The sequence below is a fragment of the Cherax quadricarinatus genome, chromosome 4 (genome assembly GCF_038502225.1).
Source record: "Cherax quadricarinatus isolate ZL_2023a chromosome 4, ASM3850222v1, whole genome shotgun sequence".
NCBI classification, from domain to species: domain Eukaryota; kingdom Metazoa; phylum Arthropoda; class Malacostraca; order Decapoda; family Parastacidae; genus Cherax; species Cherax quadricarinatus.
In genome coordinates, this window is record NC_091295.1 from 35,447,800 (window position 1) to 35,585,089 (window position 137,290).

The 137,290-nt window shown below is 42.5% G+C and overlaps 1 protein-coding gene across 1 annotated transcript; it reads left to right on the forward strand.

Moving 5' to 3' along the window:
- The first annotated feature begins 7,545 nt into the window (after positions 1–7,545).
- Positions 7,546–100,110, forward strand: LOC128684579 (protein-L-histidine N-pros-methyltransferase). The gene is made up of 4 exons (XM_053770877.2): positions 7,546–7,617; positions 19,436–19,813; positions 84,315–84,502; positions 99,681–100,110. Exons 1-4 carry the CDS (start codon positions 7,559–7,561, stop codon positions 99,986–99,988), a joined length of 933 nt encoding a protein of 310 aa, XP_053626852.1. The 5' UTR covers positions 7,546–7,558; the 3' UTR covers positions 99,989–100,110.
- The last annotated feature ends 37,180 nt before the right edge of the window (positions 100,111–137,290 follow it).

Below are 137,290 nucleotides of genomic sequence, written 5' to 3' on the forward strand. Positions count from 1 at the left end.
TTATGCCATTCTTGGAAAGTTAGGTACTCTTAAGGAAGCTCTGGAATCTGAGGGCTCTTGTATGGGCATTCCTGGAATCTGGTGGGTCGTAGAGGCATTCCTGGAACTCAGGGCCAATCTCTGGAGTCTATGGGAACGAGGTCACCTTAAGTAGTGTATGGATGAAGGATTCGTTGGTCGGTGGCAGTAATATGAGGAGGACAGTTGGTAACTATATGGAATTGTAGTTATAATGAACAAGATATTGTGGATTGTTTTCAGGAAGGCCTTGGAAGAAGGTAAATAAAGGAAAAATGGAAGAGGTACGGCGTGGAGAGGAGATATGAATCAATTAAACAAAGAATAAAGAGTAACAAGATTAGAAATGAGAAAAAAATTAGGAAGGAAAATTGTATAAAAACTAAGTGAAGCTGAAATGACTGATAAAATTGAAAAGTCTGGTGGATTAAGAGTCAGGATAGAGCAGGTTGTGGAGACTAGAGAGATTTACACAGAAACTAAGGGGAAAGGGATGAAAATTGATAGAAAATAGGTGAAGGATTAAGGACTGAAGAAGATAGGAGGTGTCGGGGGAAAGTGGAACTTGGATGGTTTGGGCATGTGAAGGGTGGGTAGGTGACGTGGGGGGGGGGGAGGACATGAAGAATTAGGTGCTGAGGGTAGGTGGGGATAGGGACGGAGTGATGGTGTGGACATGACGGGGGATGTGCAGGAGGTGAGGGAAATGGGGAGGTGAGAGGAGGTGGGAGGCGAGGGAAGTGGGGATGGAGGGGTCTGTTATTAGCTTGGTGCGGGAGGGGGCGAGTGTGAGTGTGTTTTTAGTGGGTAGTTTTCTCCGCGTATTGTCGGGGGAGGATAAATTAGGCGTAAGAGGAGCCAGTAAATACCCAGGGGGGATGAGGGGAGAGAGAAAGGAGGAGGTACGTAATGAGAGAAAGATGAGAGGAAGACAAAGGGTAGAAAAGGGGAATGGAGGTAGAGATATAAAGGGAGTTCTGGAAGCATAATAATAATGTGCTAGGTAAAGAAGGAAAAGAAAAAGAAAACTCAAGATTGGAGACGACGATGACTGGAAACCGAAAAGGCAAGAAAGAAAGTGTATTTTACTAGGGTTAGTGGGGGGGGGGAGGAGAAAGAAAGTAAATAAAATAAACAGTTGGAGACTGCTAAAAAAAAGCATGGAGGATTATTAAAAAATTAGTCCTTTTTAAGGCAGGTGAAATTGTAGATCTTAAGAATGTTTAATAGCTTCACAGTCCATATATATTATGTCAAGCACTTAAATTATTGGGAACATCTGAATGTCCTTTAACTGTATTAACTGCAACGTAGACAAGAAAGATCCTACAAAATTTTACACTTCGAAAATTTTGTAGGGATTAGTTCCAAATTAGCACACCGAAATTACTGCCTATAGTCCTGTCCGTCGTAATGAAGTCCCGCAGAAAATTCTGCTCTTGATTTATGTAACCACTTAAAGAAGCAAATAAGCGGAAAGACTTTGGTAGACATCACCATAGGTGATATTTTAGATGCCATATTTAAAAATGGCTGGATTTATTTAAGCTTTTGTCCGCCTACAGATATAATTCTGGTGTATAAATATATGTTTTGGGGTCCAGGAATTCGAAGTTAAGGTTTTCAAATATATATAAATGTCAGATATCTTGTTAACGGTTTTTTTTTAATTTATCAAGTGAAAATAAGTGAAAATTAAGCTTAATATTTTAGTAATACAATAAAATACTTAAATATAAAATGATTATAATAAACAGAAGGCATTTATAAACAGCTAAACAATCATTATAACTTTTATCTCACAAATTGTAATCTTTTATATTGCTCTCTACATTTACGGTATTCTTTGCGAACAACATACTTTAAATGACTTTTGCATATAATATTAACATAAGTTGTGCATGTGTATTTAACATGTAGTGTAGAAAATATTGTGTTAAGACATAGTTTGGGCTTCAGAATAATACCACTTGATGTTTTGTACCACCTAAAATCTCCTGGTTGTAGAGAATCAAAGGTACTAATGCAGAAAGATGAAAGTTGAAGTTGTGGTGTGTTGGTGAGTATGTAGGCAGCAGTGTTGGGGACCATTACATGTCTTATTTTTGGTTGATTGATATAGAACTTTAACAGGGTTTCCTTCTGCTTTATCGAGTGTTTCCTGAGGAAGAGTTGTTTCATGTGCAAACTGAAGTAAAAGCCTTTCTGGTGTAGCTTTTAAGGCAGAAAGCTTTGTTACTAACTTGCTTGTGACATCACAGCTTATAATAACATGTGCCTGAATTAGATTACTGCAAACTGTAGTGCCACGATGCTTTGCAAGCTTGAGAAATAGTACGTAGAATACTCTGTTTTCCACGCTTACTTTAATCCACATTTCATCCAATCCTTTGGTGCAAAGTTTATAGATATATCGAGTTAGTACTAAATCAGTGTTCTTTGATAGTACTGTGAAACATTTAGTTCTGCACCGAACAGCATGAACAAGTGGATGATAATTTACCATCTGTTTCTTCAGTGGATGATAATTTACCATCTGTTTCTTCAGTGGATGATAATTTACCATCTGTTTCTTCAGTGGCTGATCATTTTACCATCTGTTTCTTCATGGCTGATCATTTTACCATCTGTTTCTTCAGCATAATTCATCTCTTTTCAGTAGAGATATGAATTATAACTGCTCTAATTCCTTGAATCGAATCTGAATGCTTTCCATTTCCCCAGGCGATATATGACCCCTAAAGGGTTTAACGCTTCCCCGTGAATGTAATAATAGTAAAGAAATGTAGTTCAGGGCCACTTTTAATCTCATTATTGCTAACGATGCTAGTATCCCTGGTGTCAGTGTCTCTTGTTATGGTTCCATTTACGATCGTTGTCATGGGCGTCCCCTTTGCTTCGTTGATAAAACAGTTACTGGTATATCTTTGTGTTGGAAGACCAGAACTTGTCCATCAGAATGGGAATAGGAGTATCACATTTTGTCTTCATCAGTCGAGTTGGATCATCAGTATTTCGTCGTTCTCTTTATCCCGCTTTAGGGGACTGTTCAATGGAACTATCAAGAATGAAGTTTACTCTGTTTACTATTTGGTACTGTGTCGCATTTACTCAAACATTGTCAAAAACATTTTCACATCTTTTGTTTTAAGTTGGCGAACCTGTGGCATAAAACCTACAATAACTACAATTTCCATTACATTACGTTGTTGGAGAGAGTAATGAAATGGCCTCGGTTTCTTCCGAGGCTCAGCCAACAGAGGATAATTTACAGGTTTAGTGGGAAAGCCATTGTCGTGAAAAACCATATTTGATGGCAACAGATACTACTATAAAGTATTTTTCCCTTTCCCCCATTCTTTAGCTATATGTACGCTTGTTTCAGCCATAGCAGTACCTTGCTTTTGGTAACTTATCGAAGACTTTGAATGTTGAATAGGTACTGCTGTATTTCTCTGAGTTGTTGGATGTTTATCTTTCGTAATCACCTATGAAAGCTTTTTACTTTTCTTCAGAAACTGTTCCTCTCTAAATGTTAAGTAACCGGCTTCTCCACGTTCCTTGACTTTCATGATACTTTCAACAATCTCAGCAGGAATACAGTTTTGGGCGATGAAGTTGCTTCTGACTTGAAATTTCTCATGGGTCACCTCTTCTGGTCATGAATTCACACAGCGCATTCATTGACAGTTTAACATTGGAAGATAAATTTCCAAAAAGTTCATGAAGTGTAGCTTCTCTGTAGCCAGTGCTGTTATAAAAAGAAAGCTGTCAAATTCGTAGAATATTTTTATGGATTTCAGAAATTTAAATTTGAATTCCTTGATCCCAGAAACATATATCTAGACTCGAGAATGACGTCTGTTGGAAACAGGAGCTGAAATAAGCAAAATTAAAGTTTGATGGCATCTATTTTAAAGGTGGCACCTAAAAAGAAACTTCTTCCAGCCTATGGACTTTATTACCAGGTACAGGAGTACTACGAAAGCAAGAAGAGGCTTGGTAGACAGTGCAAAATAAACTCAATGAAAAAAAAGGTGTGCGTGTAAAGGGACCAAAATTTTTTACGCCTTTCCTTAATAAATGCCTGGGGACAACGCCCTTGCGACCCGGTCCCAGGCCACTCCTCCTGGTGCATCAAGCCTGATAAACCAGGCTGTTACTGCTGGCCGCACGAAGCCCAACTTAAGAACCGTAGCCCGGCTGGTCACGATCTGATTTGAGGAACTTGTGAAGTTCCCCCTTTAAGACATCCAGAGGCTTGTTGGTAGTTTCCCTTGTGTACGAAGGGAGGGCGTTGAAGAGTCGGGGACCTCTGACACCCTTCAGGTTCTCTCTTAGTGTACTCGTCGCGCCAATGTTTTTCATTATAGGTACTCTGCACCGTCTGCCATGTCTCTTGTTTTTGTAGGAGTGATTTTTGTGTGCAGGTTTGGGATCAGTCCCTTTAAGATTTTCCAGGTATAAATTATAATGTACAAATTTCGCCAACATTCCGAGGCATACAGTTGGGGAGACTTCAAGCGTTTCCAGTAGTTGTGATGTTTGGTTGAGTGTATACATGCAGTCAAAGTTTGAATTACCAATAGACCCCTAGATGTCTTCACAAGGGAATCTGATAGGTCGGGCTGTGATGCCTGTGCTGGACTGCATATTGCTAGCACCAACAGACTGATTAATCTGGCCATCAGCCTGGAGGCCCGATCTGAGACCAGGCAAGAGGAGCGGTGAAATAGATTACACGTTGACCTATACGCTTAAAAATTAAAATAATTTAAATACAGCAATGACAACGATTTTAACTGAAATTTAAAATAATTTACCTTTTATATTTTTCATGAATAATAGAGAAAATGTTTCTCTGGCTCAGACTGCCTTTTAATAAGTCTTATTGGTTTCGTGAACACAAATTCCCATTTCCGCAGTGAACTCAGGTAATGGTTGGGTATTTTAATATATATTGTCTATTGGTTTTCTTAATATGTTGACCTTGAAGAATGACGATCGCTGAGTTGATGAATTGGAAAGTGGCCAGTCTCCAGACTACTACGTGACTGTATTTATTGTGGCAGTATTTGCATTCATAGCTGTCACTGTTGGGAATATTGCAGTGTTAGTCACTGTGGTGGTTACTGTCTTCATAACAGTCACTCTCGGGGGCACTATCGTGGTAGAGAGCATGGCCCCGTCTGCCTAGGTAATCTCAGGATCCCATATTCGATACCAGGACCCGTCAGCGAATATTGTGATAACTTGTAGTGTAGGTGATCCCTGAAGTAGGGGGTGGGGGAGCCTACTTCTTTGGCAGTAAGACAGTTCGATCCTCCTCTCGGATCCTCCTCGTAAATTAGGGATTTTCTCCAAGGCTGGGAGCCTCCTGGAGTGTGCGTTCAATAGTGACGGTGACTTGGTCGAGGTGGCGACCTCCTCAACGGTGGTCGTGTAGGTCATATGACAACAAGAACGACACGCAGTATTAATGTGGGGGATTGAAGACTCCTAAGTAGGATTCTGATTGTAATGCAATTTGTTAAATGTACCTGTCTTTGTAAGGCATAAGGTATACCTGTCGTTGCAAGGCATAAGGTATACCTGTCATTGTAAGGCATGATGTGTACCTGTCATTGTAAGGCATGATGTGTGCCTGTCATTGTAAGGCATGATGTGTACCTGTCATTGTAAGGCATGATGTGTACCTGTCATTGTAAGGCATGATGTGTACCTGTCATTGCAAGGCATGATGTCTACCTGTCATTGTAAGGCATAGGGTGTACCTGTCACTGTAAGGCATAGGGTGTATTTGTCATTGTAAGGCATTATTATTATAATCAAAGGGGAAGAGCTAAACCCGGAGGATTATACAGCGCCTGGGGGGGGGGATGTGGAAGGCATTCAGGCTTAATTCGGGGAACTGGAGCACAGATCCAATTTCCTAAATCAAGAGCCCCTCACCAACATCAAGGAACCTTCCTTGAGGGGTCATTGTAAGGCATAGGGTGTACTTGTCATTGTAAGGCATAGGGTGTACTTGTCATTGTAAGGCATAGGGTTCACTTGTCATTGTAAGGCATAGGGTGTACTTGTCATTGTAATGTATAGGGTGTACTTGTCACTGTAAGGCATAGGGTGTACTTGTTATTGTAAGGCATAGGGTGTACTTGTTATTGTAAGGCATAGGGTGTACTTGTTATTGAAAGGCATAGGGTGTACTTGTTATTGTAAGGCATAGGGTGTACTTGTTATTGTAAGGCATAGGGTGTACTTGTCATTGTGATGCATCGAACGTCCCTGTCATTGTAAGGCATAAGATATACTTGTCATTTGTAATTCATCAGGTGTACCTGTCATTTGTAATTCATAAGGTGTACCTGTCATTGTAATGCATCAAGTATACCTGTCATTTTAATGCATCAGGTGTGCCTGTCATTGTAAGGCATGAGGTGTACCTGTCATTGTAAGACTTATTGTACCTATCATTATAACTTCAGCAGTAACGTTAACATTTACTTTGACCTAAGATATCTAAGCAACTTATCACTTTAGTATACTAATGAGAACTACAGCGAATTCTGAGGTCCTGGAAAGTTTCAGATGCGCTTAACATTTAGGCTGTGATAGACAGAGGCGGGTATCCCAGGTAGGGTTGCTACCACTCCAGCGAGCGTGTTCATCCTAGTGTGTGTATTTCTCTAGTAACGTGGATTAACATAACTGTACTCACATATTATAATTGTTGAAGAAAAATCGTAGATGCAGAGCAAGCTTTTATTGCAACATTGTTTGGTTGGATAAAGCTCTACATAGAGGGGAAACACTGTGCTCTGCTGTATCATGTTATAATTATTGTTTAGTGGTGAAGTGTGCCTGCTGGCTGGCTAGAGTCTGGGGTCTCCCGTGTGACCAGGACACAACAGAAAAGCCTTGGGTTTTAGATGTGACCACCAGAAAGAGGTTTGGAGTCTTAGAAGTGACCAATAGAAAGAGGTTTGGGGTCTCAGGTGTGACCTGGACACCAGAGAGACTCGGTAGCTTTAAAGATGATTGCGACTCCGTGCTGAGGTCAAAGGAGATGTTTTTTTTTTTTCCCTCACCCTATACTCCTGTTTTGTGTTTACTTATCCACACAGATGAGAATGCTATTTCATTTATAATTGATTATGTATGTTAAAATGTGGATTGGCAGAATTTGGGGCTGTTGCTGTGTGTTGTTGATGAGGGTTGTGTGTAAAACATTTTATAGCGATGTTATTCCTGGCGGCAGCAGCAGCTGCAGAAAAAACAAATGACCAGAGGAATCGTGTCGTAACTTCCATTTGACTTTAAATCGATGTTACTGACATTTTTTTTTTGTTGTAACTGGAAACATCCGGAGTATTTCCGCTGTATAAATGGATTAAAACACGGTTTGCACCGTTCTCATTCATGAATCCGCAGAAGAAAATCTAGCATTTTCCTTGTAGCTGTTCTGATCCCCCGTGAACCATCCATGCATGAAACCATCTCTTTATTATTTTCCTGTTCCAGATGCGCAGATGACAACATGCTGGCGGCGGGACACAGCGTTGCCAGCAGCACAAGATCTGCACTCGTCTTCCTCCAGTTAACATTACACTTGTTTCTGTGTTTCCTTTAAAATTACTGGCACTCTCTTAAACTCCGCTTGAAATACTTGATTAAAAAATGTGTTTTAGGTTAACTAGCTCAGAAATGGAACTTGAAACTTCTGTGTTTTTCGAAGTCGTACCTCTGGTCGTTTTTCGTCAATCGAGTGCGAATATCTCCGTATCAGAGGCTCTTTGTATTTTCATCACGACATTACACATTCATTATTTTTCTTGTTGGAGTAAGGCGCGACGAAGTAAGGGAGACACCTCTCTCTCTCTCTCTCTCTCTCTCTCTCTCTCTCTCTCTCTCTCTCTCTCTCTCTCTCTCTCTCTCTCTCTCTCTCTGTCTTCATTATGACCTACCACTCCACTCCTACCGCACATCTACCACTCCACCTCTTCCACACACCTACCACTCCACTCCTCCCACACATCTACCACTCTATTCCTACCACACATCTACCACGCCACCACTACCACATCTTCCACTCCACATCTACCACACATCTCCCACTCTACTCTTACCACACATCTACCACAACTACTACCACACATATACCACGCCACCCCTACCACATCTACCACTCCACCTCTACCAGACATCTACCACTCCACTCCTACCACACATCTACCACTATTACTACCACACATATACCACGCCACCCCTACCACATCTACCACTCCACCTCTACCAGACATCTACCACTCCACTCCTACCACACATCTACCACTCCACTCCTACCACACATCTACCACTCCACCTCTACCACACATCTACCACTCTACTCCTACCACACATCTACCACTCTACTCCTACCACACATCTACCACTCTACTCCTACCACACATCTACCACTCCTACCACACATCTACCACTCTACTCCTACCACACATCTACCACTCTACTCCTACCACACATCTACCACTCTACTCCTACCACACATCTACCACTCCACCTCTACCACACATCTACCACTCCTACCACATATCTACCACTCCACCTCTACCACACATCTACCACTCCTACCACATATCTACCACTCCACCTCTACCACACATCTACCACTCCTACCACATATCTACCACTCCACCTCTACCACACATCTACCACTCCTACCACATATCTACCACTCCACCTCTACCACACATCTACCACTCTACTCCTACCACACATCTACCACTCCACCTGTACCGTACATCTACAACTCCACTCCTACCACACATCTACCACTCTACCACACATCTACCACTCTACCACACATCTACCACTCCACCCTTACCACACATCTACCACTCTATTCCTACCACACATCTACCACTCCACCCCTACCACACATCTACCACTCCACCCCTGCCACACATCTACCTCTCCACCCCTACCACACATCCACCACTCTACTACCACACATCTACCACTCCACCCCTGCCACACATCTACCCCTCCACCCCTACCACACATCTACCCCTCCACCCCTACCACACATCTACCACTCCACCCCTACCACACATCTACCACTCCACCCCTACCACACATCTACCCCTCCACCCCTACCACACATCTACCCCTCCACCCCTACCACATCTACCACTCCACCCCTACCACACATCTACCACTCCACCCCTACCACACATCTACCCCTCCACCCCTACCACACATCTACCACTCCACCCCTACCACATCTACCACTCCTACTACACCACCCCTACCACACATCTACCCCTCCACCCCTGCCACACATCTACCCCTCCACCCCTACCACACATCTACCACTCCACCCCTACCACACATCTACCCCTCCACCCCTACCACACATCTACCCCTCCACCCCTACCACACATCTACCACTCCACCCCTACCACACATCTACCCCTCCACCCCTACCACACATCTACCCCTCCACCCCTACCACACATCTACCACTCCACCCCTACCACATCTACCACTCCACCCATACCACACATCTACCACTCCTACTACACCACCCCTACCACACATCTACCACACCACTCCTACAACACCCACACGATAATTCCGTCTTCATCATCCCCTCCATTTTCAACACCCTCTTCTCTCCCTTTCTCTTCTCCCATCGCCTCCCCTTTCTCTTTGTTTCTCTCTTCTCCTGGTCACGCCGTAAAAATTAATAATAATGAAGATAAATGTTGTGGACAGGTGAGCCTAGCCTCGTCGCCATCTTGACTCTTGCCATAATGGGCCTATAACAATTGTCATAATGGGCCTATAACTTCTTATAATGGACCTATAACTGTATTATAATGGACCTATAACTATTATAATGGACTTATAGCTGTCATAATGGGCCTATAACTGTTGTCATAATGGGCCTATAACTAATGTTATAATGGGCCTATAACTGATGTTATAATGGGCCTATAACTGATGTTATAATGGGCCTATAACTGATGTTATAATGGGTCTATAACTGATGTTATAATGGGCCTATAACTGACGTTATAATGGGCCTATAACTGATGTTATAATGGGTCTATAACTGATGTTATAATGGGTCTATAACTGATGTTATAATGGGCCTATAACTGTTGTTATAATGGGTCTATAACTGATGTTATAATGGGTCTATAACTGTTATAATGGGTCTATAACTAATGTTATAATGGGCCTATAACTGACGTTATAATGGGCCTATAACTGATGTTATAATGGGTCTATAACTGATGTTATAATGGGTCTATAACTGATGTTATAATGGGCCTATAACTGTTGTTATAATGGGTCTATAACTGATGTTATAATGGGTCTATAACTTCTTATAATGGACCTATAACTGTATTATAATGGACCTATAACTATTATAATGGACTTATAGCTGTCATAATGGGCCTATAACTGTTGTCATAATGGGCCTATAACTAATGTTATAATGGGCCTATAACTGATGTTATAATGGGCCTATAACTGATGTTATAATGGGTCTATAACTGATGTTATAATGGGCCTATAACTGTTGTTATAATGGGTCTATAACTGATGTTATAATGGGTCTATAACTGTTATAATGGGTCTATAACTAATGTTATAATGGGCCTATAACTGACGTTATAATGGGCCTATAACTGATGTTATAATGGGTCTATAACTGATGTTATAATGGGCCTATAATGCTGTTATAATGGGTCTATAACTGATGTTTTAATGGGCCTATAACTGTTGTTATAATGGGTCTATAACTTATATAATGGACCTATAACTGTTATAATGGATCTATAACTGATGTTATAATGGGCCTATAACTGATGTTATAATGGGTCTATAACATGTTATGATGGGTCTATAACTGATGTTATAATGGGTCTATAACTGATGTTATAATGGGTCTATAACTGATGTTATAATGAACCTATAACTGTTGTTATAATGGGTCTATAACTGATGTTATAATGGGTCTATAACTGATGTTATAATGGGTCTATAACTGTTGTTATAATGGGTCTATAACTGTTGTTATAATGGGTCTATAACTGTTGTTATAATGGGTCTATAACTGTTGTTATAAAGGGCTTGCAACTGTTGTCTTGATGGGCTTGCTAGTATTGCTATAACGGTTCTATCATAGTTTTCACAAAACTGCAACATTGCCACAACATGTGTGTAACTTGGCTGTGACTGTCACCTTAATGCTGCAATAAATCTAGGCCTTACAGATGGGTAACTGACACCACAGAGGGCATTTTAGTCTTTATGAACCTGCAACTGTAGCTCTCATGGTTTGTTACACAGTGTTGACCTTGTTGCTATCTTTGTGTGTTGCAGTCTCTCGCAACATTTCTAAGACGCTTGTCCTGATGAGACTTATTCTGGATACTTGACTTGTCTTCCCCTCACACTAATTGCTTAACTGTACGAAAGAGTTGTTGCGCGCTGACAGTTTAATGCGCACGCGCAGAGTCTAATACGCACGCGCACTGACAGTCTAATACGCACGCGCGCGTACACACAGATAAGATGTTCAGGAGATGGAACACAGCAACAGGGGGTCACAATTGGAAGTTGTATATTCAGATGAGTCACAGAGATGTTAGGAAGTACTTCAGTTATAGAGTTGTTAGGCAGTGGAATAGTCTGGAAAGTGTGGTGGTGGAGGCAGGATCCATACATAGCTTTAGAATAGGTATGATAAAGCTCACAGCGCAGGGAGTGACCCAGTAGCGACCAGTGAAGAGGCGGGGCCAGGATCTATGACTCGACCCCTTCAAGCACAGTTAGATGAGTACACACTACACAGTTTCACTAGGTATGAAAAGGTACAGAAAGTCATGTGTACAAGCTATGTCCCCCCTCCCCCCCTCCTTAGTCTCTCCAAAGTGTCACATTCTTGCCTTCTGTTTCCTTCCTTGTTCTCGTTAGCCAGTCCTCCTACTCTCTGTCTTTGCTTCTTCCACTGCTTCCTTATTCCTTTTCGTTGATATCAGCTGATTCTGTCCACTCTCCTTACTCCTGCTCTCTTCTCTCTACTTATTCTCCGCGCTCTTACGCTCTTCTATCCTTTATTTCCTTCACTCTTATTCCTGCCCCCTTTTATCCAGTTATTCCCTCCAGGCTCCTTACTCCTGTGCTCTTCACTTAATCCCGCTTTTCGTCATCCCTCTTCCCTCACTCCTTTCTCTCAGTGCTGCATCTTCTTCACTGTCGCCTCTCATTCCTGCCTGCTGGCTGGCCTTGCCGCATGAATCCTTCCCTCTTGTGTAATTGACAGCAGGGCTCGTCACGCCACCCTCCCAGAGTGCACACCACAACCATGTAGATTTATTTTTATTTTATGTGGAACCCTGAACTCTAGTTGGTCATTCAGCACACGAACTGGTTGAGACTCGAGCTTCCGTCCACTAATCACGAGATATACACCATATGACCTACCTACCTTCCTCTAGCTTATTTCACATTACTGTTAAGTGCAGTATTTTAGCATTGATAGTTGTGTGCGCGCCTCTCGTACCAAGGATTCCATGCTTGAATTGTTGCTTGATTCGTTGAATGATTTGTTTATCTCTCCTTGGTGTCTGTATTTGATTGTCTTTACCTTCACTTGTTCAAGTGATTAAACAGATCTATTTCTTTGGTCTCTGCTTAACTTCCATATAATTTGTGCAGTATTTCGCAAGCTACTTTGTTGTCATACCTCTTTCAAACTATGAATAGAGTAAGTCTTCACTAACTCAGCTGTATACTCACCTAGTTATACTTATTGGGATGAATTTGTGGCCGCTTTGCATTTCTTAGTAAAGTAATTCATGCTGTTTTGGGTACTTTTCCATTTTTTTTCATTGTCCCATTGTATTTATAAGCAGATTAACTTATTTTCCTTAGTTAACTAGTCTCTTGCTTTCGTTCTCTATTCCAGTTTTCTGCTTTTACTTTAAATAAGTACTCAGACGCAGTGATACCATTGTTGTTTGTTCTTAATGGGATCTCATATTCTAGTTTTTCAATGTCAGATTAACTTTTGACTGAATATTATGTCTAGCCTACTTAGTCTTCTTGTCTTTGTTGAAATTTCAGCGTGATGGATAAGCACGTTCTTTGACGGCACAGTCATTAGGTTGCTCTGTGTCCTTTGTCCGTGGAGTTCTGTTGTTTCCAGTGCTGTATGACTGTTGCGAGTAAGGGATTTAGAGGAATTTTTTATTCCTTGTAAGTTTATAAATAACTTCAGAATTTGGCCTGGATACATGTCTCCTTTTCCATGAATTTTCCCTCTCACGTTCTTACCTATTATCTTACTTTCTTACTCTTGCTCTCACAATAAATGGATTACACTGTAACTTATTTTTCTTAAGTCTTTCTTCTACCTACGTGACGTCACTACATTCATTACAGTTATTTTTACTGCCCATGTCAGTCATGGACCATCTGACTTTATTGCAAAATTCTTCGTCTTCCTTTAACTTTTTTGTTGTTTCTTCCATTTGTTGTGCCTCTCTGAACCTGCTTTCTTCCCTGTTTTCTTAATGTCCTACCGTTCTCGTCAAGACCACCATTGCAAACCACCATTTATTGAAAGAACGTTGAGCTCTGCGTTTAGCTTTAAGTCACAGTTCCTCTTTTTATTTCTTGTTCTCTCTTTAGTTTAATATTCATTACTTTTTCCACTTGTATTGAGTACCATATAACTGGAGACTACATAGACACAGATGCACTCAACGGGTCGTCGATTACATGAAAAGTTGGCATAGATTTTATAAGCAAAAATAAGTGGACACAAACAGTAAAAAAAAAAAAAAAAAAAAAAAATAAATGAAATTTTAGTACGGACCTCAGAGAGCAAGTGATTCAGGTCACAGTAACCAAGTCTTATATACCAAAGTTTAAACTAATACATTGCTCAACACTACAGCATCTACCAGTACCCCAGTACATTACTCAACACTACAGCATCTACCAGTACCCCAGTACATTACTCAACACTACAGCATCTACCAGTACCCCAGTACATTACTCAACACTACAGCATCTACCAGTACCCCAGTACATTACTCAACACTACAGCATCTACCAGTACCCCAGTACATTACTCAACACTACAGCATCTACCAGTACCCCAGTACATTACTCACGCTACAGCGCTTCCCAGTACCCCAGTACATTACTATAGCATCTCTCAGTACCCCAATGCATAAAACTACAGTAATACCCAGCATGAATACACCATAGATTCCAGGAGAGACAGAAACTAAAAAAAATTGCAAGTTAGATTGAGAGAAAAAAGTATTTCCCGTATTTAAAATATATGGCACAAACCTCTAGTGTGAGACCTTTGATTAAAGAAGATGGCAGTAGAACCCCACGAGTGACTATATACGAGGCAGTAGAACCCCACGAGTGACTCTTTATGGGAAGCTACTTGCCATACTGCTTGTGTGACTTATGATGCCACATGTGCTACGTGCGACGCAAGTCGCGATGCTACTTGGGACGTTGTGACACGCCTTGTGACGTGACTTGCGATGCTGCTTGCCATGGGACTTGGGCCGCGACTACCGACGCTACTGGGAAAGTATTGTAACAGAAACAACATAAATGTTGCAAAAGTGTAACAGTAACACCAGAAGTATTGCAACAGTAACACAACAGAAGGAAAAGTATTGTAAAAGAAACACGACAAATGAAATATTGTAACATTAAAACAACAGAAGGAGAGGTAAAGTATACTAACAGTAATAACACAAGGGGAAGCATTGTAACAGTAACATAACAGTAACATAATATGGTAATTTTTATAACAGTAACAATACAGAGGGAAATATTGTAAGAGTAGCACAAGACAAAGGGAAATATTGTAACAGTAATACAGCATAAGTAGTATTGTAACATGAACACAATACAAGAAGTATTGTAACAGTAACACAAGAATTTTGTAATATTAACAACACAAGAAGTATTGTAACAGTAACACATCACAAAAGTATTGTAACAATAACGCAACACAAAAGTACTGTAACAACACAACACAAAAGTATTGTAATAGTAACAACACAAGAAGTATTGTAACATCAACAAGAGTAACACAGTCTGAAGTTAGGATGAAGCCTCATTTCAGTAATATTAGAGACGGCCTGAAATATTACCTGGTATCAACATTAGTAAATAATAACTTTTCTTGCGAAATAATGACGTATATAATGGAAAAGTAATTCGAGTGAGTAGTAGAAATAAGGTAAAAGAATGGGTAATAAAAGACTCATAACAAGGAAAATTATGGTAATCCTCCAGCAGAAAACAAGAACATGAACCTAATAAATAATAATTGGTCACGTTCCCGTCATACTTAAAATATTGTTAGGCAAAATAATATATATTAGGTAAATTCTTTGATATGCTAGATGAAATTTTCGATATGTTAGGTAACAAAATTACACACACACACACACACACACACACACACACACACACACACACACACACACACACACACACACACACACACACACACACACACACACACACACACTCACACACACACTCACACACACACTCACACACACACTCAACAGGCGAAATATCTGTCGACAAGTGCCTTTGGCAACCGTCAAGTAACACACACACACACTGATCTTTCAGAACATTGTTCCTGGGTCAGGTGATCAAGAAACAGAAACGCTACTTTTTCATCCAAATTAAAATTTTATAAGCAGATTAGAAGGATTTTGCATTGACCTTAAGGAAGATAGCTTTAAACCACCCTGTGTTAGCCCCTCATATGAGATTCCTTGACGCTGGCGAGGGGCTTCTGATTCAAGGAACTGAAAGTGACCTCCCCTTTATTGAATCGAACCTGATTGCCTCCTATTACTCCTCCTTTCGGCACTGTATGACTTTTGTGAGTTTAGCGCTCTCCCTTGCATATAATACACAGTATAAAGTGCATATAATAACGACCAGGAAGTACCATTAGTGACATGCTGCACACACCCGAGGTGGGTGGTGGTGGCGGTCGTCGTGGTCGTGGTCGTCTTCACATTGATACCAGTCTCGATGGTGGCAGAAGTGTTGTTGACAACAACGGTGGTGCAGCTGTAGTAGCGGTGGCAGTGGCAGTAGCGGCGGCCACGGCCAAGGAAATATATTGAGGGGAGGAGGTTGATGCCGGCGGCTGAGCCACCTCTGCCTCTCCAGCTCTTTGTGCCCTCCACCCTCCACCCCTCCCGGTCTGCATTTTGATGCTGGCAGAATTTTTAAGAGCGCCCCCCTCACAAATTCCTTTCTTGCCTCGGACATAATAGATGCTAAGAGGAGTTTCTCATACTGTCCCCGTGGCTGGGATGGCCAGCCCTCCCCAGGGATCCAATACGCATTTTTTGATGAACACGGGAGAATCCCGAATGAAAGATTTCTTTAGCGAGTTCTACCACCAAAATAAAAGGAAAAAAAAAAGAAAACAAGAGAAGGGAAGTTGGCGCGGCGTCCGCTAGGTGGCAGCACTCCTCAGCAATATGGCGGGGTTGTCGATGTACCAGTGATTGATTTTCATATATATCGTTATCTCTTTCTCTGATGCTTGGCTCCGAGTATCTGGTCCCCACTGCCTGTGTCCACTGGCTACCCCATGACCCCCCTTCCCCCCTTCACTACCTGTCCAGCCTTTTGTTTATCACCACTCATTTTTTCTTGTCTCTCCTCTTCCATTGCTCTGTTGGGTTATTTAGTGTGTTTAGAGAGAGAGCGGGGTACCGATGTAGGTGGTGGCGGTGGGGACAGTGGGGGGAGAAAGTGGTGGAAGAGGTGATAATAGTGGTTGTGGCAGTGTTGGTGGTGGTGGTGGTATCAGCGGTTGGAGTGGTGGCAGCGGTGCTGATTGTGGTTGTAGCGGTTGCAGCATTGATGGTGGTGGTTGTGGTAGCAGCAGTGTAAGCGGTGGTGGTGGTGGCAGCGATTAATGGTGATAAGTGTTAGTGGCCTAGGAATTTGTGGCTTCAACCGCAGTGTTGATAATGGTAGCAGTGGTGGTGATGGCATCAGCAGTGGTGATGGCATCAGCAGTGGCGATAACAGTGGTGGTGATGACATCAGCAGTGGCGATAATAGTGGTGGTGGTGGCATCAGCATTGGCGATAGCAGTGGTGATGGTGGTGGCAGCAGCAGTGTTGGTGGCAGCTGTCGCGGTTGCAGCAGTTGTGGTGGTGGTAAACTTGGTAGTGGTGGCAGTGTTGGTGGCAGCAGTTGTGTTAGTGGTGGTAGTGTTGGTTGCGGCAGTGGTAGTGGCGATGACACCGCCTCTGGTGGCTTCATTCGTCTTCATATTGTGCTCAACATTTATCTTCCCACTCGCAGTCTCTCACATTCTTCATCGTCATCTTCAACTTTGTCATCTTAATCTTCATTTAATACTTTCTTATTTGCATCTTCCTTATATTTATTGCCGGAGCCTAAATAAAATCCTCATATAAGCTCGTATAATTGAATTTCCCTGGGCAATATAGTGCTCAACGTTTTCGTATATAGTGTCGTCTGTATATAGACTTTGTAGAGAAGAATCGCCGGTGCAGGCCAGGACATATGCCATATTCTTTGTTGCCGTCTCTGGGGAAAAACGTTGGAGGAATATTGTGTGAAGGAGTTTGGAAGAGGAGACAGGAAAGGAATTCTTCATTGCACTCAGAATATTAATAAGATGGTTGTTTAACCTTATTAAGCCACTCTCCTGTTTTAGATGGTTAATTAACATGAGATTCTAGCATTATGTTGCCTACATTTGTCCTGTTTCCTGACGAACCTTCCCTAACCTAACCTATGTTGCCTACAAATAAGAGAAATTGAATGTAACCCTAAATAGTTTTTCTTCTGTGTAAAATCCAAGGCAGAAACTATCACTGATATTGGAGTCTTAACGGAGATGGAATTTTCATTCATGGCAACAAAAGAATTAATAAAATATTGAGAGGCGAAAAGACTGTGGTCAGTGAGCATTTTAACATGATTTTCTCGAGAATGTGACACTAATCTCTGTCAACATTTTTTTATATTACTTCAATTCCGCTTCACACTGAAGACCTCGATATCATGGTTACTCGCTTGCCCCGGACCCCAGACTCTTGAAGGTCAGGGCGTCCTCTTAATTATAGACAGCATTTAACTGTTGCAAAGACAGTCAGAAGGGGGACTAGTGAAGGCTTCTTAACAGTCCAAATCACAGTTTTTCTACCGCGCTCAGTTGTTGCCCGTTTTCTGTTCGCGTTGCACATGTTTTCGCCTTTATCTTTTATTGATAACTCTTCAGTTGTGGTACATTGTAATTTGTTATTTTTTTATGGATATGGGACAACCAAATTTAATATAACATAACCGAGAAATTTGTTGTAAATGGCTGTGAGAAAAGCCACAGATTTTTAGGGGAATTAAGAGGATGAATTACAGAATTTCATATTAAAAGTCATAAATAAATAAACATTGTGAGAGGTTCTGACTGTTGTATGGAGGCAGTTTAGACAGGCGCCATTCCAAAAGATATAAAAATATTTATATACCACAACTCTACTAAGATTATGGCAATACAGTCGCGAAAACTATTTACCGATAGCACCGATATTATACTTGATCAAAATATTTGAAAACTAACAAAGAGTTAAGATTGTTGGCTACATGAGAATAAAAAAAATCACAACCCAGGATAACGTGGGTTTTCAACGTTATTTCTTGCATTTAACAAATTCAGACGTGATATGCACATACTTTATTTCACAAAATATATGTAAAATGAATTGAATAGACAGTTTTAACATATTTTCTTTTATCATAATAATTACCTTGGTAAGAAAGTAGATTATAGGTAACCTCTCATCGAGTTATACCAGTTACTTGCGTCTCTTAACTCTGAGCTTTAACATTATTGAACCTTCAAGGAAAGAGTTTGTACATTTCAAGTTTTCAATACGACTCTTGAAAGCTAAATAGATTAAAGTCACAGGGAAAGATGAAAGATTCAGGAACATGTAAGTACACTGAGGCTCACGCTCAAGTTGATGTGAGTATAGGAGTCCCAGGTTCAAGAAACTGTTTGCAGCATGCACCTATTTGTCAAAAATAAGTCCTTCATAAAATACACCAAAGTTTTGAGGTTTTGTCCATAACATGTCATTACACTCTTGCGTCGAGGCTCAACACATAACATGGTATTGTCCAAACTGATTACAAAGTTCTTCCTATGAAGAAAATTACTGAATCTAAACCATAAACGCTCCTAAATTACGTTGAATTGCACAGATTAAAGAAGGGTCACTGAAATCATGTGACGCTTATGGTGATTACAGAACTCAAGAGTCAATTTTTTGTATTGCAGGCTGCTGAGTCGCGGCCGGATGTTCGTTTGGTCAGAAGCCCAGGCCAGGCGGCTTCTGGGACGCGCACGAGCTGACACCGAGGTCGACGGGGAACGGAAATGGTTGGAAGACCAACTTGGGTGTCCATCTAGTGACCAAGAGCATACCCTCCCTGGGGAGGGGCTAGGGGCAAGGCAGCAGAATGAAGGCCCTGAGGACCTTCAGTGCCGGCTACATGCCGGAGGCAATGACGGGGACTGGTGGGTTGGTGAGAGGCTCCTGGACTTGGGTGCTGGTGACGGTTATGTAACCAGGATTCTGGCTGCAGGTGCCCGCCAGATAGACGTGACGGAGGCCTCAGTCATCATGCGCCACCGCCTCAGGGAGCGTGGATACCGGTAAGTTCCTCTCCTACCGTTGTTAGGTTCACCCATGTATAGTCAGCAAAACGAAAGATTATATATATATATATATATATATATATATATATATATATATATATATATATATATATATATATATATATATATATATATATATATATATATATATATGCAATAAGATCACAGTAAACAGGTGATTTCAGAATATGCAAAACAACCACTGTGAAAGAATAGAGAAATTCTAAGCGCTTCCGTGACTACTCACATTATCAAGGAATAATGTTCCTTGATAATGTGAGTAGTCACGAAATCGCTTTGAATTTCTCTATTCTTTCACAGTGGTTGTTTTGCATATATATATATATATATATATATATTTATTTATTTATTTATTTATTTATTTATTTATTTATTTTGCACACACCAAACACACACACACACACACACACACACTGACACAGGGAGAATTAGATGACTAACTCGACGCCCCTCTCTAGTCGTTCAGTTCCCTCACCCGTGGTAGATTTGCACACACACTCACTCTCTCTCTCTCTCTCTCTCTCTCTCTCTCACACACACACACACACACACTCTACAGGGAGGTTCCACCTCAGGAACTGTGCTGGGGACCCTCATCCTCAGAGAAAAGAATAAACTTACTTCAGGGAAAACTCAAGGTTGTCACTGGAGCCGTTTGAAAACTTTCTTCTCCTACCACCCCCTATATTCTACGTAGACTTTATTTAAAGACAAAATACAGTGACAAAAATACAATAGGGAGTAAAACAACATAGATAACATCTCACAGCCTACATCTGAAATATTTCGTCCAGCTCCCCGGCGCGGATATATATATATATATATATATATATATATATATATATATATATATATATATATATATATATATATATATATATATATATATAAGGATGAAAAGCAGATTGCCTGGGACTACACATGTGCCGCCACATTGGCAGACACCTACTTGCCATACTCTGTAGTGGAAGGGGGTGGAGCTGCCAGCCACAGGGAGATCCAGAAGATCCGCAAATATGAAGACCTTCCCCCTTGCTATAACTTCATCCCAATAGGGTCGGAGACCCTTGGTGCATGGGGCAAGTGTGCTCTAAAGTTCCTAATAGAGCTGGGTGAAAAGCTCATCATAGAAACCAAGGACCGCAGGGCGACCAGCTTCCTCTTTCAGAGACTCAGTGTTGCGATCCAGAGAGGAAATGCCTGCAGCATTCTGGGCACGCGGCCCACTGCCGGGGAGCTGGAAGAAGTATTCGAGATGTAGCTCTGAGTTACCTATGTTGTTTTACTTTCTATCGTATTTTTGTGAATGTTATGTCAACGTATTTTGTATATATATATATATATATATATATATATATATATATATATATATATATATATATATATATATATATTATAATTTTGATAACCGTTATGTTACCGATGTTAATTTTGCTAGTTAACCCTAGTACCTTTGCTTGTGGGCTGACCATCATCTATTCCTGTAATACTCCTGTAATACAGTGCCTGAGGCACTGTATGTTTCCTGCCTCTCCAACCCTCAGTCTTAGCAAGCTTCCCTCTGAACGAATCTATTGATATTTCTTACTCATTTTTGCAACTCTGCAAGCTCCTGATGTGTTGATTGCAACGCGATAGGCCTAGAGCTATTATTCAACTCCCTCCTGTGGTTGTTTTGTATATATATATATATATATATATACATATATATATATATATATATATATATATATATATATATATATATATATATATATATATATATATATATATATATGCAAGGAATTTGCAAGAGCAGGCGAAATATACACAAACACTGATCTCTGGCTGAAGGAGACTCGAACCTACGAACCTTGGAACAAGGTACGCAGTGCTTTACTAATCTACCCACACTGGACAATACCTTGGAGTCCAGCTTGCACTAGACTTTGATCCAAGGCAGCCAGCTTTCAGGGAGAAGGCTTACAGCTTTTCATCTCATCCCCTGCATGCATCAGCCTTACGAGATATATTAACAATGCAGGGAATTCGCAAGAGCAGGCGAAATATACACAAATTTCCAAACTCCAAATTTTCTGCACAATATTCATACCATACATTGCCTTCAAACACGACCTCTCAACTGCCTCCAGCCTCCTCCTTTTTGCAACATTCAAAATCCATGCTTCACACCCATACAAGGGTGTTGGTTCCTCTAGACTTTGGTACAGTCTCCTTTCTGCCTCCATGGATAAAGTTTTTCTCCACTTAGTGCACCACCCACTTTTTTTTTTCCTTTGTCAGTTCTGTATTTCACTTCACTTCCGCCAACAAGTCAACTCCCAAATATCTGAACACATTAATTTCCTCCTTCCTCCCTTCCTCTATTCTAATATACACTCGCTACATATGTTTTTGATAAATACATGAATGAGAGAGGTTGGATTTGAGTGGGGCTTGTGCGTGAGTTAGTATGATAATCAAAGCTTATTCTATACGTAACATTGAGAATTAGTTCGGAAAATATTTTTGTATGGCAGTCTGTTTTGAGAATCACCTGCTTAGTATGGGCCGGTAGGCCTGCTTCAGTGAAGCTTTAGTAAATAACACAAAATAAAATTTGTCCTGTATTAAAAAGATAGGACCCCAATGGAAATAAGTCACTCTGTCTGACTTTTTTTGGGTTATCCCAGGTTCTCTACACATATGCTGCTATGTATGATAATTCTATGTAACTGTATTTGTGTATACCTGAATAAACTTACTTACTTACTTACTTAGGAAAGACACACACTAAAGATGCAGAATTCATGGCTTAGTAAATGGCTCATAACTCATTGGTAGCTCTTCAGCTCACAGATAAAGGATCTGAGTTCGATCCTGGGACGGGTAAACACGTTAAGAAACGAAACTTATGTAAGCGTGTTGTCCACTGTTAACTTAGCAGTAAGTAGATACCTGGGTATTTGCTGAATGTATTGGGTACCAAAGGACCCAGTTGAAAAAGTCGGATTGACTGAACGAGACTGTCCGGATTAACAGTCCGGACAGTCTTGTTCACATCAAGATGGAGAATCAATCAAATTTTAGCTATATATTTTTCATTATGCACCCAGTACCCATCCTCTGGGTGGTAGTCAAAAGATTAGAGATACATAATGGGTCCGTCGACACAAAGAAAATGTAGTTCGAGGTACCCACAACTCGCCAACAGAAAATGGCTTCACGAGGGGGATACTCCTCTTTATTAAGGGAGAGTTCATCAATCTCCCTGATAAAACGAGGTGACCCCCCAGGCCCTCGCCTCTTTAAGGGAACCGTAAAGGGTTCTTTGGGTAACGAGGGAGGCACTGAAGACTTGCCCATAAGGGAAAGTGAAGCCAAATTAATGACCCATAAGAGCCAATGGGAGCTCATTTACCGGATTAACAGCTAATTTGTATAAGCACTTTGAAGCACGCGGGGTTATAAAGACCCAAGTCTAGTGCTCTCTTGTCTGCTCCTGTTTGTGTGTGTTTGTTGTTTGAACACTGTATCATGGTAATGGATGGTTTGTGATGAAATGTAGCATATTCAGCAACACACTGGCACGATGACAGACATTGCAGTTTCATAACAATATCCAGAGTGTCAGACTGAGGCCACAGTGTATCATAACCATGGCGAGAGGCTCTTGATCAAAGGAACTTGGGTTACCCTCAAGTTCTTTGGATCAACCCTGGTTACTTCTGATTCCCCAGACGTCGTATGACCACGGTTTTAGTGCCTGTCTATAAATATATTAATAATTTGCCTTTTCCCAATTTTTATAACCTTTCATTTACTTGTGAGTACTTACCTATGTACACATACCTATATGTAAATCCAAGGGCCAGATCTTATCTCCTGGCCCCGCCCCTCAACTTGCTGCTGGCTAGATTCACTCACTCATAGGCTCCTTGGACTGTGACGTATCTACTCAGAATTTCTCCACTTCGCCCAGACTATTCCGTTTCCTGATCACCTTGAGGCTGAAGAAGTACTCCCTGATATCTTCATGACGCATCTGTGTCAAGTGTAGTACCTGTTTCTCGCTTCTCAAAGTGTCTATCCCTATCTACCCTGTCAATTCCCTTGGCTATTTTGTATTTTATTATCATGGCTCCCCTTGTTCTTTCCTTAGTTGTCGCCAAGGTTAGTTCCTTTAGCCTCTCCTTATAGCTCACACCCCTTAACTCTGTGACTAGTGCCGCTGCATACTTCTGCACCTTTTCCAGTTTTTATATTTGGTGTGGGCTCCATGTTAGTGCTTCGTACTCCAAGATGGGCCTAACATATGACTTGAATGTCTTTGCCGAGATTCTTGAAGGCTACTTTTAGGGTTGGCAGACGAACATTGGTTGCAGAGGGTATTCGGTTTTTTGTATGACGATATATTTGGCACTATGGTTTTACCCTGTGTCTTTCTGAGTGAGATCTGCAGTCGGTCTCTCCGAGTTTGTACCCCGTGTATGGTCTTCTTGACCCATCCCCAGTCTCCATAACCTCTGCTGGGGCTGAATTCAAATAACCACTTATCTGACAAATCTTGCAACTTGTCCGGATCCATTTGTAGCCTTTCCCTGTCATCTTCGGTGTGTGTGTGTGTGTATGTGTGTGTGTGTGTGTGTGTGTGTGTGTGTGTGTGTGTGTGTGTGTGTGTGTGTGTGTGTGTGTGTGTGGAAAGGAGGCTGGCAGTAACTCTCCACCTGTCGCTCTTTTATGGTGGGGCAAGACGGGCTCTCCGCGGCCCACTCTGGCCAGTCTAACTTCTTTTACTACCCGTTTATAAACCGCAGCCACGCCGTAAACTGACCGTAGCCTCTGTGTTATCTTAAACTCAGGTGTGCGTATAATATGTTATCTTAAGCTCTCTTGAGTCTGTAATATGATGTTATTTTACGCTCTTCTGTGGGTGAGCTCTCATGTGGGTATAACATAATCTTACACTCACGTGCGAGGGTGTAATAACATACTTGTGACATACCTGTAATCTATTTTGAGGGCTCTTCTACCCCCGACAGCCAGGCCTCGTGCTAGGATTCCTTGTTAATCGCCTGGTCATCTAGGCTGTTTGTGCTAGCGACCGGCAGATCCACTAAGCCCTCACAGCTTGGTTGATTTGGCACATATAGCGGGAAACTGAATAAACGTATGTCTCCGTACCAGCGGTATTTCGGACATCTGCTGGTAATATATTGAAGTCGTGGGTCACGGATGTTGACATAGTGTTCTCTAATTGTACCCATGACATCAGTGTTCTCTAATTGTACCCATGACATCCTGCTCCCACATCTTTCACTCCAGTACGTTATTATAGCAGTGTGTAGGTTAGGAACCAAGCTCTCAGGTATCTTCCATGCCCATATTAACAGGCATTTCTCTATCTTCTCCATTCCTAAAAATCAGACTCCAAGTGCTTTTAGGGGTTCTAAATATTTTTTATGTTCCATAGAGTCTATTTGGGCAGTATATGATCACTGTACATTTTCCAGCTCGACTATCTCATTGAAAGGCAATTTGAGCACAGATCAATATTCAGATCGTAATCCTGTCATTTTCCTAGCTTTTCTGTATTTTCCTTATTGTCTTTTAAAAATGACAGCACCAGACGTAATTTTTCCTGAGTTCTTTACTTGTTTCGTACTATGATGTGGTCTATCTTCATTCTGTATACGTGCTCGTTTTTGAGATTTTCATTCTTCCCATACTTAATTAAGCAGTTGAAATTTGTCATTGTTGAATATCTTGATATTTTCATTTCCCCGTTGGAATACTTTACTAAAGGTTGTAGTTTTTCAGTGTCTTCTACTGAGACTACTTTCATAAGGTATTTTGATACTGTCTGCAAAAGATGGTACGAAAATGTGGCGAGCTTATTTCCAGTCTTAGCAGCTCAGTTGTGTGAAACTGTTCATGAGAACATATTTCTAACATTCTTGACTTCGCGCTTCCTTTTGATTATAATAATAATAATTCTAACATTCTGTCTGCTATTACAGTTTGTGCTACCTGTTTACATTTTAGATATCTTGTATGAAAGCCAAGCAACAGGATAATTGGGGCTTGGAATAAGAGATTTTCAAAACAGTATTAGATTTTCAATAGGTTGTCTTTGAGCTGCTGTGAGGTTTTCTCTTGGTATTTACAGTTACAATGACTAGATTCTAGTTTTCAGTTTTTACTGACAAAAGTTCGTCTACATTTGTGGTGTTAAGTTAATCGGTGCTAATGAATGCCATTTAACATGGAGACCAGTCCTCCTTGTTTTGTTTTCTCGATGGCATCCAAGTGGATTGTACCCACTTTGGATGAGGTCAAAGTAATAATCTTTTAAGTGGGTCTCTTTAAAAGCTGGTCAGGAGTCTACTAATAATTTTATTGTTTCTTAGGGAATTTTCGTTGGCTTTAATATCTTGTCTCTGATTAGTCAGCCACTTATTCTCTTTCCTCTCCAACGTGACTACGAGGTGGTGACTCAGTCTTATAATTTCTTGTCATTCGTTTCCGCTTGCTTGTACTAAAACATCTCGGTTATCTGTATAATTGGGATAATCATGTTCAGTGTGATGTTCACTTGATGTTTACTTCATGTGGAATGCAGGAGAGTTTCAATCATATCAAGAAATATAGCACATTATTGAGGTGAAATTATTTGCAGGTCTTCGATCAGCATGTGCCAGTATTTAGAGCCATATTTGTATATGTCCGACCATAGTACCCACACATTCGTATTTAATACTGGTTATTATTATATAGAGGATTTGAATTGGCGATTGCTTATTTTCATTAAGTACTACTTTCGGTAGTTTTAACTGAACTGCCAATTATGGTTCCTGATGCTGATTGTGATTTAAACTGGAAACAGTAGATGAGATGATCAGTCCCTCGGTCTAGATGAAGGCGTTCTCCACCATAGTCTTTATGAATCTGAATCAGATGAAGTACAGCAGATGAAGACATTGTCACTGTGGGCGGGGCCCACTAGTAGAGGTAGGTCATGCCCAGAACTTGGAAAACAGGTTGAAGAAGATAGCCACTGCACCAAGATTCCATGGTGGTTCTGTGACGGGACAAGTATGGTTAATAGTGTTGGTATACCATTATTGATACCATTAGTGGGGGTCAACACCTGCCTCATGGTCGTGTCAAGGCATCAGTGGGGTCAACACCTGCCTCATAGTCGTGTCAGAACATCAGAGGTTTGAAAATCCTGAACCTACACTGGTTTGAAATACATAGACATAGTATCTGGGTAGTGGAGGTCTTGGTAACACCTGAGGTGACTAAACTTTTCGGGTATCAGTCTGTAGAGTTCATGTAAGCATATTAAAGTGTAATAACTTTTCCAGAGGGGCAGTTTTGTGTTTTGACAAGATAGATTATACTTTGTAAAGTTGCGTGCTTTACCGCTAGTGGTTCCTGGTGGCATAATCTGTGGTTTCTCGTGCCTCTATTGGAAAATGGTCATGGCGCTGATCTGAATGGCTACATGGACAGTGATATTGTATTTCTTTGGTTTTTTTACTTTCAGATTTTGGAAGATTTTTTTTTATGGTTTTTCCAGTAAAGTTATGGTAATTTTTATGGTTAGTTGAACCATGCGTCTGTTCCATTAAGGTAAGGCTTCGTAATTAAGATTAGTTGAGTGTAAGATAAGCGTAGTGTTCCAGTGTTATGAGAATTTATATTTATTTTTTTCTGAAGCAACAGAGCCACATAAAGCATCTTATGGACGTAGTGTCAGTACAGCTTGAATGAACACAGCGGTGCTTACAGTGCATTAGTTAGGTGAATTTTAGTAACGAATAGCTATTCATATCCTTTTGATAATTTCTTTAAAATGATTCTGTATTTATAGGTTTGGATCACTGCCCTCATATTAATGATGAACCGCGTCTCTAAGGCGTAGAGTCCAGGAGGACACTCATGGATTGTCTTGATTCGTTGTTCATCTCGGGATTAAATCTCAAATGTGGTATCAGCAAAACGCCTGGTTTCCTGAAAAACCCTCCTGAGAGCTGCTGAAATGAGACACCAATCTACAATCTGTTTCATGACATTGTCAAAGAAAGTCTCCCAGATAAATCCGCATCAGAAGTTTCACGAATGTAATGGAGGCAAGGCCCATATCAGTCCTTAGTTTATGAAGCAAAATACATCCTCTGGGTAATATAAAATAAGTACTTGTGAGGTCAGAACACTGAGAGGCTCTTGTACAATACACCGAGCTAAGACCGGATGAAGACAGCAGGAAAGCTGTGGTCAGGAAAACAGACAAGAAATATTTGCCAGTGTCTTCAGGGAACTGGTAGCTGCTGAAGGTCACCACCATAGATCTTGCTACCCTCTATACACGAAGGATGCAGATGCTGCCACAGACAGCAGCGTAACTGATAAAGAGGGAATATGCCACTGAGGCAACGCATAAATAAGTCTATGGAGAAACAGTGATACTATGAACTATTTACATTTGTCAGAGGAGAATTGTTAGTCTGCTTGTGGTGCGTCTGACTGACCTCACATCCAGGCTAGTACTAGGTATGAAAGCTTATGGTGTCACTCAGGTGAAAGCCTCGACAAAGAAGTAAATCCACCGCAAGCTGGAGGCTGAGTTTCAAGGAGCACTTTACATTTTTCCCGATGGCAAGAGAAAACTCTTATATCTTATATCCACATGACTTTTCTGTTACTACCATACCGCCATCGTCCACCACCACCACCACTGTCAACACCCAACATCCACCACACCGCCGTCAACCACTACTCACCTACCACTACGGCCTCCATCACAATAACTACCCAATCCATCCAGTTTCGTATAACATCTTACTAAGTATAAGTGGTGTGGGGGCATGGTAAGGGAGTTTAAACCCTAGCAGTCAACCAAAGATGGGGGGTTAAAATCCTTGTGATGGGGTTTAGCAGCGCGGTTAACGGCGGCTGAGGTGGGGTTATGACCAGGTAAACCCGCCCCGCAGGTGGTCTTATGACACGGTTATGAAAGATCTGAAGCACTTTTATGATTCGCTTAGAGGGATTCACGAGGCTCCACAAGACCCATGGATCGTCCAGGTGGAGAGTGGGAATGTCTAAGGAAGGTGGGAATGTCTCTAGGAAGGTGAGAATTTCTTTCCTAGAGATATTACCACCTTCCTTGAGACATTCCCACGTTCCTAAAGTGGGAACGTCTTAATGAAGGTGGGAATGTCTCTTGGAAGGTGGGAATGTTTCCAGGAGGTTGGGAATGTCTCCAGGATTGAGAGTGAAAGAAAGTTTGCTGAGAAGATGTTTGATTGAACTTTCTTTTGGAAGGACTCTGGTAGTTGTGTTGAATGGTTCAGTTTTTGAATAAAAATTATTGAAGTTAATAGATGGCACTGTAATATTCTCATCATGTCTTAGCACACTGCTTACGCATGTTAGTTCGCCACACACTCTCATAACAGGATGTGGGAATGATATTATCGTGTTTTTACAAACCTCTTGCACATATTAATTAACTTCACTATCTCACTATCATGTCTAACACACTTTTAACAACGTTGACTTTCTTCACTCTCCTATATTGTTTCTATAATTTCTTGGAAGTGGCTTAATATTCAGACTGTTACTTCTCGTCTTTTACATGTGCTTTATCTGCACACGCCCTTTCCCTCGCCTAAATACACTGTATTTAGGCCGTAATATATCATTTCTCACTCCTCCCTATTCTATTTTCACAACTTCTTGCAGCGTTATGGTTAAAGCCTGTCTGTGACATCTAGTCTCTCTCCCTCACATCTCTGACATGTTGAGTCTCCCATTACCATTTGTACTGGGTAAGTTAGCTTCATAATTAACAGCCGAAGATATCAGTAATTCTTCAACCATACGATAGTTTGGTTGCTTTAGACACCTACCACTCGACTTGTATGTATTGTATCTTAATGATGTTTTACAGACTACTGAGGAAAACATATATTGCTGAACATGCTTTTATTGGACAACGTTTCTCTTTATTAAATATTTATCTAATAATGATTTTATAAAGAATTACACGGAGCAAAACGTTGTCCTGACAAAAGTATATTCTGCATCGTGTCTTCTTCAGTTGCTTGTCTTGTTTTTCTTATACTTTCCTTTCAGTTGCCTTTGTGAAACATCTCTCAAATGGACCAGCGGTGCAAGCCTCAGGTATTGTCTTCATTATGATCATTACTGGTTTTAACACTTACTCTGAGCAACGTCTTACCTAATAATCTCCTTTAGGCATTTATGATGTTTACCTGCTGATAGTTGCGCGCCTCTGGCAAGACATTGATAGTGTGAATGTGTTTCCTTTTCGGGTCATCCTACCTCGGTGGGAGACGGCCAATGTCCAGCAATAGTCCTTTCACCATGTTCATCACTAACTGCCCCACAGTTCGCTGGAAAAAAAAGTCTAAATGAGAGTCTAAAAAGTGGATTTTAAGTGACATGTTACATACCATATTCTTGTTAGCATTGATGAGGTTTTCCACCAATTCTTCAAAGTTGCCTTCTCTTCTGTTTCCGAGAAATCCCTTCGCCACTAACTTGAATGCTTCCCAAGCAGTTTTCTCCTCCCCATGAAGGTCTGATTCATAGTCGCCATCTTTAAGAAGCTCTCGAATCTGAGGACCATTAAGGCTCCCTATCTTAGCGTCGCTCAGTGAGGAGAATTTTAATGTTAAATACTTAAATCACTGACCGGATTTGTCCATAGCTTTTACAAAGTTTTTCATGAGCCCCAGTTTTATGTGTAGTGGTGGTAGCAAAATTTTGTTTAGTTCAATGAGAGGTGGATGTTGAACATTTTTTCATCCCAGGCTCCCCTAGTTGACGAGGTGGCCAGTCTCTCCTGATGTAGTGGTAACCTCTTGCACGGCTGTCCCATTCACATAGAAAGCAGCAGTACTTGGTGTATCCGCCCTGTTTGGCTAAGAAAATCACCTACCTTTCACCTCATAATATAAACTTGCACATCACAACCACCTTCTATGACTGCTGAAACAATAATGAAGGTCAGTGAGAGTGAGTGTGGTAAGAAACACACTGCCACAAGCCTGTTGGAACCTGTTGTGACACGTAGGTGTATATTGAAAAGTAGAGCTTACAAAACAGTTTTAACCATGATATTCATTATCAGCGACCTAAAATTAGTTGGAAATTGTTATTCTGGTCTCGGAAGCATTTTGGTTGCTGACCCGTGTAATTATGATTACGGGTAATTATCGATTATACACTACATGGAATGTAAGTGTAGGAACACACGTGTATACAAGGATACATGATAAGCATACACAACATACCAGAGCTTTGCTTTAACCATTTATTAGCCACTTAATGTCAGAACACTGCATTGTTCAAACGTATGTTGTATTTAGAATTTTTGTAGCCAGAGTGATCTTGGCACCACGTTAGTCATTCTTTGTACTAGTTCTCTAGTTTTTTTTTATCCATCATTACCTCTCTTTTCGAAATTGCTTCAACAATTATATCGTTTATTTTTCACAATTGCTCTTCTCACCTCTTTGCGTTTTGTGTTAATTCAGAATATATGTCTTTTTCTGTATTTTGTTATTTCCACGTTTCTTGCGCCTTGTGCTCACCTTTCCTTGCACTTCCTCTCCTCGCTATGCCTCTCCCTTGTCCTAGTATATTAAAATTCACCTCTGCTCATTATAATAAATACAGCAGCGGGAGGCGAGGAACCTCGGAAACCACTCCTGTCATATGCAGTTAATTACGCCAATTATCCTCGTATATTCTCGTATTCTAAGAGTGCTTCTAAAAAAATGCATTAGAAAGAAATGAATAAATTATGAAAGAGCAGAATACGGCCGAGGTGCGAGGAAAATATAATATTGTGGCTGGACTAGGCGAGATATTTGGACCAATGAGAGGAGGAGTGCTCGCGCCTGCCCGCCTCTCATTAGTGGCAATGTGACGCCTCCTCTCTAATTGGCCCTTAATGAAGGCATTTCCTCCCGCGGGTCGCTGAGGAATGATAATCTCACATTTTTCTTGGGTTATTTCCGGGAAAGTATGATTATTGGAATTTTATGTAACCATCAGATTAAGATTAGAAAGGCATTATTCCAACACTGAAAGTTGAGAATATTAATTTGGGATCATTTTTCCACTGGGCTGGCGCTGTCTGGTATCTCTCATTCTCGCTGGGATGACCAATGGCGAAGCAGACGAGGAGCAGGAGACAATATTGCTGCCGTGGCGCGAGAAAATAAATTATGTTCCTTCTTCATATCTGCCACACGAGAAGATGCTGGAGAAATGACCTCCGCCTGGGAATTTAACGTGAGGGGGGAGGGATGCTCAGTGCTCAAGTGGTGGCGGTAGTTTTATGCTGCCAACTTTGTTTACTCAGTATCTTTGTTTACACAGCCAGACCCCAACATTATCTTTATGAAACGTAACCAAATCTTCCATCTGATATTTCCTTCTCCATTATTGGTCCATAGTTTGTTTTTAAATATATGTTTGTGTTTTTATGATGAAACTGATTCGTGATTTAGTTTATCTACTAAATAGATAATGTGAAATTTTTAAAAATATTTATAAATGTATTTTGAGAATTATTATAGGCACCGTAAGATTTAGTGGTCAGGGTTACAAAACCTCTTTATAAATTACAAAAAAAAAAAAAAATTACGAACAGATAATATAACTAATTTAGTGCTTCAGAAAATGGTAAAAATTGTCATATATTTCAACTCTCAATAATTCATCACAAAGATTTTACACGGAGTGGAGGTCAGTTTATGGAGGGAAGGAGGTTATCCAGGAGAGTGGTGCATACTCGTGTGTGAGAAATGTGACTCGCAAGCAGGTTTGAAATCTAAGCCGTAAGCAGGTTTGAAGCTCTCGAGTAATACCTGTACCCAAATATTTCTGCGTTTCTTGTTCCAGGTAAACAGGATGGACAGTATAAATTGGGTTGGCATGTGTAGCTTTACAGAAGCGCACAGAAACACCTCTACCTTCCTGCCAGTTTGCATCACTAAGGTGTAGCTAGCAACATGCTTATCTCTCACGTGGTAACCATGAAGTGTAGCCAGCAACATGCCCACCTCTCACGTGGTAACCATGAAGTGTAGCTAGCAACATGCTTATCTCTTACCTGGTAACCATGAAGTGTAGCTAGCACTCTCGGCAACATTTTTTCATTGGTGTAGTCAAGGAATGCTGTTAATATGACAAACATACCAAGAAAGTTGCTTCCAATACGACAACCATACCAAGAAGGTTGCTTCCAAAAAGACAACCATACCAGGAAGAAGAGTATTAATGACATTGTATGGACTGAGAGAAGGCAGTCTTAGAGAGTCCTCCTCGTGTTTCGTCTCTGCTTTATAAGTAACGGCAGTGCGTGTGGAAGCTGGTAAACGGAAGGTGGGTGGGTGACACCTGGATGTTAACTTTAGATCTGAAAGCCCCCTAATCGGTTTTTAAATTGGTTCTAAACAGCTGGTCCTGATTGTTTCATCTCTTTGTCTTACGACATGTGCCCTGTTGATGTTCAGGTCAGTGATTACACTGAATGTCTTGCATGCCGTTGTCGACACTGATTATCACTGCTAGATACAGCTGGAGCACTGCCTTTGTGTCTGGAAGGCGGCATTCAGATCACTAGTATTTTATTTGCTGGTGAATCAGCTGTTGTCATGGTTGGGAGTGATGCTGATCTAGGTTATTAGATTAATGCTGACCCTGATAATTATACTGCAGGTAAGCTCGTGCCTGGTTCTGAGGAAACTGAGTGTTGTGTGAATGGCGACGCCTTCCTCTCCTTTTGCCAGACAAACTTAGACCTCTTAGATGGTCTGATGGGCATTATGCATAATGATAATTAACACACGTGTGCAACAGTTAGGTATCTTTATTCTTGACTTCTCATCGCAGTTTCCCGTGATGAGCTGTCAGCGCAACAATTGTGTTTATAAAGCCTGAGATGGTCTGCTAGGTTCCGGGATGGTTCAAGCTGACTCACGAGATGAGCTGTGCGTCCTGAAATTGTAGTACTACCACACTTGTGAAATGAGCTGTAATCCTGGAATGGTGATAGCACACTCCTGAGACGAACTGTGATATTGTTCCTGGTATATGTGAATGACATTCCAGATGGGATTGAGTCAGATGTATCCCTATTTGTTGATGTAAAACCAACGATGAGCATAAAAACAGATGAGTGAGAGGCTGCAAATGGATCCGGACAAACTGCAGAATTGGTCAGAGAAGTGGTTCCTTGAATTCAACCCCCACTAAATGCAAGGTTATGAAGATTGTGGAAGGAGCAAGAAAATCGAACATCATATTGACTCTGTCCCCAGAGTCTGCAGACTTCACTCAAAGAGAACGACCTAGGGGTGAGCATAGGTCCTGGTATAGTACCAGAGACTCACACCAACCGAATAACCTCTGCAGCTAATGCTCGTTTCACAGATCTTAAAGTAGCCTTCAGATATCTCAACAAAGTCATTCTCTGCCCTTTATACAGCACATGACTGGCTCATCTTGAAATATGGAACACTGGCATGGAGCCCATACCTGAAAAAGAATGTTAAGAAATTGGAAAAAACACAAAGGTATGGAACGAGACTTGTTCAGAGCTAAGGGGCATGAGCTACGAGGAGAGGCTAATGGAACTGAATGTAACGATATTGAAGGACAGGAGAACTAAGGGAGACATGATAACATACAGATACTGAAAGGAACTGATAGGATAGACAAGCACAGGCTGTTTTAGAGGTGGGAAGCAGGTACTTGGGGGCACACTTGGCAGTCAAAGACACAGGTGAGCCACAGGAATGTCAGGAAGCATTCCTTCAGTTTCAGGGTGATCAGGAAGTGGAATGACCTCAGAAGGGGTGCAGGCAGGCTTCATATATAGTTTAAAGAGTAGGTACGATATCGTCCACGAGGGAGTGAATATGGCAAACGGCATGTCGAGAAGCGGGGCCAGGAGCTAAGACTCAACCCCTACAAACACATAGGTGAGTACACCTTCGCCATCATCCTATATGTATGGGCCAACGTAACTTAAACTCGTGTACACAGACACACAATACCGACGTTAAACAAATTCACAGCAATGCGCCAACCTCCCTCACGCACAATTGTACGCATTTTTACGCATTCACGATCACAATACACATTTCTTCGCCTGCGCCCCCTTACGCGTGTATGGATATTTCGTAATTCGACGTATTATGGCTATAATAGTCACTTATTTAACGTTATAACAGTCATTATTGGAAAAATAGTAAAATAATGACAAAGTGATCATATGACCATGGCAATAATAATAATAATAATAATTGTTTCATGGTGATTGCATATAGTAATTTAGTATTAAGGAAGTGAGGCGGACATTTATTGTTTCAGGAATGTGAAGAAAATGATGTGAAGCTCGTAATGTTTTTCTGCAGTAATGGAAGACTTTAATCTTAACAATGGTCGTCACCTTCCTCAGCTACGAGAAAAACTTCTTAAATCATTTTAGGTGGAGCCAGAACTTCCATTACCCTTATCTGCGTGTGATCCTCAGCTCCGCTTGTCATAAACCAATCAAAAGTGTGAAAAACACACGCCAACGATAACAATAAATGGTCCAAAATCGAAATCCCCGTTGTTCGATTTCTTGCTCACGTTTGGGACTTGGGTTTCCTCTGGACACAGCAAGAAAGCCACAGATGGCGATTTGTCTCCGGTGTCGCGGTAAGTCATAGATGTCTTGAAGGTTTTGATGTGTGTTTGTGTAAAATTAAAATGCTGCTGCCGTTGGGTGTGAAGAACGGGTTTCCCGTCCTCTGTGCTAACTGATGATCGGATAAGTTCTTTTTTTTTCACTTGGCTTTGAGGGGTGGTCAGTTCATTAGAAGAAATAGTGTCGCTCGGATTTCGGGACCACTTGGCAGGTTTACTAAAGATTTTATCCGATGCCAGGAGTGGGTGAATGTACTGTGCTCAACCTCTCGCTAGAAAACTCTTGTGTCACATACGCCTTTGCTAAGAAGTGAAGGTGTCACCTTTATTCAGTGTCCTCTCTAACACTCATCTTCCACTGCCTCTCATGTTCAACAAGTCAATTTATTTTCCGATATAATATAAAAAAGAAATGTACCAGGTCAAAAAAGAAACTGAAGAAGTGATTACAATACAATGTATATAATGTACTCTTGTTGTTTTATATACTGTGATGAGGTAAGCATAGTATTGTAAAAACTTATTATCAGCGTTTATGATCATGGTTATATTCTGAAATCATTGAGATACATTTTTTGAGAAATATAGGAAACTTAACTTGAATATTATCTACGGTACTTGTGAAGGCTTACTCAGCCCTGTAACAACTTCAGACAGTATTACCAAGGCTGGCTCTTCCTCAGGAAAATTAACGAATAGAAAAAAATAATTCACAAAGATAAACACTATTATTTAGTAATGCAAAGATAAAACATTGAAAAAAAAATGTGTATCCTATTTGACAGAAAAAATGAAAAAATGACATTTGAATTAAACGCTAATATGTACAGTTAAACTGGGGTGTCTGGTTGAGGTTGACACCGTCTTTTAGAAATTGTAGCAGTTGCTGATGATGGGGGGGGGGGTCACAGGTGTTGGTGACAACCCAACGACTAGTTCTTCACAGAGTCTATCGCCTTGAATAGTCAGTCCAGATGACAGGAACTCAGGTTCTTCACCACTGCACCCCTCAAGGAAGGTTCCTTGATGTTGGTGAGGGGCTCTTGATTTAGGGAATTGGATCTGTGCTCCAGTTCCCCGAATTAAGCCTGAATGCCTTCCACATCCCCCCCCCCAGGCGCTGTATAATCCTCCGGGTTTAGCGCTTCCCCCTTGATTATAATAATAATTCACCACTGCAAAGATGAGGGGTAGTGTCCTGTACAATTAATCAGGTAGGTAGATTATGAATGACGTCTCATGGGCTGTTTCAGTCCGTCTCCTTCAACACTTATCGTTGGTTGGCAGGTGACCCGATCTGTCATTCCAATCTGGAAAGAGAGACAGGTTACCCACTGCTTAAGAAATCACTCTCCATGATAAGTGCAAGATAATTAAAAAAGGTGGTGATTATCGAAAAGTCTTATGTGGAGCTTAAAACTGAAAGGACTAAGTTTATTATTGGTCAAAAGTGAAGCTTTCAACCAATATCCACTAGAACAGAAGCAGAGGCTTTTACTTACAGTTGTGCTGGGAGCTTTGAGTCGAGTGATTACCGTTTGTCCGGAGCCCCACACGTCACCTTTCGGGGTGGGGAGAAAGGGGGGGGGGAGAAAGGGGGGGAGGGGATAGCGGGAGCGAGACTGACCCTACCTTAACAAGCAGCCGGCAATCAAACTATCGTTACCATATACTCGCTCACTACTCCTATCTGTTGAACTTTTCCCTCACACTCCCTCATATCAAGACTTATAGTCAAGGAGTATAAGAATAGGCGAGGAAAAAGTTCTAATACGAAGTCGCGTAAGGCAACAAATCTACTGTCACGACTTAACCAGTCAGAGAAATAATTGGATGAACCATTGATATATACAATATGAAACTTAAAAGCTTGGAGTGCCAGTGTCCACCTTAAGAGGCGACTGTTGGTTCTCTTAAAAGTTTCTAGGTATATCAAAGGTTTGTGATCCGTCTAAAATAAATTCTTTTCCCAGTAAATAAAATTTATGTTTGGAGATACCCCACACAAGGGCCAAACATTCCTTTTCTATGGTGGAGTATCTCGTTTCTGCAGGAGGGAAGTTTTAGATTTAATAAATATACAGGAACTAGGAGTGTGTGTATTTTGTGCAGCAAGCACCTGACACCTATTGCAAGAACTATACTTCTTTGTAACCTGAGAGTACATGCTTGGCCAAAAATAAGTGTGCTTGAGCTTATGCCATGTCTTACGATGGGCCAAGTGCTTGGTCACTGGCAAATCATGAGCCATTTGAAGAACAGTCTCTCGACATGGTTCAGGAACAACAAGGAGGGAATAATCTATCGCTGAAGAATGAGATTTAAATACAGATTTATATAAGATACCATTAATATATTCAAACTTATGAGATATGTATCTCCCGTGGATAACTTTGTTGTTAAAAGCTTGATTATGACAATCCCGAATTGAAGGGCAATTGCGCTGTATATTGACAGTCATCCTTGGACATAAAATCTGGGAAAATAAAAGGACTTACGGTGGGAGAAGAGGAGGTAGGAGAAGCCAGGGTTATGGTCTGATCCCTAGTCAAGACATTGAGAGTGCCGGAGGCAATACCCTTACTTTCACCTGACGAGTGGACAGGTGATCCTGCTACCTCTCTATCGTGAGCAGTATCGTCTGTTTCCACCCCCAAAACAGACAATGCAGCTTCTGGTGCAGAATTGTTAAGGGGCTTATTTAACTTGCAAGGAAGAGGAGCTGGAAAACTTAGATCCATGGGTGGTGATGAAAGAACGGCACCTTTAATGTTACCCATTATTATAGAACAAGTAATTGGGGCTAGTACCACATTAGTCCAACCGGTGAACCATTTAGTTTTCAAGTAACAACGTATTGCAGGGAAAGTATTTTCACGACCCAAGTAATCTGAAAGAATAGAGGACACACGAGAGGTTTTAAAGTAAGGGAACAGTTTGTCCGAAATTAAGATGCACGTACATCCAGTGTCACGTAATATGTCTGAGACTTTTATACCATTAACTGTTCCTGAACAGAAGGGTGCTTGGTCATTACCGTCAACAAAACATCTACCAACTTTCTCTATTTTCTTTGAAGGACAATCTGGACGTTTATGTCCGATACCACCACACCGATGACATGTTGGTATAATAGCTGGTGACTGTTTCTACTGTAGGCTTCTTAATATTTGGTTCAGGTTAACCATTGCCCTTAGGGTTCGATCCCTTTAGGTCTTTATAGGAATTGTGAGCCTCAACATACAAGTCAGCGGCCTCAGCAACTTCTTCAGCTTTATTCAGGTTACGTTCTCTAATGAATGTTCGTATCTGGTGGGGAAGAGCTGTCAGGAACTGGTCAGCAACCATGTCTCTAAGAGATTCATAACTGATCAATTCCTGAACTGTCCAAAAATCGAACAAACGAGTGTTACCTGTAACTGCTGAAAGTTTTGGCCATGCTGTAAGGTGGCATACCTGAAATCTTTCTTACAAGAATTTGTGGTTTTTTGATATGCTTTAAGGATTGCCTTCTTCAGTAGGTTATAATTACATATATCCTGCGACAAAGTTGCATAGATATTCAAAGCTGTACCAGAAAATAACATACCTAACCTGGTAGCCCAGGTGTCAGCAGGCCATTCACAGAGGGTAGTGGTATTTTCAAACCTGATAATGTATGAAGCAATGTCTTCACCCTCTGTGAAGGGAGGTAAATTAGGTGTTTGGATATGTGCACTAGCTGCATGATGTTCAATTACTCCTTCCTCTAATTGTTGTTGTGTAAAAGTTAACTTTTTATTCTCTAATTCAGGGTGAGATTTCTCTACCTCGCGATCTTTTTCTCTTTCTCTTAACTCATGTTCTCTATTGCTCTTTCCTCAAGTTCTCTTAACCTAACTTGTTCCTCACGTATTTTAGCTTGTTCCTCGCGTACTCTAGCTCTCTCCTCACGATCAAGTCTATCACGCTCCTTTTTCTCCTCTTTCTTGATTTTTCTCTTTCAATTCGATCTCTCTCCTTTTTATCCCCTCTTTCTCTTTCTAACTGCCTTTCTTGGTTCTCTTTGAATTCGATCTCTCTCCTTTTTCTCCTCTTTCGATTCTCTCTCCTTTTTCTCTTCTCTTTCTCTAACTTTCTTCTCTCTCAATTCTTTCCTGGATCTTAGCACTAATGAGAGCTTCTAATTTTTTCCCCGTTATTCCTAACTTCCAGCGTTCATCCAGAACTGGTATTCCTCCATACTTGCAAGAATGACTTAAACTACCAGGGGAAAATGAAACGGATATATCAAAGAAAACGGAGGGTTCAATTCCTGCTCTGCTCAAACTGTAAATAAATCGGAGGGTTCGTTCCCTGCTTCGATTAAACAGTATGTGTGAATGAAAACGGAGGGTTCTATGCCGGCTCCGAGCAAACAGTAAGTAGAATGGGGTCCCTTGACCATCCAATCTTCTCACCAACAAATCAAGAGTGCCCTACAACAGTTCCCTTGATATAATAAAGAGCTCAATGAAACTACTTGTCACTGGAAAATCTCGGGTCCCTAGAGTCTATTCCTCCAAATCGTTTCAAGCTCAAAAATGAAGGTGACAGAATTAACTAGTATATCCTGCCTTGACTTGACTTACAATAAATTGAAACTATAACAATCACCAAATCTTTTAAATACCTGTACTGTAGTCCTACCATAGAGAATGATTACTCATGGCTGGTGGTAACCGTCTGTGGTATGTGGCATTAAAGTTCCAATGGTAGATTCGAGATGGAGTTGAATCTTGATTCAGTAGAGTTGATCCTGGCAAGGTCGCCACTTGTGAAGGCTTACTCAGCCCTGTAACAACTTCAGACAGTATTATCAAGGCTGGCTCCTCCTCAGAAAAAATAATGAATAGAAAAAGAAATAATTCAAAAAGATAAACATTTAATTATTTAGTAATGCAAAGATAAAACATTGAAAAAATGAATGTGTATCCTATTTGACAGAAATGAAAAATGAAGTGGAAAAATGACATTTGAATTCAACGCTAATATGTACAGTTATAATGGTGTGTCTGGTTGAGGTTGACACCGTCTTGTAGAAATTGTAGCCATTGCTGATGATGTGGGGGGGGGGTCACAGGTGTTGGTGACAACCCAACGACTAGTTCTTCACAGAGTCTATCGCCTTGAATAGTCAGTCCAGATGACAGGAAATCAGGTTCTTCACCACTGCAAAGATGAGGGGTAGTATCCTGTACAATTAATCAGGTAGGTAGATTATGAATGACGTCTCATGGGCTGTTTCAGTCCGTCTCCTTCAACACTTATCGTTGGTTGGCAGGTGACCCGATCTGTCATTCCAATCTGGAAAGAGAGACAGGTTACCCACTGCTTAAGAAATCACTCTCCATGATAAGTGCAAGATAATTAAAAAAGGTGGTGATTATCGAAAAGTCTTATGTGGAGCTTAAAACTGAAAGGACTAAGTTCATTATTGGTCAAAAGTGAAGCTTTCAACCAATATCCACTAGAATAGAAGCAGAGGCTTTTACTTACAGTTGTGCTGGGAGCTGTGAGTCGAGTGATAACTGTTTGGCCGGAGCCCCACACGTCCTTTCGGGGGGGGGAGAAGGGGGGGGAGATAGCGGGAGCGAGACTGACCCTACCTTAACAAGCAGCCGGCAATCAAACTATCGTTACCATATACTCGCTCACTACTCCCATCTGTTGAACTTTTCCCTCACAGTACTATTAAGAAAATATTGTACTTGAATATTCTACAACTACCTTGATATTAAACATGATTTACAAAATTAGAATTAGGGATAACTTCAGTTCCAGTAAAGCTTTGTCTAGGTGTAAAAAAAATTAACTAACACACGTGTAATTTTACCTTATTCCTAGTAATGACCCTCGTGTAGTAGATAGTCTTTTTAGTATGATAATAAGATGTTATCTTCATTATAGAATAATAATAAGATATAACCTTTATATTATAATAATAAGGTAAAAGGACCCCAATGGAAATAAGTCACTCTGTCTGACTTTTTTGGGTTATCCCAGGTTCTCTACACATATGCTGCTATGTATGATAATCTATGTAACTGTATTTGTATATACCTGAATAAACTTAACTAGCTTCTGGTTTGTCAGTATTTCAGTACTAGTTGAGATGGATTTTTTAACATTATTGACATGAAAATAACTCCTGATAGTGAAGATAATATCACTCACCTGTAGTGAAGATCACACCACTCACCTGTAGTGGTCATACCACTCACCTGTAGTGAAGATCACACCACTCACCTGTAGTGATCATACCACTCACCTGTAGTGAAGATCACACCACTCACCTGTAGTGATCATACCACTCACCTGTAGTGAAGATCACACCACTCACCTGTAATGTTTATACCACTCACCTGTAGTGATCATACCACTCACCTGTAGTGATCATACCACTCACCTGTAGTGAAGATCACACCACTCACCTGTAGTGGTCATACCACTCACCTGTAGTGAAGATCACACCACTCACCTGTAGTGATCATACCACTCACCTGTAGTGAAGATCACACCACTCACCTGTAATGCTTATACCACTCACCTGTAGTGATCATACCACTCACATGACCAAAAGGTCATGTTATTCTTCTCTCCCTGACACACACATTAACTCTCCTCACGTCTTTACTCTCCTCCCTCTCTATCCACCAGCAGTGTTAAGTGTATAACATTTTTCAGTGTAGCTTGGATCTACTTTCGTACAGTTTTTCCTGCCGTCAGTATAGTCACAAGGAATGGAGAAAGAACCTTCTGTTGTTCTATTTATATTCTAAACAAAAACAGAGGAAGCCGGAATGTAGTGATAGTGAGTCAGTGTAAACAGTAAGATATTTTGTCAATTGTCTCTTCTTTGTACTCTTCCTGTTCTCAGCCTCCGACCCTGGATGAGAACAAACCCTACATGATCCTCATGGGTTTTGCGCTTTCACCATGAATAATATTGCTTACATTAGGGTGGTCTATTCTTAAAAAGAGTAAAATAGAGTTTTCGTCATTGGCACCTCTGTGACACTATGTAAAAAGATTACACATATGAAAATTCAACCACTTTGAAGCATATTTAGAGGTTGCGAGAAAAAGCAACTGAACGAACTTTCAATGTCTCACAGAACAATTCGCCGATCGCAGTTGAAGACCAGGTAGGAGGTTGCAGATACTGACAAGGAAATTTTTTCTAAGGTTCTGCATTATTACCTCACTTGGATGGTAGTTTGCTACTTTTTTTCTGGTGGGATTTTATAATACTTGTTAAACGCGAACTATGTCATTTGCTTGTCATTTACGTTCTCGCAGCCCTTAAATATATTTCAAATCAGCAGAGATTTGTTATAAATTTTATTTTCGTAATGTTATAAAACCAAAAAAATCCCTCTCATTTTTTTTAACGGCCTTAATATACATGAAGGTGAGATTCTCCCAATTAAAATGAATCGGTATGATATCATATATACCTATACAAGTTATGGGTTCGACATGGCGTGGGAGTGCCTCTTTCAACTGTAGTCGCCACTTCAAGACACCGGTCTGTAATGTGAGACTGGAACATGCACACTTCACTTGTAGACACCTGCTTGCTGGTGATCCTGCCCCTGTCTGTGACTTGTAGCATGCTGCTGCTGGTGGTGCTGCTGGTGGTGGTGCTGCTGGTGCTGCTGCTGCTGGTGCTGCTGCTGGTGTTGCTGCTGCTGGTGTTGCTGCTGCTGCTGGTGTTTCTGGTGCTGCTGCTGCTGCTGCTTTTCTTCTTCTTCTTCTTTTTCTTTTGCTGCTGCTGCTTCTTCTGCTACTGTTTCTTCTGCTTCTTCTTTTGCTGCTGCTTCTGCTGCTTCTTCTGCTTGTTCTGCTGCTGCTGCTGCTTCTGCTTCTTCTACTGCTTCTTCTGCTGCTGCTTCTTCTTCTGCTGCTTCTGCTTCTTCTGCTTCTGCTTCTTCTGTTCCTTTTTCTGCTGCTGCTTCTTCTGCTTCTGCTTCTTCTGCTGCTGCTTCTTCTGCTGCTGCTTCTGCTGCTTCTTCTGCTGCTGCTTCTTCTGCTTCTGCTTCTTTTGCTGCTGCTTCTTCTGCTTCTGCTTCTTCTGCTGCTGCTGCTTCTGCTTCTGCTTCTTCTGCTGCTGCTTCTGCTGCTGCTTCTTCTTCTTCTGCTGCTGCTTCTGCTTCTTGTAGAACATATAACTTTTTGCTCACGCCTTTGGCTTTGTCACCTCTTGATTTTTTTTTTAAATTATTGAGGAGCTTGTTGAGTCCTCGAGGAAATTTTGAGGGAGTCCTTTGATGTTAATAATTAATGGATGGTTATTTTTATTTTGGTGAAATGGTATTTATTACTGTTTTTGACTTGTTGGCGTCGAGGGTTAGTATTTTCCAGAGGAAAGTTTTTGAGTGTTAATGTTTATAGTTGTATTGAATATATATATATATATATATATATATATATATATATATATATATATATATATATAATTTAGATAAAGAAAAATTGGATATCTCATAAGAAGGAAGGAGTATGGAAGTGAATGTTTTCAGATATTTAAGAGTTGACTTGTCAGCGGATGGGTTAATGAAGGATGAGGTTAACCATAGAATTGAAGGAAAAAACGTGAGTGGTGCGTTCAGGTATCTGTGGAGACAACGTTATCCAAGGTGGGAAAGAAGGGAATGTACGAGAGTATATTGGTACCAACACTTATTTGGGTGTGAAGCATGTGTTGTAAATGCTGTAGCGAGGAGGCGGCTGAAGGCAGTGGAGATGTCCTATCTAAGGGCAGAGAATCCGTGATGTGGAAATTAGGAGGAGGTGTAGAGTTACTAAAAGCATTAGTCAGAGGTCTGTAGAGGGGCGTATAAATCTACTGGGGAAGGAAGGCGGGGTAGAGGGAGGGGGTAAAGGAGGTTTTGTGGGCGAGGGGCTTGGACTTCCAACAAGCATGCGCGAGCGTGTTAGGAGTGAATGGAGACGAATGGTTTTTGGGACCTGAGGGTCTGTTGGAGTGTGAGCAGGGTAATATTTAGTGAAGGGATTCAGGAAAACCGGTTAGCCAGACTTGAGTCCTGGAAATGGAAAGTACAATACCTGCAATTTAAAGGAGGGGTTTGGGATATTGGCAGTTTGGAGGGACGTCTAAGCTGTCGTATCTGAGCGCCTCTGCAAAGAGTGATTATGTATGAGTGATGTTGAAAGTGTTGAATGATGAAAGTTTTTTCTTTTTGGGGTTTTCTCTTTTTTTGGTCACCCTGCCTCGGTGGGAGACGGCCGATGTGTTAATATATACATATATATGTCGTGCCGAATAGGTAAAACTTGCGATTTTGGCTTAAATAGCAACGCTCATCTTGCCGAATAAGGCAAGCGAAAATTTGTGTATGCAATAATTTTGCAAAAAAATCATTCTGAACCTAACGAAAAAAAATATATTTTAGTGTGTTTGTTTATTAAATTATTGTAAACTTATCTAAAATATATTTAGTTGGATTAGACTAAATTAAATTACTCTTGTTATAATAAGGTTAGGTAAATTTTCTAAGGTTCTTTTGGCACAAAATTATTAATTTTTACATTAACATAAATGAAAAAATATATCTTTAACGTATAAAAGAAAATTTTAGAAATTACTTAATTTTAAACGAGTTCTTACTAATTGACCAGTTTTACCTATTCGTCTCGACATTATATATATATATATATATATATATATATATATATATATATATATATATATATATATATATATATATATATATTATGGTAGAGGAGGGAAGGGGTGTGGTGTGGTAAAGTCCAACTCTATGATCAGATTACCTCCACCGACCTGCCACACTCCCCCCCCCCTCCTATCTTCCTCCTCGTGTTGTTCTTTCTGCTATTTATCCTGCCCTGTATATTGCTCTTCTTCTTTCCTTTTATATTTATCTGTATTTTTTCTTCTGTAGATACCTGGTAGCACAGTGATACCTCGTTGGACTTGCACAGGAAAGTATAAGGTTCGAGCTCTTATTGAGGGAAGGACTTGTGGGCTCGTCTCTTAACATCTGCTACCCACGTTACGTTAATAGTTGCCTAGAAGTTGGTAGGTCGTATCCTAAGGAAGGACAAAGAAGACACCAGCGAAAATAAGCCACACCATTTGACTTTCTTGGGTTATCCTGGCTTTGTTTTTATCTTATGGGGCTACTAAGCTTAACTTTCTTGGGTTGTCCTGCCTTGTTTACCTACTTGGGCTGCTAAGCTTGACTTTCTTGGGCTATATTGGCTTGGTTACCACTGTGGCTACTAAGCTTGGCTTTCTTGAGTTGTCCTGGTTTGTTTACTCTTCGTGGCTGTTAATTGATTAACCTTTTTCTTTCCTTAATCCCCCCCCCCTTAATTTCTCTCTTGTCGTCCTTCTTCCCTCCCTCCCTCTTTCCATATTACCCTATTCAGCCTTCATTCTTGCTACCGCCTCCTCCCATGCCTTTCCCACGAACAGATTTTAACATATGAAGACACACAAAGTGAAGAACGGGCTTTTATTAACTCATCAGATAAAGCTCTACAAAGAGATGTGTCTTTGTCGTCACACTTGTCGGCAGTACGCCAATTTATCTAGATTTGAAGGCTCTGGGATACGCTGTGATAACTGGAGTAGGATTAACACAAGAGGCAGCAGTCACCCTTAACGTGTCTCTCACTAGTCCTTGGCCCGTCCATCTGCTCCTAAAGCTACAAAAACAAAATTTTAATTCCGTGAAACTAAATTTGCTCTGATGCCATAACATCAAAAAAGAGCGACCGCGTAAATTTAATTTTAAGAGTGGACACCGCAACATACATTTACAATGAATAATAAAGCTACTTGGGTGGGTAGGGGGGGAAGGGAGGAAGGAGGAGGCAGGGAAGGGGAAGAGGGGAAGGAAGAGGGGGACGAAGAGGAGGAGGGAAGAAGGTCCTCAGCGGAGTTTAATCTAACAAATGTGTTTCCCTTAAACCCGCTGGGCGTCGACCTCAATTCCTTAATTCGGTTCCAAATAAAACTAATTTTCTGATAGTGGCCATTTGTGTGATAGTTGTGTAACTCGGGGAGGTGGAGGAGGGAGGGGACGGGATGGGAGGGGAGGTGTGTTACTCGGGGGAGGGGGAGGGGGAGGGGGTGGGAGGGCTTTATATAAAATATGTGACGCAAGAGGGAAGGCATGTTGTAGGTGGGAGAGGGAGGGAGGTGCTTAAATTATTACACGAGGTAGGGGAAGGTGGTACACGTGTGTAGGTATGTCTTTAGTAGTATTACCACTTCAATAGGAGGCGACCCACAACGCTCAACTAACACTCGGGGTACCAATTTACTGCTACGTAAATAAGGGCAACAAGTGTGAGGAAAAATGCCTACCTCTTCACTCGCCCGGGGATCGAACTTGGGTCCTTCCCGAAGAAAAGTTGTACGTTGCAGAAATTTATTAGCTTTTATTGGGACAATGTATTGGTGCGTAGAGCTTTATCATTCTTGACTTGATGAAGCTCTACACAGCGATACGTTATAATCCTAAAATCTTGTTCCTTTGATTGTGAGCCAAAGGCATTACCACTGAAATGCGAATCAAGATAAACAGTAATAACCGTGTTAATTTTGTAAACACAATAATGGCTTCATTAGGATTGATAGGATCACAGAAAGCCAAGGAGAAAAAAAATTAATTAGAATCACTAATTACAAACTTAAAACAAGCATCACACATAAAGCTGCAAAATAGTATTCTTTATTTTAACATCTGTTTCCCAACAAGGCAGAGTAACCTATAGAAAATACATTCGCCATCACTTGCTCCTTGTCTTCCTCAAAGTCACAAAGATCACAAACCACTGATAACTCGCAGAACCACAACTTTCCCATCTGCCTTTCAAGAGTGCAAACATCATTTTTCCTACATAAAACTCAAGTCCAGCAAACCTTAGGCTTCCCTTTTCTTCATATAATACCTTGTTTACACTCCTACGGAGCCGACTGTTCCGGTTTCTCCAATAGTTTCTGAGTAACAGATTGTTGAAGTTGATGATTGGCTCGTGTTACTTACTGTAGTTCCTTCTGGAGAAGGTGGTCCTGTAAGGCAGCATTTTTGAGCATCATATACTGTATATTAACAATGGCTGGTGTTGTCTTCTCCTATGAGAAGCAGATGACATCTTTGGGAATGTTCTTTTATGGAGGTCTGTTGTGAGCCTCCTTAAAGAAGTTCAGATTGGGAGTTCTGCTGTCGCCAGATATTATTAAGGTTCTCTCTCTCTCTCTCTCTCTCTCTCTCTCTCTCTCTCTCTCTCTCTCTCTCTCTCTCTCTCTCTCTCTCTCTCTCTCTCTCTCTCTCTCTCTCTCTCTCTCTCACCGTACCTGGGACAAAAGCAGATCGGCCGAACATGCTCCGTTTGTTTGCGGCCTTATGTCATTCCAGGCTGGAGTATGGTTGCACTTGCCGGAGCTTGACCAACCTCTGGGAATACAGTTTTTCACTTGGGCATCCCTGTTGAGAGCCTCTATATTTAGTCTGGTAACACAGGTTAAGCTAGGAGCTTAACCTGTGTTACCTGTTTCGGGTTCGTCATACACCTCGTAGTTCAGCCTATACTACAGCCTTTGCACCAGGAGAATGTAAGCCCTTTCTTGATCGTGCCTGGCTTCCAGTGAAGTGTCATGCTCGGTTGTAAACTGTTCTCTGGAGTGGTCCTCTATGTGTCTACGGTCAGAGAGGTGTTCTCTCTCTGCCCTCCTTGGATGGTCCCTGATGAATTTCTTTGTAGGCGGTGGATGAGGAGGACCCTTATGTGTTGAGTTGTAGTAATGACCCAGGCTAATTTCCTGGATCATGATTTGGTTCCTGCTTCAAGGATAAAGATCTTTTACTGACGGGTCAAAAAACAGAGGTGGTGTTGCCTTTGCAGAGATTGCTGAGGTGGACTAGTATCGTGCAGCTACCAAACTAGTTGTGTTCACCGTGGAACTCCACGTGATCAGCGCTGTTCTCGTTCTGACAGCCAGTTTAGGTAGATCCCAGCTCACTGTTTACTCGGACTCTCAATATGTTCTGTTTGCCCTAGCCCACGCCTGACATAAGGATCTTGGTGCCTGGGCCATGACGGGGTGCTGAGGCGAAGGCTGCTATTTCAGGCTTATTATATACCAGACTTGCCTCAGTATTTTCATAGATCATACACAAAGATTTGTCCTTGGAAAGCAGCGGGCTCAGTGGGCCCTGTAGACAAGCAAAACGTTGTACAGTATTTGACAGGATGTAGGTGTTTGGTCCTCCTGCACCAGGAATCGTCACTTAGAAATATCGATATCGACTGATGATTGGACACAACCTTACATATAGCCGCCTTTTTGCTAGTGTTCCTTTCCCTCTATGTGACTTGTGGCGTGCAGCTGCCTGTGGAGCACAGTTTTACTGTTTGCTCACAACTTAACTGTTTTTTTTTTACATAAAACTAGGATGTTGTAGGAACCTCGTAGAACTTTTAAACGAGATTTCTGACATCGATAGTTAAGATTTTAACTGAGTCTGGTTATTTTAACTTGGTATGACAGTATATATTTTTGTTATACTTTATTCATGCTTATAGTTTACATTTTTATTAGTTTTACCTTGATTGCTATTATGTATGGTTTGTTTTTATTTTATTGCCAAGATCATGTCTTTCATGAATTTAAAAGCATCAGCACAACTATACTGTGATGCAGTCCTTCTGTGTCGTGTTATGCCAGCTGTTGTTTATGATTCATCTCAACTTTCATAGATCGTTCTGCCGATAGGTCCACTTTCAGTGAGCTTAATATGTATTTTTTTCAAGACGAAGAATGGGAAAATGTCTCCTGATGTCAGTTTTCATGTGATAGTATGTACAGTGAAACTCTTGGTCATTTGACGGATGCCTTCCTCTAGCTTAGCAGTCAGTCCATACCGTAAAACTATTAATTTCATGTGTACTTCAGTCGAACCTCAGTCTTTCATAGCCTAGATTTATGGTAACGTTCATCACTTTATTCTTTCTTGTGGTCACCGTCAACTACGTTTTACACTCCTAAACTCCTCCACCAACCTCTTCAACGTTCCTCTTGAATCTCTCATTTAACGTACTTCTGTAAAATTCTCACTGATATTCAAGAGCAACATAATCCAGCTCCTGAGTCAGATAAATAAGAGTATTTTGTAATTCTTAATATAGTACTTATATACTGTATTTCCATAGAGTATGTAGAGTATAAATCAAGTTCCATATAGTGAAAATTATGAAGCTTGTTTGTTGGGAATGTATATAGGATATGTTATGAATTAAAGGATGTATTCTGCTTGCCTAGTGGACACTGTCACTTTTTATTGTATTGTATTGTATTAGTGTTAGGAGTGGCGGAGGCTCGATCATCCGTCCACGGCCCAGTCTCTGACCAAGGAAGCTGTTGATGTGTAGGTGAAGTTGGGATGGATGTCTCGTGTAGGCGGTGGTGGTAGGTGTGTTGTAGAATGTGTAAGTGATGATGAGTGTCTTGCAAGTGATATAGGTGTTACAGGTGCAGCAAGTGTAATGCAAGAAAGCCTCCAAGTTTGGCAAGGCAGAGATACCGCCCCACTCAGCACCTCCCACCTTCCAACGCCCACAAAGCTTCCTCCTGGTGGAGGTAGTCACACTAGCACCCCAGGAGACAGTGAGGTCTTCGTGAGATGGTTGCGCCTCCGTCAGTGTGGTGTTCTCCCAGGGGCGCGCCTCTCAGCTCGGCGCCATTAGGAGCTGCGGCCGCACCATCTCGTCTCGTTAGGGAGCATTACAAGGCGCGTCTCCAGTCATCACTCCAGTGGTGGTGGCGGCGGCGGCGGTGGCGGTGACCTGCAAGATTTTCATGCTCACATATTTTCAGTGCTTATAATACTACCTATGTTCCAACTGCCCTGTCCCATTGTTTGTCCCCCTGTTTGTCTATCCCACTGTTCGTGTGTCCCATTGTTCGTCTGTCTCACTGACCCCCCTATTCTTCTGTTCCCCTGCTCGTCTGTCCCACTGTTCATCTGTCCCTCCATTAGTCTGTCCCACCGTTTGTCCCACAGTTCGTCTATCCCACTGTTCGTCTGTCTCACGGTTTGTCTGTCGCGCTGATCGTCTGTTCCATTATTCGCCTGTTTCGCTGTTCGTTATTATTGATCGGCAAAAAGACAAGAGCTACGAGGGAACAACACTGAACATAAAAGACTTCGTGTTGCCAGAAACCTGATCAAAAGTCTCGAGACATCAATGAAGTCTCGAGACATTAGATTCTGAAGTCTCGAGACATCACTGGATGCTGAAGTCTCGAGACATCACTGGATGCTGAAGTCTCGATACATCATTGCACACAGGTGGTCACTGGCCTACGTCTTCATGACATCTAATTTAACATCAAAGGGAATCACGGCTCTTCTTTGATGTCCCTTAGCTGACTGACGACCCTAAGTTCCCTCTTCTGCCCATGAGCATCTCCTGAGGTGGTGGTGGGTTGTGGACAATTGGTAGGGTTGTGGGTGTATTGGCAGAGGACGGACATGTACTGGCAGGGTTGATGTAATTGCGCGGTTAAATATCATTTACAGACGTGTAAACACGATAAAAGATAGTGGCTAATAATGTACGACCAGATGTGATGAGGGAATAAAGTGGGTAGAGCTTTTGATGACTCTCTCTCTCTCTCTCTCTCTCTCTCTCTCTCTCTCTCTCTCTCTCTCTCTCTCTCTCTCTCTCTCTTTCTCTCTCTTTCTCTCTCTCGCGCGCGCGCTCTCACTGTATTTCATATTTTCTCTTTTATCTCAGTCTGCTCTTTCGGCCTATACAGAATTAAAGCTGAGAGTTGTTATATATATCTAACACTTGTTATCTTAGCCTATTCCATATTCTTCGTGTAATAATGGCCTATGGTAAAGCTCTTAGTGCTTTTCGTGATTACGGTTATTTGTAAGGTATAACTTACTCCAATATAACATACAGAGTAAAAGGTGGAGTTACGGTTAAGTATGAGTAAGACATTCTATTTGTTAAGTTATCGCTTAAAATATATGGTAAGTGGTTGGTGGGATTATGGCCCCGGCGGCCCGATCTACTACCAGACCTCTTAAGTTGCTGAGATTATATCTTGGAAATTATATATATAAGGAAACAGGCAAGTATTTATTAACACTAATTAGATTTTTTTTTGTGGTAATTTACCTGTCATTTTAAGTACAAACAGTTTAATGGACTTTAGTTTCACACTTTCATAAAACGGGAAGGTAGTACATCCGTGGATGGTCTGTTCTGAGATCTTTTTTCCAAAAGCGAGTGAAGCAGTTAATGATCCCAAGTGGAGTGATGGTATTGTAGTATAATAGCTTGAAGTAAAGTCATATTCAACTCTGTGGTGTTGAAGTGTCTGCTGATATGACAGGTGCATCAAGGACGAGTCGAGACTCGAAATAAATTCTTCTCGTTCTGTCTATTTTGTCCAAAAGTTCGAGACAAGATATGAGACAGGCAGCTTGTGGGAGTAAATTAACACTGCCGTGGTTGTGAGTTGAATAATAGCTCTAGGCCTTTCGTGTTGCAATCAACACACCATCAGGACTTTGCATAGTTGTAGAAATGAGTAAGAGATCAGCAGATTCGTTGAGACGGACGCTTGCTAAGCAAGCGTCCGTCTCGGATCACTCAGGTTGTTGATTATGGCAGTTTTTGTTTCATAGGGAATTACTAGAATGTGTTGGCTTTGCTGATAAAAAAAAATGTAACTACAATAGTATCTCTTGTAAACCTCAAAGCATTTTGGTATTTCGACAAGAATGTGTACTGAAGTAACATTACTTCACAGATGTTGAGTATTTTTTTTTTTTTGTTCCCAAGAATTTGAAAGGATGTTCTCCCTTTTACCTTCAAGTGTATCTTTGAATAGAGATTAAACTCTTAATATATATACGCCGAGAGAAATACACCTCTCGGTGTAAATGTCCTGTGTGTTCTGAAGCGTCTATCTGAAGTGCCCTTCAAATGAACTCTCAAAACACAAATTAGAAATTAAATATAAACAAGCAGTGACTAACACCAAATTTATAATGATTATATTTACAAACATAGATTTACAATAAAAAAAAGACTTAAGTACAACAACATGAAGGTCTAACTGAAACCAAATTAGAGGAACTTAGGGTATGAAAAACGAGACAGAATTCAGTATAGAAAAGTAACAGAGCTGGAAACAAGAGAGTAAGCAGCTTCTCTTAAATTCTAAACGCTAAATTTCGAACTAATAATGATTGAAATTATCAAAAGTGAGAAAGATTGGCAAATGCTTGCGGTCATCACTGTTCTTAACAACACTTGGAAGACGAAAGATTATGAATAAAAGAACGAGACACTACGTAAGATATCCATACAAACTACAGCAAGAATGTGTCCATGAACATGTTAATACAAGAATTCATTTATAAGGAAACGGACTCGATGACATTGAGACTGAAACAGAAAATAAATGAGCAAACAAATTTTCAGTGCGATGACTGTAATTGTAGCAGTAGTACCGTTTTCAGATAATACCGCACAGAGCTAAAAACCAGGAAGAGAAAGGAAACACTAACAATACCTTTGTTAGTTGATAGATAACGAGAAGACATAACCACATACAAAATCATGAAAGGATAAGATACAGTTTATGCACCATAAACTGGGAGAACAAGAGGCCACAAATGTAAGATGAAAGAAAACGTTGACTAAAATACATGATGATGCGGGGAAGCACAAACATATGTGGCATTGAAAGACGCAGATGAGCGAATGGGACGTTAAAGTACTTTTTTTCTGTCTCAGGGTGGAAAGAAGCAGTGGAGGCCAGGAATCAGTAAAGTTAGTCGTTAGTAATATACAAATGGGATACTTTTGTAAGAAGACTAGTCCCGGATCTAAGAAAATTGAACTGTGATAGGAGACTAAATGAAGTACACTTAGATGACATTGAAGTGTAGAAGGGCAACAGAGTGGATACGATTACGACCTACAAACTATCGAAACGACTTGGAGTTACCAAGGAAATAATGTTAGAGGCAAGCTACTGGAATACGAGCCCAGGGTCTTAAGGTTACTTGGAAGTTGGAGACATAAATGAACCACAAGGATGTCAGCAAATATTTAAGCAGCCTCAGGGTTGTCAGAGTGAAAATACTTGGATGAGAAAAATAGCTGGGGTGAGTTAACACGGTTATGTTCGGTTAAGAGCGGGGCCAGGAGCTAAGACTTGACCCTCCACAAACAAACATGAGCAAGTGTATGAGTGGCTAATATGTATGTGTGTGTGTGTACATATATGTATACCGCTTGTTGGTCGGTGCATGAGGGAGACAAAATGAGGAATATATCACCTGCCTGGTGTTGGTTGTTTTGGATCCAACGTCTGACTTGGCTGGGCGCCAAAGATTGACCGGTCTGTGTGTATAGTACTGCGTACTTTGTCCCAAACCTCGTAGGTTCGAGCCTCCTGCGGTCTGATGTATATATGTTTATATATAAAGTCGTGCCGAATAGGTAAAACTTGCGATTTTGGCTTAAATAGCAACGCTCTTTTTGCCGAATAAGGCAAGCAAAAATTTTTGTATTCAGTAATTTCGCAAAAATCATTCTGAACCTAACGAAGAAAATATATTTAATTTTGTTTGTTTATTAAATTATTGTAAACTTATCTAAAATGTATTTAGTTGAATTAGACTAAATTAAATTGCGTTTGTTATAATAAGGTTAGGTAAGTTTTCTAAGGTTCTTTTCGTACAAAATTATTAATTTTTTTCATTAACATAAATGAAAAATATATATATATCTTTAAACATATAAGAGAAAATTTTAGAAAACTTAATTTTAAATGAGTTCTTGCTAATTGACCAGTTTTACCTATTCAGCATATAAGCATATATATATATATATATATATATATATATATATATATATATATATATATATATATATATATATATATATATGCAATAAGATCACAGTAAACAGATGATTTCAGAATATGCAAAACAACCACTCTGAAAGAATAGAGAAATTCCAAGTGCTTTCGTGACTACTCACATTATCAAGGATAATGTGAGTAGTCACGAAAGCGCTTGGAATTTCTCTATTCTTTCAGAGTGGTTGTTTTGCATATATATATATATATATATATATATATATATATATATATATATATATATATATATATATATATATATATATATATATATACTTTTGTACCCAAGCACACTAAATATTTTCGTAATGTATGGTAGGACGAACACTGTTGGTGTTGACTACTAATGATAGGCTGGTTGTGCCGCTGCCTTCCTTGTTGATATGGTCCAGCCCTCAACACATGGCTCACTCCCACCCTTCATGACAACATTCTTGGAAATCCTCGCTAAAATCTGTAAAAAAAAAAAAAAAGGAACAGTTTTTACATAGTTTCGCTCGGGTCGCCACAGTTTTGCTCGGGTCGCCATAGTTTCGCTCGGGTCGTCACTTAGTTTCGCTCGGGTCGTCACATAGTTTCGCTCGGGTCGTCAGCCTCGTGTTTTAAAAAGAGATCCAACCAACTTCTTGGCCTCTGAAAACCATGATTTAATCGAGCTTTAAAATCGCGTTTCGGCGTCTGTCCTCGAGCTTTCCCCCCGCTAACAAATCCCCCCTACCAATTAATTTTGTGCACATGGCACAAAGTCGTTTGTCGCACGAATTAATTGCCAAATTTTGCATTGTCAAGCCCCGATGGTAATGGAGGTGTTAGCGAGGGGCAGGGACACAGCTAAAATTTTCCTCTTCGTCAAAAAATGCCGTGTCAATCGCGAGTGGTGTGTGGATCAATATGGTTATCAGGAGGATGGTGGTAGTAGTGGTGGAGGGGTGGTTGGAAGGGGGTGTTGTGGGGATAGTGGAGAGCCGCAGGGATAGTAGGGGTGATAGGGGTAGTTATGATGGCTGGGATAGACAGTGACATTGATGTTTGGTGTGTAGTTGGTAGTGGTGAGAGTAATATTGTGATGATAATAGTGGTAGTGTAATGTGGGTAGTGGTACTAATATTGATAGTGGTGGAGGTAATAGTGTTGTTAGTGAAGGTGATAGTATTAAGGTGGTATAGTTAATATAGGTTGTAGTGAAGTGGTTAGCTGTGGTGGTGACAGTGGTATTAAAGTGGAATTGTTAGTGGTGATGGCTAGCAGGTGTCTGGTGGGAGGGAGAGTTCGGGTGGTGGGAGGGAGGGGAGGGGCTGACGGCAGTAGTTAGGGCCACTTTAAGGTCAGTTCTGAGGTCGCTGGCTGCTTCACAAATGGTCTCAGCCACACGTCTGCTCATTAGGTCTCGTTGAGGGTAATTGAACGCTCGTTATCGATAGGGTTTGGTTTAAGAAGCAAAGGCAGTGTAGAGTCCCCTTGTAGTGTTGAGGGTGTTGCAAGTAGCCTTGTACGAGTCGTTTGATAGTTTATAGGAGTCACGGGTAGTTTTGTGTTTGAGTCTTAAATAGTTTGGAGGTCGTTAGGAGTCCCTGGTTATTTAGTCCTTAGGAGTCACAAGTAATTTGGTCGTCAGGGGTCACGAGTAGTGTAGTCGTTGTTAAGAGTCTCGGGTAGTTTGATATGGCTGTGGTGAGAAGAAAGTGCGTGTTGGTGTCGTGCAAGATGTAGTTGATCACATTTGCTACTGAAATCTGTGAGGTCGGTATACCTACTCTCCCACACGTCTCATGGCTACCTACTCATCCACGTCTCACCCATGGCTGCATGCCCACTCACGTGAATCTCAACCACGACTGCATGCCTACGCATGTAAGTCTCATTCACGGCTGGTGACAGGTTAATAGCCCTTAAACGCCGTCTTCAGGCAGAATGTGGATTTATTCCGAGATCCAGGTTAAGAAGGTTAATCAAGAGATAAAAACCATTAGCCACATAGGAGGCATGAGACTTGTTACTGCACCTGGATGGACCGCTGAGCTTCCTGCCTGTGTACTTCCTCAGTGCAGGAGGACCTGCTGGCTTCAGCGTGAGACTGTGGCGGATATATGTCTCGGCAACTTGGCACTCCTCAAGGCGGTGTATTAAGGCCTACATTGTTCAGTATATTAATGAGTGCCCTATTTACATCTATACCAGATACTCCCAGCAATATCACAGCTCTGCTGATGATACTAAAACTTTTCTGGAAATACAAACCACTATAAATCATATACAGGCAGCTTGTGATAATCTTAGTCTTATAATTTCCGTAGAAGAGACTAAAGTATTTAATAGACACCGTAGAAGTGGACTACCAAATTAGAGATTAATGACAGGCCTGTTGATTATGTGTCCTGTAAATATCTAGGCATTACTGTTCCATGTATACTGACAGTTGTGAATAAAAAATTTTAACAATATGAAAACAGAACTGTTGTAGTTCTAACTGTGGTGCAAATGTAAGAATTGTCAAAAATGATCCATGGTAATCTAGCAGCGTGCATAATATCGCTGATAGATTACCATGCATCAGTTACAGTAAAACCATTGAAAGACCGAAAAAAAATTGAAACCTTAAGAATTATTTTTGGTTGACCTATAACCACCAAAATACTATAAGGAAAGGATTAGGTATACCTAATGTTGCTGATAGAATATGTGAAATCAGTGTTAAGATAGGACTGAAGCTGCTGCCTGGTGATTAACACAATGTTTCATATAATAATTCATGAGACAAATGAATCAGGTGAATTCATATAAGATCCACACATTAAAATTATTGAACTACACGAACTGTATTACGCTAGGAAACATTTCCCGCCACCCTGACAGATAACAGCTTTTGATATCACCATACCCACCTACCCTCCCAAAAAAAACTAAACATTTTGACAAATGCGATCATGGAGTGATAGCGCACAAAATGAAGGCCATGGGCATTACGGGGAAGGTAGGCAGATGGATTTTCGGGTTCCTAACACACACAACACAAAAAGTAGTAGTGAACAGGGGAAGATCCAGCATCAGCGAGGTCAACAGCTCAGTGCCCCAAGGCACTGTCCTGGCACCTCTGCTGTTCCTCATCCTCACAGCAGACATAGACAAAAACACCCGGCACACTTTTGTATCATCATTTGCAGATGACACTAAAATAAGCACGAAAGTCAGTACAGTAGAGGACACTGAAAAAGTACAGGAAGACATAAGCAGGGTTTTCCAGTGGGCAGTAGAGAACAACATGACGTTCAATGGTGATAAGTTCCAGCTGCTTAGGTATGGAAAGAATGAAGAACTCAAAAGGAGCACTATATACAAAACTCAAGAGGGTCACCAAATAGAACGTAAGGAACACGTAAAAGACCTAGGAATATTTATGTCAGCAGACCTTTCTTTTAAAGACCATAACAAGACAAAGATCACGACAGCCAGGAAGATGACTGGATGGGTATTGAGAACTTTCAAAACAAGGGAAACAATGCCGATGGTGACACACTTCAAATCGCTAGTGCTCACTCAGAATATTGCTCAGTGCTGATGGCCCCGTTCAGGGCAGGAGAAATATCGGAGCTGGAACAAATACAGAGATCGTTTACGGCTCACATTGAGCCAGTAAAGCACTTAAACTACTGGGAACGCCTGCAAGTCTTGAACATGTACTCATTGGAGCGGAGGAGAGGTACATGATAATATATACCTGGAAGGTACTCGAGGGCTTGGTCCCAAATCTGCACACTGCCATAACAACATACTGGAGTGAGAGATATGGGAGGAAGTGTAAAATAAACCCAGTGAGGAGCAGGGGTGCGGTGGGGACAATAAGGGAACACTGTATCAACATCCGAGGTCCCAGACTTTTCAACATCTTACCAGAAGATATCAGAAACACTGCTGGAACAAGTGTTGAAGCCTTCAAGAGGAAACTAGACAAGTATCTTCACCAGGTGCCAGATCAACCAGGCTGTGATGGATATGTGGGGCAGCGGGCCTCCAGCAGCAACAGCCTGGTTGACCAGAGGAGCCTGGCCCATGGCCGGGCTCAGAGAGTAGATATACTCTCGAAATTCTTCAAAGGTATATCAAAGGTAAAGTATGGACAATTCTCATCGACTTCTTTAGAAACTCGCTGCTCTGGAACAAATACATAATCTGCAGTCAAAAAAAAATATCACAGCCTATCTACGGTGATGGTTCTCTTAACTTTGACAGTGGAATTGTGAGAAGTTCTGTTATCGTAAACCAGCTTGATGGTACTCGAATGCAGAAGGCTATTAGAATTAACTGGGCTTCCATCTTACAAACTGAACTGGTTTCCACACTTGTTGCTCTCAAGCTTGTGGAAACTACGACCTCAGACAGATTAATTCTAACTGACTTTACTCATTACTTGCGCCACATAACCAGAGACCTGAATGCAGCATGATTGTGTATGAAGCAAGGCACAGCTTGTTAAGAAATGGATTAGAGTTAATTTTTTTGTGGATTTCCTCTCTCAAGCCTCCAGGAGCATGACAACGTTGATAACTTAGCTAAGCAAGCATTAAATAACGAGAATACCAAATATAATTTTGGCTTCTTAAATACAAGTTTACAAAATATTGCCAGAAAAGAACTAGCAAGCGAGTTTGAAGAAAGCAGAACAGTACAAATAGGAACTAACAGATCGGTTGTCCAGTATGAAACGTGTCATGTTAAGTATATTTATTGAGAAAGTATCCAAGTTAGTAGATTGGAAGATGTTGCTATTGCTAGACTAAGATTAGGTTATAAGAGTCTCTGGCAGTATTTATGGGTTGTATGGCGATGTCAGTGACAAAATGCATGACCATTTACTGGGACGCTATATCTTAAGTGTGTAAAAACATTCAACCTCTCAGAGATACCTCCATGTAAACCCTACAGGATATGGTAAAACGCCTTATTGTTATAAGATAACTGAAATATTGAGACTATACCTACATTTTGCGTGGACTAGATGAATGAATCATTCTTAGAGACTGCAACACAGTAATGAATAACGTTGTAGTGGTAATAAGATACTCAATATTTTTGAAATTGTAACTCCATATTGTATTACGGCCATTAGCTATATGAAGAAATTGCAATATGTGAAATGACTAATTTATTTTTTTGATGAAACAATACCCAATAGAGTATAGTAAAGACCCATTGTGACCTCTGTAATCCTGTTTTTTGCTCACAGGATGAGTATTGGGTGCACAATAAACTAGCCGCTCAGGCGGCACCGCTACTCAGCAAGGATGTGGTCACGGTTCGACGAATTAAGAAAAACGTGAATGGTGTTCACGTGTACACCACTTCCTTTGTTCACATATTGACCGGACCTTCCTCAGGCCACCAGTCATAATTGCAGGGACATGGTGGTTTCAATACTTTTGGTGACAGAAATCTGGACATCACTAATCAAAATGTAATGCAACATTAGACGAGGATCTAGCTTGTGAGTTGGAATAAAACTACGCCTGCCCTTGTGCAGGGCGCTGCCACAGTAGTTGCAGTGGAACTCAAGTCAGTGTCAGTATGTAACACAATATTGAGCGTGCGTGCACCACAAGGTCTGTTTTCAAATGTACTCTTCCCCCTCCACTTCTTTTCTCTGTTTACCGGTTCTCTCCTTTATTGTCCCTCTCCATCGCCTATGTCTGTGTATGCATATATGTAATTTTTATATGTGATTATGATGATTTTCTTATAACTTACGTTTTCGCTGTGTTAGGTAAGCCATCATGAAAGATGGCAACTTTTATGTAATACCAACCCCAGGTCTGCTGGAACGAAATATTTTAAGCTCACATTGTTACTAAGCCTATGGTGGAATATTTAATATAATAAAATCTTTATTTCTACAAGTACATGTACAAGCGTAGCTGACATCAATAACCTAGTACTACATAGAAAGCCGCTTGTTATGCAGAGCATTTTAGGCAAATTAGGTCAGTTTTGTCCCAGGCTGCGACCCACACCTGTCGACTAACACCCAGGTACCCATTTTACCGATGGGTGAACAGGGACAGCAGGTGTCTTATGGAAACACATCCCTAATGTTTTCCAGCCGTACCGTAGGAGATTCGAACTCCGGACCTCAGAGTGTGAGCCGAGTACTCTAGCGATCGAGCTACGGGACGCCGTAGACACTGGGACACCTTGACGGTGTCCTTCCCCTCCTTCCGGATGCTGTGTTACATAATGAATGCCGTGTAGCTCACCGGTGAAGCACTTCACTCAAAATCATCTAGTCGCGTCACCGATCCCTGGTGAGACACATTATGCTTGCCCCTGCTCTCGTAGTGGTAACCTTTGTGTTAGCTTAGAGTCGTGGATCTCATCCACGTGAAAAATATGTTAGAAAACTTGTTCTGGAATGTCATAAACAAGTGTATAAGATAACACTCCGGGCCTGTGAAAGACAAGTCAAATACCTACTGGAAATATTCAGTTTTGGCAAGAAATCAGTGTATCTAATGATGTTAATTAAAAGAAATTACCTTAAAGAGGTAGTGGGGTTTGAGCTCAGGGGGTTAGTGGTCGTCCCTCACCTGGGAGGTGTACCACTCTACCACAGGTACCGGTCGTCCCTCACCTGGGAGGTGTACCACTCTACCACAGGTACTTACTGGTTTTCCCACACCTGGGAGGTGTATCACTCTACCACAGGTACCGGTCGTCCCTCACCTGGGAGGTGTACCACAGGTGCTCAACCCAGAAAACAGCTTCATTTCTTGTGTAACTGAGTGGAATATTTCACCTTCGTCTAAGTTTTCTGAGACTTACATTTACATGTAGACAATTTTGGAGGTCATCGTCCCCGCAGCCCAGTCACAGGGGCATCCAAGTTTGTTGTAACAAATTATAAATGTGATTTTTTTTTGTGGAATGTGAATATCTGAAATTGTTTTACTTCTTTTTTTATTTATCTACTGTGACCATGAATGGTCATGATAGTAAGTCGGTAATGATAGTATTAAATTGATAGTGACGTCACAAACTGCATTTGTTTAAAGCGCAGAATATCCAAACACCTTTAGTATTTTGTAAACAAAAGTCACTAAAAAAATTAAGGAAAAATTCTATTTCCGATTGACGATTTTTTCTTTCTTCCAAAAATTTCATTTCTGCATGTATTGAACCCATCCTATATGCTGGAACATGACAGGGAAACAGCCAGCACGAAGAAGGGAATTATATATTGGAGACAGATAAGGCGAAGAAGTTGAAGGCGTCGTCACTGGTGGACAAAATCCACTAGTGGAAGTAGTTCATTCCAATAGTTATGTGTATCATTATGTAAATGGTTTTCTAAACTATATTAATGGGCCAGTAAGCCTACTACAGTGTTCCTTCGTTCTCGTGAGCGTTAATTGATCTCTTCTTCCAAGTCCACTTATAGCACAAGTACTTTCACAGCCAAATTGATTGGAAGAGTATCACATTAGATTTTCTATTGTTTTCCAGATTTTCTAATTTAATTAAAAATAAAAGAATTCCCTGCTTATTTTGACATTTTTTCGATTGTCTCATCAAATTATGTAAACCATTGGCTTTTTGTTTTCTTATTTAGAAAATTATTGACATTCAACAGTAGAATTATTTAATCTTAAGGTGACAGTTATTATATCTTAGCGAGACGTCTATTATATCTTAACGAGACAATTATTATATCATAACGAAACAGTTATGATATCTTAATGAGACATTATAATGAACCGTGACAAAGAAAAGTAATTTTCCAGCAAATCCTGCTCTTGAAAATTATGCATTTACTAATAACAGTAGTAGGAATCCTTATTGACGAAACGTTACGCGCTGCAGGCTTCATCAGTCGAATACAAAGATGAAATACACTCCTGTCAAGATCAGTTCCAGTGGAAGACGAAGTGGAAAGGTAGTTCGATGTAATCAGTCTGTCAGCTTTGGTGCAAGATAATCTCCCTTAGTCTTCCCAGGACCACAGCCAGAAGAACGAAGGAACACTGCATCATGTTTACTGGCCCATGCTAGACAGTGTAAAAAACCACTTATGTACAGCTCAGGACATTAATTAAAAGAAACATTTCGCCACTCGTGGTGAAACGTTTCCTTTACGTGCATGCTAGGTAGGTTTAATTAACTCGCCCACCCACCCACACCCAGTCACATACCCGTCCATTTTGTATTTAAACCTACGCAGTTTTTGTCTCAGTGACGTTGCCTGGGAGTTTATTCCACTTATTTGTGACTATATTGTCAGACCAATACCTCCCATTGTCAGTTCTAAATCTAAATTTCTCCAACCTAAATCCATTGTTGTGAGTCCTGTTTTGGTTAGATATTTTCAGACGCTATTTCTATATCTCCTTATGTATTCCTGTTTTCCATTTGTGTGCTTCAGTCCTATCTCCCCTAATTCTACATCTTTCCAGAGAGTGCAAGTTCAGCGCCTGATATCGTAGGAAAGGTTTCTAATATATGGTATTCAACTTCGTTATCCTTCTCTGTACATTTTTTCCAACGAATTTGTCCATCCTTTTATATATTTTCCCAGAAGTGAGCAGCATAATAATATAAATGAAGCTTTACCAAAGATATGTAAAACTGAAGTATAACCTTAGGACTTGCTATTTATACGTCTTGATACGAGACATTTATTTGCCTTTATTGTGAACACTTGTACAATGTTATCTTGGCTTAAAATTTCTGCTAACAAGAACTCCTAAATCAGTTCTCCTGACCACCTCAGAAACCTTTTCCTGAAAGGTTGATGGACTGATTGTTTACATCATCATCGCTACCACACTCGCTGCCTCTGTATTTGACTGAAAAAGCATACTGTGTGGGCGAAACGTTTTAACCGACAATAAAGACACCCAACTGTTGCACATGTGTCTTATTCTTCAACTTGTGGGTATTATATACCATTTTCAATATACAAGTATTTTCATGTTTACAAATGCTGACGTCGTATGTATAAGTTCTGACGGACAAGTGACGTCATGTAAACAAGGTTTGACGTTATATATGGATCGTACAGCACCTGAGAAAGTGAGAGGTGTATCAGTTTTGATTTAAGGGGAGGGTAGCTCTAATTGCTTGGATCAAGATCCCTTTAGTATCATGGCACACTCTTGAAGGGTGTAGAAGTCATGAGGTCACGTTGAAACTTGCAATAGACAACCCCTCCAGACATCCCCCATGGAGGGGGCAGGTATTGCACATAAACGCGCGAGCGCACGCACGCACGCACGCACACACCACACACACACACACACACACACACACACACACACACACACACACACACACACACACACACACACACACACACACACACACACACACATTATATAACCCGCTCATTATAAAGTCCAGCGTCAGCAGTGAATTACTGTGGCACAAAACAATACTAGTGATAAATGGTAGTGTTGCAGCGAGGCAGGTGCAGCAGAGCTTGTTGTGGTGTCGGCAAAATGGTGGCAGGGATCTCCCCACCAACAAAATGTCGGCTTTTAATTACTGCGAGTTATTTACACCTCCGCTAATTAAAGACATTTCTCCCGTGTTCAGTTTCCACTTTTGTTTAGTATCTATGTTCGGATCACTAGTACGTGAACTTGGGAGGACATTAATATTAAAAATTTAATTAGTTACAAGAAGAGAGAAATAATTTGTGAATTAGTGTGCGGGTGGGCGCGTCTCCACTATGGCTGGGACAGCTGACCCAACACCTTCCCTCAGTCTGCCTCTACACCCTCACCTTGCACTGTTTTTTTTATTCAAGTATTGTTCACATTTCATGGTCCCCCCATTACTGAAGATGAGTATTATCACTGGTCACATTAGAACGAGTCAGATCGACCATAATCACGCCTGGGAGTATAGATAAACATTAAGAGAGCATCAGTTTTCTCTAGTGTTGGCGGCCTCCCAAGCTAGATACTCCAGCCTGCTTATCAATCTCGACGCTAAAGTCTTCGTTTCTTCATTTATATAGCTCGTCAGTGTCTCTGCGTTCCTTTAAAGTCTTGTGTACGGATGTTACCGCGCAGTTTGATCTAAAGAAGACAGTAGTACTGTGAACCGGTTAGGGAACCCAAGTGTAGCAACCGGTCTCCCTCCCCTCCCGGGCCCCCAAGCCCCGCCCTGGTTATTTCCTCGCAGCGCCGCCACCAGAGGCCACCACCTCCCCGCAACTCCCAGATTTATCATCTTGCTTAACTCTCTAATATGACACTAAAGCCATCTGAATCTTTATATTATTAATAAACAATAAACGCAGCCAATACATACATTAATGATAAATTATTAAAATTCGATGCCTACGTAAAGCTGAAAATACACAGTGATCCCACGAGTGTGAACTAGTGAGCAGTGCAGTGAAGTTAATCTTTCTGTAGTTGTCAGTCAGTTAACCTAGCTGATTGTGTTTGTTCTTGTTAATGTTGAACGCTTATTGTGCTTGCTCTTCCTCTTCGGAGAAGGCAAGGTAGGGACTCATACTGATTGTAATTTTAACATATTCTCAAGAAACCAAAGGAAATGTTCCTTATTACCGTGATAATTTTCGGTTTAATCTTCATGTTAAGCTAACCCTCCGGGGTTAAAAATCCGTCGCCCAGGTTGTTTCCCCTTAACCCCCCTTGGACATACCTTTTAAACTCTGGGACTAGTTTGTTGCAAATTTCCCTTTCTCAAATTTCTTTACGGGGCCTTTTGGGTTTGGGTTAAACTGTTTTTATAATATGGGCCCTAACATTGTGGGGGTTTGGTTTAAAATTCCCTTATTAAGATGTCAGGGAATAGGAGGTTTCTGGGCCCCATATTTTTCAGATTTTTTTGGTTGATGTGCCCCTTCAGGAAATGTGCCTGGTGTTATCTCACCCCCAAGATTTTTTTTTCCGGTGGGGTTTTGTAGTCTCTGCCCCCGGGGGACGCCTCCGTCCGGCCCTTTTTGCCCCCCCCTTTTCCCTTGACTTTCCCATTGGTGGGTTGAACTCCGGGGACCAATTGCTGGACCGGGTTAAACCTTTTGCCCAGATCCTTTTAGTTCTGCCTGGTCTTCGATCAGGTTTCTTCTCATCAACTTCAGTCTTCTGCAAACAGGGACACCTGTGTGTGTGTTTTGTGTGTGTGTTGTGTGTGTGTGTGTGTGTGTGTGTGTCTGTGTGTGTGCGTGTGTTGTGTGCGTGTGTTGTGTGTGTGTGTTTTGTGTGTGTGTGTGTGTGTGTGTGTTTTGTGTGTGTGTGTTTTGTGTGTTGTGTATGTTGTGTGTGTTTTTTGTGTTGTGTGTGTGTGGTTGTGTGTGTGTGTGTTTTGTGTGTGTGTTTTGTGTGTGTGTGTTTTGTGTGTGTGTGTGTGTGTGTGTGTGTGTTTTGTGTGTGTGTGTGTGTGTGTGTGTGTGTGTGTGTGTTTTGTGTGTGTGTGTGTGTGTGTTTTGTGTGTGTGTTTGTGTTTGTGTTGTGTATGTGTGTGTGTGTGTGTTGTGTGTGTGTGTATGGTTGTGTGTTGTGTGTATTGTGTGTGGTTGTGTGTGTGTGTGTTTTTTTTGTGTGTGTGTGTGTGTGTGTGGTTTGTGTTTGTGTGTTTTGTGTGTGTGTGTGTTTTGTGTGTGTGTGTGTTTTGTGTGTGTGTGTTTTGTGTGTGTGTGTGTTTTGTGTGTGTGTTTTGTGTGTGTGTGTGTGTGTGTGTGTGTGTGTGTGTGTGTGTGTGTGTGTGTGTGTGTGTGTTGTGTGTGTGTGTGTGTGTGTGTGTGTGTGTGTGTGTGTGTGTGTGTGTGTGTGTTTTGTGTGTGCGTGTGTGCGTGTTTTATAAGAATGAAAACCAGCATTGCTACTTGCAACATTTATTCACAACTAGTTTTGGATTTAAATTACCCCAACAAGCACTGTACACAAAGGAAATCAACTATAATATGAACCAGATCTAAACATATGCTAAACATCAAATTAATATAAGTAAAAGGAAAGAGAAAAGGAACAGAAATAAAACTAGAAACCCTCATTATTATAGAGAGAAGATTTATCTCTTATGGTGTAGAGAGACCTCTGTTGCCAGCTCATTGGTATTATCCCATGTATCGGAAATCTTCCCTATGAGGATAGACTGAGGGCCCTGAATTTGCACTCTCTAGAAAGGCGTAGAATTAGGGGGGATATGATTGAGGTGTATAAATGAAAAACAGGAATAAATAAAGGGAATGTAAATAGCGTGCTAAAAAAATATCTAGCCAAGACAGGACTCGCAGCAATGGTTTCCAGTTGGAAAAGTTCAGATTCAGGAAGGATATAGGAAAGCACTAGTTTGGTAACAGAGTTGTGGATGAGTGGAACACACTCCCGAATACCGTCATAGAAGCTAAAACGTTGTGTTGTTTTAAAAATAGGTTAGATAAACACATGTGTGGGTGTGAGTTGGACCTGATTAGCTTGTGCTACTAGGTCTGATGCCATGCTCCTTCCTTAAGTGAACGTGACCTGGACCTGACTAGGTTGGGTCAGTGGCATAAGCCGGTAGGCGAATTGGACCTGCCTCATGGGCCATTGGGCCTGCTGCAGTGTTCCTTGTTAGGTAAGACACATATGCAACACTTAGGTATCTTTATTTCGAACGTTTCGCCTACACAGTAGGCTTCTTCAGTCGAGTACAGAAAAGTTGATAGAAGCAGAAGATACTTGAAGACGATGTAATCAGTCCATCACCCTTGAAGTTTTGAGGTGGTCAGTCCCTCAGTCTGGAGAAGAGTATTGTTCCATAGTCTGAAACAATATGGAGTTTAAGTGACAGGATGGAGCCTTATATAACACCAGGAGGTGAGATGTAGGCCACTAGTAGAGGTAAGAATGTTGTCGTTGGAAGGTCAGGTCCCTCTCAAATCCAGCCATTCTCATTAGTAGAAGTTGACAAAGTTGATTTCAGGTCTGTACCAAGATACCCTTGTGTTGCAGTGTCTGACAGAGTGAACATTAAAATGGTATAAAATACCGACAGGTATTTTATACCATTTTAATGTTCACTCTAACTGTTGCATATGTGTCTTACCTAACAACCTGTCGGTATTTTATACCATTTTAATGTTCCTTCTTTTTTAGTTCTTATAATAACATAAGAAAGTAGTGAAGATTGAGACACTTATGCAACATATGGGAATCTTTATTGAATAAATGTTTCTTCAATAAAGATTCCCATATGTTGCATAAGTGTCTCAATCTTAAACTTGTCGGTTTTAAAACCATTTATCACATAAGAAAGTAGTACTACTTTCTTATGTTCTTATAAGAACATAAAGAAGGAACACTACAGCAGGCCTACTGGCCCATGCGAGGCAGGTCCAAGTCACCTCCCGGCTTAAGCCAATGATTCACCTAGTCAGGTCTGAACATAATAAAGTTGGTAGAATTACCGACAATATGTAAAGTAAAAGGACACAAGTGCAACTAATGTGACATTTTATTGTGGCAACGTTTCGCTCTCCAGGAGCTTTATCAAGCCATGGCTTGATAAAGCCATGACATCAGACCTTTTACCACAAGCTAGTAAAGTCCAACTCACACACAACTCATGTATTTTATTCAACCTATTTTTAAAACTACACAACGTTTTAGCTTCTATGACGGTACTCGGGAGTTTGTTCCACTCATCCACAACTCTATTACCAAACCAGTTCTTTCCTATATCCTTCCTGAATCTGAACTTTTCCAACTTGAAGCCATTGCTGCGAGTCCTGTCTTGGCTAGATATTTTTCAGCACGCTATTTACATTCCCTTTATTTATTCCTGTTTTCCATTTATATACCTCAATCATATCCCCCCTAATTCTACGCCTTTCTTGAGATTGCAGATTCAGGGCCCTCAGTCTATCCTCACAGTGAAGATTTCTGATACATGGGATCAACTTTGCCATCCTTCTTTGTACGGTTTCCAGTGCATTAATATCCATTCTGTAATATGGTGACCAGAACTGTGCAGCATAATCTAAATGAGGCCTAACCAAGGATATATAGTGTTGAAGAACAACCTGAGGACTCTTATTATTTATGCTCCTTGATATGAAGCCAAGGATTCTCTTCACTTTATTGTGAACACTTAAGCACTGTTGTCTTGGTTTTAGATTACTGCTAACCAGAACTCCCAAATCCTTTTCGCAGTCAGTAATATAAAGATCTGCATTATTTAGTTTATATGTGGCATGGTTATTGTCAAATGTTTAGAGCTTTGCATTTGTCTTTATTAAAGTGCATCTGCCACTTCTCAGACCACTCCATCAGTCTATTCAAATCTTCCTGGAGTGCTGTAATGTCCTCATTAGAATGAATTAGGCGACCTATTTTGGTGTCAGTAAACTTGCTCATGTCGTTATTTATTCCCTCATCATATAAATTGTGAACAACAAAGAGCCCATCACTGACCCCTGTGGAACATCACTCGTGACACTCCCTCACTCGGATTTCTCCTCACTGATACAAACTCTCTGCCGCCTGTCAACCACGCCTCTACCCAGGAAAAGATTTCTATTCCGTGTGCGTTAATTTTCCTCAATAGCTTCTGATGTGGAACTCTATCAAAGGCCTTACTGAAGTCCATATATACAACATCGTATTCATTACCATGATCTTCCTCAAATACCTTGGTGAAAAAAGTTAGTAAATTAGCAAAGGAGGAACGCCACTTTGTAAAACCGTGCTGAGACTCATTAATCAATTTTTGCCCTTCAAGATGGCTACGAATGGCCTCGGCAGTTATAGATTCCATAAATTTTCCCACTATGGAGGTAGGGCTTATTGGTCTATAGTTCGAAGCTAAGGACCTGTCACCTGCTTTGTAAATAGGTGACATTTTCCACTGATCAGGCACTATGCCAGTTTGTAGTGATATGTTGAAAAGATTAGCCAAAGGTTTGTTAAGTTCCTCTTTACATGCCTTTAAAACCCTTGCAAACAGTTCAACAGGGCCTGGGGATTTGTTCGGTTTTAATTTCTCTACTTGCCTAAGGACCATGTCACTAGGTACCCTAATCATGCATAGTTTATTATCATCCTGTTCTACATAATTGATAATTTCTGGATTTTCGCTGTTATCTTCCTGCGTAAAAACTGAGAGGAAATAAGAGTTAAAAATTTCACACATTTCCATATCACTGTCAGTGATCTGACCTGAGTTACTTTTGAGTGGGTCTGTCTTGTCCCTAATCTATCTTCTATATACCTGAAAGAAACCTTTTGGGTTAGTCTTAGAATCCCTTGCCACTTTAGCCTCATAATCTCTTTTAGCTTTAATTCCCTTTTTTCTCTCTCTAAATGAATATATTGATTTCTTAACTGCCCATCCCCTCTTTTGATATGCTTATATATGGCTCTCTCTTAACCAGTGAGATATTTAACCTTTGTTTATCCATTTGGGATCATTTTTGGTTGATCTAATTTCCCTACTTGGAACATAAGTTGTCTGGGCAGCTAGAACTATGCTCTGGAAAACGTCATATTGGCAACCAACACCACCTACCAGGTAATTTCTCAGTCCCATGAAATCGGCCAAGCAGAAGTCTGGGACAGACTTGATTGCAGTTATTTGGGTAATTCCATGATATATTGAAAAAGTGATTTGTGTAATATGGTCTGTGGTTTCACGGTGTTGGTGTTTAGCACTAAATGGGGTTTTACTCAATTGCTTATTTGTTCTAATAGATATGTCGAAGTGTTCAAATATGCAGCCCTCTCAGTTGACGCTTTGTTTTACCAAGCTGCATAGTATCACTGTTATGACAGTTATATTTATATACTACAGGTGACTAATTCAATAGTCCTCTGTTGAATTACAATTCTTTGTAATGTTCTATTACTGGTTATTTCAACACAATGAATACACCTGTGTGCCTTGAGAAGTTCACATAGAGATTTTCCACATTTTGCCTGATTCAACTAGCATGGCAAGTATTGATCAAATATTCTGAATTGACTTTCTTCACAATTTTATCATTGGCTACCAGAATCTCCTAGAGTGGAACATCTTATCAGATCATCCATTTATCATAGCTTCCTCTCACATGTTAAATTCGTAGGCTGCCGAGGTTGTGGTTACGCTGAACATTTTGTTAATTGTAACAAATGCAAGCAAGGGAACAGTGTTACATGGTATCACTGCACTTGAGGTGCTACCTTGGCTGAGATAAATACTGCAGTCTCAGCCTCAGTTTGTAAATAATCACAATTCTCTTTACAAAGGGAAGGTCTCAACCTGCTCTGTAATGGCAGATGGTAGAGGCTATATCCCGTGCATTTGTATGAGACCAAATAGAGGCACTCTAAATCTTCCTCTATTTGCACAAGAAAGAAATATCACCAAGCTGTTTAAGGGAGGGAGATTGAGCGTGTGTAGGAAAGTGTGCTATAGCAGTACTGTCATCATATACAAGGAGAGAGAGAGGAGCAAGGAATAATAGAATTAGTCATTAACAAAACATGTGAAAAAGACATATATTCGATTATCAAGACATTGAGGATACGTTTCGCCCTTGAACTGAAGTCCTTTGGCAAGAATAACGGTTGCTTTTTTAAGTTCCTTGATCTGAAGGAGCCGCAGTTGGATGAAACATCCCCAGTAAATGTCTTGATAATCGAATACATTTTTTTTTACTTGTCGGTGTTAATCACCAAGTTTGACGTATTAGCGAGACTTCTGACTAATAAGAAATTCCGAGTTCCTGACACGATTATAAATATCAAATCTGGCTCAAAGAAAATCTTAAGATAGTCACAAGTAGTGATTATACAGCCTCTTTCAAGGACAACACACTGTCTCTCTCAGACACATTGTAGGCACATAAAAAAAAAAAACAGAGGAGGAGCACTGCAGCAGGTCTGCTGGCCTGTGGATGAAAGGACACAACTTTATCAGAAACGTTGCGATCCTGGGACCTTGATCACTTTATATGATACGAGTGAGAGAACACAGTATATATAGTGGAGAAAACAAGTAACTGGTGAAGCTCAGGTGAAGGTGTCCGGTCATCTGATAGTCGTGTCACGTGGCAGCAGGGAATCAGCGTGTATTAGTATCATGTGTGTAAAGGTAGTTGAGATGGTGTACTTGCCAGATATATGTTCTAGGATGTTGATAGTAGCAGTTAAAGATGCTTCAATAGTGTCACTCATCAAAGTTGGTCTGAGGAAAATAATTGTTCTCAAAGATTTGTTAAGTCATACCATGAATTAAAGAAAGATTCTATATTTCACTTTACGAAAGCAGACAAAGCAAATGCGATAATAATTATGGACAAGGTAGCTTATAGTGAAAAAATGAACATGTTATTAGGAGACAGGGAAACTTAAATACTCGTTTAAAAGTAAGTTGTGTTGCTAGATTCCTTGATTGCTGTTAATTGTACTCACATGAATTCAGGATACATCTTTCTAGTTAAACAGGAGGCTTTTCTGAATACTCACTGGTTATCATTATACTTGGACTTACTAATGGATTATAATCATGCTGGTAATACATGGAAATGTGTTAAACCCAATGATGGATTATAATCATGTTAGCAACGCATTAACATTTAAAATTTTCAGTCCGGAAAAGTTAGCTGACACGGGGCTTGTTATATGATGCTTCGCTTACTGATTCATTAAGAGCATCATAAACACTTGTTGTTTAAATAGTTGTTAGTAATAGCATGTCACTGAAACAGAGTATGATGTCTCGGCGAGATATAAAACTAGCATTGTGACATACGGTGTGATAGTGACACGTATGAAAATACAAGTTGAATCTTATGTACGAAAGCTGTTATGTCCCGTGGAAGATACTCGTTTAAATTTCAAAAGAAAACCTTCATCTAAGGGATGAGAGGCTACTTCTTACCATCTCCCCCCTTCTCTACCCCCACCTCTCCCTTCACCCCCTCCTGCCAGGCCTCAGGCCAGAGAATTATTAATAACTGCATCGCCCAAACTTTTAAAAAGCAAGTAATCGGTATTGCCTCATGAATATAAATTATATAGATTATGCCCCAATGGATACTTTCCCGGCGGCAGTCGCTCCTCCGTTGCAATGAAATCCTCTTTATTACCGGAATTCGGAAACCAATAAGGTATTAAAAGTGAACGCGCAGCTGGCCTCTGTGGTAGTGGTCATCAGGCTAATGTGTTAGTAAAGGAAGCAGCTCACGTGGCCACTCACCGTGTTCGGATAAGCGAGGTCGCCAGGTTACTACACATTATCCTTCTTGGGACTCATATTTTTGCCCTCCTTGTGTCCAGCAAGATACAATGGCTGCATCGATAGTTTAGTCGGTAATGTGCCGCATTAATGAAGGCTTCCGACTACAGCCTTGTAGCACGAGGCTCGCGACTTTGCGGAGAAGTGCAATAAAGCCGTAGTTGTCATGTTTCCCTTTATGTGGTATAAGGTCGTTGTGATGCAAGAGGGACGCGCGTCGAGTTAGAATTGGTGGGATTACCCTCTGCCCTCTGTCAAAATAACATTCATCTCGTCATGAGGAAAGAAGGGAATGCATTCCAAACGACCCAGTGGAAGGCAAACGTTGCATTGCTAACGAATTTCACTCGAGTGGTCCACAAAAGCCATAAGGCGATTATGAAACTGTACCCTGGGGCCGCCAATTCCCTTGACCATTCGGACACATTCTCTCACAGAAAACTGAAAGTCCCTGGTGGCATGGGGGAACTAATGAATACAATGGAGGTTTTTAGGCGCAAGGTGGGACGTTTTATCATTTTTCCACATTAGTGTGCGCGAGGAGATGGTAAACAAAGACCTGGAGGGGAAACGTCCGAAGGGGAACAATAGGCACGGCTGGACACCCACCAGCAGTAGTGACCTTAGACACGCCAGGACATAGGAGGGACATGGAAGTGGGAGGGTGACAAGGTCTATGAGAAGAGGCCTTAGACACGCAAAGGACATAGAAAAGTTGTTGACAAAAACTCTAGCCTGTAGAGGACATGCGGGAGGACCGAGTAAGGGTGTGTACTCTTCAGGACATGTAGGTGCCGGTGCTTCTAGACAAGCAACAGCGGAAGGGACTTTCAGAGCTGTTAGTATGTAGAGCAGCCAGGGCAGGAGCAGACATACGGACGGAACTTGAACAATACGCGATGAGTTCACAACAGTCTGTGGAAAGAGGGGTTCACAACAGCCTGTGGAAAGAGGGGTTCACAACAGTCTGTGGAAAGAGGGGTTCACAACAGCCTGTGGAAAGAGGGGTTCACAACAGTCTGTGGAAAGAGGGGTTCACAACAGATATTTAGTATAGTGACAGAAAAGAAGAGAAATACTACTGTAGTTGGTTTACCTATTCAACAGCTCGTGGCGTTGCCTAAGGATATCTTACCTCCGGTTGCCAAGTGACCAAAGTTAACTCGTGGTAAAGTTAAGGCCAGTGGACATAGCGACCAGCGAAGTGGCTGGGCCAGGAACTGTGAATCGACCCCTGCAACCACATATAGGTGAATACACACATGAAGATTGAGGAAGGCCAAGGACGGAGTACAGGCTAGGGGGGCCAAAGGCTGCAAACCTTACTCCTGGGGCGAGTGTCATACCGAGCACATCCGAGGCGTACATCAATCAGATAACTGCTGCAGCTCATGGACGCTTGGCAAACTAAAGAATAGCTTTTCGAAACCTGAGTAAGGAGTCATTCAAGACACTGTACACCGTGTACGTCAGGCTTATACTGGAGTATGCAGCACCAGTATAGAACCCACACCAGGTCAGGCAGGTCAAGAAATTAAAGAAATTGCAAAGATTTGCATTAAGACTAGTCCCGGAGCTAAGGGGTATGTCCTACCAGGAGAGTTTAAGGGAAATCATCCTGATGGCACTGGAGGACAGGAGGGATAGGGAAGACATGATAACGACATATAAAATACTAAGAAAAATTGACAAGGTGGATAGGGACAGGATGTTTCAGAGATGGGACACAGCAAAAAGGAGTCACGACTGGAAGCTGAAAACTCAGAAGAGTCATAGGGATGTTAGGAAGTATTTCTTCAGTTAAAGAGTTGTCAGGCAATGAATCGGGAGAGTGATGTAGTGGGGGTAGGATCCGTACATAGTTTTAAGAAGAGATAGTATAAAGCTCATGGCGCAGGGAGAGAGTGGATCTAGTAGCTTCCAGCGAAGAAGTGGGCGGGGCCAGGAGCTGAGTCTCGACCTCTGCAACCACAATTAGATGAGTACAATTAGGTGAGTACACACACACACACATACATTAAGTGCTTTTTTGGTACATGTGAATGACATGATGGAAGTGTCCCTGTTCGCAGATGATGTGAAGTTAATTAGGAGAATTAAATGAGATGAGGATCAGACAGGACTTCAGAGAGACCTGGACAGGCTGGACACCTGGTCCAGCAACTGGCTTCTCGAATTTAACCCCGCCAAATGCAGTCATGAAGATCGGGGAAGGGCAAAGAAGGCCGCCGACGGAATATAGGCTAGGTGGCCAAAGACTGCAAACCTTGCTCAAGGAGAAAGATCTTGGGGTGAGTATAACACCGAGCACGTCTCCGGAAGCACACATCAACCAGATAACTGCTGCAGCATATGGGCGTCTGGCAAACCTGAGAACAGCGTTCCGATACCTTAGTAAGGAATCGTTCAAGACACGGTGTACCGTGTACGTCAGGCCCATACTGGAGTATGCAGCACCTGTTTGGAGCCCACACTTGATCAAGCACGTCAAGAAACTAGAGAAAGTGCAAAGGTTTGCAACAAGGTTAGTTCCAGAGCTAAAGGAAATGTCGTCCGAAGAAAGGTTAAGGGAAATCGGCGTGACGACACTGGAGGACAGGAGGGTTAGGGGAAACGATAACGACATACAAAATACTGCGTGAAATAGACAAGGTGGACAGACAGGATGTTCCAGAGAGGTGACACAGAAACAAGGGGTCACACTAGGAAGTCGAAGACCCAGATGAGTCAAAGGGATGTTAGGAAGTATTTCTTCAGTCATAGAGTAGTCAGGATGTGGAATAGGCTAGCAAGTGAGGTAGTGGAGGCAGGAACCATACATAGCTTTAAAATAAGGTATGTTCAAGCTCATGGAGCAGGGAGAGAGAGGACCTAGTAGCGATCTGTAAAGAGGCGGGGCCAGGAACTGAGTCTCGACCCCTGCAACCACAATTGAGTACACACACACACACACACACACACACGAGGTGTCAGAGTGGGCACCTGTGACCAGCGGGGTCCCGCAGGGGTCAGTCCTAGGACCAGTGCTGTTTCTGGTATTTGTGAACGACATGACGGAAGGAATAGACTCTGAGGTGTCCCTGTTTGCAGATGACGTGAAGTTGATGAGAAGAATTTACTCGATCGAAGACCAGGCAGAACTACAAAGGGATCTGGACAGGCTGCAGACCTGGTCCAGCAATTGGCTCCTGGAGTTCAATCCCACCAAGTGCAAAGTCATGAAGATTGGGGAAGGGCAAAGAAGGCCGCAGACGGAGTACAGTCTAGGGGGTCAGAGACTACAAACCTCACTCAAGGAAAAAGATCTTGGGGTGAGTATAACACCAGGCACATCTCCTGAAGCGCACATCAACCAAATAACTGCTGCAGCATATGGGCGCCTAGCAAACCTCAGAACAGCATTCCGACATCTTAATAAGGAATCATTCAGGACCCTGTACACCGTGTACGTTAGGCCCATATTGGAGTATGCGGCACCAGTTTGGAACCCACACCTAGCCAAGCACGTGAAGAAACTAGAGAAAGTGCAAAGGTTTGCAACAAGACTAGTCCCAGAGCTAAGAGGTATGTCCTACGAGGAGAGGTTAAGGGAAATCAACCTGACGACACTGGAGGACAGGAGAGATAGGGGGGACATGATAACGACATACAAAATACTGAGAGGAATTGACAAGGTGGACAAAGACAGGATGTTCCAGAGATTGGACACAGTAACAAGGGGACACAGTTGGAAGCTGAAGACACAGATGAATCACAGGGATGTTTTTTTTTTATATTTTTATTTAAAACATAGAACAAATACAATAATGTATAAGAGTATAAAATTAAAAACCATACTAGATATTACAAAACCTCTAGTACACAATCCCAGTACAGAAAATAAACACCATAGATAATGGCCATATTACAACCATATACATAACCCACAACACATCCTACAAACCCTCCTTTTACAATAATCATTATTGCCAGTGCAGAAACACAGCTGACACTTCTCCCCCCCCCCCTTAACATATGTACAGTCCCCGTTCTAAATAACATACATTAATTATCCTAATTAATGGTCATACCCTGACCTCATCAAAACCTTAATGAGTATTTACCAAGAGTTGGTAGTGCATGAACAACAGGACACAAAAGCATAAATTTACAGCTAGAACAGATATGAAACATTACATTCCTATACACTTACACCGTAAAAAGTAGAAGTAATATGCACCACCAATATAATATCAATTATTAATGTTGACAATCATGAAATACAAAACTTTCAAAACAACATTACATAACGTGAAGTTCACGCTCACAATGCAAGATAATACACCACATGCCACATAGCGGTACAATACTAGGCTATGTAAATATTTTAAAGAACCCAAGACTAGGACATGAAAGTATTATCCAAATGGTTCATCATGATTTTAGTAAGTATAACACCAGACTCCTTATAACATCTAACACGTCACATACAAACTTACCAAAACGAAACACACATTCCACAAGACTATACTTTCGCTGTGCCTTCTAGCACGTGCCTAACTAGTATTACATACAAATATATATACAAAAATATTAATTTAGAGAACTAATCCTTATCCACACATGTTTACATAATAGGTAATTACTTCAAAACTGATGCAGGAACACGTTACAAAAATTGCAAAAATAACTCAGTGCTTCAAGGAACCATAGTGAAAGGAATACCCTCTCAGGAAAAGTTAAAATTCAGTTGCAAGACCAGTACAAGCGGAACCTAATACGCTACCCAAGAAAATATTCATGTTATATAATGTATAGGTTATATATTAATAAATGTTATATATTTAAACTGGTATTTACACCTTCCCCATCAAGGGAGCTAAGCAAAACTAATCTTTCACAACCTCTCATCTAGTCCCACACGAGTACCTCCAATCACACCCAATCACCCATCACTGCACACCCAAGGAGGTGAGCCCGTTGAATACCCCTGAACCCCCCTCCCCCTTTTTACCAACCTACTCACCCCGGCAGTTAAAGCCCCTTATAACGCCAATAAATTCCCTATTGTTAGTCCTCTATAACCCTCAGAAAAAACCTCATCCCACCTTTTCCCAAAAATGTCTCTATTGCGACACAAAGTTCGATAAAACGTCGCCGCCAAAGTCCTTCTCAGCACATCCCCACCCTCCTTCCCCCTCATACCCCACAAAACATATATGTAGTCCACGATTACATATGCTAAACCCCTTACCACACCCTCATCCACACCACTCATATCAAGACTCAACGCTCGCAATACCGACACACCTTGACCCCCCACCCTCACCACTACCTTACTCATCCATACCCTGATGCACTCCAAACCTTCACAAAAATAGACAACATGATACGCAGTCTCTTCCCCACTGCATCTGCTACACCCCCACCCTCGATAACCCTCCTATCTCGGAGCATCGCTCCCGTTGGCAAAATCCCATGCAGGAAACGATACATAACCTCACGCGTCCTAGGTCGTATCCTTAATTTACTAAATCTTCGCCATATTACATCCCATGCATACATGGGGTAGATCCCTTCAACCGGCGCCACTACATGTCCCTCTAACAATTTACACAAAGTTCCCACCTTTACTTTTCCCGGTTCCCTGGCTAACACTAAGGCACGTAACACTGTTTCACATTCCTTCATTTCCGCCCCTCCATACCATTTCCTCAGGTGAGCATGTACCTTATCTAGCTGACCCCCCCTCCATCCACCTGCACTCATCACTTCCCTCTTAATAAACACACATTTCACACGCTTTCTCAAGTCCAACAAACCCAACCCTCCCCTACATACCGGCAATGTCACTACCTCCCTTCGCAACCAGTTGCACCCTGAACCCCACAAAAATTTGAACACCATTCTAAGAATACTCGTGATCGCCGTTCCTGTTAACGGCATCACAGCCGAAACAAACCAGACTTTACTATATAGTAATACATTGATGACAATTGCACGTTGCCTAAGGGTTAAATGGTGAGGTCACAACATTCCCAAACGTCGCTGCACCTGTTCCACCATCCTATTCGAATTGTTAACCCTGGCAGCACTCAGGTCAGTTTCATACATGACACTGCAGATTTTCAGACTCCCGGTCCGCCGCTGCACAACTTCACATCCCCATTCTAATCAACCTGCCCACTCTCCCAGCCCCACCCATTATTATTAACTTTTCCAGATTTACCTTCATCCCAGTAGCTCTCCCAAAATTGTGTACAACTTCCCCCAAAAGTCCTAACCGTGTCTCCTCACTCACCAAAATAGTTGTATCATCAACATAGCCCACCAAACCAGGCCAAGGCTTCTGCTCACCATCCCCCCCCCTGTCCTTAGACGATCCTCCACCATCCTATAAAAGGGATCCTGAACACATGCAAACAATAGTTGTGATAATGGACATCCCTGCCGAAGACCCCGCTCCATGTTGACTCCCTCCCCCACACACCCATTGATTTGCACCCTTACCTTCGCGTTTGAGTACAACGTATCCACCCACCCCACTATTTCTTCGCCAAACCCCTGTCGTAGGAGAATATCCCTCAAAGCCTTTCTTTCCACCCTGTCATAAGCCCCTTGCCAATCCAACGCCACCAACGCCCCTCTTTCCCTTTCCATGTCCTCCAGGAACCCCTTTATGATCCCTTGGCCCTCGCCCATCGACCTACCAGGTAACCCAAACTGAGACTCAAACACGACCCTCCCCACAACACATTTAAGCCGATTCCCAAGAATTTTCACGAACAATTTATAATCAGCACAAAGCAACGAAATGGCTCGGTAATCCCGAAGGGTACTCTGCTGTTTACCCTTCGGGACCAACACCACCACCGCCGTTGCCTGCGATTCTCCCATCTTACCTCCTTCTTTCATGGCATTCATTAACCCTACTAGGAAACCCCTAAGCAGACCCCAGTGCTGTACATAAAATTCGCTTGGTAAACCATCGATCCCGGGTGCCTTTCCCTTCCTCATGTCCATAAGGGCTCTCCATATTTCCTCCTCCTCAATGACCCCACCCAGTGCCTCCCGATCACTCCTCCCCAGTTTGCACGGCACATACTCACATACCTGCCCAAGAACCTCTCCATCCACCCCACTACTTTTCCCGTATTCCTCAAACCATCTATCTGCATATGCACTCATCCCCGTGGTTTCCCTTAATACCTGACCCTCTCTAAAACCCCCCACCGAAGAAATGACTTGCAATCCCGGTATTGTAGTCGTTCGCTGTCGTACCTTCTGTCCTCGCAGCACACAAGCCGATGGCTTGTCGCCCCAGAGTACTTCGTCCAACCCCGCCTGTACCCGTACCGCCGCAAACCGTTCTTCTTGCAAATCCCTTATCCTTTCCTTCAACATGTGTATATCCTCCACTGGGTACACCCCGGCCACCGCCCCCCCTCGTAACAATCCCGTAATCTAGATTCTAAATAATTTGACAAACCATACCGCAATTGATTAATGCGTTTGCCCTCCCTCACATAAAATTGACGTATTCTTACCTTAGCCACACTATCCCACCATCCTACCACATCCTCCTCAGTCCTTCTGTCTGCACAGAGCTGTTCCCAAAATACTGCAAAACCTTCCACTCCCTCCCTATCCCCCAAAACCATCGTGTTCAGTTTCCAGTAACTTCCCTGCCTACGAGCCAAAGCATCCCACCCCACCTCCACTAATACCGCCCTATGATCGGAAGACACCATCTCAATAGTTTTAAAAGACTCTACCGAAACCCTCTGTGATAAATATAACCTGTCCAAACGAGCCGCATATCCCAGTCTTATAAACGTATGTTCCACCTCCCACAAACCTCCCCCGAAAGCATCACGTAACTGAAGATCTCTAAGCAGGCCCCCCAAGACTGAGGAAAAATATCCCGCTCCTCTGGGTTCCACGTCTGCCCTCTTAACTACACAATTCCAATCCCCCCCCCAATCGCCACAGCCGGTAACGTGCGTAGGTAGTACACAAGCTCCTCCCGCACAAAATCCATCTTTACTTTCACGTCACTTTCTGCTGGGGCATACACACACACAAACGCCACTCTCTCTCCCATCCACCATCCTTCCACACGTAATACTCTCCCCCTCCCCCCCTCTTTCCTGTGCAATACAAACGGGCTCGCCTCCCTGATCAACACACCCACTCCTCCTTTTAAACGCTCAGACGGCAACACATAAGCCTGATACCCAGGCACCACTAATTCACGACCAAGCTTAAAATTGTGCTCCTGCACAAAAGCTACGTCAACCTTGTACCTATTCAAAAACATCCTGAAGCACTCACGTTTAACACCATTACACAGACCATTAATATTTATTGTTACACACATGAGGCCGGTTTAAGGTTTCCCTCCCCGCCTCATGTCAAGACTCTTCCCTTTCAGACCATTTCCCTGGGCATTGCCTTTGCCACATGCTCAACTCTCCTTCCCAACTATCCCCCCCCCTTCTGTTGTGGCCCTCTTAGAGTCACTCTGGGTACCATAACCCCATGTCTTTTTCGCTGGCCTTTGCACCGGCATCAGAACATCGTCCGAATCTGACGCTGCTGCCCTTTTCCTTGTAGCTCCCTCAGCTTCCATATCTGAGTCCTGGGAGCCAGCACAATGGACTTCCACCTCTACCACCCTTAATCCGTCTCCATGTCCTTCCATGGCACTCGCACTGTCCATCACAGGTGCCACCTGATCCTCCCCCTCCCACACACACCTTCTGCCCTGATCCCAGGTTCCTGCTCGCTGTGACTCTCCACCTCCTTAGACTGTAACATAGCCTGTATCACCGTCTCCAACTCCTCCTCAATAGCTTTCACTGCTGCGCCCACCTGCACCTCCTCACTTGACAACTGTACTGTTGATGGGCCAGGTGATTCATGGATCACCACTTCTCCTTCCGATTCCACAGGAGGAGCCACCACCTCTTCACTCCACATGCGACCACGCCCTCCTCCTTGCCACCGTTCTTCCTTAGGCATCGGTTTCTCATGCACAGATGCTCCGCCCCTTGCCGGCCCAGGAGCCATATTCCGCTTGCCACAGTCTGCTGCCATATGGTCATATTCGCCACACAGTCGGCACGTACGTCTCTGCCCCGCATATGCTACCATTACCTGGGTTCGAAACTCCTCGAGATATACATACGAGGGTATAGGATGCCTTAGCGTCATCTTGAGATTGAAAGAACCCTCAGGAAATCCTGTGTAAGCTCTTTTTGCCCATTTGCCAGGTTGGGCTAGATGTACAGTTCCATAACGTTCGAAAACATTTCGAATATCTACTTCATCAGCCTCAAAAGGCACGTTGCGGAGCTTGACCCACGAATAATGTCGTGATACATCCGTCAACTTGACCCTCACTGCCGGTGTTACGTTAATGCTGACATCTTGGTAATGATCCACCAACGCCTCGTATACTTGAGCAGTTAGCACCTTCACGAATATTCTATAAACACCGTTCAGTGCCACTCCATACAAATCCTCGTCTCTGATGCCGTATGTCTCTCTTATAATTTTGGGCAATAACACATCGACTGATGTAGGCGTTAAAGCCCCACTAATGAGTTCAATGCCCACAGTATTCACTCTCCTGCGCACACCTGGCGCCATGTTGTTGACTGAGTAGCTCGTCTGGGAAAACAGTAGAGGGGTGCAAAGCGCGACCGCACTCTACCTCATCCAGGCAGCGAAATGTAGGCAACAGCAGACAACAACCCCTCATCTTTGTAGTGGTAAAGAACCTGCTTTCCTGTCATCTGGACTGACTATTCAAGGCTATAGATTCTGTGAAGAACTAGCCATTGGGTTGTCACCAACACCTGTGACCCCCCCCCCCCCACATCATCAGTAATGGCTACAATTTCTACAAGGCGGTGTCAACCTCCACCAGACACCCCATTTTAACTGTATATATTAACGTTGAATTCAAATGTCATTTTTTCATTTCATTTTTCATTTTTCTTTCAAATAGGATACACCTTCATGTTTCACTGTTTTATTTTTGCATTACTAAATAATAAAGTGTTTATCTTTGTGAATTATTATTTCTTTTTCTATTCATTAATTTTCCTGAGGAGGAGCCAGCCTTGGTAATACTGTCTGAAGTTGTTGCAGGGCTGAGTAAGCCTTCACAAGAGACTTTGCTTTATTATTACGATCGCCGACAAAGGCTCTTGTTTGGTTGGGAGATGGACTCCTGGCCTGACAGTGCGATTTTTAATAATGGGCATATTATTACAATCAAGACTAAGCGCTAAACCCACCAGGGTCATATAAAACGACAGTGGGCATAAATCATGCAGCACATGATCTTGGTGAGAGTGCCGTCTGGAAGTGTTGAAATCAAGTTGCTGGCAGAAGTAGGCTGTTGGGGAACTTGCAACATTCTTTGAGTGTCATCTTGAAGTCTGGTGATTGCAGCTTAAGTTGGGGTCCTGGTGGAGTTGTTTTTCTTTTGGTTCTCGAGTTCTTTTCGTTTGACGATTTCCTTCCTGCAAGGGCACTTAGCTGCAAGAGTGTGATGATCACTTTTGAGGTCTAGATATTTCGGTTGAGAGGTGGAGGTGCAGACCTTATGAGTGTGTCTTCCAGTGCCACAGTTGGAGCAGTGTCTGTTTTCCATCAGTGGGCTGTCTTTGGCGAAGTGGGTATATGCATAGCATTCCCAGCATGGAGTGTTGTGCTCCGAATCGCTTTAGTTCAATGTTCCTGGCCATCTCAGGCACTCAGTGCCAATCTGGAGTTATTTCGTAGATGGTGACACCGCAGGGAATATAAGGGAGGGTGGTTTATTTTTCAGGAAAAGTTTCTCTTAACCTTCATTTCATAGTCTAATATCCCGCTGAGGGGAGCTGTTGGTTATATCTGAGGTTTTGGGCTGGGTTACCAGTTCATTGTTTAAAGGCGTTTTCATGTATTTGAAGAGCTAACCCATGTGGGATTGGTAGTCCGTCTATTAAGCGCAAGACATTCACGCTATGTAACTGAAGGTATTCTTGTTTCACTGTTGCATTGTTATATGCGTTCGAAAATTCAGAATCTTTGTAACTTTTTGAAGAATGGACGCACTGATCACTAAGCCGTACTGGCTACAGGAAGAAACACACCCTTGGTGGGATTTTTAACCCGGATGATTAGCCACTCAGGATAATCCAGTAAAGTCGGTGCTTCATCGGGGACTGTCTTATTTTCATTGGGGTCCTTTAATCTTCTTCCCTAGGGTACGACCCAGAACAGTTGATTAAGACCTAGGTACCCATTTACTGCTAGGTGAACAGGGCAGCAGCTGTGATGAAATATGCCCAACGTTTCACTCGTAACCCGATCGATTGATGGTTCCTCAGTGTTTGAACTCAGAACGCTATCAACTGAGCCACAAGCATCCACACATTACAAGCAGGATTTTTTTAAGTGCTGTAAAAAACTTGTGATTTATATTGTAAGTAGTATGTTCATTAGTAAGTCTGACAGACTAATGAGCTGTAGATCGGGAGTTGACTGCTCGTTCATTCTTTAAAAAGTCTTGTTATACGTCAACAGGGTACTGGATGCTTGGTCATGGATGAAGGATGTGGAAGACGCTGAGTACGATGTGGTCACCTGCCTGAATCTGCTTGACCGTTGCGACACTCCCAGGACCCTCCTCACGGATATACACGCTAAACTGGCCTCCCACGGTGCCCTCGTCATCGCACTCGTCCTTCCCTTCAGCCCTTACGTCGAGATAGGTTAGTTAACACATATTTCACACTCCTCACCTTTCTTCACACCCCCCTCACCCTCTTCCAGAATATGTACGAGAGGAGGGCAGGGACGGGACAAAGAGAAGAGGAAGAAATACAGAAGTGGAGATGATAGTGGTATCATTCCATCATGCAGGAGGAGCCACATGTCTATGGTGCATCCAACAAGATAAGCAGACTCTTGGATGTCACTACTGCCCGGCTCCGGCTGGGTTACAAGTATCTATGGCAGGTTAAATCACCACCACCAGATGTAGACCAAACGAAATGTAAACTTTGCCAGATGGACTATTGTCACACCTTGCGTCATTATGTACTGGAGTGTGACCAGATTAATGAATTTAGAAACAACTCACTCAGAAATGTTCAAGAAATGGCAAAGTATTTTATCCACAGTGGTATATTACAGACCATTCTGGAGAAATACCCTGACTTTGCTAGCTGTAAATAATGCATTACCATGTGTATGTGTGTGTGTGTGTGTGTGTGTGTGTGTGTGTGTGTGTGTGTGTGTGTGTGTGTGTGTGTGTGTGTGTGTGTGTGTGTACTCACCTATTTGTGGTTGCAGGGGTCGAGTCACAGCTCCTGGCCCCGCCTCTTCACTGATTGCTACTAGGTCCTCTCTCTCCCTGCTCCATGAGCTTTATCATACCTCGCCTTAAAACTATGTATGGTTCCCCCCTCCACTACTTCACTTTCTAGGCTATTCCACGGCTTGACTACTCTATGACTGAAGAAATACTTCATAAGAACATAAGAAAGGAGGAACACTGCAGGAGGCCTGCTGGCCCATACTAGGCAGGTCCTTTACAATTCATCCCACTAACAAAACATTTGCCCAACCCAATTTTCAATGCCACCCAAGAAATAAGCTCTGATGTGAAAGTCCCACTCAAATCCAACCCCTCCCACTCATGTACTTATCCAACCTAGATTTGAAACTACCCAAAGTCCCAGCCTCAATAACCCAACTAGGTAGACTGTTCCACTCATCAACTACCCTATTTCCAAACCAATACTTTCCTATGTCCTTTCTAAATCTAAACTTATCTAATTTAAATCCATTACTGCGGGTTCTCTCTTGGAGAGACATCCTCAAGACCTTATTAATATCCCCTTTATTAATACCTATCTTCCACTTATACACTTCGATCAGGTCTCCCCTCATTCTTCGTCTAACAAGTGAATGTAACTTAAGAGTCTTCAATCTTTCTTCATAAGGAAGATTTCTAATGCTATGTATTAATTTAGTCATCCTATGCTGAATGTTTTCTAACGAATTTATGTCCATTTTGTAATACGGAGACCAGAACTGAGCTGCATAATCTAGGTGAGGCCTTACTAATGATGTATAAAGCTGCAGTATGACCTCTGGACTTCTGTTGCTTACACTTCTTGATATAAATCCCAGTAATCTATTTGCCTTATTACGTACGCTTAGGCATTGCTGTCTTGGTTTAAGGTTGCTGCTCACCATAACCCCCAAGTCCTTTTCGCAATCTGTATGGCTAAGTTCTACATTATTTAACTTATAAGTACTAGGGTTATGGGCACTCCCAAGCTTCAGAACCTTGCATTTATCTACATTGAACTGCATCTGCCACTTTTCTGACCAAGAATAGAGTTTGTTTAAATCCTCCTGAAGTTCCATAACATCTACGTTTGAATCAATTATCCTACCTATCTTTGTGTCATCGGCGAATTTGCTCATATCACTAGTAATTCCCTCATCAAGATCATTGATATATATTATAAACAACAACGGGCCCAAGACTGATCCCTGTGGAACGCCACTTGTTACAGATCCCCACTCGGATTTAACCCCATTTATGGACACTCTCTGCTTCCTGTCAGTGAGCCATGACTCGATCCACGAGAGCACCCTTCCCCCAATGCCAAGAGCTGCCACTTTCTTTAACAGTCTATGGTGCGGAACTCTATCAAAAGCCTTACTAAAATCTAAGTAAATAATATCAAATTCTTTATTGTGGTCAACAGCCTCAAAAGCTTTACTGAAGAAAGTTAATAAATTAGACAAGACCGGCCTCTTGTGAATCCATGCTGAGTATCATTAATCAAGCTATGCTTATCGAGATGGCTTCTTATAATCTCAGCTATAATTGACTCTAGTAATTTGCTTACAATTGAGGTCAGGCTTATTGGGCGGTAATTTGACGGTAATGACTTGTCCCCTGTTTTAAAAATAGGAGTTACATTAGCCATCTTCCACATATCAGACACTACACCTGTTTGAAGAGATAAATTAAAAATATTAGTTAATGGTTCACAGAGTTCCATTTTGCATTCCTTAAGAACCCTTGAAAAAACCTCATCAGGACCCGGCGACTTATTTTGCTTCAGTCTATCTGCTTCACAACCATCTCACTAGTGACTGTGATGTTACATAATTTATCTTCTTCTAGCCCACTGTAAAAATTAATTACTGGAATATTGTTAGTGTCTTCCTGTGTAAAAACTGAGAGAAAATAATTATTTAAAATCAAGCACATTTCATTCTCTTTGTCAGTAAGGTGCCCATAGTTATTTTTAAGGGGACCTATCTTATCTCTAACTTTTGTTCTATAGACCTGGAAAAAACTTTTTGGGTTAGTTTTAGAATCCCTAGCAACTTTAATTTCATAGTCCCTTTTAGCTTTTCTTATCCCCTTTTTAATGTCCCTCTTAATGTCAATATACTGATTCATAAGATGACCCTCACCTCTTTTGATACGCCTATAAATTCCTTTCTTATGCCCTCGTAGATATTTGAGCCTATTATTCATCCATTTTGGGTCATTTCTATTTGATCTAATTTCTTTATATGGGATAAACGCTCTTTGAGCAGCATGTATAGTGTTCAGAAAACTGTCATATTGATAGCTCTCTTCGTTACCCCAGTCAACAGATGATAAGTGTTCTCTAAGCCCATCGTAATCGGCTAAGCGAAAATCTGGGACTGTTACTGAGTTATCGCTACTATCGTACTTCCATTCAATGCTAAATGTAATTGATTTGTGGTCGCTAGTACCCAGTTCCTCTGAAATTTCTAAATTATTAACAAGGGATTCATTGTTTGCCATAACTAAGTCAAGCAGGTTATTACCCCTTGTAGGTTCTGTCACAGACTGCTTTAAAAAACAATCCTGAACTACTTCTAAGAAGTATAATTCTAAATTCCCAGTCAAGAAATTCCAATCAATGTGACTAAAGTTAAAGTCTCCTAGAATTACTACATTATCGTGTCTTGTGGCCCTAAGAATTTCCTCCCATAGTAGTCTCCCTTGGTCCCTATCTAAGTTTGGGGGACGGTATATCACTCCTAAAATCAGTTTTTCATGCCCCTCTGAAAATTCTATCCAAACAGACTCTGTATGTGTTACTTCAGACTTAATACCCGTTTTTATGCAACAGTTCTAGCGATCTCGGACATACAATGCCACCCCACCCCCCCTCCCAATACTTCTATCTTCTTGGAACAATTTAAAACCCTGAATATGACATTCCGCAGGCATGTCCCGACTTTTTGAATTAAACCACGTCTCAGTTAAGGCAAATACATCAATGTTACCTACACTAGCAACTAATCTCAACTCGTCCATCTTATTCCTAGCACTACGGCAATTAGCATAATAAACATTGAAAGACTCCTTTCTCTTTACCCTTCCTGCTCATTTCTATTTTTCTACTAAACCTATTACTGTCCTTATCACCCAAGGTCCCTGGCTTTTCAATATCTATCTCGTTCTTATTATTACTAGATCCCCTAGAACTCGTAATATTACTACACTGGGACTTCACTGTTTTCCTGCCAAAACCCATACCACTAACTATTCCTAGTTTAAAGTCCTAACTGCTCCCTCCACTGCAGTTGCCAGTGCTCCCACCCCACACCTAGATAAGTGAACCCCATCTCTAGCATACATGTCATTTCTGCCATAGAAGAGGTCCCAGTTGTCAATGAATGTTACCTTTGATTCATCTGAGTCTTCAACTTCCAATTGTGACCTCTTGTGCCTGTGTCCCATCTCTGGAACATCCCGTCTTTGTCCACCTCGTCTATTCCGTGCAGTATTTTATATGTCGTTATCATGTCTCCCCTGACCCTCCTTGCCTCCAGTGTCGTCAGGCCGATTTCCCTCAACCTTTCTTCGTAGGACAATCCCCGTAGCTCTGGGACTAGTCTTGTTGCAAACCTTTGCACTTTCTCTAATTTCTTGACGTGCTTGACTAGGTGTGGATTCCAAACTGGTGCTGCATACTCCAGTATGGGCCTGACGTAAATGGTATACAGAGTCTTGAACGAATCCTTACTGAGGTATCGGAATGCTATCCGTAGGTTTGCCAGGCGCCCGTATGCTGCAGCAGTTATCTGATTGATGTGCGCCTCGGGAGATATGCTCGGTGTTATACTCACCCCCAGATCTTTTTCCTTGAGTGAGGTTTGCAGACTTTGGCCGTCTAAACTATATTGTGTCTGCGGTCTTCTTTGCCCTTCCCCAATCTTCATGACGTTGCATTTGGCAGGGTTAAACTCAAGGAGCCAGTTGGTGTGTGTGTGGGTGTGTGTGAGGGTGTGTGTGTGTGGGTGTGGGTGTGTGTGCGGGTGTGTGTGCGGGTGTGTGTGTGCGTGTGTGTGTGTGTGTGTGTGTTCGTGCTTGTGTGTATGCATATATTTGTACTCCCGTGTGCATATGTCCGTGCGTGCGCCCTCGGGTGTGTGTGTGTGTGTGTGTGTGTGCGCGCGCGCGCTAGTGTGGATGTATGATCCACTTAATATTTGTATTTATAACTATTACAATTGTGACCAGGTGTGGACGTATCAGTGGTTCATTACTTTGTAATTTGTTCATGACTGTAACCATGTATAGGAGTGAGGCTGTTTCATTACCTGTGTAACTTTCCATGATTGTGATCAGATCTACCTGGAGTTCATTACCTTTGTAACTAGTTCAGCTATCATAACTTTGGGGTCCAGTCCCTGGACCCATTATGTACCTTTGTAATCTTTTGACTACCGCCCACAGGATTGGTATGGGGTGCATAATAAAGATATTAAACTAACTAAAAGTGTGTGTGTGTGTGTGTGTGTGTGTGTGTGTGTATTGTGAGTGTGTGTGTGTGACTCAACAAACAATATTTGCACCAATAACTCATTACAGTTGTGACCGGGTGTGGAAGTGTGAATTGCTCAGTACTCTATAATTTGTTCATGATTGTAGCCATGTATAAACGTAAGTAACCATTCTTACAGGATTCATTACCTTTGTAACTTGTGAGTTCATTACCTTTGTAAATTGTGAGTTCACTACCTCTGTAACTTGCTCAGCTATCAAAACTTTGGAGTCCAGTCCCTGGACCAATTATGTACCTCTGTAATCTTTTGACTACCGCCCACAGGATGGATATGGGGTGCATAATAAACATATTAAACTAACTAGTGGTAGATGTAATGCTGGTAGTGGAAATAGTAGGTAGGGGAGTAGTGGTAGTGGCATAAGAGATTGAAAGTAGAGTGAAGCGAGGCAGTAGTAATAGTAGTAGAAATGGAACACTGGAGGAGAGCTAATGATCCACAAGGATGTGGGATCAAAAACACAGGGAAAGGGGGGTGGGACTGAAAGACAAAACACACTTCTGATGTCAGGTGTGCAACACCACTGTGACTCCGCCTCCTCCTGCTCACCTGACTCTGCTATATATGCATATGCTGTTCTTTTCTCATTGATGGACTGAACACACCGACTCCAGGATGAAGGACTGATTACCTCAAACTGCTCATCTTCCGCCGGTTTTGTGTGTATTGGACTGAAGAAGCCACTGGCTAGCAAAACGTTTCCTCAGTAAAGATTCCCAAACGTTGCAGAAGTGTCTCAAGGAGGCTTTAGAATGGGTAGGGGATGTGCAGATCAGGTGTTTACATTGAAGTATATATGTGAACAGTATTTAGATAAACGTAGGGAAGTTTTCATTGCATTTATGAATTTAGAAAAGGCATGTGATAAAGTGGATAGGGGAGCAGTGTGGCAGATGTTGCAAGTATATGGAATAGAGAGTTACTAAATGCTGTAAAGAGTTTTTATGAGCATAGTGAGGCTCTGGTTAGGGTGTGTAGGAGACAGGGAGATTACTTCCTGGTAAAGGTAGGTCTTAGACAGGGATGTGTAATGTCACCATGATTGTTTAATATATTTATAGATGGGGCTGTAAAAGAAGTAAATGCTAGGGTGTTAGGGAGAGGGGTGGGATTAAATTATGGGGAATCAGATACAAAATGGGAGTTGACACAGTTACTTTTTGCTGATGATACTGTGGTTCTGGGGGATTCTAAAGAAAAGTTGCGAAGGTTAGTGGACAAGTTTGGGAGGGTGTGTAAAGGTAGGAAGTTGAAAGTGAATACAGATAGGAATAAGGTGATGAGGGTATCAAACGATGTAAAGAAAAATTGGATATCACATTAGAGGGAAGGAGTATGGAAGAAGTGAATGTTTTCAAATATTTGGGAGTTGACGTGTCAGCGGATGGGTTTATGAAGGATGAGGTTAACCATAGAATTGATAAAGAAAAAAAGGTGAGTGGTGCGTTGAGGTATATGTGGAGACAAAGAACGTTATCCATGAAGGCAAAAAAGGGAATGTACGAGAGTATATTGGTACCAACACTCTTATATGGGTGTGAAGCATGTGTTGTAAATGCTGTAGCGAGGATGCGGCTGAAGGCAGTGGAGATGTCCTATCTAAGGGCAATGTATGGTGTAAATATTATGCAGAGAATTCGTAGTATGGAAATTAGGATGAGGTGTGGAGTTACTAAAAGTATTAGAGGGCTGAAGAGGGGCTGTTGAGGTGGTTTGGTCATTTAGAGAGAGTGGAGCAAAGTAGAATGACTTGCAGAGCGTATAAATCTACTGGGGAAGGAAGGCGGGGTAGAGGGAGGGGGTAAAGAAGGTTTTGTGGGCGAGGGGCTTGGACTTCCAGCAAGCATGTGTGAGCGTGTTAGATAGGAGTGAATAGAGACGAATGGTTTTGGGGACCTGACGAGCTGTTGGAGTGTGAACAGGGTAATATTTAGTGAAGGGATTCAGGGAAACTGGTTATTTTTATATAGCCGGACTTGAGTACTGGAAATGGGAAGTACAATGCCTGCACTTTAAAGGAGGGGTTTGGGATATTGGCAGTTTGGAGGGGTATGTTATATATTTTTACATATGCTGCTAAATTGTTGTATCTGGGCGCCTCTGCAAAGACGCTGATTGTGTGAGTGAGGTGAAAGTGTTGAATGATGAAAGTATTTTCTTTTTGGGTGACCCTGCCTCGGTGGGAGAGGGCCAACTTGTTGAATATATATATATATATATATATATATATATATATATATATATATATATATATATATATATATATATATATATATAATGTATATATAGTTATAGGTAATACATATTTTAAGAAAAAGAGGATAAATAAGTATACAAGATATGATGTAGGGCGAAATGACAGTAGTTTGTTGGATTATGTATTGGTAGATAAAAGACTGTTGAGTAGACTTCATGATGTACATGTTTATAGAGGAGCCACAGATATATCAGATCACTTTCTAGTTGTTGCTACACTGAGAGTAAAAGGTAGATGGGATACAAGGAGAATAGAAGCGTCAGGGAAGAGAGAGGTGAAAGTTTATAAACTAAAAGAGGAGGCAGTTAGGGTAAGATATAAACAGTTATTGGAGGATAGATGGGCTAATGAGAGCATAGGCAATGGGGTCGAAGAGGTATGGGGTAGGTTTAAAAATGTAGTGTTAGAGTGTTCAGCAGAAGTTTGTGGTTACAGGAAAGTGGGTGCAGGAGGGAAGAGGAGCGATTGGTGGAATGATGATGTAAAGAGAGTAATAAGGGAGAAAAAGTTAGCATATGAGAAGTTTTTACAAAGTAGAAGTGATGCAAGGAGGGAAGAGTATATGGAGAAAAAGAGAGAGGTTAAGAGAGTGGTGAAGCAATGTAAAAAGAGAGCAAATGAGAGAGTGGGTGAGATGTTATCAACAAATTTTGTTGAAAATAAGAAAAAGTTTTGGAGTGAGATTAACAAGTTAAGGAAGCCTAGAGAACAAATGGATTTGTCAGTTAAAAATAGGAGAGGAGAGTTATTAAATGGAGAGTTAGAGGTACTGGGAAGATGGAGGGAATATTTTGAGGAATTGTTAAATGTTGATGAAGATAGGGAAGCTGTGATTTCGTGTATAGGGCAAGGAGGAATAACATCTTGTAGGAGTGAGGAAGAGCCAGTTGTGAGTGTGGGGGAAGTTCGTGAGGCAGTACGTAAAATGAAAGGGGGTAAGGCAGCCGGGATTGATGGGATAAAGATAGAAATGTTAAAAGCAGGTGGGGATATAGTTTTGGAGTGGTTGGTGCAATTATTTAATAAATGTATGGAAGAGGGTAAGGTACTTAGGGATTGGCAGAGAGCATGCATAGTTCCTTTGTATAAAGGCAAAGGGGACAAAAGAGAGTGCAAAAATTATAGGGGGATAAGTCTGTTGAGTATACCTGGTAAAGTGTATGGTAGAGTTATTATTGAAAGAATTAAGAGTAAGACGGAGAATAGGATAGCAGATGAACAAGGAGGCTTTAGGAAAGGTAGGGGGTGTGTGGACCAGGTGTTTACAGTGAAACATATAAGTGAACAGTATTTAGATAAGGCTAAAGAGGTCTTTGTGGCATTTATGGATTTGGAAAAGGCGTATGACAGGGTGGATAGGGGGGCAATATGGCAGATGTTGCAAGTGTATGGTGTAGGAGGTAGGTTACTGAAAGCAGTGAAGAGTTTTTACGAGGATAGTGAGGCTCAAGTTAGAGTATGTAGGAAAGAGGGAAATTATTTCCCAGTAAAAGTAGGCCTTAGACAAGGATGTGTGATGTCACCGTGGTTGTTTAATATATTTATAGATGGGGTTGTAAGAGAAGTAAATGCGAGGGTCTTGGCAAGAGGCGTGGAGTTAAAAGATAAAGAATCACACATAAAGTGGGAGTTGTCACAGTTGCTCTTTGCTGATGACACTGTGCTCTTGGGAGATTCTGAAGAGAAGTTGCAGAGATTGGTGGATGAATTTGGTAGGGTGTGCAAAAGAAGAAAATTAAAAGTGAATACAGGAAAGAGTAAGGTTATGAGGATAACAAAAAGATTAGGTGATGAAAGATTGGATATCAGATTGGAGGGAGAGAGTATGGAGGAGGTGAATGTATTCAGGTATTTTGGAGTGGACGTGTCAGTGGATGGGTCTATGAAAGATGAGGTGAATCATAGAATTGATGAGGGGAAAAGGGTGAGTGGTGCACTTAGGAGTCTATGGAGACAAAGAACTTTGTCCTTGGAGGCAAAGAGGGGAATGTATGAGAGTATAGTTTTACCAACGCTCTTATATGGATGTGAAGCATGGGTGATGAATGTTGCAGCGAGGAGAAGGCTGGAGGCAGTGGAGATGTCATGTCTGAGGGCAATGTGTGGTGTGAATATAATGCAGAGAATTCGTAGTTTGGAAGTTAGGAAGAGGTGCGGGATTACCAAAACTGTTGTCCAGAGGGCTGAGGAAGGGTTGTTGAGGTGGTTCGGACATGTAGAGAGAATGGAGCGAAACAGAATGACTTCAAGAGTGTATCAGTCTGTAGTGGAAGGAAGGCGGGGTAGGGGTCGGCCTAGGAAAAGTTGGAGGGAGGGGTTAAAGGAGGTTTTGTGTGCGAGGGGCTTGGACTTCCAGCAGGCATGCGTGAGTGTGTTTGATAGGAGTGAATGGAGACAAATGGTTTTTAATACTTGACGTGCTGTTGGAGTGTGAGCAAAGTAACATTTATGAAGGGGTTCAGGGAAACCGGCAGGCCGGACTTGAGTCCTGGAGATGGGAAGTACAGTGTCTGCACTCTGAAGGAGGGGTGTTAATGTTGCAGTTTAAAAACTGTAGTGTAAAGCACCCTTCTGGCAAGACAGTGATGGAGTGAATGATGGTGAAAGTTTTTCTTTTTCGGGCCACCCTGCGTTGGTGAGAATCGGCCAGTGTGATAATAAAAAAAATAAAAAAATATATAATATATATATATATATATATATATATATATATATATATATATATATATATATATATATATATATATATATATATACACACACACACACACACATTCGGTGCATATTGCCTCCCTGGACAGAGGGAAGTAGGCCTCATTGTGGTGATAGCGGTTACGACCAGAGCACTGTTTTACTACATCAAAGTAATATAAAACAGACAAGGTGGTGACTACGACACATGCACAATGTATGGGCTTCTTTATTAAAGATAAACTTTGTCTTGATGGGCTACACGTCTCTTCAGTAAAGAAACTCAGATGTGGCACACGTCTTCATTGAGTCATCACACTCAGGATCACCACCTCTGCAGGTCAGAGGTAGAGGCCAGACCTAGATTCATCCCGGAACTCGGGCTTTAGTCCAGAATTGAGGTTGATCCAGAACCAGATTTAAGATTTTGTAAGCCCCTGGGATATAGGTACTGTGAGGCCCACCAGTGATATTTTCAAAAAGGAAAAAGAAAAAGTTAAGGAAACATGTAATGAACAGTCAACAGTTGATCATGTACGTGATGTATTAACATACTATAATTATAATCTTACAGCAGTAACTGGCAATACTTTTCACTTAATCTTTAGAGGCCCTCCCGCTGGCGGAGAACCCTGGGCTTTAAACCGGCCATGGATCGTTGACCCTAAGAAGAGATGACCCTGTTGAGCTGTGAAAAGAGCAAAATCATCGAGAAGAGAATACTGGAAGGAGGGCACCAGCTGCTCGTCCCTGACTAGTTAACCACTACCGCATACTACAAGGTCTGCGCCTCCACCATGAGGGGTACGCACCACAATTGCAGGACTGTTTCGTGGCCATGTGGACAGAATTACCAGGGCCGCCAATGTCCATGATAATTAAATTATGTGTAGATAAGAAAATTGGTAAGAATTCTTCCTGCTTATTTTAGAGGAGGACCTTGTTCTCTTTCTTAGTTCCTCCCATATTTGGTCAGTAATTATTTTCCGGACACAGGAAGGCAGGACCTCATTACGGCGAAATGTGTGGTGGCCTTATAAGTAGCAGCAGCAGCAACTATTGCCCAGCTATGGGTAATAGTTCTTATCTGACACCGTGAAACTGCTCCAAGAGTGTCAGTGGAATACACTGCTACTCCGGCTTATACGGCACAAGCAGTTGTAGCCCTAAAAGGCAGAAGCCACGCTGAAACTGGTGCAGTAAGAGACTTCAGCGCCGCCACTGGTGGAGTGTAGACGTGTAAGTTTATTTAGGTGCTCGTACACATAAAGTACAATTATCATACCTAATAGCATGTGTAAATTACCTAAGGATAACCCAAAAAAGTCAGTGACTTATTCCCATTAGGGTTCTTGCTTACGTAAGGCAAGAGGCCTAGCTATGCTAGTGTTTAGTCCTGGGATTCACTTGGTCTAAATTGGGAAATTCATGTTCTCGCTTGTTTTCTGTTTTCCGCTTCTGTTTTGGAAATATATTTTTTTTCTGGACTACCTGAAGGTGAGTTCAATAATGCATCAGCACAAACGATGCAATCATAAAAAAGCTTGACTTCCTTTACGTAGCTGTTGAGAATAATGAATATGCACTGGGCCTTTTTATAGACAAGAAAGAATTCAATACAGTAGACCATAACATCCTGCATCTTAAACTAGAACATTATGGTATCAGAGATCATACACTTGTATACCTAAAGTGCTACCATAACGACACGAATATTTCTTTCAACGGGATCTCTCGACATAGGGGGTACCCTATGTCGATAAATCCTGTTCTGTTTTCAGATGACACATCTTTATCACTCACCCAAATCCAAATTTTCAGTAATACTGTCAGTAAAGAGCTCATGAAGATATCTACTTGGATGACTACCAATAAACTCTTAACATTTATAAGACCTTCGACAGGTTTTGGAACAGCTACAAATATCCAACTAAATGTCAGGACTAATGGTTCTCTCATTGCAAGACAGAATGAAGAAAAATTCTTAGTTCTGTTCCTTGACAGCAACTTGAAAATCAACACCTACATTCAACACACTCAAAAGGTATCCGGTTCACTTGGCATCCTCTCCAATATACGTTACTATGTACTTGAAACCGCACTACTTACGTTATAATACTCTCTAATCTATCCCTACTTCACCTATGCTATTTATGCCTGGGGATCCACTACAGCAAATTACCTAGAGTCAGTAATAGCTAGTCTAGTGCCAGGCAACACACTTCCCCACTCTTCAGAAACTCAAACCTGGTGTTACGAACATAGCCTGTAGACCACTTTGTTATTGTGCTTCTCGTAACTAATTCATAAAAAAGAACATGATTATCTCGTCTAAGGGTCATTATACACAGGGTTCACTCATTGAAGAAGAGGAATCTGTTAGGTTTCTGCTTGTTTTATTAACAGTATTAATAATCACTTGAAGTTTATATTATGAATTAAATAATTCAATCTTTAAAACAGAACTTCTTATATCGTAATCACTATTAGCAAAACGTTTATCATTAACCTTATTATCACATCATTTATAATACGTTAAATATTTGCAGCTTGCTCTAGACAGAGTTTCTAGCCTCCTTCACGAGGAGTCAAAAGATATATCTATGTACAGATAGGCATTTACAAGCCTAAATGCCACACTGACCCAAATAACAGTTCTTCCTCGAGGACCATTCCTCATTAAACCCTTTTCTAGATTAGAGACTATAAAAGGCGTAACAGACTCGATTGCTTATTCCTAATTTCTTCAAGAGTTTCTGAAAATCTCTGATATCCCTGTGTCTGACTCGATGTATGTAAAAACTCGGTGCGTATAAAAAGGCTTAGAATCTGGAACTCCTGTTCCAGATTCTAGGCCTTTTTATACGCATTGTTGAAGTGTTATTGAAATGTACACATTACCGAAATATTATTGAAATTGTTGTCAGGATCACACCTTAGTGTGATCCTGACAACAATTATTTCATAATATTTAGTACCGCCTCATGTAACTGGCATCATTCCTATTGTAATTTTTATTGGAATTTTTATTTTGAATTACCAGATATTTTAAATATTGTATAATCTAAGTACAGGAGAGCCCCGCTCATGCAGCAGGTCAGGTTCTGGGCTACCGCTGCAAAGCGAGAATGACTGTAAAGTGAATCATAGATTTTTTCACTTTCAAATGCATATAAAAGCCTTATGACATGTTTATACTATTATATATTACGTGAGCAATAGAGGTAGGCCTAAAAAAATGTATTTACATTACACACATTACTTAAAATATTTTCGTCCTTAGCTTATAGTGAGTGTTGAATATATTTATTGTAGGAAGTCTGCATAAATGAAGAATGAGTATAATTGAAAACTGCTGTATTAGCGAAGTGCTGTAAAGTGGGGCCCTCCTGTGCAGTAGTTTCCCTGTATCTACGTGGGATACGTTTCAAGACCGGTGGCCTGGTGGCTAAAACTCCCACTTCACACATGGAGGGCCCGGGTTCGATTCCCGGCGGGTGGAAACATTTCGACGCGTTTCCTTATACCTGTTCACCCAGCAGCAAATAGGTACCTGGGTGTTAGTCGACTGGTGTGGGTCGCATCCTGGGGGACAAGATTGAGGACCCCAATGGAAATAAGTTAGACAGTCCTCGATGACGCACTGAATTTCTTGGGTTATACTGGGTGGCTAACCTTCCGGGGTTAAAAATCCGAACGAAATCTTATCTTAACCATGGATAGGCGTGAACCCTATGTGTAAGTCGTTTTTCATGTACATACATACCTATGATAATGTTTGATAATTACGCACAATAAGTTGAGAATTAGCACTTTTTCAGTGATGGAAAGCACTTCCTGGTTTCTCTTAGGCTTTGAAGAAATGCCGTCATCACTACTTATGTACTCTGGTGTCATTATTAAGCAAAATTAAGTTATTTTCGGGCCACGGTAAACTCTGGATACCTGAAATCGCAGAAACCGAATCCACGGATTTGGGGGGGGGGGGGGGTTCTGCCTCCAAATTCTACTCGTGTACCTTGCTGGGACTATCTGTCCATACCATATACATTGAGTCATTCTCACTGAATCAGTTCTACTGTGAATATCATTAATGTTTTATGTATGTAATTACATTTAAAATACTATCTCATCACATTCTGTAATAGTTCAGGTAACTAGTGTCTCTTATGGTAATTTTATTAGAAGTTTATTTTGAATTAACGAAATTATCTTCACATTATCTAAATGTTTTTACTCCTTTGTAACTTATGATTTTATCCCTTTTTTCATATGCATTTGTTTTATATTCATGTAATCTATTTTATTGTGAAAATTATTTTTGTTCTTATAGTCCTGTTAAACGTTAAGTTAGGTTTAAGCTTGCAAGAAATACTCTGTATAACTAAGGGGCTTTCCATGTGAGAGATGTAATGTCCTCTAGCTTTGATTTGATTAATTGATTTATGTCATAGAATCTAAGTTCACAAATATTTAACTGGGAAAACGTTATTCATGTATTTGCAGTCTTAATTAAAATTGTTCTCATAATTTTGCTGAGGCTGGATGTGGAGAATTGTTCACTATACTTGGCCAGGCATGTCAGTGACTAAATAATTAGGGTTAGTTGGCAATAGCAAGGTACATAGGCATGTCACATGACTTAGTTGTGCTGGTATCTGCTAGTAGTTCTGTGGATTATCTTCCCCACAACACATTCTTAGACCAAGCCTCCTAGTTTAGAAAGAATATATTACAGGATTTGGAATTAGAGTAGACCCTTCAGTAAGACAGTACTATATCACATCTGCATTTAGGTTTTCTTCCCATGCCTCTGTAATTTTGTCAAAGCAGTTTAGCAGTGGTGACAGGAATGAATTAGTTCTAAAACCTGGTTTGGGTTTGCAGATTTTGCTGTTCCATAAAGCTTGTACTTTGCCATCTCATCACTATTTCAAAAACTTTTATGATGCATGGGATGTGAGGGCTACTGCTCAGTAATTTTCGCTCTTCCCTGCTTTTTTTTTTCCTGTCATAACTCACCCTTTCATTTCTCTCTGCCAACTCTGAGGTTAATTTTCTACAAGTTCAATGCCTTGCAGGTACCATTGACAACCTGCCATCTGAGGAGCTGGGAGTCACCGGCTCCAACATAGAGAGTCAGGTCAACAGTCTTGCAAAAGACGTCTTCCCCAGTCTGGGATATAAACTTGAGCGTTGGTCCCGCCTTCCCTATCTGTGCGAAGGCGACCTCGACCAGGCCTTCTACTGGCTCTCAGATGTGGTCCTCGTCTTAAGCAAGGTGGACAGTGTCTCAGCAGACATGACTCTCGATGGGGGTGAGGAACATTACAGTGATGCGCTAGACCAGGTTACGAGTGGATTGGGCCAGGTAAACATTGAAAATTAATTATTAAAATGGGTGAAGTTTAATTTTACATTATGCAGAATGCATACTTTGTATTTTTTATTTCTATCTTAACCTATGTAAGCCCTTGAAATAAAGCTGCTTTTTACATTGAATAACAGTTGTCTTATTCCAGATACTATATACTTTTTATTTTGGTGTAATTTTACTCTTTTTCCAAACTAATTCATACAAATCCTCAATAATACTTTAAAGTACATATGGTAAGATTTGAATTTGGTCAACAAATCCCCATATAATATATCAGAACCAGATTCAAAATGCTCTTCCTTCTAATGAGTTGTCACACATTAAGTGGAAAATTTATATTTCGCAGAGTAGTCACTGGACTTTCAGTGATAGGTTCTAATGTGTCTGTTTTCTCGTAATATGTACAATACTGAGATTGTAATTTAGATTTTTTTTTAGTTGTTGATTGTCAGCATCGGTGGTCCATGACTTTTCAGTCTCCTACCAGTTGATAGCCTTTAAGAAATATTGCTGGAACAGCGATGAAAGTTTTAAAGAGGAAGCTAAACCACAACCTTGTGGAAGTGACTGATAGGCCTAGTTGTGATGGCTATGTAGGCCTGCAGGCCAGAAAGCCAAGAAATCCTGGCTTCAGGCTGGGCTACAGGGGTTACCCGAAATGTTTTGGAGATCAGTGTTTCTGTGGTATGATTCCAACCTCAAAACTGTTCACAGGTATGTAGGTTCTCATATCTCCTCTCGTCTCCCTTCCATGTCTCATTATTTTAATGTCTTGATAATACAGTTGAAGGGTTAGTTAATTTCATTGACATGTCTTATGAATTTAGTGTCTGGTACAGTATTTCCTGTTGGCGACTTCAAGAACCTGCCTTGTCTTATAAAGTTTTAGCCAAGGGGCCTCCTGGCACTAAGGTACCTTAACCACGTCGCGGTTGGTGCCATAGTACTATGGGTTTGAAGTGCTGGTTGGTGCCTTAAGTACTACGCCAAAATTCTAGCGACTTCAAATTTAGCAGGAAAAGGTTTGTAGGCCTACACATGAAAGAATGTGACTGCATTGTCAGTGTGTGCAGTATACCAAAAATCAGGACGCCCGCATTGCATTGGGGGAACGCCATCTCAGTACCCATTCTTCATGCCTTGCGGTAAGAAAAACCTCACTCCGCGGCTAACTGGGAATCTTCCCAAATGATAGCTCTAACACGGATGGAGGTGGAAGCGAAGATGAATTTTATGGTTCTGAACAGTTCATGACCGAAAGCAACGCTCAAGAAGACGTAAATAGTGCCGAAAACCCCGACGACCATCAGCCATCCAGCTCTGGGGCCGGTCCATCTGGTTCCCCTTCAGTTGTACCACGCCGTAAGCGTAAGCTCGTATTTTCCCATGGCCAAGGCTTAGTTGTGAGCAATGACTCATTTCCTAGCACTCGATGATCATTTGAGTAGCAACAGTAAATAGGAATATTCACCAGTGAAGTGTTGAATTATTCGACGCCGCATGCGGTCTGGTAAGTGTGCCCTATGCTATCCCAAGGAGATGGAGTACATCCCGTGGACCCACACCAGGAATAGACAGTGAAAGTGACAAGGAAATTGCTACAATCGGGATGGATAAGATCCCGCATGCGGCAGTAGGTGGTGGCGGCACGCGGGAGGAGGCACTAGCAGCAGCCCAGGCTGGCAGTCACACTGCTGACTCAGCACATGCACGACCCAGGCCGCCCTCAACCACCTACATATCACAATGTGCACAGCCAGAACCAGCTATCAATATCCAGTACCCACCAGCAAACTTCATCTGGGACTGGCAGCAGGGTGCCAATTTTGTTCCCAATCCCCATCAATTTGATGAAACAAAGTGGAATCCGGTTATCTTGTACCCTTGGGAACCATGCCAGTGAATTGGAACGTTTTGAACTATTTTTGGTCAATCTCTGATGGAAATTATTGTCACGGAAAGTAACACATACTTCGATCTTACCTTGGCAAACATAAGAAAGGAGGAACACTGCAGCAGGCCTGTTGGCCCATACTAGGCAGGTCCTTTACAATTCATCCCACTAACAAAACATTTGCCCAACCTAATTTTCAATGCTACCCAAGAAATAAGCTCTGATGTGCAAGTTCCACTCAAATCCAACCCCTCCCACTCATGTACTTATCCAACCTAAATTTGAAAGTACCCAAAGTCCTAGCCTCAATAACCCAACTTGGTAGACTGTTCCGCTCATCAACTACCCTATTTCCAAACTGATACTTTCCTATGTCCTTTCTAAATCTAAACTTATCTAATTTAAATCCATTACTGCAGGTTCTCTCTTGGAGAGATATCCTCAAGGCCTTATTAATATCCCCTTTATTAATACCTATCTTCCACTTATACACTTCGATCAGGTCTCCCCTCATTCTTCGTCTAACAAGTGAATGTAACTGTTTTGAGTCCTCAGGTCAAGAAGGGAAACTGGTCAGTGGCTGGACAGCAGGGAATGAAGTTGAGGATCAAGAAGACGAATGGAAAGGTAGAAACGATGAAGAAGAAAGAGACTGCTGTGGAAACTGTTGTGGAAACATCTAATACATTCTCAGTGCTACCCGACGAATGTGAGTCGACTACTGGGAACGTCACGACGAACGACACCAAGGAAGGTAAGAATATTGTTGTTGAGGATAGCCAAGTTAGGTATATGGATAGGGCGTTCTGCTTGAAGGACAGGAGTAGGAGACAGAGGGTTTGCTTTCCTGGGGCTGGTATGGAGGATATTGTTAGCCATCTGGATGACATGAGAGGTAATGAGAGCAATCCTATTATCTGTCTCAGTGCTGGAGGCAACGATGTTGGCAGACGTAGGAGTGAAGACCTGATTAGCAGGTATAGGTCAGCAATAGAAATAGGAGGAAGGGTGGGAACCCTGTCATATGTGGTATTTTGCCAAGGAGAGGAGTTAACATAAGAACATAAGATTGAGACAGTCATGCAAAATATGGGAATCTTTGTTCAGGAAACGTTTTGCCACACAGTGGCTTCATCAGTCCAATACAAAGCAGAAGGTGTAAGGAGAGGAGGAGTATGAGGTAATCAGTCCCTCAGCCTGGAGTCGATGTGTTCAGTCCATCAATCTTGTAGAATGTACAGCATAGGTATGTATGTATAATGTTCGCCAAGACCGTAGTCCTGGCACGGGTCTCAATCTTGCGATGACCCGTCTCTGGCTTCCGAGGGAGAAAGGTTTCCACAATGATGCGACGCATGCCGCTCAAGCGCCCCTCTGGTCAGTTCAACTGGTGCATCTCATAAGCGACACCATATGTAACTATGGACACTAGCGAGGAGGAGGATATGTCATTATTACAGGTAACAGCTTGTCTGGTTCGTTGACCCCATGATACACTAGTGTGGCCGCAGTCATCTCTGGGTCCTCTTCGGGAGGGAATATCACCCCTAGTTGCCTGCGGAGTGTCTCGGTAGCTTCGCACTCTAGAAGATAGTGTGTTAGGGGCCGCTGGACAACGTGCTGACAGTGCTGGCACATCTCCTCCTCAGCCTTGTCTACCATCATCTTGGCTGTGGGAAAGCCCAAACGAAGCCGATGGATGGTGGTACACTGCGCTCTGGACCAGCTTCTATCATATGGAGGGGGTTCTCCCTGAGTCGCGGCTCGGTACCACTGTTGAGATAGGGTATCACCTAAGACCTCCCCCATAAGTTTCGTGGCTCTGGCAGCCACCAGTTTGGTCTGTCGTAGGCTGATTGGGACAGTAATCCCAACATGTGGATAGTCTGTTGCTGCCTTGGCTGCATCATCTGCCGCCTCATTTCCCCGGATGCCAGCATGGCTGGGGATCCAGTTCAATGTCGATCTATTACCCTGAACTTCTAAGGCTGTCATTATGCTCAGGATCGATGTGATGAGATGAACATTATCCTGTGGTTGAGGATGGGAGAGGGCATTGATTGCAGAGGTGGAATCAACATGTATGACAGGTCGGAGTCGATGTCGTAGGGCATGTGACAATGCCTGCTGAATCGCCACCAGCTCAGCTTGAAGGATCGTGCAGTGGTCAGGGAGTCGCCAGCCTTGTGTGTGACCATTGTGGTACAGTCCAGCTGCTGCTCTCTTCCTATCAGGGTCGACAGAACCATCTGTGAAATACACTGCACATGTGCCTCCCTCTGCCAGTGCCATGCTTGTCTCAGCATGATTGCTGAGGGTGTCTTGACTGCAGAGACACTTAGAGATGGGTAGCTGCATGATGAAAACATCGGCTGGATCTGGGCGCCAGGGAGGTGGTGGATGGTACCCAGCAACAGGAAGGTCACATCTCTTCTCACAGAGCAGCTGTACAGGCAGCAGCTTCCGCCCAGCAGCACAAAACGAACGAATCCAGGAGTAGTCCGTGAAGAGTGTGGGATCTTGTGACATGGTTGTTAATATCCGTCTCCTTAGTGGGGTACCTTGCTGCCGGTGCAGAATCGTGGCCACTTTGCAGGCGTTTATGTATCTTACTCTGTCAGCCAAGGAAGGAAGCCGGGCCTCAGATCTGAGACATACTGTGTTGGTCCAGATGGGGGCACCAAGCATAGTTCTTATCGCCTGGTTTTGTATGACCTCCACCCTTTGCCTGCTCTGCGGGAAGAGATGAGCTAAAGCCGGTGCACCGTAGTCAATGAGCGAGCGTATAGCTTGTATATAGTACAAGCGAAGTACATCTTTGCTTGCCCCTGCACGGTGCCTCGTCATGGCTTTCATGGCGTTGAGTCTGAGTAGAGCACGTGACCTGACATACTCAGCCTGTTTCTGAGAGGTCAGCTTTTTATCAATGTAGATTCCCAAGTACAGGTAGGAGCCTGTCCACTCAAGTTCTATATCCTGAATACGTAATCTATTCATAGGATCTGGTCCCTTGAACATCATTGCAAGAGATTTCTCGGCCGAGATCTTGAGGCCTAGTTCCTTGCAAGACTGCGTAATGAGGTCCAAAGCTCTCTGAGCCTGTCGTTCTAAATTGCCTTTCCCATTCACTACTAGTGCAAGATCATCAGCATAGCTGAGGAGCTGTGTACCACTATGAAAGGGAAGGCTCACAAGTTCCTGCATAAGGATGTTAAACAGGGTAGGACTGAGCACACCTCCTTGTGGCGTACCATTTTCCAGGGTTTTAAAGGAAGAGTAGTGTCCCTGAAAGCTGACACAGGCCTGCCTGCCCCTAAGGTAAGACTCTATCCAGGCCAGGAGGCGTCCTTTGATTCCCTTCCGAGCTAGTATTGCCAGAATTGCTGTGGGGCTCGCTAGCTCAAATGCCTTCTCAAGGTCGAGGTAAACGACAATACTAGGTTTTTTGTTGCTATCAGCAATCTGGCTTAGTAGAGTGGTTATGCACTCTGCTGTTCCCACTCCTCTGGTGAAGCCAAATATGTGATGATGAGAGGGTCCAAGTTTCCATAGGAGGCGGTTTAACACCATCCTCTCAGCAGTCTTGGCTAAGCAGCTGGTCAGCGATATGGGTCTCATACTGCCTGGGTCCTTGGGCTTTGGAATTGGTACGATTGTAGCTTTCTTCCAAGCTGCTGGGAGTGTCCTGGCCCTCCAAGACTTGTTAATGACGTCTAGTATGGCCTCCCATCCACTCTGCCCAGCCCGTGCAATCATGGAGTATGTCACACCATCGATGCCCGGGGCAGTGTCACCTGTGTTCTTAATGGCACGTCGGAGTTCCAAATCCGTGAGGTCTACATCAGTCACATCTTCCGACTCACATGCAGCTTGTATCGTTAGCTGGTGCTGTGGTAGAAGATCCGTCTGTATATTCCGGATGTCCTGTGGGAGCTGAGTGGAGGCTCCCCTGGAAGTGAAAAGCTCCACTAGTTTCTCTGCTTCCTGGGATGGGTTCGGGTGTGCTGGTGGCCTCGGCTTGCTCTTGCCAGTTGCTATGTTGAGCTTGCCCCATATCTCAGATAAGGTGGTGTGATGCCCGAATGTTGAGCACCACTCCAGCCATTTCTCAGTTTTTACTCTGAGAGAGACTCTGCGGGCATGCTGCACAATGGCTCTCAGAGTATTCCTGTTCTCTGCCGTAGGGTTACGCCTGTATAGCTTCCTAAAAGAGTTGATGCGGTGGTTCTGCTCCCGCATCTCGTCGTTGTAGAACCACCAGTCTCTTTTGTGAGTGCGTCCTGCGGACTTCTTTGGAATTGCGCACTCTGCTGCCTGGATGAGAACAGTGATTAGCTCCTGTTCAGCCGTATCACAGTCTTCAGATAGAGAGTATGTGGACCACCAGTTATGAAGATAATCCTGGAACACCTTCCAGTTGGCCCTCTTTACGTCCTATCTAGGAGGCAGCACAACTGTGGGAGGCCTGTTGATGTTGAAGGTGGTGATCACTGCAAAGTGGTCACTGACAAGGTGAGGATGAGTTTCCCATGTGGCTCCTGCTGCGAGTTGTCTTGACCCGAAGGTAAGGTCGAGGCAGCCACCCAACAGGTGTGTGGGGTCTCCATTGTTTAGCAACTTTACCTCTGGAATATCGTGTAGGAGCATTGCTATATGTCTGCCAGCAGCATTGGTTGCTGAGTGAGAGTGCAGAATAGGGTGATGTGCGTTGAAATCTCCACCCACAATAATACACTCAGTGCGTGCTAGTGCGAGGAGCTCTGCAATGTCCAGGGTGTGTCTTGGGTTCTTGTAGATGTTATAGATGGTAATGGGCGCCCCAGGTATGTGCACAAGGATGGCCTGTACCTCGACATCCTCCCCACAGTCCACAGGGTTAGCTATAACCTCGTGAGGTATCGTATTGGATACAAATACAGCTGTGCCTCTGCAGTGAATGCCCGGGTCCATGTGCCGAAAATACCCATCAAAACCGGGTAGTCTTGGGCACATAGTCGGGACAGTCAGAGTTTCTTGTAGCAAGACGATGTGAACCCGATCCCGAATTACTGCCTCCAGCAAGAGGTGCTGTTTGCCCCTCAGGCCCTGAATGTTCCATTGTAGGACCTTGAGGGTGTGATTTGGTACAGAGGTTATTCCATTGCTGTTGTTTCCTGAGCTGGAGACTGAGTCCTGCCCACTCTGAGAACCTGCAAATTCATGGCATTCACTGTCTCCTCTTCGGTCAGAAAGCACACTCTCAGGAGAGTACTGACCATCTGCCGGAATGCGCTCTGTTGTTCCGTGGAGTTGATTGTGTTGCAAATAAGATCCGTGAACACCTTGATGAGTGCTACGAGATCCTCCCTGGTGAGGGCCTGCTTTGGAGATGGGTTCGAAACAGTGGATATTATCTGGGCTGCTGTGGTCTGTAGGGACTGCTGAGGGTTGGATTTCTTTATTGTATGCACCGTGGTCTGTTGCTGTATACCAGGTTGAGTAGCCGGGATCTGCTGGTGAGGTGCCAGTTGAGTCTGCAAAGCGCCTGTGCCGGGTAAGGAGTGCCTGCGTTGTCGTGCTATGGCCGGTGGGGGCTCGTTTAGTGCAGCCTACTGATCGCATTGACCCGATGCACCCTGTTGACGCCTCCTGTTCCTCTTGTTTCTGTTTCTTCGTTGAGGTAGGGGTGCAGGAGGTTCTTGACCTTGACGCCTGGTTGAGGCTTCTAGGGTTGGGAATTCCTGGGCATTGACTTGGTTTAGCTGCTGAGAGATCTGCGGTATGGCAGGGTTCTCTGCACCCATCGTTTGATCCGTCGTAGCCTGTTGCCGAGTTTTTGGCGTCTTCCAGACTTCTTGGATTCTGGCGAGCCTCTCGGGACATCGAGGATTTCAGGCATGGTGTTTCTGCCTGCAGTTCGGGCATTGTGGAGTGGGTGGCGATGCATTTTTCAGCTTGGTGATGCATTCCTCGGTTGGGTGGTGCTGGCTGCAGACACCGCAGATTACTCTGTTCGGACAGAGTGCACCCAGGTGTCCATAACGCTGACACTTGAAACAGCGAACTGGTTCTGCTGTGAAGGTCCTGACATCGTACCTGCCCCAAGAACCGAGGTCCAGCTGGGATGGCAGTGGTCCTACACGCTGAATGAGAACCTGTCGGGTTGGTGCGTTGCCTGCCGTCTTTGCCTTGAGACGTTGAGCTGACACCACACTGGGGTGAGCTGCTACTGCCTCGATGGGCATCATCAGCGGGTATCGCATCACTACACCCTTGGTGATCTTCTGCCGAGAGTCCAGTTCCTCCAGGGTGAATGAGCGATCTGTCTCCATGACTCTCTTCAAGGTGGTATACATTTCCTTGTTGAGAGGAGTCAATATTGGTTCTCCCCTCAAGTTGAACCATATCTTGAACTTCAGGTTGTGTCGTGATTCTAGGTATGAAACAACCCCATAGTGGGTTCTGTGGTCCCCATAAGACTTCACCTTGAATTTGCCAGGTCGGTTGAGCTGGTTTGCCTGCTCCTTGGACGGACGGTGCTTCTTCTTCTTGTCCACAGTGTTCCATCCCTCTTGGTTTTCGTGGGGTGCGGTGTTTATTTCCGCACCTGTTTCTATTGTCGCTGGCTCCATGGTTGGGACTGTCAGATCTGCTACAATGTGAGCAGGATCTTCCTCTTCCTCTCGCAACTTCTTCGCTAGAATTTCGCCCCACATTTCCAAATCTGAGTCCTCCGTCGTGTTCATGGAGCATCGTGGCCTCTTCTTTTCGGCAGAAGCCATGTACCTCTCTTCTGATAAGGTAGTGAACTCCGTGAACTGAGAGTGTCAATGGATTGTCGTAATACGAGTCTTCCTGAGTGTGCTGTACTACGTGTACAGCATAGGGCCGTAGATGTGGCTTATATACTGTAGTCAGGTGAGGCGAAGCAGGATGAGATGGGGTCATAGTGGTACCATCCACCATGCATAAGTGTCTCAATCTTCAACTTGACGGTTTTCCAAACCACTCATCACAACTGTCAGACACTGCAGCATTATGGGATCTTGCTACAAAGTATTCTTCAACACCTGTCCAACCTTTGGACGAAGACCTACTTCGACTAGTGGATGGTACCACTATGACCCTGCCTCATCCTGCTTCGCCTCACCTGACTACAGTATATAAGCCACGTCTACGGCCCTATGCTGTACATTCTACAAGACTGATGGACTGAACACATCGACTCCAGGCTGAGGGACTGATTACCTCATACTCCTCCTCTCCTTACACCTTCTGATTTGTATTGGACTGATGAAGCCACTGTGTGGCGAAACGTTTCCCGAACAAAGATTCTCATATGTTGCATAAGTGTCTCAATCTTCAACTTGTCGGTTTTCCAAACCATTCATCACATAAGAAAGGAGGAACACTGCAGCAGGCCTGTTGGCCCATACTAGGCAAAACATTTGCCCAACCCATTTTTCAATGCTACCCAAGAAATAAGCTCTGATGTGCAAGTCCCACTCAAATCCAACCCCTCCCACTCATGTACTTATCCAACCTAAATTTGAAACTACCCAAAGTCCTAGCCTCAATAACCCAACTAGGTAGACTGTTCCACTCATCAACTACCCTATTTCCAAACCAATACTTTCCTATGTCCTTTCTAAATCTAAACTTATCTAATTTAAATCCATTACTGCGGGTTCTCTCTTGGAGAGATATCCTCAAGACCTTATTAATATCCCCTTTATTAATACCTATCTTCCACTTATACACTTCGATCAGGTCTCCCCTCATTCTTCGTCTAACAAGTGAATGTAACTTAAGAGTCTTCAATCTTTCTTCATAAGGAAGATTTCTAATGCTATGTATTAATTTAGTCATCCTACGCTGAATGTTTTCTAACGAATTTATGTCCATTCTGTAATATGGAGACCAGAATTGAGCTGCATAATCTAGGTGAGGCCTTACTAATGATGTATAAAGCTGCAGTATGACCTCTGGACTTCTGTTGCTTACACTTCTTGATATAAATCCCAGTAATCTATTTGCCTTATTACGTACGCTTAGGCATTGCTGTCTTGGTTTAAGGTTGCTGCTCACCATAACCCCCAAGTCCTTTTCGCAATCTGTATGGCTAAGTTCTACATCATTTAACTTATAAGTGCTAGGGTTATGGACACTCCCGAGCTTCAGAACCTTGCATTTATCTACATTGAACTGCATCTGCCACTTTTCTGACCAAGAATAGAGTTTGTTTAAATCCTCCTGAAGTTCCCTAACATCTACGTTTGAATCAATTATCCTTCCTATCTTTGTGTCAACGGCGAATTTGCTCATATCACTAGTAATTCCCTCATCAAGATCATTGATATATATTATAAACAACAACGGGCCCAAGACTGATCCCTGTGGAACGCCACTTGTTACAGATCCCCACTCGGATTTAACCCCATTTATGGACACTCTCTGCTTCCTGTCTGTGAGCCATGACTCGATCCACGAGAGCACTTTTCCCCCAATGCCATGAGCTGCCACTTTCTTTAACAGTCTTTGGTGCGGAACTCTATCAAAAGCCTTACTAAAATCTAAGTAAATAATATCAAATTCTTTATCGTGGTCAACAGCCTCAAAAGCTTTACTGAAGAAAGTTAATAAATTAGTTAGACAAGACCGGCCTCTTGTGAATCCATGCTGAGTATCATTAATCAAGCTATGCTTATCGAGATGGCTTCTTATAATCTCAGCTATAATTGACTCTAGTAATTTGCCTACAATTGAGGTCAGGCTTATTGGGCGGTAATTTGACGGTAACGACTTGTCCCCTGTTTTAAAAATAGGAATTACATTAGCCATCTTCCACATATCAGACACTACACCTGTTTGAAGAGATAAATTAAAAATATTAGTTAATGGTTCACAGAGTTCCATTTTGCATTCCTTAAGAACCCTTGAAAAAACCTCATCAGGACCCGGTGACTTATTTTGCTTCAGTCGGTCTATCTGCTTCACAACCATTTCACTAGTGACTGTGATGTTACATAATTTATCTTCTTCTAGCCCACTATAAAAATTAATTACTGGAATATTGTTAGTGTCTTCCTGTGTAAAAACCGAGAGAAAATAATTATTTAAAATCGAGCACATTTCATTCTCTTTGTCAGTAAGATGCCCATAGTTATTTTTAAGGGGACCTATCTTATCTCTAACTTTTGTTCTATAGACCTGGAAAAAACTTTTTGGGTTAGTTTTAGAATCCCTAGCAACTTTAATTTCATAGTCCCTTTTAGCTTTTCTTATCCCCTTTTTAATGTCCCTCTTAATGTCAATATACTGATTCATAAGATGACCCTCACCTCTTTTGATACGCCTATAAATTCCTTTCTTATGCCCTAGTAGATATTTCAGCCTATTATTCATCCATTTTGGGTCATTTCTATTTGATCTAATTTCTTTATACGGGATAAACGTTCTTTGAGCAGCATGTATAGTGTTCAGAAAACTGTCATATTGATAGCTCTCTTCGTTACCCCAGTCAACAGATGATAAGTGTTCTCTAAGCCCATCGTAATCTGCTAAGCGAAAATCTGGGACTGTTACTGAGTTATCCCTACTATCGTACTTCCATTCAATGCTAAATGTAATTGATTTGTGGTCGCTAGCACCCAGTTCCTCTGAAATTTCTAAATTATTAACAAGGGATTCATTGTTTGCCAGAACTAAGTCAAGCAGGTTATTACCCCTTGTAGGTTCTGTCACAAACTGCTTCAAAAAACAATCCTGAACTACTTCTAAGAAGTCGTATGATTCTAAATTCCCAGTCAAGAAATTCCAATCAATATGACTAAAGTTAAAGTCTCCTAGAATTACTACATTATCGTGCCTTGTGGCCCTAACAATTTCCTCCCATAGTAGTCTCCCTTGGTCCCTATCTAAGTTTGGGGGACGGTATATCACACCTAAAATCAATTTTTCATGCCCCTCTGAAAATTCTATCCAAACAGACTCTGTATGTGTTACTTCAGACTTAATACCCGTTTTTATGCAACAGTTCAAGCGATCTCGGACATACAATGCCACCCCACCCCCCTTCCCGATACTTCTATCTACTTGGAACAATTTAAAACCCTGAATGTGACATTCCGCAGGCATGTCCCGATTTTTCATATTGAACCACGTCTCAGTTAAGGCAAATACATCAATGTTACCTGCACTAGCAACTAGTCTCAACTCGTCCATCTTATTCCTAGCACTACGACTATTTGTGTAATATATATTTAAGGACCCTCCTTTCTCTTTACCCTTCCTGCTCCTTTCTGTTATTCCACTAAACCTATTACTGTCCTTGTCAATTAGTGCCACTGGCTTTCCAATATCCACCTCATTTTGCCTATTACTAGTTCTCCTAGTACTCATATTACTACACTGCGACTTCACTGTTTTCCCGCCAAAACCCATACCACTAACTATTCCTAGTTTAAAGACCTAACAGCTCCCTCCACTGCGTTGGCCAGTGCTCCCACCCCACACCTAGATAAGTGAACCCCATCCCTGGCATACATGTCATTTCTGCCATAGAAGAGGTCCCAGTTGTCAATGAATGTTACCGCATTTTCCTTACAGTATTTGTCCAGCCAGCAATTGACACCAATTGCTCTGGACAACCATTCATTTCCAACTCCTCTCCTTGGCAAAATACCACATATGACAGGGTTCCCACCCTTCCTCCTAATTATCTCTATTGCTGACCTATACCTGCTAATCAGGTCCTCACTCCTACGTCTGCCAACATCGTTGCCTCCAGCACTGAGACAGATAATAGGATTGCTCCCATTACCTCTCATGATGTCATCCAGATGGCTAACAATATCCTTCATCCCAGCCCCAGGAAAACACACTCTCTGCCTTCTACTCCTATCCTTCAAGCAGAATGCCCTATCCATGTACCTAATCTGGCTATCCCCAACAACAACAATGTTTTTACCTTCCTTGGCGACGTCCGTCGTGATGTTCCCAGTAGTCGACTCACATTCGTTAGGTAGCACTACACCTTCACTTGTGGAATTCGTCAAGACGTTCTCGATGGTTTTCGTTGGGGTTTCTAGGGATGTCTCACTCACGTCAGCCAATGCTTCCTTGGTGCTCGTTGTGACATTCCCAGTAGAACACCCACATTCGTCAGGTAGCACCGAAAATGGGTTGGAAGTTTCCACAGTAGTCTTCTGGGTCCTCGTTGTTTCTGCCTCTCCAACAGTCTTCTTGATCCTCAGCTTGGTTCCATGTTGCCCGGCCACTGACCAAGCTCCCCTCTTAACCTGGGGACTCACAACAGGAGGATTACTTCGAATCCTCTTGTTCTCCTCCGTTAATCGCCGTATCTCCTGCTTAGCAACCCTAAGCTCTTCTTTCAGCTGCTGGTAAAGTTGCTCAAGAGAGGGCATCCTGGTTCAGATTCACAGAGAGCACACAAACAGGTCTTCACAGAGCTAAGTACACGTCACCACTATATATATATATATATATATATATATATATATATATATATATATATATATATATATATATATATATATATATATGCAAAACAACCACTGTGAAAGAATAGAGAAATTCCAAGCGCTTTCGTGACTACTCACATTATCAAGGAACAATGAAAGTAATGCATCAGAGGAAGGTATGTAAAGGGTCTAGCCCACACCTCACTATCACATCCCACAACAAAGCAACACCTGATGTGCGACTCATAAGAAAGGGAACACTGCGACAGGCCTGCTGGCCCAACTAGACAGGTCCTTCACACAACCCACCAACAAACTATTCTACCCAAAAAATAAGAATTTTAAAATTTATTATTTGTCCAATGTATTATTAAATTCTTCCCAAATTCTATTAATTATAAATGGATCTAATTTATATAAACCGAAGGAAATATTCATATTATTGTCAAAACTGCTTTTTATAAGTGTCTCAATCTTCAAATATATTCCTGTCGACCATGGACTTGGAGTGGTGACGTGTACTTAGCTCAGTGGTGACGTGTACTTAGCCCAGTGGTGACGTGTACTTAGCAGTGGTGACGTGTACTTAACAGTGGTGACGTGTACTTAGCTCAGTGGTGACGTGTACTTAGCTCTGTGAAGACCTGTTTGTGTGCTCTCTGTGAATCTGAACCAGGATGCCCTCTCTTGAGCAACTTTACCAGCAGCTGAGAGAAGAGCTCAGAGTTGCTAAGATGGAGATACGGCGATTAACGGAGGAGAACAAGAGGATTCGTAGTAATCCTCCTGTTGTGAGTCCCCAGGTTAAGAGGGGAGCTTGGTCAGTGGCCGGGCAACATGGAACCAAGCTGAAGATCAAGAAAACGGTTGGAGAGGCAGAAACAACGAGAAACCAGAAGACTACCGTGGAAACTTCCAACCCATTCTCGGTGCTACCCGACGAATGTGAGTGTTCTACTGGGAATGCCACAACGAGCACCAAAGAAGCATTGGCAGACGTGAGTGAGACATCCCTAGAAACCCCAACGAAGACCATCGAGAACGTCTTGACGAATTCTACAAGTGGTGTAATGCTACCTGGCGAATGTGAGTCGACTACTCGGAGCATCACGACGGACGACGCAAAGGAAGGTAAAAACATTGTTGTTGTTGGGGATAGCCAGATTAGGTACATGGATAGGGCATTCTGCTTGAAGGACAGGAGTAGGAGGCAGAGAGTGTGTTTTCCTGGGGCAGGGATGAAGGATATTGTTAGCCGTCTGGATGACATCATGAGAGGTAATGGGAGCAATCCTATTATCTGTCTCAGTGCTGGAGGCAACGATGTTGGCAGACGTAGGAGTGAGGACCTGATTAGCAAGTATAGGTCAGCAATAGATATAATTAGGAGGAAGGGTGGGAAACCTGTCATATGTGGCATTTTGCCAAGGAGAGGAGTTGGAAATGAATGGTTGTCCAGAGCAATTGGTGTCAATTGCTGGCTGGACAAATACTGTAAGGAAAATGCGGTAACATTCATTGACAACTGGGACCTCTTCTATGGCAGAAATGACATGTATGCCAGGGATGGGGTTCACTTATCTAGGTGTGGGGTGGGAGCACTGGCCAACGCAGTGGAGGGAGCTGTTAGGTCTTTAAACTAGGAATAGTTAGTGGTATGGGTTTCTGCGGGAAAACTGTGAAGTCTCAGGGTAGTAATATGAGTACTAGGAGAACTAGTAATAGGCAAAATGAGGTGGATATCGGAAAGCCAGTGGCACTAATTGACAAGGACAGTAATAGGTTTAGTGGAATAACAGAAAGGAGCAGGAATGATAAAGAGAAAGGAGGGTCCTTAAGTATATATTACACAAATAGTCGCAGTGCTAGGAATAAGATGGACGAGTTGAGACTAGTTGCTAGTGCAGGTAACATAGATGTATTTGCCATTACTGAGACGTGGTTTAATTCAAAAAGTCGGGACATGCCTGCAGAATGTCACATTCAGGGTTTCAAATTGTTCCAAGTAGATAGAAGTATCGGGAAGGGGGGTGGGGTGGCATTGTATGTCCGAGATCGCTTGAACTGTTGCATTAAAACGGGTATTAAGTCTGAAGTAACACATACAGAGTCTGTTTGGATAGAATTTTCAGAGGGGCATGAAAAATTAACTTTAGGTGTGATATACCGTCCCCCAAATTTAGATAGGGACCAGGGAAGACTACTATGGGAGGAAATTGTTAGGGCCACAAGGCACGATAATGTAGTAATTCTAGGAGACTTTAACTTTAGTCATATTGATTGGAATTTCTTGACTGGGAATTTAGAATCATACGACTTCTTAGAAGTAGTTCAGGATTGTTTTCTGAAGCAGTTTGTGACAGAACCTACAAGGGGTAATAACCTGCTTGACTTAGTTCTGGCAAACAATGAATCCCTTGTTAATAATTTAGAAGTTTCAGAAGAACTGGGTGCTAGCGACCACAAATCAATTACATTTAGAATTGAATGGAAGTATGATAGTAGGGATAACTCAGTAACAGTCCCAGATTTTCGCTTAGCAGATTACGATGGGCTTAGAGAACACTTATCATCTGTTGACTGGGGTAACGAAGAGAGCTATCAATATGACAGTTTTCTGAACACAATACATGCTGCTCAAAGAACATTTATCCCTTATAAAGAAATTAGATCAAATAGAAATGACCCAAAATGGATGAATAATAGGCTGAAATATCTACTAGGGCATAAGAAAGGAATTTATAGGCGTATCAAAAGAGGCGAGGGTCATCTTATGAATCAGTATATTGACATTAAGAGGGACATTAAAAAGGGGATAAGAAAAGCTAAAAGGGACTATGAAATTAAAGTTGCTAGGGATTCTAAAACTAACCCAAAAAGTTTTTTCCAGGTATATAGAACAAAAGTCAGAGATAAGATAGGTCCCCTTAAAAATAACTATGGGCATCTTACTGACAAAGAGAATGAAATGTGCTCGATTTTAAATAATTATTTTCTCTCGGTTTTTACACAGGAAGACACTAATAATATTCCGGTAATTAATTTTTATAGTGGGCCAGAAGAAGATAAATTATGTAACATCACAGTCACTAGTGAAATGGTTGTGAAGCAGATAGACCGACTGAAGCAAAATAAGTCACCGGGTCCTGATGAGGTTTTTTCAAGGGTTCTAAAGGAATGCAAAATGGAAGTCTGTGAACCATTAACTAATATTTTTAATTTATCTCTTCAAACAGGTGTAGTGTCTGATATGTGGAAGATGGCTAATGTAATTCCTATTTTTAAAACAGGGGACAAGTCGTTACCGTCAAATTACCGCCCAATAAGCCTGACCTCAATTGTAGGCAAATTACTAGAGTCAATTATAGCTCAAATTATAAGAAGCCATCTCGATAAGCATAGCTTGATTAATGATACTCAGCATGGATTCACAAGAGGCCGGTCTTGTCTAACTAATTTATTAACTTTCTTCAGTAAAGCTTTTGAGGCTGTTGACCACGATAAAGAATTTGATATTATTTACTTAGATTTTAGTAAGGCATTTGATAGAGTTCCGCACCAAAGACTGTTGAAGAAAGTAGCAGCTCATGGCATTGGGGGAAGAGTGCTCTCGTGGATCGAATCATGGCTCACAGACAGGAAGCAGAGAGTGTCCATAAATGGGGTTAAATCCGAGTGGGGATCAGTAACAAGTGGCGTTCCACAGGGATCAGTCTTGGGCCCGTTGTTGTTTATAATATATATCAATGATCTTGATGAAGGAATTACTAGTGATATGAGCAAATTCGCCGATGACACGAAGATAGGTAGGATAATTGATTCAAACGTAGATGTTAGGGAACTTCAGGAGGATTTAGACAAACTCTACTCTTGGTCAGAAAAGTGGCAGATGCAGTTCAATGTAGATAAATGCAAGGTTCTGAAGCTCGGGAGTGTCCATAACCCTAGCACTTACAAGTTAAATAATGTAGAACTTAGCCATACAGATTGCGAAAAGGACTTGGGGGTTATGGTAAGCAGCAACCTTAAACCAAGACAGCAATGCCTAAGCGTACGTAATAAGGCAAATAGATTACTGGGATTTATATCAAGAAGTGTAAGCAACAGAAGTCCAGAGGTCATACTGCAGCTTTATACATCATTAGTAAGGCCTCACCTAGATTATGCAGCTCAATTCTGGTCTCCATATTACAGAATGGACATAAATTCGTTAGAAAACATTCAGCGTAGGATGACTAAATTAATACATAGCATTAGAAATCTTCCTTATGAAGAAAGATTGAAGACTCTTAAGTTACATTCACTTGTTAGACGAAGAATGAGGGGAGACCTGATCGAAGTGTATAAGTGGAAGATAGGTATTAATAAAGGGGATATTAACAAGGTCTTGAGGATATCTCTCCAAGAGAGAACCCGCAGTAATGGATTTAAATTAGATAAGTTTAGATTTAGAAAGGACATAGGAAAGTATTGGTTTGGAAATAGGGTAGTTGATGAGTGGAACAGTCTACCTAGTTGGGTTATTGAGGCTAGGACTTTGGGTAGTTTCAAATTTAGGTTGGATAAGTACATGAGTGGAAGGGGTTGGATTTGAGTGGGACTTGCACATCGGAGCTTGTTTCTTGGGTGGCATTGAAAATTGGGTTGGTCAAATGTTTGTTAGTGGGATGAATTGTAAAGGACCTGCCTAGTATGGGCCAGCAGGCCTGCTGCAGTGTTCCTCCTTTCTTATGTTCTTATGAAAGGGGAAGGGGTTGAACGATAGCTTTAGGGCTTTCGTGTTGCAATCAACATATCAGTATTGCAGAATGAAGGTTCAAGCAGATAGGATAACAAGGAGCCCCTTTGCTGGAGTGAGAGAGAGAAGCGGTAGGCAGGAAGTGCCACCAGGCATACCTGGAGAGGATTTTGGGGGTCAACGCCCCTGCGGCCCAGTCTGAGACCAGGCCTCGTGGTAGATCAGGGTCTGATCAACCAGGCTGTTACTACTGGCCGCACGCAAACTGATGTACGAACCACAGCCCGGCTGGTCAGGTATTGACTTTAGGTGCCTGTTCAGCACCTTCTTGAAGACAGCCAGGGGTCTGTTGGTAATCCCCTTCATGTATGCTGAGAGGCAGACACCGCTGATAAAACTTTTATCACAGTTTCGCTCTGGGTAGAGTTTTGTCAAGCCACGATAAAGCTCTCTCCAGCGCGAAACGTTTACAATAATAATGACCCGTTGGGCACCGTGTGTTGCTCTACGTTGCTCATCTATAGTCACTGAGTATCTCTTAGCCTTCTTGTTTTCGCCATGATTTACTAATGATGTTATGGGAACCCCTATGATTAATAATAATAATAATAATAAAAATAATAATTGTTCTCGAAGCTAGTAATTGAAGTTAGTTTCCTTTCGTACTAAACAGTAGCCCTTACGGATTTAGCCCTTTCATATGAATATACTAATTTTGAATCAATGGTATTTTGTGATGTGTGGTTCAATTTCTTGGCCCACCTGAGCAATAAGAGATGAAAAATTATCCGAGAAACACACTGTTATATCACAAGTTATCTTAAATTTGCTTGCAATAGATAAGACAGTATACTTATCCAGATATACTAAAGCTGATATCCTTTTTGGGAGCCTAGTTTTTTTGTGTATCCGTATACTCATGCACTACCTTCCACTCGATGGATATGGGGTGCGCAATAAACTAGTCACTTCGGAGCCAGAATATCCCAAAAAGTAGGTATCTGTGTTGATAAACGAATCCAGACACGTTCCAGTGTGTTGTAATAGGAATATTATCCGCGCACACGATAATAAACGAGTTGTTTTTTGCCCTTTCGATTATTGTTGCTAAAGTAAGAGCAAAGTGATTGTTTAGCGTTTTATCTCTAGGGAGTAATTTGGGCTTTAAGGGCCTTTAAATTGATCACATCAATGTTGTCATAGATGGGTGATTGGTTAGCTGCGATCTGTAGACTGTACAAGAGATAGTAAGATTGCATTTCACCTATACATCAACATTCAAAAACTACTTACCCCTAAAAAGAGGGCTGAAGTAAATTCTAGGTATATAGTCAGTGGCGGACTTACATTTCTTGGAGCAATGAAACTTGAACTGTTATGGGAGCCCCCTTGCAACCACATCTCATACAGTAGACCTAAATTTTTTAAAGCGTTGTGGACTAAAATCGCTTCTGAGGCCCCTCCGTGATTAGCGGCCTTGAAGCTTAAGTTTCATTAGTGTCACAGTAGATCAGTCCCTGCTCTTAGTGCATACACATCGATATTAATTGTTACTAAGGCTGCATATCACCTATTCACCACCCGTCAAGAATACTTTAATCTCTAAAACAGCGATTAATGTAAACTCTTAGCATATATACGCTGAGAGACATACACTTCTCGGTGTATCTATCCTCTTGATATATAAGTGTACATATCTTTTCGGCTCACAGCTACAAATTAATCTACGTCACTACGAAGAAAATACACACTGTGCTGATTATGTAGGCTAATGGTAGGCAAAATATATATCAACTTGCGTAAGTTTTATAAAACATGTCAGTGAATGTAAGAGTGCTGTAAAGAACCACTCGAGTCAATTTTTAACCACAAATGGAAAAATATTACATAAGCTTACCCCTAAAAACAAAGGAAAATGGTGAAACATTATTAACATAAACTGCCATTGACTCTCTCCGAGAGACAGGTTTATTTGTAAAATTTGACACACACACACACACAGTGAAGAGGCGGGGCCAGGAACTCGGACTCGACCCCTGCAACCTCAACTAGGTGAGTACAACTAGGTGAGTACACACCTACAGTGTGGTGGGTCACAAGCGGCAGGCTCCGAGAATCTTAGTGTTTTTAGGGCGTCCTTTAGCTGCTAGAAGCAACCAGTGTTAGTGACAACGTCAGTGAACAACCCTACAAGTGACAACCAAAGTTATTAGTTAAAAAAACATAAAGAAAGGGCGAGAGAAAGCCTGAAATTATACAACAAAATTTCAAAGTGCCAGTTCGTTTGAGGCCTAGTTGGCACTTGTTGCCACACAGTCACAAATATACAAAGTACAAAGCGAGTGACTAAAGACAAAAGATCAAATAGAATTAAGAAAGGTTGGTTAACGAGAAACTGTGAAGTAGCATACAGGCAGTGTGAACAAGCTAGCCAGAAAGGGGAAATTATATACATACATATATATATAAATATATATATATATATATATATATATATATATATATATATATATATATATATATATATATATATATATATATATATATATTTTATATATATATATATATATATATATATATATATATATATATATATATATATATATATATATATATATATATATATATTCTTTCAATACACTGGCTGTATCCCACCGAGGCGGGGTGGCCCAAAAGGAAAAACGAAAGTTTCTCCTTTTACATTTAGTAATATATACAGGAGAAGGGGTTACTAGCCTCTTGCTCCCGACATTTTAGTCGCCTCTTACAACACGCATGGCTTATGGAGGAAGAATTCTGTTCCACTTCCCCATGGAGGTAAGAGGAAATAAACAAGAACAAGAACTAGAAAGAAAATAGAAGAAAACCCAAAGGGGTGTGTATATATATGCTTGTACATGTATGTGTAGTGTGACCTAAGTGTAAGTAGAAGTAGCAAGACATACCTGAAATCTTGCATGTGTATGAGACAAAAAAAAAAGACACCAGCAATCCTACCATCGTGTAAAACAATTACAGGCTTCAGTTTTACACTCGCCTGGCAGGACGGTAGTACCTCCCTGGGCGGTTGCTGTCTACCAACCTAATATATATATATATATATATATATATATATATATATATATATATATATATATATATATATATATATATATATATATATATATAAGCAGAGAAGGTGGCAGCAGTAGGCCTGAGGAAGTAGTGCCGCCATAACAGGTTGGGTGTTATCACAAATAAGAACTGTATTTGCCAAAAGTGAAGTGTAAATTATAAAAGTAGCAATATACAAGTATAAGTGTGGTAAATGAGGACTCAAAAGGGAAATGAGAATAGGATAATTGAAGAGGTCGGAGGCGGAAGGGTGAGGTGCACGAGAGTCATCGTACAGCGAGCATCGTCCAGCGAGCATCGTACATCAAGCATCTGGATGGACGTCCCCTCTGAGGAGTAACGTACAAATCACCTGTTTGTGGTTAAGGGGAAGTTTTGAGTGATAGAGCCGGCCCTACGATCACTGGTAGCTGGCTGTCACAAAACCCTGCTCCAGAGTGACTATCATGCACACAGCACCTAGCAGTAGTAGGAAGATAAAATTTGTAGGAGCGAGGAATAGGCAGGAGGAGTAAGTTGGGGCCAATAGGACTACAACCCTGACAACAGTTTTAAGAGATAAGGTTTTAAGACACAAAGACAGTACAATCTGAGAAGGAAGTATTGGGTACACATGTAGTAAAAGGTAGTACACAACTGGGCGAAAGAAAGACTCGTTAACACACACTAGTATTATAATTATTAGAATTACTCATTCACACAGCTTATCCTTGGAATTTGACTGCATCCCCTACCCCCCTCTCTCCCTCTCTCTCCCCCACCCTCTGCTTTAGCCTTCACTCCCCCTCCCTCTATCTCTCTCCCCCTCCCTCACATTTCTCTCATTGCCTTTTTCCCTCCCCCTCCCCCCCTTCTATCTCTCTCTCCCATAGCCCTATCCCTCACCCTCCTCTCTCTCTCTCTCTCTCTCTCTCTCTCTATAGGCTTCCCTCTCCCTCTTTTTATTTTTCCCTCTTTTTATCTTTCTACCCCTCCCTCGCATTTCTCTCTCTCATAGCCTTTTCCCTCACCCTCCTCTCTCCCTCTCTATCTCTCTCTTTCTCTCTCCCTCTCTACCCTTTCTCTCCCCTTCTCATTTCTCTCTCCCCCCTAATCTTATCCCTCACCCCCATACTCCCTCCTCTCTCTCCCTCTTTCTACCCTTTCTCTCTCCCCTCTTTCTCTCTCTCTCTCCTCTGGCCTTCCCCCTCTTATTTTCTCTCTCCTCTAGCCTTGTCCCTCTTCCCCCACACACACACCCTGAAAACACATAAACTTCTCTTTGTGGTAAAATGCATAAGATTCTTTCTGTGGTAAAAAAAAAGAAATGGGTGGTCCTAGAGGGTGGAAAACCAGAGATCTGGTGGATGAACCAGGGAGGAAAGATTGGGAGTTAGAGCTCCAAAAAAGGGAGGAAGAGTGGGGAAGGAAGATAGGAGAGCTTGGCAAGATAATGGAGGAGCAGATAGCTGAAGAGTGCAGGAAGTGGGAGCTACAGGTCTTAGCAGCAGAAGCTAGAATACAGCTCTTAGAAGAGAAACTGAAAAACCTAAAACAGGCTAGGGAGACCAATGACAATTCAGATGCGACATCAGAAAATTTTATGTCAGGCACAGACAAGGGGACGGTAAGAAACAAAGGAGATATGCCATACGCGAAGGCCCTATCAGACCCACATGGGGCCAGGGAAAAAGACGAGGAGCATACTAAGATCAATGGACAGGTCCGAAGACAATGAAGATATGTTGCAGACAGCCTGTACTGTCTTCTCAGACAGCCTATGCTGTCTGCCAGCTTAGTTCATATTTCGCAGCACTAAGGTGCTGCCATCTGTAGCCAGGCCTCTCGGTGGGCATGCCAGCCTGCCTGCCCTTGCCTCACTCTCACTCTGATGACACCCTTCACTCAGTCAAGAAGGCCTACTTTCTCTCCCTCGTGGGCATGGCCCTTCCGGGCCATGGGCACAACACACAAGCCTGTGTACCCACCACGACTTAAAGAAAAAGAAGCCTCTGAAGACGTATCATTTTACACCCCACTACCAGAACACCAAATAATCTCGTTATAATATGCAGAGACTAACAGCCAACTGCAGTAGCAAGGAACAGCTGATCATGAAAAACAGTTCACTGAGAATAGAAGTTTCAGATAGGACAGGGACTGAAGGCAAGAACATTTCAATGGAAGGAAATAAAACGCCTCAAAGGATGCAAATGGAGACTCGGAGGAGGAAAGGGTGAGGTCAGTTTTTGTCTACGGGCTCCAAGAAGCCAAAGGCGCTGTATAATCCTCCGGGTTTAGCGCTTCCCCTTTGATTATAATAATAATAATAATCCAAGAAGCCAAGGGGGACAACTTCGAAGAAATAAAACAGGAGGAAAAAATGATTGAAGGCATCATGAAAACAATAGGTGAGGGCGATATGACCCAGGTGACAAATTTTCGGAGAATTGGGTGGTTTGCAAGTGGAAGGATACAGCCTGTCAAAGTAATTTTCAAGGAAGAATCAGTTCGAACCAGGATTCTGCAAGAGAAAGCACAACTGAGGGACAAACAGGGGTACCAGAGAGTATACCTCGATTGCGACAGAACACAAGAAGAAAGGATTACACTGAAAGAGAGGGTACAGAGACGCAAGGAGGAACGAGAGGCAATGATGACAATGAGCAGGACCCAGACACAGGAGGAAGGGCAAACACACCCCGCAGAATCTCCCACCGAAAGACTCCAGCCACAACAATCCCAACGCAACTGAGCAACCTAAACTACAACCCACTCACTGTTCCCTCTGCCACCATCCCCCACATCACAAACTTCACCCCAACAGCTGTCCCTTATGGGCCTTCTGATCCCACCCCCATCATCACAAACCCCACCTACACCACAGCCCCCCATAGGCCCCCACCAAGGCTCTTGCTCCCCCAACCCCAATATTCTTGCAGGACCACAGTGATAGAAAAGAAGCTGAAAGTTTGGTACACAAACGCGGATGGAATAACGAATAAACATGAGGAGTGGAACGAAAGAATCAGTGAGAAATCCCCAGACATCACAGCACTCACAGAAACAAAACTCACTGACACAACAGACGCAATCTTCCCACCGGGATATCGGATCCTGAGGAAAGATAGAAGGGGTGGAGGGGGAGGAGGGGTTGCACTGCTCATAAAAAACCGATGGGGATTTGAGGAACTGGAAGGCATGGACATGATTGGAGAAAGAGACTACATAGTAGGTACAATTCAGTCTGAAGAACATAAAGTAGTCATTGGAGTGATGCATAACCCACCACAGAACTGCAGGAGGCCAAGAGAGGAGTACGAAGAAAACAGGGCAATGGTGGACACACTGGCTGAGGTGGCAAGAAGAGCTCACTCGAGCAGAGCAAAGTTACTGGTAATGGGCGATTTCAACCAGAGGGAGATCGACTGGGAAAACCTGGAGCCACATGGGGGTCCCGAAACATGGAGAGCCAAGATGATGGGTGTGGTACTTGAAAACCTCATGCATCAACATGTCAGGGACACTAATAGAGAGAGAGGGGAGGATGAGCCAGCAAGACTGGATCTTGTGTTCACCCTGAGCAGTTCAGACATTGAGGACATCACTTATGAGAGGTCCCTTGGAGCTAGTGATCATGTGGTTCTGAATTTTGATTATATAGTAGAGTTACAAGTGGAGAAGGTAACAGGAATTGAATGGGGAGAGCCAAACTATAAAAGGGAGGACTGCACAGGTATGAGGAACTTCCTGCAGGAGGTTCAGTGGGACAGAGAACTGGTAGGAAAATCAGTAAACGAGATGATGGAATATGTAGCAACAAAGTGCAAGGAGGCAGAGGAAAGGTTTGTTCCCAAGGGAAACAGAAATAATAGGAAGACCAAAGCGAGTCCTTGGTTTACCCGAAGGTGTAGGGAGGCAAAAACTAAGTGTACCAGAGAATGGAAAAGGTACAGGAGGCAAAGGACCCAGGAAAACAAGGAGATTAGTAGAAGAGCCAGAAACAAGTATGCACAGATAAGGAGGGAGGTCCAGCGACAGTGCGAAAACGACATAGCATCAAAAGTCAAATCTGACCCGAAACTGCTGTATAGCCACATTAGGAGAAAGGCAACAGTCAAAGACCAGGTGATAAGGCTGAGGAAAGAAGGTGGAGAACTCGCAAGAAACGATCAAGAGGTATGTGAGGAGCTCAACATGAGATTTAAGGAAATATTTACAGTGGAGACAGGAAGGCCTCTGGGGGGACAGACCAGATGGGGACCCCAGCAAGGAATATACCAACAAGTGTTGGATGACATACAGATGAGGAGGAGGTGAAGAAACTGCTAAGGGACATCGATACCTTAAAGGCAATGGGACCGGACATCTCCCTGTGGGTCCTTAGAGAGGGAGCAGACATGCTGTGTGTGCCACTTACCACAATCTTCAACACGTCCCTGGAAACTGGGCAACTACCTGAGGTATGGAAGACGGCAAATGTAGTTCCCATTTTTAAAAAAGGAGACAGAAAAGAGGCATTAAACTATAGGCCTGTGTCATTGACGTGTATAGTATGCAAAGTTATGGAGAAGATTATCAGGAGGAGAGTGGTGGAGCACCTGGAACGGAACAAGAGTATGAACGCCAACCAGCACGGATTCATGGAAGGCAAATCCTGTGTCACAAACCTTCTGGAGTTTTATGATAAAGTAACAGAAGTAAGACACGAGAGAGAGGGGTGGGTTGATTGCATCTTCTTGGACTGCAAGAAGGCCTTTGACACAGTTCCTCACAAGAGATTAGTGCAGAAGCTAGAGGATCAGGCGCATATAACAGGAAGGGCACTGCAATGGATCAGAGAATACCTGACAGGGGGGCAACAACGAGTTATGGTACGTAATGATGTATCACAGTGGGCATCTGTGGCGAGAGGGGTCCCACAGGGGTCGGTCCTAGGACCAGTGCTATTTTTGGTATATGCAAACGACATGATGGAAGGGTTAGATTTAGGAGTGTCCCTGTTCGCAGATGATGTGAAGTTAATGAGGAGAATTAAATCAGATGAGGACTGGGCAGGACTTCAAAGAGATCTGGACAGACTGGACACCTGGTCCAGCAACTGGCTTCTCGAATTTAATCCCGCCAAATGCAAAGTCATGAAGATAGGGGAAGGGCACAGAAGACTGCAGACAGAGTATAGGCTAGGTGGCCAAAGACTGCAAACCTCGCTCAAGGAGAAAGATCTTGGGGTGAGTATAACACCGAGCATGTCTCCGGAAGCACACATCAATCAGATAACTGCTGCAGCATATGGGCACCTGGCAAACCTGAGAACAGCATTCCAATACCTTAGTAAGGAATCGTTCAAGACACTGTGCACCGTGTACATCAGGCCCATACTGGAGTATGCAGCACCTGTTTGGAACCCGCACTTGATAAAGCACGTCAAGAAACTAGAGAAAGTGCAAAGGTTTGTGACAAGGTTAGTTCCAGAGCTAAGGGGAATGTCCTATGAAGAAAGGTTAAGGGAAATCGGCCTGATGACACTGGAGGACAGGAGGGTCAGGGGAGACATGATAACGACGTATAAAATGCTGCGCGGAATAGACAAGGTGGACAAAGACAGGATGTTCCAGGGAGGGGACACAAACAAGAGGTCACACTTAGAAGTTGAAGACACAGATGAGTCAGAGAGATATTAGGAAGTATTTCTTCAGTCATAGAGTTGTCAGGCAGTGGAATAGCCTAGAAAGTGACGTAGTGGAGGCAGGGACCATACATAGTTTTAAGACGAGGTTCGATAAAGCTCATGGAGCGGGAAGAGAGAGGGCCCAGTAGCAACCGGTGAAGAGGTGGGGCCAGGAGCTAAGACTCGACCCCTGCAACCACAAATAGGTGAGTACACATGTACAGGAATATGCAAGTTGACCACAGTGAAAAGTAAATGAAGTGAGATAACTTTGGTGATGTATCTATTTCTGTGTTCGTCAAGAATGTTATAGACATACTGTATGATAGCACACAAGAGTCTCGGGCCTTGTTTCTTGTCCATTCTGGATGATAACAAATATTGCTCTCTGTGTCGCCTGGCATCTTCGTGAGTTACACACACACACTGTTATGCACACACATTCATTCTGTACACACACACACACACACACACACACACACACACACACACACACACACACACACACACACACACACACACACGCGCGCGCGCGCGCGCCGCGCGCACACAGTGGGACAGAGAAATGGTAGGAAAATCAGTAAACGAGATGATGGAATATGTGGCAACAAAGTGCAAGGAGGCAGAGGAAAGTTTTGTTCCCAAGGGAAACAGAAATAATAGGAAGACCAAAACGAGTCCTTGGTTTACCCGAAGGTGTAGGGAGGCAAAAACTAAGTGCAACAGAGAATGGAAAAGGTACAGGATGCATAGGACCCAGGAAAACAAGGAGATTAGTAGAAGAGCCAGAAACGAGTATGCACAGATAAGGAGGGAGGCCCAGCGACAGTATGAAAACGACATAGCATCGAAAGTCAAATCTGACCCGAAACTGCTGTATAGCCACATTAGGAGGAAGACAACAGTCAAGGACCAGGTGATAAGGCTGAGGAAAGAAGGTGGAGAACTCACAAGAAACGATCAACAGGGATGTGAGGAGCTCAACACGAGATTTAAGGAAGTATTTACAGTAGAGACAGGAAGGACTCTGGGGGGACAGACCAGATGGGGACACCAACAAGGAATACACCAACAAGTGTTGGACGACATACATACAGATGAGGAGGAGGTGAAGAAACTGCTAAGGGACATCGATACCTCAAAGGCAATGGGACCGGACAACATCTCTCCGTGGGTCCTTAGAGAGGGAGCAGATATGTTGTGCGTACCACTTACCACAATCTTCAACACATCCCTGGAAACTGGGCAACTACCTGAGGTATGGAAGACGGCAAATGTAGTTCCCATTTTCAAAAAAGGAGACAGAAAAGAGGCACTAAACTATAGACCTGTGTCATTGACGTGTATAGTATGCAAAATTATGGAGAAGATTATCAGGAGGAGAGTGGTGGAGCACCTGGAGCGGAACAGGAGTATAAATGCCAACCAGCACGGATTCACGGAAGGCAAATCCTGTGTCACAAACCTTCTGGAGTTTTATGATAAAATAACAGAAGTAAGACAAGAGAGAGAGAGGTGGGTTGATTGCATCTTCTTGGACTGCAAGAAGGCCTTTGACACAGTTCCTCACAAGAGATTAGTGCAGAAGCTAGAGCATCAGGCGCATATAACAGGAAGGGCACTGCAATGGATCAGAGAATACCTGACAGGGAGGCAACAACGAGTCATGGTACGTAATGATGTATCACAGTGGGCACCTGTGACGAGCGGGGTCCCACAGGGGTCGGTCCTAGGACCAGTGCTATTTTTGGTATATGTGAACGACATGACGGAAGTGTCCCTGTTTGCAGATGATGTGAAGTTAATGAGGAGAATTAAATCTGATGAGGACCAGGCAGGACTTCAAAGAGACCTGGACAGACTGGACACCTGGTCCAGCAAATGGCTTCTCGAATTTAATCCTGCCAAATGCAAAGTCATGAAGATAGGGGAAGGGCACAGAAGACCACAGACAGAGTATAGGCTAGGTGGCCAAAGACTGCAAACCTCACTCAAGGAGAAAGATCTTGGGGTGAGTATAACACCGAGCATGTCTCCGGAAGCACACATCAATCAGATAACTGCTGCAGCATATGGGCGCCTGGCAAACCTGAGAACAGCATTCCGATACCTTAGTAAGGAATCATTCAAGACACTGTACACCGTGTATGTCAGGCCCATACTGGAGTATGCAGCACCTGTTTGGAACCCGCACTTGATAAAGCACGTCAAGAAACTAGAGAAAGTACAAAGGTTTGCAACAAGGTTAGTTCCAGAGCTAAGGGGAATGTCCTATGAAGAAAGATTAAGGGAAATCGGCCTGACGACACTGGAGGACAGGAGGGTCAGGGGAGACATGATAACGACATATAAAATACTGCGTGGAATAGACAAGGTGGACAAGGACAGGATGTTCCAGGGAGGGGACACAGAAACAAGAGGCCACAATTGGAAGTTGAAGACACAAATGAGTCAGAGAGATAGTAGGAAGTATTTCTTCAGTCATAGAGTTGTAAGGCAGTGGAATAGCCTAGAAAATGACGTAGTGGAGGCAGGAACCATACACAGTTTTAAAACGAGGTTTGATAAAGCTCATGGAGCGGGGAGAGAGAGGGCCTAGTAGCAACCGGTGAAGAGGCGGGGCCAGGAGCTAGGACTCGACCCCTGCAACCACAAATAGGTGAGTACAAATAGGTGAGTACAGGAATGAGTACGCACAGGTAAGGAGGGAGGCCCAGCGACAGTATGAAAATGACATAGCATTGAGAATCAAGACTGACCCGAAACTGTTGTATAGCCACATCAGGAGGAAGACAACAGTCAAAGACCAGGTGATCAGATTAAGGACAGAAGGTGGAGAACTCACAAGAAATGATGAGGAGGTATGTGAGGAGCTGAACAGGAGATTTAAGGAAGTTTTTACAGTAGAGACAGGAAGGGCTGTGGGAAGACAGCACAGAAGGGAACATCAAGAGGGAATATACCAACAAGTGTTGGATGACATACGAACAACTGAGGAGGAGGTGAAGAAGCTCTTAAGTGACCTTGACACCTCAAAGGCGATGGGACTGGACAACATCTCCCCATGGGTCCTTAGAGAAGGAGCAGAGATGCTGTGCGTGCCTCTTACCACAATCTTCAACACATCCCTTGAAACTGGGCAACTACCTGAGAAATGGAAGACAGCTAATGTAGTCCCCATATTTAAGAAAGGAAACAGAAACGAGGCACTAAACTACAGACCTGTGTCTCTGACATGTATTGTGTGCAAAGTCATGGAGAAGATTATCAGGAGGAGAGTGGTCGAACACCTGGAAAGGAACAAGATTATAAATGAAAACCAGCATGGGTTCATGGAAGGCAAATCTTTTATCACAAACCTCCTGGAGTTTTATGACAAGGTAACAGAAGTAAGACACGAGAGAGATGGGTGGGTAGATTGCGTTTTCCTAGACTGCAGGAAGGCCTTTGACACAGTTCCCCACAAGAGATTAGTGCAGAAGCTGCAGGATCAGGCGCACGTAAAAGGGAGGGCACTGCAATGGATAAGGGAATACCTGACAGGGAGGCAGCAACGAGTCATGGTACGTGAAGAGGTATCACAGTGGGCGCCTGTTACGAGCGGGGTCCCACAGGGGTCAGTTCTAGGACCAGTGCTATTTTTGATATACGTGAACGACATGATGGAAGGAATAGACTCTGAAGTGTCCCTGTTCGCAGATGACGTGAAGTTGATGAGAAGAATTAAATCGGACGAGGATGAGGCAGGACTGCAAAGAGACCTGGACAGGCTGGACATGTGGTCCAGCAACTGGCTTCTCGAATTCAATCCAGCCAAATGCAAAGTCATGAAGATTGGGGAGGGGCAAAGAAGACCACAGACAGAGTATAGGCTAGGTGGACAAAGACTACAGACCTCACTCAGGGAGAAAGACCTTGGGGTGACCATAACACCGAGCACATCACCGGAGGCACACATCAACCAAATAACCGCTGCAGCATACGGGCGCCTGGCAAACCTGAGAATAGCGTTCCGATACCTTAATAAGGAATCGTTCAAGACACTGTACACTGTGTATGTTAGGCCCATACTGAAGTATGCAGCACCAGTCTGGAACCCACACCTGGTCAAGCACGTCAAGAAGTTAGAGAAAGTACAAAGGTTTGCAACAAGGCTAGTCCCAGAGCTCAAGGGAATGTCGTACGAGGAAAGGTTAAGGGAAATCGGACTGACGACACTGGAGGACAGAAGGGTCAGGGGAGACATGATAACGACATACAAGATACTGCAGGGAATAGACAAGGTGGACAGATAGGATGTTCCAGAGAGGGGACACAGGGACAAGGGGTCACAACTGGAAGCTGAAGACTCAGACGAGTCACAGGGACGTTAGGAAGTATTTCTTCAGTCATAGAGTTGTCAGCAAGTGGAATAGCCTAGCAAGTGAAGTAGTGGAGGCAGGAACCATACATAGTTTTAAGAAGAGGTATGACAAAGCTCAGGAAACAGAGAGAGGATCCAGTAGCGATCAGTGAAGAGGCAGGGCCAGGAGCTGAGTCTCGACCCCTGCAACCACAATTAGGTGAATTAGGTGAGTACACACACACACCTACACACACCTACACACATACAGTAATGCTATATGTGGAGGCCCTAACAGACTACAGCAGAGCCCAGGGAAAGCCAAGAATAGTTAGTGTAACTGGAGAAAGGAAAGCTGCAATGGAGGAAAATAAATTGAATGAGTGGATACATAAGGATACGCAGTGGGAGAATGAAAGGGAGAGGTCAGTCTTTGTGTATGGGCTCCAGGAAGTTGAAGGGGAAACATGAAGCAAGAAAACAAGGGGATAAAAAGCAATTGAAAGCATCATAAAAGCAATAGGAGAAGATGACATGACCCAGCTGGAAAATTTTCGGAGAATAGAGGGGTTTGTAAGAAGAAGAACCCGGCCAGTGAAAGTGACCTTCAAGGCAGAATCGACTCGGAACAGGATCCTGCAGGAGAAAGCACGATTAAGGGACATGCCAGCATACAGGAAGGTGTATCTCGACCGCGACAGAACACAAGCAGAAAGGAAGAAACAGAGAGAGATGGTACAAAGGCGAAAGGAGGAAAGAGAGGGGATGAAGAAGACAGACAGGAGATCACAGACACAGGAAGATCAAATACAGCCTCCCTCACAACTTCCTATAGAAGCCTCTCAACCAGGTCAACCCCAGTGCAACCAAACACTCTAAACCAAAACACCCATGCCACATCCAATGCCCCCACCCACTGCATTACAAACTCCACCCCCACAGCAACCACCCATAGTTCCTTATCAGGTCTCCCACTTCCCCAACCCCAATACACCTCCCAGACCAAAATCTTAGAAAAGAAGTTGAAGGTGTGGTATACAAATGCAGATGGTATAACAAATAGGTGTGAGGAGTGGCATGAAAGAATCAAGGAGACATCCCCAGACACTCACAGAAACAAAACTCGCCAGAATGATAACAGATGCAATCTTTCCACCCGAATATCAAATCCTCAGGAAAGACAGAGGGAGGAGAGGGGGAGGAGGAGTTGCAGTGGGGTTTTAAGAAAATGGAAGGAATGGACGGCACGGGCGAAAGAGACTACTTAGTAGGAACAATCCAGTCTGAGGGACATAAGGTGATAATTGCAGTAATGTACAACCCACCACAGAACTACAGGAGGCCAAGAGAAGAATACGATGAGAGCAACAGAGCAATGGTCGACACACTAGCCGAGGTGGCCAGGAGAGCACACATGGGGGGAGCAAAGTTACTAGTTATGGGTGATTTCAATCACAAGGAGATTGACTGGGAAAAATGGAGCCCCATGGGGGTCCCAAAACATGGAGAGCCAAGATGATGGATGTGGTACTGGAAAACCTCATGCATCAACATGTTAGAGACACTACCAGAGAGAGAGGAGAGGATGAACCAGCAAGACTGGACCTTGTATTCACCTTGAGTAGTTCTGACATCGAGGATATCACATATGAAAGGCCCCTGGGAGCTAGTGATCATGTGGTTCTGTGCTTCGACTACATAGTTGAGCTCCTAGTGGAGAGAGCAGCAGGAATAGGGTGGGAAAAACCAAACTACAAAAGGGGGAACTACTCAGGCTTGAGGAACTTCTTTCAAGACATTCAGTGGGAGAGGGAACTGACAGGAAAACCAGTACAAGAAATGATGGACTATGTGGCAACAAAATGCAAGGAGGCAGAGGAGAGGTTTGTTCCCAAGGGAAACAGAAATAATGGGAAGAACAGAATGAGTCCTTGGTTCACCCAAAGGTGTAGGGAGGCAAAAACTAGGTGTACTAGAGAATGGAAAAAGTACAAAAGACAGAGAACTCAGGAAAATAAAAAGATTAGCCGAAGAGCCAGAAACGAATATGCACAGATAAGAAGGGAGGCTCAGTGGCAATATGAAAATGACATAGCATCGAAAGTCAAGACTGACCCGAAGCTGTTGTACAGCCACATCAGGAGGAAAACAACAGTCAAGGACCAGGTAATCAGACTGAGGAAGGGTGATGGGGAATTCACAAGAAACGACCGGGAGGTATGTCAGGAGCTCAACACAAGATTTAAAGAAGTATTTACAGTGGAAACCAGTAGGACTCCAGGAAATCAGAGCAGGGGGGTGCACCAGCAAGTGCTGGATGAGGTACATATAACCAAGGAGGAGGTGAAGAAGCTGCTATGCGAACTTGACACCTCAAAGGCGGTGGGACCAGACAACATCTCTCCGTGGGTCCTTAAAGAGGGAGCAGAGACATTGTGTGTACTATTAACGAAAATCTTCAACACATCATTTGAAACTGGGCAACTCCCTGAGGTATGGAAGATGGCAAATGTAGTCCCAATTTTTAAAAAGGGAGACAGACATGAGGCACTAAACTACAGACCTGTATCACTAACGTGTATAGTATGCAAGGTCATGGAGATGATCATCAGGAGGAGAGTGGTGGAGCACCTGGAAAGAAACAAGTGTATAATTGACAACCAGCATGGTTTCAGGGAGGGAAAATCCTGTGTCACAAACATTAATATTAGAGTTTTATGACAAGGTGACAGAAGTAAGACAAGAGAGAGAGGGGTGGATTGACTGCATTTTTTTGGACTGCAAGAAGGCCTTCGACACAGTTCCTTACAAGAGGTTACTGCAAAAGCTAGAGGATCAGGCACACATAACAGGAAAGGCACTGCAATGGATAAGAGAATACCTTACAGGGAGGCAACAACGAGTCATGGTACGTGATGAGGTGTCAAAGTGGGCGCCTTTGACAAGCGGGGTTCCACAGGGGTCAGTCCTAGGACCTGTGCTGTTCTTGGTATATGTGAATGACATAATGGAAGGGATAGACTCAGAAATGTCCTTGTTTGCGGACGATGTGAAGTTAATGAGATGAATCAAATCGGATGAGGATCAGGCAGGACTACAAAGAGACCTGGACAGGCTACAAGCCTGGTCCAACAACTGGCTCCTTGAGTTTAACCCTGCCAAATGCAAAGTCATGAAGATTGGGGAAGGGCAAAGAAGACCGCAGACACAATATAGTTTAAATGGCCAAAGTTTGCAAACCTCACTCAAGGAAAAAGATCTGGGGGTGAGTATAACACCGAGCATATCTCCTGAGGTGCACATCAATCAGATAACTGCTGCAGCATACGGGCGCCTGGCAAACCTACGGATAGCATTCCAATACCTCAGTAAGGAGTCGTTCAAGACTCTGTATACCATTTACGTCAGGCCCATACTGGATTATGCAGCACCAGTTTGGAATCCACACCTAGTCAAGCACGTCAAGAAATTAGAGAAAGTGCAAAGGTTTGCAACAAGACTAGTCCCAGAGCTACGGGAATTGTCCTACGAAGAAAGGTTGAGGGAAATCGGCCTGATGACACTGGAGGCCAGGAGGGTCAGGGGAGACATGATAACGACATATAAAATACTGCGCGTAATAGACGAGGTGGACAAAGACGGGATGTTCCAGAGATGGGACACAGACACAAGAGGTCACAATTGGAAGTTGAAGACTCAGATGAATCAAAGGGATGTTAGGAAGTATTTCTTCAGTCATAGAGTAGTCAAGCCGTGGAATAGCCTAGAAAGTGAAGTAGTGGAGGCAGGAACCATACATAGTTTTAAGGCGAGGTATGATAAAGCTCATGGAGCAGGGAGAGAGAGGACCTAGTAGCAATCAGTGAAGAGGCGGGGCCAGGAGCTATGAATCGACCCCTGCAACCACAAATAGGTGAGTACAAATAGGTGAGTACACACCCACACACACACACACACACACACACACACACACACACACACACACACACACACACACACACACACACACACACACACACACAAGGTGGACAAAGACAGGATGTTCCAGGGAGGGGACACAGAAACAAGAGGCCACAATTGGAAGTTGAAGACACAAATGAGTCAGAGAGATAGCAGGAAGTATTTCTTCAGTCATAGAGTTGTAAGGCAGTGGAATAGCCTAGAAAATGACGTAGTGGAGGCAGGAACCATACACAGTTTTAAGACGAGGTTTGATAAAGCTCATGGAGCGGGGAGAGAGAGGGCCTAGTAGCAACCGGTGAAGAGGTGGGGCCAGGAGCTAGGACTCGACCCCTGCAACCACAAATAGGTGAGTACAAATAGGTGAGTACACACACACACATACAGGATTTCACACCTTCCTGTGAAGTGACCCTCTAACCCTTCCTTTCCCCCCCCATCTCTCCCTCTCCTCTCCTCTCTCTTCCTCTCTCTCTCTCTCTCCCTTTCTCTCATCCTCTCTCTCTTCCTCTCACTCTTCCTCTCACTCTCTCTCTCTTCCTCTCTCCCTCTCCCTCTCTCTCTTCCTCTCTTACTCTCTCTCTTCCCTTGTCACTCCCCCCCTCTCTCTTACCTTTTCCCTCTCTCTCACTTTCTCCCCCTTTTTCCCTTCTTTTCCCCTCCTAGGCTCCCCTTCTCTCTCTTTCTCCCTCTCTCTCACTCTCTCCCCCTTTTTCTTTTTCTCTTTATCTCTCTCACTAAAAAAAAAAAATGATTGGGACTCGCAGGAATCAGGGATCAGATGACAATGGTACTGGTAGGGAGAAATGGATGGAGGAGCAGTGGAAAAGGATAGAGCAAGAATGGGAGAGAAAATTAGGAGAGCTTTCTGAAAAAATGGAGAAAGAGCTCTCTGTGAAATGGGAAAAGAGGTTGGAGAAGGAGATGAAGAATTGGGAGGCACAAGTCGAAACTGCAGTAGCCAGGGTAAAGGTCCTAGATTTTGAGGTAAACAGGCTGAAGCAAGTCTCAGGGGTAGTGACCAGAGAAGACACACCATACGAAGCTGAGAGGCTGAACAGGAAGGAAGGAGATATGAATTATGCTAAGGTGATATCAGCCTGCAAAGAAGGGCCAGGGAGTGGAAGGGAAGAGCAGATGGGTGCAGATGGAGAGGGAGATAGGTCGAATGCTGAGGCACAACCATGCTACCAAGAGCCACTGGAAAAATCAAGGGAGAAAATGACCACATACAGACAGGAACCAGAGTCACAGAGGGAGAGGCAATGGGAGGAGGAAAGGGCAAAATCAGTGATTATCCATGGGCTTCGGGAGAGAGAGGAAAGGACACTGAAAGATGGCAGGAAGAAAGAAAGGAGATTGAGAAAATCATCACGGAAATAGGGGGAGAAGACATGGATGAGATTGTAAATTTTCAGAGAATAGGGGGGGTACTTGAAGGGGAGAAACCGACCGATCAAGCTGATTCTCAGGACAGAAACAGTGCGGAACAGGATCCTCCAAGAGAAACCACGGTTGAAAAGCTCGGAAGAGTACAAGAAGGTGTTCCTAGACAGAGACTGAACACAAACAGAGAGACAGCAGCTGGGGGAGAGGACAAAAAAGCGAAAGGAGCTAGGGAAGAAGACAAGGATGGAACCAGCAGAGGTCAGTCAGAGCAGCAAGGGCAAGCACACACACAACTATCCTCAGAACCCCACAACCTATCACACCATCCCAACACACAATACAATCCATACCCACAGCTTTCACCCAACCTCCAACCATAGAATCCCACAGTATGCTACCAGGTCTCCCACCCCCACAGGCCCCCCAAACCACAGTGTTGGAAAGGAAACTGAAGGTATGGTACACAAACGCTGATGGAATAACAAACAAGTGGGAGGAGTGGCACGAAAGAGTCAAAGAGGCATCACCAGACATCATAGCGATCACAGAAACCAAGATTACAGGTATGATAACAGATGCCATCTTTCCAGCGGGATACCAGATCCTGAGAAAAGACAGAAGGAACAGGGGGGTTGGAGGAGTGGCATTGCTGATCAAACACCGATGGAATTTTGATGAGCTGGAGAGAGGAGACAGCGGAGAAGAAAGTGATTACATAGCGGGAACGCTTTACTCTGGATGTCCCAAGGTGATAATTGCAGTCAT

Excerpts from the sequence above, each read along its gene's own strand:
- LOC128684579 (XM_053770877.2), top strand. The coding sequence starts at position 7,559 with ATGCTGGCGGCGGGACACAGCGTTGCCAGCAGCACAAGATCTGCACTC. Across the intron at positions 19,814-84,314 it reads CTCAGGGAGCGTGGATACCG|GGTACTGGATGCTTGGTCAT; the intron begins GTAAGTTCCTCT and ends ATACGTCAACAG. Across the intron at positions 84,503-99,680 it reads CAGCCCTTACGTCGAGATAG|GTACCATTGACAACCTGCCA; the intron begins GTTAGTTAACAC and ends AATGCCTTGCAG.